At 40.2% G+C, this 136,988-nt stretch overlaps 13 protein-coding genes and 2 long non-coding RNA genes across 18 annotated transcripts; 8 read left to right on the top strand and 7 right to left on the bottom strand.

Moving 5' to 3' along the window:
- The first annotated feature begins 7,271 nt into the window (after nt 1-7,271).
- LOC145437629 (uncharacterized) lies at nt 7,272-13,871 on the top strand. Its single transcript, XM_080314909.1, has 7 exons — nt 7,272-7,619; nt 8,117-8,279; nt 9,015-9,236; nt 9,349-9,542; nt 11,056-11,212; nt 12,276-12,466; nt 13,300-13,871. The coding sequence occupies exons 1-7, from the start codon at nt 7,384-7,386 to the stop codon at nt 13,484-13,486; spliced, it is 1,350 nt and encodes a 449-aa protein (XP_080171035.1). The 5' UTR covers nt 7,272-7,383; the 3' UTR covers nt 13,487-13,871.
- Nucleotides 13,872-16,587: 2,716 nt separating this feature from the next.
- LOC145437634 (uncharacterized) lies at nt 16,588-18,273 on the bottom strand. Its single transcript, XM_080314915.1, has 3 exons — nt 18,168-18,273; nt 17,273-17,315; nt 16,588-16,917 (listed from the first exon to the last, which is right to left on the bottom strand). The coding sequence occupies exons 1-3, from the start codon at nt 18,238-18,240 to the stop codon at nt 16,677-16,679; spliced, it is 357 nt and encodes a 118-aa protein (XP_080171041.1). The 5' UTR covers nt 18,241-18,273; the 3' UTR covers nt 16,588-16,676.
- A 9,543-nt stretch (nt 18,274-27,816) lies between these two features.
- LOC145437635 (uncharacterized) lies at nt 27,817-35,328 on the top strand. Of its 2 annotated transcripts, XR_013914703.1 has the most exons (4): nt 27,817-29,229; nt 29,484-29,578; nt 29,912-30,008; nt 34,906-35,328. It is a non-coding gene; the product is annotated as an uncharacterized LOC145437635 (long non-coding RNA). The 2 variants fall into 2 exon arrangements; XR_013914702.1 differs by lacking the exon at nt 27,817-29,229 and having other exon boundaries at nt 29,301-29,578.
- A 2,438-nt stretch (nt 35,329-37,766) lies between these two features.
- On the top strand, nt 37,767-40,634 carry LOC145437623 (dynein axonemal intermediate chain 2-like). Its single transcript, XM_080314905.1, has one exon. It carries the CDS (start codon nt 37,871-37,873, stop codon nt 39,659-39,661), a length of 1,791 nt encoding a protein of 596 aa, XP_080171031.1. The 5' UTR covers nt 37,767-37,870; the 3' UTR covers nt 39,662-40,634.
- Nucleotides 40,635-40,646: 12 nt separating this feature from the next.
- Nucleotides 40,647-51,983, top strand: LOC145437622 (uncharacterized). 2 transcript variants are annotated; one of them, XM_080314903.1, is made up of 5 exons: nt 40,647-40,807; nt 42,151-42,273; nt 44,296-44,412; nt 46,205-48,013; nt 49,739-51,983. In XM_080314903.1, exons 1-5 carry the CDS (start codon nt 40,661-40,663, stop codon nt 51,335-51,337), a joined length of 3,795 nt encoding a protein of 1,264 aa, XP_080171029.1. In that variant the 5' UTR covers nt 40,647-40,660; the 3' UTR covers nt 51,338-51,983. The 2 variants fall into 2 exon arrangements, with proteins under 2 accessions (XP_080171029.1, XP_080171030.1); XM_080314904.1 differs by lacking the exons at nt 40,647-40,807; nt 42,151-42,273; nt 44,296-44,412 and adding an exon at nt 44,422-45,760.
- A 3,822-nt stretch (nt 51,984-55,805) lies between these two features.
- On the bottom strand, nt 55,806-58,203 carry LOC145437625 (platelet-activating factor acetylhydrolase 2, cytoplasmic-like). Its single transcript, XM_080314907.1, has one exon. It carries the CDS (start codon nt 58,191-58,193, stop codon nt 57,018-57,020), a length of 1,176 nt encoding a protein of 391 aa, XP_080171033.1. The 5' UTR covers nt 58,194-58,203; the 3' UTR covers nt 55,806-57,017.
- Nucleotides 58,204-59,094: 891 nt separating this feature from the next.
- Nucleotides 59,095-61,032, bottom strand: LOC145437624 (platelet-activating factor acetylhydrolase-like). The gene has a single exon (XM_080314906.1). The coding sequence runs from the start codon at nt 60,614-60,616 to the stop codon at nt 59,441-59,443; it is 1,176 nt and encodes a 391-aa protein (XP_080171032.1). The 5' UTR covers nt 60,617-61,032; the 3' UTR covers nt 59,095-59,440.
- A 157-nt stretch (nt 61,033-61,189) lies between these two features.
- On the bottom strand, nt 61,190-62,749 carry LOC145437627 (platelet-activating factor acetylhydrolase-like). Its single transcript, XM_080314908.1, has one exon. It carries the CDS (start codon nt 62,580-62,582, stop codon nt 61,434-61,436), a length of 1,149 nt encoding a protein of 382 aa, XP_080171034.1. The 5' UTR covers nt 62,583-62,749; the 3' UTR covers nt 61,190-61,433.
- A 2,548-nt stretch (nt 62,750-65,297) lies between these two features.
- LOC145437628 (uncharacterized) lies at nt 65,298-69,254 on the bottom strand. Its single transcript, XR_013914701.1, has 2 exons — nt 67,428-69,254; nt 65,298-66,488 (listed from the first exon to the last, which is right to left on the bottom strand). It is a non-coding gene; the product is annotated as an uncharacterized LOC145437628 (long non-coding RNA).
- Nucleotides 69,255-75,080: 5,826 nt separating this feature from the next.
- Nucleotides 75,081-97,040, top strand: LOC145437620 (uncharacterized). 2 transcript variants are annotated; one of them, XM_080314901.1, is made up of 11 exons: nt 75,081-75,571; nt 75,693-75,794; nt 75,861-75,994; nt 78,197-78,356; nt 82,619-82,727; nt 82,790-83,027; nt 83,466-83,718; nt 83,777-83,971; nt 86,263-86,413; nt 94,178-95,481; nt 95,547-97,040. In XM_080314901.1, the coding sequence occupies exons 1-10, from the start codon at nt 75,480-75,482 to the stop codon at nt 95,435-95,437; spliced, it is 2,694 nt and encodes an 897-aa protein (XP_080171027.1). In that variant the 5' UTR covers nt 75,081-75,479; the 3' UTR covers nt 95,438-95,481; nt 95,547-97,040. The 2 variants fall into 2 exon arrangements, with proteins under 2 accessions (XP_080171027.1, XP_080171026.1); XM_080314900.1 differs by having other exon boundaries at nt 94,178-97,040.
- Nucleotides 97,041-97,122: 82 nt separating this feature from the next.
- Nucleotides 97,123-99,229, top strand: LOC145437621 (acyl-coenzyme A thioesterase 1-like). Its single transcript, XM_080314902.1, has one exon. The coding sequence runs from the start codon at nt 97,205-97,207 to the stop codon at nt 98,459-98,461; it is 1,257 nt and encodes a 418-aa protein (XP_080171028.1). The 5' UTR covers nt 97,123-97,204; the 3' UTR covers nt 98,462-99,229.
- A 6,987-nt stretch (nt 99,230-106,216) lies between these two features.
- LOC145437630 (bile acid-CoA:amino acid N-acyltransferase-like) lies at nt 106,217-108,240 on the top strand. Its single transcript, XM_080314911.1, has 2 exons — nt 106,217-107,726; nt 107,758-108,240. The coding sequence occupies exon 1, from the start codon at nt 106,340-106,342 to the stop codon at nt 107,648-107,650; it is 1,311 nt and encodes a 436-aa protein (XP_080171037.1). The 5' UTR covers nt 106,217-106,339; the 3' UTR covers nt 107,651-107,726; nt 107,758-108,240.
- Nucleotides 108,241-110,504: 2,264 nt separating this feature from the next.
- On the bottom strand, nt 110,505-116,935 carry LOC145437631 (lipoprotein lipase-like). Its single transcript, XM_080314912.1, has 11 exons — nt 116,653-116,935; nt 115,699-115,946; nt 114,512-114,691; nt 113,437-113,566; nt 112,983-113,004; nt 112,857-112,951; nt 112,427-112,540; nt 111,951-112,072; nt 110,811-110,943; nt 110,658-110,750; nt 110,505-110,586 (listed from the first exon to the last, which is right to left on the bottom strand). Exons 1-10 carry the CDS (start codon nt 116,726-116,728, stop codon nt 110,722-110,724), a joined length of 1,149 nt encoding a protein of 382 aa, XP_080171038.1. The 5' UTR covers nt 116,729-116,935; the 3' UTR covers nt 110,505-110,586; nt 110,658-110,721.
- A 7,874-nt stretch (nt 116,936-124,809) lies between these two features.
- On the top strand, nt 124,810-131,562 carry LOC145437632 (uncharacterized). The gene is made up of 3 exons (XM_080314913.1): nt 124,810-125,228; nt 127,628-127,877; nt 129,006-131,562. The coding sequence occupies exons 1-3, from the start codon at nt 124,990-124,992 to the stop codon at nt 129,447-129,449; spliced, it is 933 nt and encodes a 310-aa protein (XP_080171039.1). The 5' UTR covers nt 124,810-124,989; the 3' UTR covers nt 129,450-131,562.
- A 1,727-nt stretch (nt 131,563-133,289) lies between these two features.
- Nucleotides 133,290-135,603, bottom strand: LOC145437633 (ficolin-2-like). The gene is made up of 7 exons (XM_080314914.1): nt 135,375-135,603; nt 135,194-135,311; nt 135,080-135,138; nt 134,893-135,015; nt 134,614-134,710; nt 134,100-134,196; nt 133,290-133,884 (listed from the first exon to the last, which is right to left on the bottom strand). The coding sequence occupies exons 2-7, from the start codon at nt 135,252-135,254 to the stop codon at nt 133,560-133,562; spliced, it is 762 nt and encodes a 253-aa protein (XP_080171040.1). The 5' UTR covers nt 135,255-135,311; nt 135,375-135,603; the 3' UTR covers nt 133,290-133,559.
- Between the last annotated feature and the right edge of the window lie 1,385 nt (nt 135,604-136,988).

Genomic DNA, 136,988 nt, shown 5'->3' with positions numbered 1-136,988 from the left:
ATCTCAAATTTGTTACCTTGTTTTGTTGTGTACTATAACCTAAGCTACAGCAAGCCAATGAAGAATGTTTCGTCGCAACCTTCAAGAATAAAATAGATCAAATGTTGGTATAAAATCATGTTTTGATTTACGCCTAAACTTACAAAATTATTGCCACATACATATTACCAGCAAATCGACATTTTGACTTTCAAATACATCGTAATAGTGATAAAACACCATAGTTAACTACGATTTACAGCCTATATATATGTAGGCGAGTTTCTGTTATTAAGTGATTAGTTGGTATATCTATTTTGCTTGATTTGGCTATGGTACCATTGGTCCCTCACTCCATAAATATTGTAATTGACTTGAAAATAGTCCACTCGAGGATGGTATTGATTCAAAAAATATGTGCCATTATATACCCTGATACAAGCCCTACACTTCACACCAAAAATTATGGCTGGTTTGTTAGTCTGAAAGGTGATATAGAAAAATGCAAATGTCGATCCAAATGTACTTTATACCCCCTAAAACGTAAATCATTCGTCACAGACCCCATAAATCACGCAGGTCGAATATTTTTGCATGTGAGGAAAGATTCTGTCAGCATGTAATTGTAGACATATTCACGGAGTATAATCATGCAATTATCATGGAGAATTTTTCAAGTATTTTCGGTCCCAGTGATCAATCGGTACCACATCTCACCTACATAAGTCATTAATGCTGTGCTGCATCTTTGGGTGGGGGCCAATTCTTATTAGTCCCCTTTGTTGCATGCAGTTATTTCTTGACCTCCCATCAGAGTTGTCGGTATAGTAGAAATATATTGGATTTGCCCAAACACAGGCCTACCAGAAACAAATTTAATTCGTGATGAGGAGAACACGATTAAAATTTGATATTTCTCTATGGGGCGCATCATTTTCCTCTGCTGTTCGCATCTGTACTGTGGGACTCAGATTACAAAGGACGCTACTAGCCTATATTAGAATCGAAAATCAACTCGCATTGAACCGTGCGTAGCGCAAAGAAAATTTCAAGAAAAATTCAAACCTCTCATTAATTAAGGAGTTAATTCGTAAATACAATTTACATATCGACAACCGCAAACACATCCTAATTGAATTAAGTGTGGTCCACCGCATAATTTTACTTCTACTGCTGCAGATTGGCTACCCCTGGATTAACGAATCGATATTGGGGTTAGCTAGACACGGTAGCCTACTTGCCGGAAAACTATCTCCTCGTAAAGTATGGTCTTTTGAAGAGCCCGTAGACGTTTTTCGAGCGTCTCTGTTTTGGCAGTGGTGGGCCATTTCACGTCAAGGCAATATGCCCATTCATATCAGCACATTCTTCCTCCATGGAATGATATTACCATGCCGAAGCCGTATCAGCTAGTGAGGAATAGTGATATTGGGCACAGTAGAATGGCTTACTTTGAACAACAACAACAATATGTTTAAACTGAAATCAATTTCAGCACTTCAAAATGCTTTACTAAGCGTTCTTCCGAAATTTCTCCAAATCAGGTCGCGGGCCGCAAAATATGATCTCGCGGGCCGCGTGTTGGTGACCCCTGGCGTAGTAGCTGGTGTTCTTACAATCACATTACTACATGTACATGTACATTGTACATCGAATGAATAACTATATTTACTATGTGCGGATAATAATTCGTTACGCAATGACGAACTGATTAAGCTAATACTTATTGTGACGCGATAATGAGCAGTGACGTTTGAAAACCCGACGTTTCTGCTATCAATAACCTTTTATAAATCGCACTCTCCATTGTTCGGTGTTCACGAATGTTCAGTTTATGACATGGTCCTTGTACAAGTGAAAAGTAGTCGTTCTTTCACAAAGAAATCGATTAGATATGTGAAATAGTCGATTGCGATTACTTAAGATTTTTTTCGAATGTAAACGATTGCAATTACGATTACTTGGAAATGCTGTAATCGTCATAATCGTTTACGATTACTAATCACGATTACCCCATGTCTGGTTTGCACTGTCGGTGAACTTATCATTTCACATTTTACATCTTGTAGCCTACTTTATAGGCCTACCGTTGTAGACGACCCGTTGTCTGCTCATTGTGAATAATAAACGGTCAGATATAACAAATAGTTTGAGATGGTGTTATTATCGAATGTTTTCGATAGTGATTTGCCCAACTAACATCATCCTTCAGGAGGATTTGTCCTCATTTTTCAGGTTTTTGAAAATGTCCCGCGAGGACGCCTAAATCTCCTCCTTTTTGGCAATTCGTCCTCCTTTACATCTTTTACAGCTAAAGATAATGGATAGATTCGAGTGAAAATGGGCAATGGGCATATAGGACGCTAAATAGGAAATTCGTGGTTCGATCGAAAGCGACGACCTATTTTTAGTCAACACCACTAATTTGAAGTAAAAAGTGTGTGAATCGGGATTCGGACGAAAGCGATGAGCTTTTTTTAGTCAACCAACAACAAAATCGCAATAATTTTTACCATTTTTGGGATTTTTTTCCAGTATTGTAAGTCTGAAAGTTTTGAAAAAGTGTCGTTCTTTCCCGATTCCAAAATATGGTAACCCTAGCTCAACGTACCGCAGACCATTTTATTACTCATTTTAAACATGATAATTATAATTCGATCATATTATTAATAAACAATATAAATGTTCAATGGCGCACGCTGAATGACGACAGTATCGCATTCGTTAAATATTAGTATTTTCTTGTTTCCATATTCATCGTCTTTCTTCAACTTTTTTTAGGGTTGGATGTATCTTTTCAATAACGCTCTTCTTTGGCCGTATCGAAGTATCCGTATCACTCTGTCGAAGTCCTTTTATTGGCGTGCCTTTCCGATTATTCCCAATCGTCACCAGTGGGCGTATCTCAGCACCTGGGAAAGTTCAGGCAACGCCTATGGTTTGGATAACTTGCTTTTTGCTTCTATACAGGAAAAAGTCATCGTTCTTGGAACGGTTGATGCTACTGTGATGTCATGTTCTGCTGACGCATTTACCCAAATTTCAAATCACAAGGTTACTTTTATCGAAAAGTTACCTAGAAACGGATCAAAACACAGTCCATCCTCAAGATTACCGGACCACGACTGACCTATCGATCTCGCTTCCCATGACATGCCGCCCTATTTCTTGTCGCATTCTTTTTCTATACCATCTTCTTTACTTTCATTCAGTGTGCATGCCTCCTCTTTACATCGCCTAGGCCAAGGTGGGTGTCAGATTCCATAGACTACTCCTTGTCGCTTCGACATCTTCCTGTCTTTTCATTGTATCGCATTTTTTGTGGTGTATTGAACTGATAAAATTGCTAATAAACCAATGATGATGAAAAAAAACACCATACCATTCGTATATTCACAAATCAATGAAAGGCCAGCGTAGTATATCTAGGGCTGGGCAAAATCGAGTACCTGAGTGATTCGATTCTGAATCACGTAATATGCTTCGAGTCGAGTCGAGTAATCGAGTATCACTCATTATGACGTCATAACAGAATGTAATACGCCAAAGTTCAAATATGTACCGTTTATGCCACCACAACGAATATAATGCCTGTTATCCTTCTCGTAAATGATACTTTGGTATTTTTCTACCATACCGATTTCATTCCACTCGGTGACAATGTTGTGGGATAATCATGAGTTCGAAAATGTGCTACGTCCAGTAACCTTCGTAGCTTTGTAGGATATGTTTCGTATGCTATCATACCGCCAATCAAGGTTTCAAGGCTTCAAGAGTGGATGATGGTATCGAAACTATAATTCTAGTTGATGAATTAACTTTCAGTGGCGATTAGCGTATAATTTCAGTACTCGAAAAAACCGTCTGTTGCTACTCGACTCGAATCATTAAAATTAATACTCGATTCAGATTCGAGTACTCGAATCATTGTGCCCAGCCCTAAGTATATCTATCAAATTATCTCCGGTGTCTTGAAGTAAACCAGAAACAGGGATCCTTTTAAGAATGTACTGTGATTTGATATGAACTGAACTTGATTCGATGTTCAAGTTTTCGCGAATTCAGTACTTCTGATTCTAGTCTAATATTAAAAAATGGTGCAAGGTGTGGCCATAATTCTAATTCTATCGTGTAGCTATAATCCTACTTGTAATCGAATTTGAAAAAAATTGCTGTGTAGCTATATTTCTAATTCTAATCTAATCTGGAAAAATGTGTAGCTATAATTCTAATTCTAATCTAATTTGGAAAAAATGCGTAGCTACAATTCTAATTCTAGTTAAATTTGGAAATGAACGTGCCGCTACAATTCTAATTTTAATCGAATTTGGAATGAAAACGCTGTGTGGCGATATTTCTAATTCTAATCGAATTTGAAAAAATGTGTAGCTATTATTCTAATTCTAATCTAATTTGCAAAAGCTTAAAATTTTCTAGTTATCCAAATCTGCATTATACATATATAAAGTTTATGTGCAATGTGCATGCTTTTGAATTAGCTGGATGGCGAGATCCAGAGGTAGGCTAGCTGTACCTACCTTTAAATTTTCATTATAAGTAGGGCTGGGCAAAATCGAGTACCTGAGTGCTTCGATTCTGAATCACGTCTTACGCTTCGAGTCGAGTATTCGAATATCACTCATTATGACGTCACAACAGAATCTACTATGTCAAAGATGAAATATGTACCTTTTATGCCACCACATATTAAACATAATGACTGTTATCCGTTACATTAAAGATGCTTTGGTATTTTTTCGACCATACCGATTTCATTGCACTTCTTGAAAATGTTGTGGAATGATCATGACTTCGAAAATGTTTTTTTTTTGTTCAGTAACGTTCGTAGCTTTGCACTGTCTCGTATGCTGCGACTGCGACACGGCCATCGTCGGCCAATCAAGATTTCAAGGCTTCCACAGAGGAAAATTAGTAGGCCTATCAAAACTATAATTCTCGTTACTAAATTAGTTGGTAAAACTCGAAAAAAATCGTCTTTTGCTACTCGACATGAATCATTAAAATTAATACCCGATTCAGATTCTAGTAATCGAATCATTGTGCCCAGCTCTAGTTATAAGTACCCTACTAGAGTGTTTTCATGCGGCTCCACCGCTCCATACGTACTCTGAAGTTTGAAATGCGGATTCGACATCAAAAGGTTGGAAGGCACTGAACTACAGGCAGGCCTATATATATGTAACGTGTGCAATGTGCATGAGAATGTTCTTCGGACAATTGTGCAGTGCAGTGTGCAGTGCTCGCGCACCGATTCGTCGTCGCTATCCCGTCCGCGCTTACTTGATTACCAGCGGATCTAATTATGCAAGACAGACGGATTCATGATCGTGCTAACGACGTTGCACAAATGCGCGTGCCTACTTCACTGTTATAGTAGCCAGACAAATTGACTTACTTCTAGGTATGGTTTTGGAGACGATGTCTGGAAAATGTCACACCTCTTCATTGATAAATGAAAATGAGTGACTTATATATTTGATCTATGTAGCATATAGATAGGTTTCATTGTAGAGTTAGGTTAGTTTCTGTTGTATTGAAGCAAATCCGAACAAAAGCTTTGGCGATAGGAAATTTCGGATACCAGGGATATCTGAAACTAAAGTTTTAGGTATCCCTGGCCCATACGCATGACCTATGCAACACTGCAACAGTGGTCGACATTATATACAAATAGAAGCTGTCGCATTCGTCACCATGCAGCCAGAACTCCTGGCACGTATGTCAAATGGCCACTCAACAACCGTTCGGAAGCTATCTTCACGGCATTTATTGGTATACATTGTTTCCAAATATGCGAGACTGAAAGACCCGATACGCAGCCTTATCTCATACTGAAATAGAAACTTGTCCGTTTGTCTCTGGGAAAGTCGGAAATGTACCGGTGATGTCCGCAGGGTTAATCGATTCGAATACTGCACATTTGACGGAAATGAAATGAAGAAGGGTGACAATGCATAGTTGAGGAAATGAACCACTTTGCAATGATAAAGGATGAAAAATGTCGAGATATGTCGCTATGAAATGTCGCGCATTGTATTTTTAGCATCTTTAGATGTCATTTCGACGAAGGAAACTGGTTACGGTTCATTTCTGTAAACGCGTGACGAAGATATATAGTGTCAGTTGCTCGTGAGTGATACAAAAATTTTGATCACCCGAGGCGAGAAATGACCGATGATCGGCTTCATATCAGAGCAGGGTTTCTTGCAGGGAAGGTTAAAAAGTTGGGTCGTGACCCCACCAGAGCAAGCATCTATAATATGTATGTAATATCTGCTGAATGTCTCGCAACAACAAAAAATTTCGCGCCTAGCGCGATCGTCGATAGATGGATCGTGAAAATGCACTTCCACTTGTATTACTCAAATATTGATTTATTGTCGTTATAGATTTGTCTAAGATTTGTTTCTCTGAAAGCGCTTCAACTTGCACGGATAATGCTTGGACATGGGAAGGAGGAAAAGGGCCCGTAAATGCCGCACCCCATTCTTAGAGCATAACTTACTGAAATGAATCTAGTTGTATTCGCAATTATATGAAAGAATTCCCAGTAAGGAAGGCATATTACTAGTATGGCTACATGACCATATGAAGTTTTGGCTAACATGCGACAGGGCAAAGTGCGGTGCCAAAATGAATAACGATTATAAAATCGTTCCTCAAAATGAACGACGCATGATGTCCAAAACCCTCGATATTGATATATGCCAAGGCGCCGATTAGTCCTGTCCTTGCAAGCTTGGCCTCACGGTTCAGATGCGACCCATATAGGAAAATTTATCTTCCCGACGAAGAGATGCGAATAAATAATACCATGAAAGAAAACTTTCAAGGGACATCAATATCCAAATCGCTTCGACACCTTCCTATCTTTTCATTGTATCGCATTTTTGTGGTGTATTGAGCTGATAAATTGCTAATAAACCAATGATGATGATGATGAATGAACAGCTGTATCTTATCTATTTCATAGAGTGTCCTAAATGCATAGCATACTATCAGTAGAAATACGTTTATTTCGATATGCGAGGCTTGACACGCGAAATAACAATAAAAGTCATATTTGGTTGCGGTCTAAAAAGTTCGAGAACCACTGTAATAGAGGTACTAAATGCATAATGAACAATCGAACCGTAATTTCAGCATATCCCCGGCAATGGTAGCCTACATTGGAATCATATTTTTGACGTCTGGTTAAACTTGAGCTCCCATGTGCGAGTCAGTGACTTTCGGGCATTGAATAGCTGCCGTTCGCATGCGTGACAACTGACAAGTGATTTATGATTGTTTTCCAGACTTCACACTGTGACTTCAGAAACAGTATATGTAGGCTATATTACGTAATAAAACAGCACGAATTGAAAATATTTATACAGCTGAAGAATGGATTCCTATTTGTTACAAAATGTCTCCAAGGAATTGGAATATGGATTTGATTCGTTCAATGACTACTATTACGATGCCAATACATCATTCTTGGATCTCTGCGAGAGACATCAAGTTAACGAAGTCGCTTTAGCCTCCAGGACTGTGCTATCCTTCCTTGGAATGGTGGTTAACTGTATAGTGGCGATCGTGTTATTGATGCGGCGGGAGTACCAACGATCGGGATCTCACTGGTGCGTAACTATAATGCGATAATTTCAAATATATACTAGTTTATAAAATACATTTCGATCCAATCAGCATCAAAAGAAATGTAGTGTTTGCAATAATATCAATACCTCTTATCAAAGCGGACATAAATCAATGCTCAAGATGAATTCTCTATATTATGCCTATACGTCTACCATCTTCATACCTTGGTGCACCACATCCGTCGTGTCAGATTGCTGCATGCTTGAGGTGCACTTGAAACCATTACCGACAACTCTCGTGGTGTGATAAGTCGTCTGGAATTGGATCCTGGCAATTATCTTTACTTCCGTTCATGTAGATTGGTACACATTGCTGTCTGGAGACGTTTAAATGATAAATGTGGTATCCACAAACTCTCTTGTGAAGAATACCCTAGTGCAAAGCTATTTCGTCTGTGCGAAATGACATAATTCCGTTAGCAATCATAAAAGTTCTTTAATTTATCAGTTCCCGTGTCACCCCGCTCTTTATTTCCCAGGTTGACACTTCAGGTTTTGCTGTCAAACGGTATTTACCTGTTGACCGTTTTCCTGCAAAATATCAATGAACACCACGGAGTTTGGATTATGGGCGGCTTTCTATGTCAACTACTCAGGGCCACCGCTTGGTCAAGTAGAGGGGCGGCAAACGTATTTCTTCTCGTGAGTTAGATTTCATACTCGTTAGCACGTCAACAGAAGCCATGGCGATTGCGGGCTTATATGCTGTTCCATTGTGCCACGATTTCTCGCAAGAAACTCATGCAAAATACATATAAATAGCAAATTGACCTCAATTTGGCTTCCAGAGCTGTTGGAGTAGAAGTGCGGGAAGTGCCGAAAAGATCAAATGGTGGACATTGCGATATCTGTGATCAGGGAATTGGCACTGTACTGTACGAAAAAATTTAGCGTGATTCGGGTTACCAAGGGGCAGAAGCAGAGCGGCATTATATTCCTACTTACGCTTAGCATTGACATAACTACAGTTTATAGCGTAGTAACACACGACCAACATTTCTTGGCTAATTATGATTATGCAATGGAGTATCCAGCGAGCAATATGGGAATCAAAATGATTACACCGAAGGTCATCATAATAAACATGTTATGTCGAATTTCTGAAACAAGCAACAGTACTGTGTTATAAATCGGCAGATCAGAAATCACAATAAGAATATCGGAATATCAATAAAAAAGATCGTATCATATTATTATTATTATATATAATAATGTCAGTAAATATTAATCTGGAATGACCATGACCATTGACCCGACGATAGATGTCGAAACACCATGATAACTAAAAAACAACAGCAATAAACAACTATTTCGGTAAATTATTATGAGTGTGAAGTTGCATGGTTCAAATATACACAGATGAAATTTTACTTTCAGTTGGCAAATGTGTCGTCAATATTTTCGTTCCTTGGCGTCGCTCGCATCTCAGGACTGGACAAGAAGAAGTATCACGATATCATAAATTGGATAATAGCTCTACTATTCGTCGTCGCGCCCTGTGTGATATTGAACCTTCCAATCTACATGTTCAGCGTGGTAAACAATTGCAACCGATGTACCGTAGAGATACCTATAACACCTGCGGAGATTTGCGAAATGGTTAGTATTTCATTGGCTTGCTGACAAATGGAACAGAGCCTTATCTTGAAAACTGAATGGATCTTTTGTGAAAAATTTGACTCTTCAAGGCCTATTGTATTTTTGATGATAGATTGGTCTGAATACATCGTCGTGCAGCAACGTAATTGACATGTTCGGAGGCTCGGAAAACCAGACGGCTGATGTTTTCGACGAATATGGCTACGGAGGATCGGGATACGTCTTCGACCATACAAATTACAGCTTGGACTCGCTTGACTCCTATGGAGAGAATATCACCAGCTACGTTGCGCATAAGGAGTGTTTGTGAGTAATCAACGCGTAGACGTATACTTTGCATCGAGTTTAACCAGAGCTGTGCGAAATCGAAACAGCACCTCGTCAGCCCCCCAAAAACGTTGATGTTGGGTCCCCCATAGGGTGATAAACCAAACTTCTGGGGGGGGGGGGTGGCTGTGCCGTACATAACTATGTACTAACGTACTAAACTAAAATACGCACACGATTTCAAATTGGCATTTCTTCACTGGCAAATATTTTTTCTCTGGGGGATGGCATTTGTCTTGTAGGGTTCATATTACCAGGACAGGAACATTCGACGCCAGCCATTTAGCGCCTATGTACAATTAAACATATTATATGTATGTATTGTATATACAACATACATCGAAGTTTTCCGTCGGCATAAGGGTAGTCCTTTTTGGCCAAGGTTTTCTCGCAGCCGATTGTTCTGGCAGAGTTCTTGGAGTCTCTTGTATAATTGTACATGGCCTAAAACTTAATACGTCGTGGTGCGTTGAGACGCGGTAATGGCCTGTATGGCGAAATCCCCATTTATATTAATCTATTTTTCCTGGGGAGGGTACCCAATAATCAAGGTATTTGGCTACATTACATAGGGTTAAAGGCATGCATATTGTCCACCAGGTGTCGATTCTACCTAGTCGGAACCATGACACTTGGTGGCCCCAACAACAACACTACCACAATAATAACAAACAATTATAACGACAACACTCCTAATGGGTGGGCTGCCTCAACACCGACCTGAAACAATGATGCAGGTCGATCTCTACTATACAAATGCATGTCGTTTCTATTAACGACGTGGTCTTGTGCTGCGTGTTCTGAAGGATATATGGCATGGCTGGTATCGAGGTTTCAGCTGCTGGAAGAAACTTTCACGACAACTCTCAATCATAAAATAATTAAGGGGTGCAAAATATCGGTGCTCGAATACATCAGTTTTGTCTGTATGTCGATGGTGCAAACGAGAATAAATCTGATCTCTCTCTCTCTCTCTCTCTCTCTCTCTCTAAACAAGTCATTGCTCATTATTGCACAAAATACAAAGATGCAATAATTATATTTTATGGAAATCTCGGGACTCCAATATAAGTATTACATCTGTGTATTGTGTGCATGTAATAATTCATATTGGCTTCTTTAGGCCCTTAGTATAGGCCGTGGTAAAGGTATATCCTATATGTATGGACTTTTTAAAGTTAGCACTGTTCGCACAGAAATTTCAATTGGTCAATTTTCCAGTGCCAATATTAATCACAAATCACCATGTTGGTTGCTTGACAACGAAAATTTCATTAACGTCCATAAAAGATAGACAAGTTGTACTTATATGTTGATTGTTTTGAAAATTATATTTTGTAAAACGGTCCGGCATTTCACAGGCCCTTTGTCTCATCTTTCGGTAGTTGTAAGATCATTTTCTGCGATTAAAATTACAATGCGCTATCACATTGTACCGCAACTGGCGTGGTAGCATCAACCATTGAATCGTATTTTCATTTGAATAACGCAGATACGAGGAACCGAAAGCTTTTTACGTCTGGCTTCTCACCACCTTCGTGATATTCTACATCCTCCCGGCGTCAGGCATTTTGCTGTTCGCTCTGTCGTGGCTTTGCAAAACTGCTATGACGATTGCAGACAAGTGCCACAAGGAATCCATGTCCAAGGCGAGTATTGATTTATTAGTGATTCGAGTCTCTGAATTTTCAGCTCCTACATAGAACTTGGAAAACGAGGCATGTACAATACATTCGGTTGACTAGATTGAATTTTAGAGCTGGAAACAATTATGTCAAGTCGAGTAAGTCACTAGCCCTTGCGGTGTTGCAGCTGTGACCAGTCCTCATTATAACGTGATACTTCACGTTCTTTTGGGATGACTTTAAAAGTGAAAAACAAGACATCTGAACTTTGATATAAAACTATTCCTAAACTCACCTTTATATAGTAAACTTGATTTGGACTATACTATAGAATTCAGTATCTCAGGAATAATAATGATATCCACCTGGTGTAAAACTATAGATAACCAACCTACAGATAGATGCGCATCACGTGAGTCGAGTGATGCTACAGTCGCAGATTTGTTGTCGCTTCATAGCATGAAACGGCAACGTAATTGCTAGTCCCATAGATGACGACCCGAGCGCTCAAATTTAATAAAGTTGATCTTATTTGAAAGCTACAGTCGCACTGATTCTAATAACATACATCAAAATCTGATCAGCGCAATGGAACCCCCTCCAAATACCCCTCAAAGTCTGAAAATCTGCATCGTTCTGAACAATCGCAACCACGCAAAGACCATTGTTATGGTCAGTGTGCTGCGTCGTTGCGATTGTTTAGAACAATGCCGATTTTCAGACTTTGAAGGCTATTTCGGGGTGGTTCCATTGTCTTAATGAAACTTAAATGAATATCATCAGAATCAGCGCGACTGTAGCTTTCGAATAATATCAACGTTAATAAATTTGAGCGCTCGGGTCGTCATCTATGGGATTAGCAATTACGTTGCCGTTTCATGCTATGAAGCGACAACAAATCTGCGACTGTAGCATCACTCGACCGTGAATCACGTGATGCGCATCTATCCGTAGGTTAGTTATCCATAGTAAGACAACCATAGATGTCCAGACACCATGAATACTAAACAACTACAGTTCCCTTGATTTGTACTTATCAGTATTTTCGCTAATGAACTAATTTAATAAATAATAATTTTTCGTTTAGGTGTCCGTTGTCAGGCTCCTGTTCACTTTGGATATCCTGTTCCTACTGCTTTGCAGTCCGTGGCATGTAGTACGTGCAAAAAAGGCGTACGGTGGTTTAGGTCGCAATGGTGCGATTTGCGTGGGTTTGGTCAACTACTCCGAATTGGTCGCCTTGATTTTTCATGTGATCACTCCTATTATTATATACAGGTACATGACTATCTTATTAATGACCGACTTCACTTGTTGACATGATAGCTCATGCACGTACCAGTGACATACAAATGATATTTCCATGTCTCATAAACTCACCTAAATACGTACAAGTCCTGAAAGCGAAAATGATCTCATTCCACGACACAACGCCAATTTCTCCGTTCAAGTCTTGCGTCCATTTCCGTAGCAACATAAAATGCTATGAATTGTTGAGCATAGTAGAATAGATCAAAGCGCTCCGAGCTTACCCCCGCGTCATAGTGACTGACCGGGGAAGAGAACGATTCAAATATGGCTCCCTAATTCTTGTGACTCAATGCACTTCTCGGACATATAGGTACTTGACCCAAACCGTTCGGAAGCGATTCACAATCCAATAGCACCTATACATAATTATGAAGATACAAATTATAATAACTCACTTATATATTTCGGGTCAACTAATGACACTGCTTTCGTGACGTCGAATTGAAAATCTGTCTAATTTATGGCAAAAAGGGATCGGGTATTGCCGCAGCACAGTGGCGGCGGAATTGGCATATTTAAATATTGGTTTCAGCAAGACATAAGGTGGTAATTGGTAACGATTGTCCAAGCATTAAGGCGTCACCTCATCGAATTGTTTCGCGGACGGGGCGTGCGAAATGAAATATATACAACTGTTTTTACTAGTCCAATTTCTTTATTTCGTTTTGTATCTTTTCATACAATGTACTCCTTTATTTCAAATATCATTACTCTCTCCTTTAATTATATTTGTTATCTCTAAATAATGAAGGAAGTCTTGTGAAATGTGGATTCTTTAAAGTTTCCTGTATCTCATTTAGATTCACCGCTGGCAGCACTGCTATTTCGAAAGAATTCCAACTAGCAAGCCCGTCCTGTTGCCGCGCTTTTTCGTGCAAGAAAGGATATTCCGAACGGGACAGCTCTGACATACTGCTGAAAAATGGCGAAAGAATAAGACTGAACTCGGAGAAAGAAGCGATGTCTCCTCTTGCAACTGGAATATGAAGTGCCAAAAGGCTGCCGCTCTGTCTTCTATCTCACTGCCCGCGCGATAAAACTGTAGTATAAACGTGCGTACCGAACGCGACGAGATACTTTATTGAGCGATACGTTGATTAGTATCGCGGCGAATGCGTTAGTATCGGAAAGAGAATTTTACATTGCGAATTTTGGACGCTGTGATGGGTCGATAGTAAATATATGTTTCTGGGACGTATCGTCTCTAAGTAATTTCTATATATGCTTTTCAAGTTACTCCGTTCTTTTGACTTAATTCTGTTATTACTAGTAGCCTACTAGTTTGGGCCTGCATTGAAATGCACTCATAGCGCTATACCTGTAATTGTGTAACATTTTTCAAAAATAAATTCTAAATTGTTGATCAGATCAACTCTGACGAGTTCTGCACTTCCAGTACCCCGTGAAAGTTATCTCTGCATGCATCAATTATCACGAGGTATATAGTTAGTACAATCGAACGTGCATGGTATATTGCTATGTGTCGATAACGGAATGATGGTACGGGTATAGAGAGAGAGAGAGATATGGTATTCTTTTTCGCCTGCATCATCGAGATGCTTTGACGACGGAGTTGCGATACGGCCCCATGTGGTCATCTAGTCTGCGCCTAGCAGGATAGCTGCGGATACTAATTTCCGAGTCTTTGGTATGACCCGGCCGGGGATCGAACCCACGACCTACCGCTCGAGAAGCCGGACGCATAACCATTACACTATCTCGCTCGCCTTTATTCAATTGGTCACAAGTAACGTATTCGAGGCATCGCAGGTAAGAAAACTTACAGTACATCGGTGCTTAGCAAGTACATCAGTCATGGTTCACATTGCAAAAATTAGGACGTATTACCGACACATTATTTCATTTTAGCCCTAATATCGGTTTGGTATTCTCTTTCGTCATTTGCCCGTCCAATCCCCTTTTTTGCAAGATTGAAATAAACTCTATAACAGCAAAACTAAATATGTCACTCACTTCCCTAAGACCAATGTTGAATGTTAGTTAAAATCATGCAGACCGTGGAAAATCAGGGTTAGATTGATGATTGGTGATGCAGATTCCTGAGAATAAGATTCGCAAATATATAAATACTACAAGACTAGCTGATTGAGTTGACGACCTGTTTCTACATTAGCCATCTTCACACGCAGGCTATCTAGGCTGCTCCTCGCCATCGCATCCGCGTAAAAGTAGTGTCATAAAAAAAGTCTGAAAGTAGGCCGTGCTACAAGTCGACAGATATGGAATCATAATGTAGATTATAGGGCAGTGCTTTTCAACCCTCGTGAGCTCCATTCGCACTATTTTGCAAAATAAATTTTATTCACGCAAACCAAGCCGAAAATTGTTATACAAAAAGATGAATATACTCAACAATATTTTGTTCAGATGTGCAACAAATTGGCTACTATAGCTTAGGCCACTAAGTGCGTCTAATTAAAAACAAAACTCTTTTCCCTCATTTTGATTTCAACTATATTGCACGAAAACCCCATTCAGCCCACACGTTTGTGCTGTGGTTTTTGCCTAATGGCTTGGAAAATAAACTCCATAACGATCAGGGAGATTAGAGGCACATTAGAGCTCGCTACACTTTGATACGTTGCTCCAACTTCTGTTCTGTTTTTTATTTTCGATTTCCCATTTTCTGTCTCGCGAGCAAATGAGAAGAGCAAAAAAAGTCATCACCGTGTGTTCGGCTCTCTAGCTCAATCCAGCTTGAAAGTTCATAACAGTTCAATAACTTTAAAGCAGCTTTTTAGACTATAGCCTACGACCAAAATCTGAGTTTCTGTGGCATCTCGCGAGTCGCGACCCGAGCCTCACACATGAGGCGCACTGCTTATAAAGGCGACATGATGGAATGCCATCCACGGTCTTCCTGAAATGGCGTGGGGTTCCGTTATGGTAGCTCGACGCCAGGGACAATGCCAAAGTAGTAAACAACATTAAAATTCGGTAGCAGCTAGCCGTGAAGTACTAGTAGATTTTCAATATCTGTATTCCCATTTCGTATTGCATCTTTTGACACAGCTTGTTTCTCTTAGAACTTTCTGTAATCGTTGCTGTTGTCCAGTATAATAAAATCTGTTATGTCTGGATGCTGAACAGTTGGATATTGCAATTGTAACACTGTAAAAGGCCGCAATTTGATTCCTGCCCAGTGCTATGAATATCAAAGCGTGACACGGGCAAACGGTGGGAGTAAATGGTAGCTCGACGCTTCAGTCAGTATCTAAGAAGTAGCTCTTGGTTGCAAAAAGGTTGGTGACCCCTGAATTAGAATAATTGTGTACGTAATATATTAGAATTTCACATTCCTTGGCGAATTTGAGGGGGCTTTCTTGCATTTCATTGATACCAGAAAATATAGATTATGAGCTGTTTATGATGAATTGCATTGTCGCAGGCGAGGCACGGCCTGTCTCGTGCCTCACCTGTGCCTCACCTCTCCTTTCGCGCTGTATTTTTTAACACTATATGATTTTGATGTCGGGTGAAAAATGTTCAAATTTAGTTATTCATGAACATCGCAGGAAAATATCATGATCATTGAAGGTTTTCACAATCGTCTTATACAGTGGTCAAGCACTGCCTCCCTGGCCTCCCCTGACCGCACGTCTCTGATCGTGATCAGTCCGTAACCTATTGCCCCTTGTGTGTAGATCAGGTGCATTGTTCAGCCTCTCGACTTTTGTAGTGGTTTACAAATCCAAGCCGTCGAACAAGGAACCTCACGTATCGCTTGTTCGAATGCTGGCAATCTCAGTAACGCCATACAGCATTAATTCTGACTCTGGAAACAAATTTTAACAAAGCTAGAGAAAATCAAGGAATCAAGTCGAACACATTGGGGAGGCAATATTCAAACGTGTCTGATTCTTTCGGGTGCAAACTTACACGAACAGAGAGGTCAATACCGAAATATGAACCCAAAGCGAGATTAATGGACGACAATGAGACCTACATAGTTCCTACATATATGCTCATTAGTTTCTTGTATAATTTGTGATGTTACGACGTCTCCGGAATTTGCTTTCCCCGTAACTTCTACGTACTGTTATGTATTACACAGAAATGCATCGGGATTGAATATGCAATTTAATAATAGGTAAGACGGAAACTAATATCAAAGATGGCGGAGTCTGATGTTCAATCAAGATATTGGATCCTCAATCTAGCCTCCATGCCTGTCGTCGTATTTTTTCGCTTCCGTGGAAAACGTTTCAACTGCTTCTTGCAGTGCGGGTAGCGTGTATTTCTTGACTATGTCCCCCGCGGTTTTGGCAACTGAAGCAATGATGCTGGCGTTGCCGTTATGGTGACTTGTAAATGTTGCTTTAATAGTTTCTGCAGCGGCGCCACTGTGTTCGTTTACCAGTTGTTCGACAGTATTCACCGTTGTCAAACCAAGTTTGCTGCGATTATAAATATTTTGTGAATACGCTGACATGAACGAAGCATATCCCCGAGCTGTGCCACAATTCAATAAACACAAGAAGCATCGGGGCCATGGTATCACAGATAGATGGTCAAATTATTTATGTAGCGAGGAGTGCAATTGAAACTATTACTAACGATAAACTGATCGCTCAAAGCTGACGATAGGACACAGTATGCCTTCATTGAATGAAAAACGTACTAACTATCAAATCTTAAAGTAAAAGGTAATTGGTATGCTCATGGTCGCATTACAGCGAACTGGAGCTCACAACGCGCTAGAATGTTCCAATTCCAAACGAACGACTGAGCAATGAGCATTGAGCAACTTACTGCGCTCCATTGATCAATTCCTTTGCCTTCGACCACAAGTCAGCTGAAATAAACAGCGCTGATTATTGCAACGAATCGTCATAAGAATGCATTATAAAATTGTAATCGGTGGAGAAACAAGATCAGCTATAGAAGTTCAGAAGTTCAAGCAGTGGATATAGATACGAAACGATAACATGCTAATTGTATCTTGTTATAGGCCTATGGTTCACATACTGCAAAAAAAGAGGAGCATTAAAACAATATTTGAACAGATAATATTAGATCATTACCTGATATTATGTACATTCTCTGCGTATGGATATTCTTAAATTGCTACTCGATCGTGCACCCCTGATGCGGTAATACTAACCAGCTCAATGGCCCATTTTATTGATACGAATGCGACATATATACGATCGAATATAGTCTATCTTTGCCAGGGATATCTAGTTCCCCAATATTTAGTATCCCTGATATATGGGAGAGGTTCTTAAATTTACCTTTTCGGCTAGCGTGGACAGCTAAAATTCTTTGGATGATTCCGTGGATCTCCAAACCACGATATATGGGGAGCCGAAGACTACAAAACGGCCTGACTATTATCAGCTGGATTATTATTAGTGTTCGTATAGTCCGTGTGGCTACTGTGACCTGCAGTCAGTACTGAAAACAGTACAAAATATGAACATAGGAAAAAAGTAGGGATCTTCTAAAGTACAATGTAGTTCTTTTGTCGTAGTTTCTACATTGGCCTCTTGCGGTCCCCGTAAAACTGGTCCGTGGACCCCAGGTTAAGAACCCCTGATCAATGCTATAATGTAGTGTTAATTTGTTAATCGATTCGCGTGCCCACGGGACTAGGACAGAATCGGGTTTGGTAACCATAAGTAATTTCGAACTCGTAGACACTTACTGTATCCAGTCGGCGCTGCCTCAACAGCAAAAACGGCGGAACACAAAATTACCAAAACCACTGCCACCTTCATGCTGCACGGTGTGATAGAGTACAGTACAGATCTAATAAACAGATTCGTTCATTAAAATCTGGCAACAAATAATAACACACGGTGTTGTATTTCAGTGGGCCTACCTTCACGGATATTTCAACTGAGATCGTAATCTTGCAACAAACTTACATTCTTGTGGGATATAGTCTAGCTAGGCCATGGGCGGGAAATATACCGCACGCAGCGGGATTTTGTCATTTTGAGCGACCAGCAGGCAGACGGTAATCGACCTTGCATGATAATGTGACCCGCGGTTACAGTCTGCCGCAATTGACCAATACTTGCTTACTGCGTCAGACTGTAGTGAATGATGTTCACGTATAGTGTTTATACTTTATGTGGGTTTCTACGTCGGACATGTAGCCAGAGTTCAAAGATCTTGCTGACAATTTTGATCGGCCACAGGTGTCTCATTGACTTCAACAGCTATTAAAGTAGCCTACATTACGTGAATAAATACTGATTTCGTCTCTATGCTTTAACTATAGACGTAAAGTTTATATGAAATAGCCTTCTATTAATTCCTTAGTCAGTGGTTCCCAACCTTTTTCCACCCACGTACCATTTCGCGGTTTTATGCAGTGCTCGCGTACCACCGAAATAAGTTACGCGCGCCGAAGGCGGTCAAAAAGTTTCTACCGAATGTTTCCACCCTTTTTAAGGCGCAGTATATGATTTCTGTGGTGGATCCATATGGAATTCTTGTGGTGAAATATATTAAAACGGAAATTGTTTAGGTAAGAATCCCAATGCTTTACGACTAGATCTCTTCCCGTAGGCCGTCATTGGTAGGATTGCCCCTACCCACGGGCCACGACGACGAGGACCTTACCACGACGAAGACGGATTAAAAAAACTCAAAATCAACCCCACCTGAACTAATAACTCCCTTCGGTCGAAAAAAACAAACAGGATCGACTCGTATACCACCCGGAAGACCTTCGCGTACCACTAGTGGTACGTGTACCACGGTTGGGAACCACTGCCTTAAAAGTGAATGCATCTACTTGGGAATCCGATCTCCGGCCCGCCGACTGGAGAAGTTGCCCGCCCCTGCTACAGGCTATATATATATGCAGCAAACATCAATATGCTCGGACCTGTTCAGTAATTGCGGAGATGAAAGTACCCCCCCCCCGAATATTCAACTGTAAGTTACTATAGGCTTATGTCACACCTGATGTGCCACTGCCATATTCACGCCCCGTGCTACTACCATCATCAATTGCCAATGCTGCTCAGATAGCTCTGCCTCTTGCATTTCTTTCTTTTCGACTTGTAGTGTGTGTGTGTGCGTGTAGGCTACTGTAATATATGTATTGCGGACGTACCGTTCCAAGTCCGACTATTGCAATATGATCGTTTTGAGAATATACGTAAAGTTGCTGTTTAAACATGCCCAATTCGCTCATATTCATGTGACGAGGTCTATGGCTATTGGCTAATGGAGTTCAAAGTGCGGGGTCCACCACACTGTTACAGGTTTCGTATTACAAAGTCCGAGTACTCAGCGATTTTACGCCATCGCTCAACATAACAAACACGCGTCATTGTTTGCTATTTGCATTGCATTACGGAATATAATTTGTTACAAGTCGCTTCAAATAACCTTGTTACCAGATATCACGAATTCCGCAACTGTTAATGCTCAGATCTGGCTTCTATGACGCTGAATGCGACGTTATTAGGGCTGGGCACAATGATTCGAGTACTCGAATCTGAATCGAGTATTAATTTTAATGATTTGAGTCGAGTAGTAAAAGACGATTTTTTCGAGCACCGAAATTATACGCTCCTCGCCACTGCAAGTTAGTTTATCAACGAAAATTGTAGTTTCGATACTATTTTCCACTGTGGAAGCCGTGAAACCTTGATTGGCCTATCGCAGCATACGAAACATATAGTGCAAAGCTACGAACGTTCCTGAAAATAACACATTTCCGAAGTCATGATCATCTCACAATATTGTCACGAACTGCAGCGAAATCGGTATGGTCGGAAAAGTGCCAAAGTATCTTTAATGTGATGCATAACAGGCAATATATTTTTTGTGGTGGCATAAAAGATACATATTTGAACTTGGACATCTTACATACTGTTATGACGTCATAATGAGTGATACTCGATTACTCGACTCGACTCGAAGCATAATACGTGATTCAGAATCGAATCACCAAGGTACTCGAATTCGCCCAGCCCTAGACGTTATACAGAAACAGTTGAGCACTGTCTCTTTTGGAGTGTCCAAAATTTGACTTTCATCGCCAATTTCTCATCGAATATTGCCGAACATCATAAGTCCCTGACATATTAATTAAATTATTGTCCAGGCCAAGTTAGCTAAAGATGCTCCAGGTCTGAGATATGCGCAATTATTTGTAGCCAGACATCCTGAAGAGCTGATACCTGAGCAGTATTTGTAGCCGTACATGCTCAGGATGGATACCTGTTCACAAAATCGTCCCAGAATGATGTGACTCTGATACCTGCGCATTATTTACATCTGGGCGTTCTTCGAATTTGAAATCGACTCTCTGTTACCGGGGTGGACTAACTACGGCCAGCAACACCATTTTGTGCGTCCCCCGATAGCCTCAAGAAACGTTTCAAAAATATTGATAAAATACATAACAAAAATCTAATTATTGCAGCGACCTGACTTAACTTATTCTTGATATATTTCACCGTGACAATGATGAGTTGTAGTCTTATTATTATCTTTATTTTTATTTTATTGCTAGCGCCATATAGCCTGACCTCAAAGTAGTATGGTTGGAATCGATCGGTACGCACCAATCAGAGAGCGCCACGTCATCATAATTGCCACGCCCCTTTTCATGCCCAACCCTAATCACCACGCCTATATGACGCCCATTGCCACGCCTAGATATTCTAATGTTTTGTGAATTTCAATACCGATTTTCCATGTGTATTTTGCAATATGTATTGAATAACTTGCTTCCGAGAAATAAATATCATTCATTATACGTTTGAATTCAGCGCTTTTCATATCTTCTAACACTTTACTCAGTCTCCTTGAAATAGCATTGTATAGTGTACGAGTTCATTTTATTTCGTAAAAAGAGCATATCAATGATATCGTTGATCGTTATTGCGTCGATTCACTAGCTGAAATCCTCCAGATCGGTTGATGTTTCGAGGTACACCGCTTTGCTGCCGTCCGACACTGCGATCCGAGTTCCTGCGTTCGATCTGACCGTTTTGTTTGATGTAGCGATCACTGGCTTGTAGTATATACGATACGAGCGGAAGGTCGGGATTAGGAACAACTACGCTGGGCGAATAGATGACGAATTCATCAGCTCGCAGTATAACCGCTACCTGTATAATGTTTGCATGTCGAGTATAAGGGTATTTAACTCAGCACTAAAATGCCAACGGCTAGCCGCAGGGGTCCGGTTCTCGTTGCTATAGTTAAACGAACACCTTCGCCGCAGGTACGCGATCACCAACGTTATAATGATAAGGACAAATTAGCCGCATGAAAGCGAGTCTAATGAATATAACGACAGACAACAAGTTAGTTGAAAAGTAAAACTAATCGTGACCGATGCAAGACGACGTGAAACAGCGCTTTCGCTCGATTCTTGTAGTGACCACATTTCATACGATTCAGTCGTTTTCATGTCACTAGAATAAGGGTGATTAAACCGACAGTGAAACGCCGCCGACGTCTTATAACGTAATAATGTAAGCTGCGTCGGGTGCTGCTATAATGTTCGGAGCGAATATAGTAGAAAGTCCACGTCTGGACACCTGTATGCAGATGCGCATACTACCGTAGTAAAACACATAATAGAATGCAGGCAAAATTCGATATTGCTTTGTGATGATTTTGATGTTGTTCCATACCGATTGGGAAGATAGGACTCCTAATTTCCTAACTAACTACAAAATCCCTAGTAACATAGTCGGACGCATAACGGAATTTACGCAAAATCGGTATTGCTCTGCGATAATTTTGACCACTATGTTTTGATAATAACTTGCTTCCGAGAAATAAATAACATTCATTATACGTTAGATGATACCTTTCCTTGATATTCTATTATGTGTATTTAGGGCTTATGCGACATCACTATGTTGGCGACAGGCCTGATTTGAACACACTAATTTTGCGAATTAAACTTATCGCTCAACACGGACACTCAATGAAGAGCACCCTGGAGACCCACATAAATGCTCCACAATTCTTGACATATAATATACTGAGCATATAATAAGATGACAAAACCTATACTTGAGTACTCCGAAATGTACAAGTACTTTACCTTTTCACGACGTTTTTGTAAGATGAATACTAATTTTATTGAAAAAATGAAATTTATGTTCTCAAGTAGGTTTTTTTGTCTACACGCACCAACAACTCAAGTATTTATGACACAGGAGTGATTCATTAAGTATAGCGCAAGCAGGCCAAACCTATAATTGAGTGCTCCAAAATGTACAAGTACTTCGCTATGTACTCCCTCCACGTAAAAAGTGACAGATTTAGGCAAAAGTTGCTATAGAACTGCGTTAGTTTTAAAGTTGTTCCATCATGCAATGTGTGAAGAAATTTGGTATGCTGCATAATCACAATGCCCTGGAGCTCATTTAGATACGTTTTTTTAATGTAGTTACACATTCTAGTTGTTTCGATGTAAGGAAAAAATCATTCGATAACTCGATAGTTAACACGCGTTGATGTAACTTTCCTCATTTGTATGCATAGCCTACGCGAAATTATTATTAGCATCTTCGAAACTTTTGGTCTAGTTCATCCGCTTGCATTTCGAAACGAACCATCACGACAAGACTCTAACCCACCACATCCGAGGTTTCAGTTGATCATATCGAAGAATATCATGTCCATTCGTGTTACCATCCCACAGATTTCGCCATCCTCACACGGTAGTGCTAAGACACAGACAAGATGCGATGCTGGAAATATTGAAAATGAGAAAGCAGACCTTGGTGTCATTTGATTTGGATTTTACACCCGATGAACCCACCATTCGTACTGCGCATTGGGATGAGGATTCTATCATTGATGTCGAGGGAAAGGAGATATACAGATTTGTTGGTGTCGTGAATATTCAACGAAAGTCGGGGTATATGCTTGTGCATGGCTCGCGTATTTGACTGTGAAGATATCGCTATACATAACGTGCTGTTCACCGTATCGATAGCACCAACGAATATCCGTGAAAGGGTTGTAATCTCGGTGAAATAGTGTGCGACACATTTTTCATGATTATTCGCTGCGCACTATAGATCGAATATGTCCAAGATTACTGCTAGTGATATATACGTCATAATGGATCGGATTGACCCGATGAACTGGTATAGGTTTGCACGAGAAAAACTTGAGCTATCTGACAATGAAATTGCCGAATGCCAATACATGGATTGCTATAACTTAACTGAGCAACGATATCAAATGATACAGTTATGGATTCGTAAAAATGGTCGTTACGCTACGATGAACAAACTTAAAGAATTAGTTTACAGTTGTCTGTATCAGATACCTTCGAATGGATTGAGAGACATAACGTACTAAGAGGAAAATAATATTGTGTAGACTGGAGAATAATGAAGATGCTCTCAGAAGACTTCAATATCGGTTTATACGCAATCATATGCTCATGTATGCGAAGCTGGTATTGCTTTTACATCGCAAATCAAAAAAAGGATTCTGATATCAAGAAAGTATGCCAAGATCTGAAAGAAGCTCTACACCTTGTTCTGGACGAATAGTTAATGTGCTTGCCCGTTATTACCTCAAATAAACTGAACATGTGTATTTAATTGTGTAAAATGTGTTATAAAAGTCGGTCTACGGAAGTGAATAGACAAGTCTGGACCTGTCTATATTACAGCATATTGGAGATAGATTGTGAATGCGTGAGCTGGACTAACTTTTTACGTAGTTCGAAATCGCCACTTCTATACATTAATTCAAAGTATTTGTCAGTCATCGCAGCACCGCTCATATTGCGCACCATCTATTTATTTCACGGATAACAAATTACTCTTGCTTTTATCAGAGGATACTTTCCTAGGGTTTGCTTACTAACAGTACTTAGTTTTGATTAATGAAAAAATATAGTGATTGAAAATAGATCACTGGATTATAGTTTACAGAAAACTCCACAATTCTATGTGACGTCCTTGCATGCCAACAACCTTCGAACTATTCGCCACCTCATAAACACGCAATTTTTACAGGCTCACACACTTTGCTGCGTCTGAAGTAGAATTTCAGCGTCGTTGTTTGCTATAAGCCGGGAAATTAGAGTCGCTGCTTCGCGCAATTTTTACAGGCAGTCTCACACACTTTGCTGCATCTGAGCTTCATACTAATACATGCATAATTTTTTGCATGACGAGAAAACGGGTAATTAAATCATCAATAAACGCCTCACCACAATTCTTGACATATAATATACTGAGCATATAATAAGCTGACAAAACCTATACTTGAGTACTCCGAAATGTACAAGTACTTTACCTTCACACGTCGTTTTTGTAAAATGAATACTAATTTTAATGAAAAAAGTAAAAATTATGTATATATAATTTATGAGCTATTCTAAAATTCGCTACGCCTGATCGTATCAAAGTCGCTCAACTATAGCATAGATTGTGCCAGCAAAATGCAAATTCGTATTAAGGGTAGCCTGCCTGGTCCCGCTTATTACTCATAGATAGAATCGAAAAAACTAATCGAAAATATTTACGGAGTTTGGATGCGGCATATTCGGGCTTTTAAAACTTATTCATACTCATGATTCGAAATACTTTAACTAACTTATGTTTTCGACATAAGATAAGCGCAAAGTGTACAAATTTCGAAGTTGCGCAAATACCACAAACTTTGCTTGCTTTCAGAGCCGGCACTAAATGCAAGACAGACTTTACGCAAAACTTGCTATTCTGAAAATTTTGTCAAGGTAATGCTTTAAAAACTTATACTTGGAGCTTTACTTGAGTTTTATAAATTAACGTAAAAGTAGTCATTTCCGAGTAAGTAAAACGTTCGTATTGTAGGTTCATTTCTGCTTAATACTATAATTATCATGGAGTTGGAGCAGTCCAATATCAAAAACACCCGAAAGTATTTGTTGCATATAGCTAAAAACCTAATTGAGTACTCTGAAGAAGTGCAAGTAGCACAGTTTGTGGTATTTCTATGACATCGAAATTTAGCTAACCAGAACTTATACTTGAGTACTCCGAAATGTACAAGTACTTTACCTTTACACGACGTTTCTGTAAAATGAATACTGATTTTATTAAAAAATAAAAAAGCACGAAAAAATACATTTTATCCCAAACCATCAGAATACTAAAGTAGCTTATTGCGTATATGGACCTAATACTAAAGTGTGTGACACAGGAGTGATTCATTAAGTATAGCGCAAGCAGTCCAAACCTATAATTGAGTGCTCCAAAATGTACAAGTACTTCGCTATGTACTCCCTCCACGTAAAAAGTGACAGATTTAGGCAAAAGTTGCTATAGAACTGCGTTAGTTTTAAAGTTGTTCCATCATGCAATGTGTGATGAAATTTGGTATGCTGCATAATCACAATGCCCTGGAGCTCATTTAGACACGTTTTTTAATGTAGTTACACATTCTAGTTGTTTTGATGTAAGGAAAAAATCATTCGATAACTCGATACTTAACACGCGTTGATGTAACTTTCCTCATTTGTATGCATAGCCTACGCGAAATTATTATTAGCATCTTCGAAACTTTTGGTCTAGTTCATCCGCTTGCATTTCGAAACGGACCATCACGACAAGACTCTAACCCACCACATCCGAGGTTTCAGTTGATCATATCGAAGAATATCATGTCCATTCGTGTTACCACCCACAGATTGCGCCACTGCCTCATCAATAATTGTTACGTCATCATCATCACTAGCTTCCGGCTCTTTACTATACATAACGTGCTGTTCACCGTATCGATAGCACCAACGAATATCCGTGAAAGGGTTGTAATCTCGGTGAAATAGTGTGCGACACATTTTTCCACAATTCGAATGCATGTCGGTTCATACTAAGACCATGTTACGGTCAAATATGTGTGTTTTTCTGTCTCCAAGTCAGCTACCCCCACATTGAATGTACAGAGTCGGTGTCAAATTTCTACAGCTACGTAAGGGAATTTTTAGGGTTACCCAGAATGACGATTTTTTCAATATATTTGAGAAATGACATAACGCACCTTTAGGGCTGTGCAATCTGTTCCATCATTATACGCTTGTAAGTCGCCCCGAGCATTCGTGTGTCAACGAGTATGCAGTAATCATTTTCTTCGCTACCTGAAATGGAACGATTTAGCTTCAAACTCAACGCATTAGCATAGCGAATTTAAGTATAGATGATAAATAATATACAGTATAGCTCTACCTAATTAATTCATAATATTGTAACCACAGCGAGATTCGAGTAATAAGCGGGGCTAGATAGTCTACCCTAAACAGAGAACTTGCATATACATTCGAATTTATGCGACTTCGGCTATATTGCCGGTTAACATTATAGCCGCGCACAGGACTGATTATTACGTTATAGCTATTTAAATGGTACGATATAGGAGAAATCTCGGTACGCTGGCGATTTTTTCATAATAGTTGAGAAATGATATAACGCACCTTTAGGGCTGTGCAATTTGCTCCATCATCATACGCTTGTAACTCGTCCCGGGCTTGAATGTGTCCGCGAATATATGCCGTGATCATTTTCTTCGCTACATGAAATGAGACGATATAGCTTCAAACTCAACGCATTAGCATGCTAAATTTAAAAAAAAAAAAAAAAAAAAAAAAATAGGTCGTAAATAATATAGCCAAGCTCTACTTAATTAAATCTTAATATTGTAATAGCACAAATTATGACGTAGCGTGATCTAGGTATTACTATAGATGTAATATATGATTATTCAGCATTCGAAATGATAAGCTTCAGCCATGAAACTCTGGTGATTTTTCAATATAATTGAGAAATGATATAACGCACCCTTAGGACTGTGCCATCTGCTCCATCATTATACGCTTGTAAGTCGTCCTGGGCTTGCGTGTGTCAACGAGTATGCTTATGACAATGCACCATGTCAAATTTTGTTACGCATTTCATGATTGAACAACTTTAAAACTAATCCAGTTCCATGCCGACTTTTGCGGGGGCGTAGCACGTACCTATGCATACTCAACTTTAATAACGGAATTACCGAGCTTAACATTGAATGCGCAACTTGAAGATCGGTTCACAGGTGTAGGACATTATGACAATGGAACATACCACTGCGCTAACTTTCAGAATTGTTAAGTATAGTACTCGCACTTTGTGAGAATACCCAAGTAGGTTTTTTGCCTACATGCACCAAATACTCTCAAGTCCTTATGATATTGGAGTACATCAACTTCATGATAGCTAGAGTATTGAACAGAAATGAACCTAGAGTACTAACGTTTTACTTACTCGGAAATGACTACTTCTACCTTATTTTAAAGGATACCTCGTTCGAAGCGAAATTTATGTGGTTTTGGATAATATCCAATATGTAGGCTCACTTTGAAGGGTACTTCCTAAAACTCAAATATTGCGCAAAAGTACAATTAGGGATCTAAAAGTAACTAATATAGATGGTTATTTCCGTAGATAACTTACCCTCTACTCAAGAGGTTTTTCAGGTGGAACTACCTACTTTTAGGACTGTGTATGTCAAAGTAGTTTGGGCTTACGTTTATATCACCTTGACAAGTGGCATTATCAGACATGAAAATGATATTATCACGTAATACCAGAAGTTAACACACGTCAATGTGTTTCGGAATTCACGAGAAATTGGTTATTAAGAGAAGTATATTCTTGTGTACACAATAGCGGAGAGAATATTTAAAATGTAGTAAGCAGACCGATGGGTATTCATTGAGTTGTATAAGCATAAAAAACATTCCCGCGCGCGTCTTAGGATTAGGTGGTAGGGTTAGGCAGGGTTTAGGAGCGCGCGGGAATGTTTTTTATGCTTATACAACTCAATGAATACCCATCGGTCTGCTTACTACATTTTAAATATTCTCTCCGCTATTGTGTACACAAGAATATACTTCTCTTAATAACCAATTTCTCGTGAATTCCGAAACACATTGACGTGTGTTAACTTCTGGTATTACGTGATAATATCATTTTCATGTCTGATAATGCCACTTGTCAAGGTGATATAAACGTAAGCCCAAACTACTTTGACATACACAGTCCTAAAAGTAGGTAGTTCCACCTGAAAAACCTCTTGAGTAGAGGGTAAGTTATCTACGGAAATAACCATCTATATTAGTTACTTTTAGATCCCTAATTGTACTTTTGCGCAATATTTGAGTTTTAGGAAGTACCCTTCAAAGTGAGCCTACATATTGGATATTATCCAAAACCACATAAATTTCGCTTCGAACGAGGTATCCTTTAAAATAAGGTAGAAGTAGTCATTTCCGAGTAAGTAAAACGTTAGTACTCTAGGTTCATTTCTGTTCAATACTCTAGCTATCATGAAGTTGATGTACTCCAATATCATAAGGACTTGAGAGTATTTGGTGCATGTAGGCAAAAAACCTACTTGGGTATTCTCACAAAGTGCGAGTACTATACTTAACAATTCTGAAAGTTAGCGCAGTGGTATGTTCCATTGTCATAATGTCCTACACCTGTGAACCGATCTTCAAGTTGCGCATTCAATGTTAAGCTCGGTAATTCCGTTATTAAAGTTGAGTATGCATAGGTACGTGCTACGCCCCCGCAAAAGTCGGCATGGAACTGGATTAGTTTTAAAGTTGTTCAATCATGAAATGCGTAACAAAATTTGACATGGTGCATTGTCATAAGCATACTCGTTGACACACGCAAGCCCAGGACGACTTACAAGCGTATAATGATGGAGCAGATGGCACAGTCCTAAGGGTGCGTTATATCATTTCTCAATTATATTGAAAAATCACCAGAGTTTCATGGCTGAAGCTTATCATTTCGAATGCTGAATAATCATATATTACATCTATAGTAATACCTAGATCACGCTACGTCATAATTTGTGCTATTACAATATTAAGATTTAATTAAGTAGAGCTTGGCTATATTATTTACGACCTATTTTTTTTTTAAATTTAGCATGCTAATGCGTTGAGTTTGAAGCTATATCGTCTCATTTCATGTAGCGAAGAAAATGATCACGGCATATATTCGCGGACACATTCAAGCCCGGGACGAGTTACAAGCGTATGATGATGGAGCAAATTGCACAGCCCTAAAGGTGCGTTATATCATTTCTCAACTATTATGAAAAAATCGCCAGCGTACCGAGATTTCTCCTATATCGTACCATTTAAATAGCTATAACGTAATAATCAGTCCTGTGCGCGGCTATAATGTTAACCGGCAATATAGCCGAAGTCGCATAAATTCGAATGTATATGCAAGTTCTCTGTTTAGGGTAGACTATCTAGCCCCGCTTATTACTCGAATCTCGCTGTGGTTACAATATTATGAATTAATTAGGTAGAGCTATACTGTATATTATTTATCATCTATACTTAAATTCGCTATGCTAATGCGTTGAGTTTGAAGCTAAATCGTTCCATTTCAGGTAGCGAAGAAAATGATTACTGCATACTCGTTGACACACGAATGCTCGGGGCGACTTACAAGCGTATAATGATGGAACAGATTGCACAGCCCTAAAGGTGCGTTATGTCATTTCTCAAATATATTGAAAAAATCGTCATTCTGGGTAACCCTAAAAATTCCCTTACGTAGCTGTAGAAATTTGACACCGACTCTGTACATTCAATGTGGGGGTAGCTGACTTGGAGACAGAAAAACACACATATTTGACCGTAACATGGTCTTAGTATGAACCGACATGCATTCGAATTGTGGAAAAATGTGTCGCACACTATTTCACCGAGATTACAACCCTTTCACGGATATTCGTTGGTGCTATCGATACGGTGAACAGCACGTTATGTATAGTAAAGAGCCGGAAGCTAGTGATGATGATGACGTAACAATTATTGATGAGGCAGTGGCGCAATCTGTGGGTGGTAACACGAATGGACATGATATTCTTCGATATGATCAACTGAAACCTCGGATGTGGTGGGTTAGAGTCTTGTCGTGATGGTCCGTTTCGAAATGCAAGCGGATGAACTAGACCAAAAGTTTCGAAGATGCTAATAATAATTTCGCGTAGGCTATGCATACAAATGAGGAAAGTTACATCAACGCGTGTTAAGTATCGAGTTATCGAATGATTTTTTCCTTACATCAAAACAACTAGAATGTGTAACTACATTAAAAAACGTGTCTAAATGAGCTCCAGGGCATTGTGATTATGCAGCATACCAAATTTCATCACACATTGCATGATGGAACAACTTTAAAACTAACGCAGTTCTATAGCAACTTTTGCCTAAATCTGTCACTTTTTACGTGGAGGGAGTACATAGCGAAGTACTTGTACATTTTGGAGCACTCAATTATAGGTTTGGACTGCTTGCGCTATACTTAATGAATCACTCCTGTGTCACACACTTTAGTATTAGGTCCATATACGCAATAAGCTACTTTAGTATTCTGATGGTTTGGGATAAAATGTATTTTTTCGTGCTTTTTTATTTTTTAATAAAATCAGTATTCATTTTACAGAAACGTCGTGTAAAGGTAAAGTACTTGTACATTTCGGAGTACTCAAGTATAAGTTCTGGTTAGCTAAATTTCGATGTCATAGAAATACCACAAACTGTGCTACTTGCACTTCTTCAGAGTACTCAATTAGGTTTTTAGCTATATGCAACAAATACTTTCGGGTGTTTTTGATATTGGACTGCTCCAACTCCATGATAATTATAGTATTAAGCAGAAATGAACCTACAATACGAACGTTTTACTTACTCGGAAATGACTACTTTTACGTTAATTTATAAAACTCAAGTAAAGCTCCAAGTATAAGTTTTTAAAGCATTACCTTGACAAAATTTTCAGAATAGCAAGTTTTGCGTAAAGTCTGTCTTGCATTTAGTGCCGGCTCTGAAAGCAAGCAAAGTTTGTGGTATTTGCGCAACTTCGAAATTTGTACACTTTGCGCTTATCTTATGTCGAAAACATAAGTTAGTTAAAGTATTTCGAATCATGAGTATGAATAAGTTTTAAAAGCCCGAATATGCCGCATCCAAACTCCGTAAATATTTTCGATTAGTTTTTTCGATTCTATCTATGAGTAATAAGCGGGACCAGGCAGGCTACCCTTAATACGAATTTGCATTTTGCTGGCACAATCTATGCTATAGTTGAGCGACTTTGATACGATCAGGCGTAGCGAATTTTAGAATAGCTCATAAATTATATATACATAATTTTTACTTTTTTCATTAAAATTAGTATTCATTTTACAAAAACGACGTGTGAAGGTAAAGTACTTGTACATTTCGGAGTACTCAAGTATAGGTTTTGTCAGCTTATTATATGCTCAGTATATTATATGTCAAGAATTGTGGTGAGGCGTTTATTGATGATTTAATTACCCGTTTTCTCGTCATGCAAAAAATTATGCATGTATTAGTATGAAGCTCAGATGCAGCAAAGTGTGTGAGACTGCCTGTAAAAATTGCGCGAAGCAGCGACTCTAATTTCCCGGCTTATAGCAAACAACGACGCTGAAATTCTACTTCAGACGCAGCAAAGTGTGTGAGCCTGTAAAAATTGCGTGTTTATGAGGTGGCGAATAGTTCGAAGGTTGTTGGCATGCAAGGACGTCACATAGAATTGTGGAGTTTTCTGTAAACTATAATCCAGTGATCTATTTTCAATCACTATATTTTTTCATTAATCAAAACTAAGTACTGTTAGTAAGCAAACCCTAGGAAAGTATCCTCTGATAAAAGCAAGAGTAATTTGTTATCCGTGAAATAAATAGATGGTGCGCAATATGAGCGGTGCTGCGATGACTGACAAATACTTTGAATTAATGTATAGAAGTGGCGATTTCGAACTACGTAAAAAGTTAGTCCAGCTCACGCATTCACAATCTATCTCCAATATGCTGTAATATAGACAGGTCCAGACTTGTCTATTCACTTCCGTAGACCGACTTTTATAACACATTTTACACAATTAAATACACATGTTCAGTTTATTTGAGGTAATAACGGGCAAGCACATTAACTATTCGTCCAGAACAAGGTGTAGAGCTTCTTTCAGATCTTGGCATACTTTCTTGATATCAGAATCCTTTTTTTGATTTGCGATGTAAAAGCAATACCAGCTTCGCATACATGAGCATATGATTGCGTATAAACCGATATTGAAGTCTTCTGAGAGCATCTTCATTATTCTCCAGTCTACACAATATTATTTTCCTCTTAGTACGTTATGTCTCTCAATCCATTCGAAGGTATCTGATACAGACAACTGTAAACTAATTCTTTAAGTTTGTTCATCGTAGCGTAACGACCATTTTTACGAATCCATAACTGTATCATTTGATATCGTTGCTCAGTTAAGTTATAGCAATCCATGTATTGGCATTCGGCAATTTCATTGTCAGATAGCTCAAGTTTTTCTCGTGCAAACCTATACCAGTTCATCGGGTCAATCCGATCCATTATGACGTATATATCACTAGCAGTAATCTTGGACATATTCGATCTATAGTGCGCAGCGAATAATCATGAAAAATGTGTCGCACACTATTTCACCGAGATTACAACCCTTTCACGGATATTCGTTGGTGCTATCGATACGGTGAACAGCACGTTATGTATAGCGATATCTTCACAGTCAAATACGCGAGCCATGCACAAGCATATACCCCGACTTTCGTTGAATATTCACGACACCAACAAATCTGTATATCTCCTTTCCCTCGACATCAATGATAGAATCCTCATCCCAATGCGCAGTACGAATGGTGGGTTCATCGGGTGTAAAATCCAAATCAAATGACACCAAGGTCTGCTTTCTCATTTTCAATATTTCCAGCATCGCATCTTGTCTGTGTCTTAGCACTACCGTGTGAGGATGGCGAAATCTGTGGGATGGTAACACGAATGGACATGATATTCTTCGATATGATCAACTGAAACCTCGGATGTGGTGGGTTAGAGTCTTGTCGTGATGGTTCGTTTCGAAATGCAAGCGGATGAACTAGACCAAAAGTTTCGAAGATGCTAATAATAATTTCGCGTAGGCTATGCATACAAATGAGGAAAGTTACATCAACGCGTGTTAACTATCGAGTTATCGAATGATTTTTTCCTTACATCGAAACAACTAGAATGTGTAACTACATTAAAAAAACGTATCTAAATGAGCTCCAGGGCATTGTGATTATGCAGCATACCAAATTTCTTCACACATTGCATGATGGAACAACTTTAAAACTAACGCAGTTCTATAGCAACTTTTGCCTAAATCTGTCACTTTTTACGTGGAGGGAGTACATAGCGAAGTACTTGTACATTTTGGAGCACTCAATTATAGGTTTGGCCTGCTTGCGCTATACTTAATGAATCACTCCTGTGTCATAAATACTTGAGTTGTTGGTGCGTGTAGACAAAAAAACCTACTTGAGAACATAAATTTCATTTTTTCAATAAAATTAGTATTCATCTTACAAAAACGTCGTGAAAAGGTAAAGTACTTGTACATTTCGGAGTACTCAAGTATAGGTTTTGTCATCTTATTATATGCTCAGTATATTATATGTCAAGAATTGTGGAGCATTTATGTGGGTCTCCAGGGTGCTCTTCATTGAGTGTCCGTGTTGAGCGATAAGTTTAATTCGCAAAATTAGTGTGTTCAAATCAGGCCTGTCGCCAACATAGTGATGTCGCATAAGCCCTAAATACACATAATAGAATATCAAGGAAAGGTATCATCTAACGTATAATGAATGTTATTTATTTCTCGGAAGCAAGTTATTATCAAAACATAGTGGTCAAAATTATCGCAGAGCAATACCGATTTTGCGTAAATTCCGTTATGCGTCCGACTATGTTACTAGGGATTTTGTAGTTAGTTAGGAAATTAGGAGTCCTATCTTCCCAATCGGTATGGAACAACATCAAAATCATCACAAAGCAATATCGAATTTTGCCTGCATTCTATTATGTGTTTTACTACGGTAGTATGCGCATCTGCATACAGGTGTCCAGACGTGGACTTTCTACTATATTCGCTCCGAACATTATAGCAGCACCCGACGCAGCTTACATTATTACGTTATAAGACGTCGGCGGCGTTTCACTGTCGGTTTAATCACCCTTATTCTAGTGACATGAAAACGACTGAATCGTATGAAATGTGGTCACTACAAGAATCGAGCGAAAGCGCTGTTTCACGTCGTCTTGCATCGGTCACGATTAGTTTTACTTTTCAACTAACTTGTTGTCTGTCGTTATATTCATTAGACTCGCTTTCATGCGGCTAATTTGTCCTTATCATTATAACGTTGGTGATCGCGTACCTGCGGCGAAGGTGTTCGTTTAATTATAGCAACGAGAACCGGACCCCTGCGGCTAGCCGTTGGCATTTTAGTGCTGAGTTAAATACCCTTATACTCGACATGCAAACATTATACAGGTAGCGGTTATACTGCGAGCTGATGAATTCGTCATCTATTCGCCCAGCGTAGTTGTTCCTAATCCCGACCTTCCGCTCGTATCGTATATACTACAAGCCAGTGATCGCTACATCAAACAAAACGGTCAGATCGAACGCAGGAACTCGGATCGCAGTGTCGGACGGCAGCAAAGCGGTGTACCTCGAAACATCAACCGATCTGGAGGATTTCAGCTAGTGAATCGACGCAATAACGATCAACGATATCATTGATATGCTCTTTTTACGAAATAAAATGAACTCGTACACTATACAATGCTATTTCAAGGAGACTGAGTAAAGTGTTAGAAGATATGAAAAGCGCTGAATTCAAACGTATAATGAATGATATTTATTTCTCGGAAGCAAGTTATTCAATACATATTGCAAAATACACATGGAAAATCGGTATTGAAATTCACAAAACATTAGAATATCTAGGCGTGGCAATGGGCGTCATATAGGCGTGGTGATTAGGGTTGGGCATGAAAAGGGGCGTGGCAATTATGATGACGTGGCGCTCTCTGATTGGTGCGTACCGATCGATTCCAACCATACTACTCCTCAAGACCCACGCATTTTGAAAGGTTTCAATTGCTAAACATCACAGAAAGTCAAAACGGAAATGACATAATTCGGTTCACGAGTTTGATTTTAAATTGGCAAGTTTATTCCTGTTGGGTTGGTGCTGTACTATAGGAAAACCGATTCGCTCGCGTGTTAGGTAGATTCGTCCTCAACAATCAATATGTGTTGTAGAAGTATTTTATATTTTTATTATCTATATTGTAGAAGCGTATTTAACGGTAACATTGTTATGATGCTGTGTGTCCTGAAGGTAAAGTAAAAGTAGAATCAGCAAATCTATGATTTGATCGTTGCTTTCAGACTCAAATTCCCATCCTATGTTCTAAGAATCGGCACAACCGAATTTCATCCCTAAGTTTGACAAATTATTTATTGAGTTCGACCAGCTTATAAAATCTTGACGATGTGTCTGACTCTTGTACGTTATCATCAAATCAATGTTTGGTTTTTTACTAATTATCCCAATTTAATATAGTGCGTCCCGCGAATGGATTCAAATGTTACATGCGGCCCTTGCGACAAAAAATTTGCTCATCTCTGCTCTATTAGTTGCCAGGCATGCTCCGAAGCTAACTGCGCAGTGCGCATGAAACGCGACCAGACATTATCATGGCATTATATTTGCGTACGAACTAAGGCGAGCTCATTGGGCCAGACATTTGTTTCAGGCCTGACTTTTCTAACAAATGCAGTGATTTGATGATGATTGACACATCTGTACAGAATCATATTCTTGCTTGGTGCACGGATTTCCATGTTTATTCGTCATTCTCCTTGAAAAATGCGCAAAATCCAAATAGGGGGGCCCCTTCGACCAGGGGGGGGGCGGGCGACCGCCCACCTCGCCCACCTCAAAAGCCACCACTGAGGGTTACCATATACGTCCTCCTTTAGGAGGATTTATCCTCCTTTTTCTGGTTTTTGAGAATATCCCCCGAGGACGCCTAGTCGCCTATATGTCCTCGCGGAAATTCGTCCTCCTTTACAGCTTTTACCGCAAGGATGATGGATGATGGACATTGGACATATTCAAGTGAAAATGGGCATAAATGACGCTAGTAGCAAATAAGACGGACGTTCGAGCGGGAAATTCTTTTTTTTGGTCATTCAAGTAAAAAGTGTGTAAATCGGGAGCCGAATGAAGTCGATGAGTCTTTTTTAGCCAACTCACCAAATTTTACTGCAAAAATAGCGAAATCAGCTGTTTTCAGTCTTGATCAACTAACTTTTCTGATATGGTAAAGTGTCCTCCTTTCCCGATTCCAAAATATCACAATCCTAATAGATATTGACTATATCGAGATGATCATAAGGTGGTCAAACTGGTCATGGTCAGTCATTATATCACACTGACAGTTCTTTGGACCAGTCGTCCCCAACCCTCGGTCCGCTACATAGATTAACGCAGGACTCCTTATTTGGACTTATACTTCAACTTGAAAATCTTTCAAATATGATCTCGATAATTAGAATTGAAACCACGCTACGATTTTGAGCTTGAAATCAAGACTCAAAAATTGCTATGCGTTGGAAAACGACAAAATGAAATAAAAACCGACCAAAATTTTCCAGAACGGTTTGTTCAAGACTGCGGTATCTGTATCAGCGATATTCGAAATTCTAAACCAGGTGTGGGAACGTAGAGCTCCGATTTGGTATGGCAGTGGCAGCGTAGGGCTCCGAAATGAAGACACACTTGGACTTTATACTTCAACATCTTTCATTTATGATCGCGGTAATTAAAATCACGCTATAAGATCACGCTATATTGTTGATCTTGAGATCAAAGCTCAGAAATTGCAGTACATTTGAAAACAACAAAATGAAAACAAAAAACCGACCAAGATTTTCCATATCGGTTTGTTCAAGACTGCAGTATCAGCGATATTCGGAATTCTTAACTAGGTCTTGGAAACTTGAAATGACCGTCCATGAAACGATTATTCGTATTTTACAAGTTATATTTGTAGCATAGAATATATTATATTGTATTAGGGGTCGATATATATTTATTGGTTCACAGAATATTCTCGATAGTTAACAACATTACCAGATTCCGATAGACTATTTCTCTGGGTCCATTTCTATCTTTAAATTGAATATATGTATTAAGGATTAATACATCCTTTTATTGCACGGCGAAGTGACCATTCAAATTTTTATCGACCAACTGTACGTGAAAATGTTCTTAGCAAGGTCACGTGATAAATCGGTACCCGTTCTAGCGGTAAAGAGCGTTGCTACGAGTTACCGCCAGGACAACAGATCCCAGAAATTCTGTTGCGTTTTGGTTGTTGCTGGCGTAGTAGCGTGATACGGTAGGGTATCTCTGGTTATCTGGGGTTACTTCGCGGCAACTATGGAAATAGTCTACGTTTATACGAAGAAGCGAGCCGATTTCGGGCGACAATGTAATTTCTCGGACCGCCCGGCCGAGCTACATGTAGATGTAGTCCCGGATCATTCTCTGACATCGAATTTCATTGAACGCAATCCGTGCGATTCCGCGATACAATGCGCTCAGGAAATGTCAGAGCATGAAGTGAATACAGAACGGTTTGAAACAGAAAGCAGAGGTATCAATCACGTAGAGGGAGGTTGGCCTAAAGACATCAATCCGCAAGAAGTAGAACAAACTATCAGATTCCGTAAAAAAGTAGAGAAAGAAGAACACTATGTCGCCGCTATACAGCAACTCGGCAATGTCATGGAACACTGCATCAAGCAAAATAACGCTATCGATATTTACGAAGAGTATTTCGACCAAATGGAGATAGAAACGACCGAAGAGCCTCCGTCCGCCAAGACAATCAATGTATTCCGCGATCCAAACGACATAAAAAGATCCGTTTCTCATCTATCTTGGTACCCCGATGGAAGTAGGAAACTAGCAGTTGCGTATTCCAACTTAGAATTCCAAAGATCATCCCCAAATACATCGTACGATTCATACATTTGGGACATCGAAAATCCGAACAAACCAGAGTTAACTTTAAAACCTGTATCGCCTTTGGTATGTCTCGAATATAACCCCAAAGATTCTCATGTCTTAGTCGGTGGATGCTACAACGGACAGATCGCGTATTGGGACACTAGAAAAGGCAGTCATCCAGTGGAACTATCACCCATCGAGCAAAGCCACAGGGACCCTGTGTATAAAACAATCTGGTTGCAATCGAAAACTGGTACGGATTGCTTTTCCTCGTCCACAGACGGTCAAGTTTTGTGGTGGGACATCAGAAAATTGGGTGAGCCCACAGAGAAACTAGTGCTCGACCCTACCAGGAAGTTAAACATTGAGAACGCATTAGGTGGAATTTCGCTTGAGTTTGAGCCGACGATGCCTACTAAGTTCATGGTAGGTACCGAACAAGGTCAGATCATATCTTGCAACAGAAAAGCCAAAACACCCGCTGAAAAGATAGTGTGTTCATACCCAGGACACCACGGTCCGGTATACTCGCTGCAAAGAAATCCATTCTTCCCCAAAAATTTCTTGACGGTAGGAGATTGGACCGCGAGGATCTGGTCTGAAGATATTCGAGAAGCGTGTATCATGTGGACAAAGTATCATATGTCATATCTCACTGATGGCATGTGGAGCCCTGTACGGCCTGGTGTGTTTTACACTTCGAAAATGGACGGAACGTTGGACGTTTGGGACTATCTCTTCAAGCAAAACGACGCGACTTTAAGCATACAAGTATGCGACGAAGCCTTGCACAGTCTTAAAGTGCAGGAGAACGGAAAGATTATCGCGTGCGGATCGCACAGCGGCACCACCACACTGCTGGAATTGTCGGAGGGCCTTTGGAACATGCAAAAGAATGAGAAGAATCTTGTAAGCACGATGTTTGAGAGAGAGACCAAACGGGAAAAGATATTAGAATCTAGGCAACGTGAATTGCGTCTTAAAGAACGTGTCCAATCTCAACAAGGATCCCGTCCCGCCGAGGAGGAACAGCCAGGAGGAGACGAGGAGGAGGAACAGGAACTTATCGAGAAAGCGGAAAAAGAATTCTTCAAAGCGGTTGAAACTGAGAAAAAAGCATTAGAAGCGCAGAAAATCGAGGAGCTCGACAACATCACTGAAAAAGACTCGGAGGAAGCCACCGAGAAGGAGGACACGGTGGAGGAACCGGAACAGTGAACCGTTTCCAGTTTTTGATTATGTTTTACGGGACTTGTACAGAATCGATTCAGATGCGGCAAATATACATCCTCCTGAGTAAATTGGCGTTATTTTTAGGGCCGGGCTAAATCGTGTGCCCGAGTGATTCGACTCTGAATCAAGTATTAAGCTTCGAGTCGAGTATACGAGTGTCGCTTATTGTGATGTTGTAACAGTGTGAATGAAGTGGAAACTTCGAATATGTACCTTTTATGTGACCACAAAGAAAATAATTACAGTTCTACACCACACGGCAATAATTTGATATTTTTTCACCAATGCCGGTTTCATTGCACTTTGGTCAGTTCGAACTTCACGAAAAATGTCATTTCCGATAACGTGCGTAGCTTGGCAGGCCTACTACATGTTTGATATGCCGTGATAAGACCAATCGAGGTTTCAAGGCTTCCACGAGTGAAGAAATTGTCGAAACTATGATTCTAATTGATACTATAGGGCCTACCTCTGTAAAAAGTTGAATACTCCATGAAATCGTCTCCCATCACTCGACTCGAATCAATTAATACTCGGTTCAGATTCGAGTACTGGAATCATTGTGCCCAACGTTAGTTATTTATTGGTGCTTCCACTTTTTCGGCATTGTAGTTTTTCCGCTAATCGACTACCGTATCGATAACAATAGTATACCGTGACGTGTGCGCCCCTTAAACAACTGTGTCATCATTACCGTTTTCGGATGTCTGCACGCTATATCTGTTACTCACTAAGAATCGCTGTTACAGTTTCACTGTCCATTTTGCACCTTAAGACCCGATGCTTAGCTGTTTCCCCCTTGACGCCTCAAATTTATCCGTTTTCACAAACCAAAAAACTCTTCCAAATGTTCGCGAGCTGAAGATGTAGTCTTCTCAAATAACCATTATCTTTCCTTGCACCAAATTCAAATATAAGTAGAGTTTTTGATGGTATGTTGTTGTTATTATTTTCTCAGCATATTAGTTCTAATCTCGCCTAGCTATGGACTCGGAGTATTTGCGAAAGCACCTCGGCACGTGCATTACAGAGGCGCTGTGTGAGGTAGTGGAGAAGAGGCCTATCGATCCGATCGAATACGTCGCGCACTTCTTGTACAAGTTCAAAGAGAACGAGGCAGCGGAGAAGCTGGTTTGTGTACTTTACAATTATTCGCATGCAGCGGTGACTTTTTTGCCACGTTCTGTTTGTATGATTGTGTAATTTGACGCATACTGTTCTACTGTCGATTACTAACCTACGGATAGATGTGTAACTCAGTCTATATACTAGAATACCCAGAGAGGTCTACTGCTGAGCCGGCTAAAAACAGCACAATTGTTAGTAGAGCTTCTTGGAGGTACAGAACTTCAATATACAATTAAATAGTATATTCATATTGAAATGAACCCGAATATTTTCGGCTGACACTCGTCAGGGGTAATCGTCAGCAACTAGTAGAGAATTGCTCTTTCCAATTCTCTACTAGTTGCTGACGATTACCCCTGACGAGTGTCAGCCGAAAATATTCGGGTTCATTTCAATATGAATATACTACAATTGTTAGTCCTATAATTGGCGACCCGAGAGTTCAAATGTAATAATACTGACCTTAATCGAAAGTTAGTGTCGCGATGATTCCGAAAATATAAATTAGAGTCTGGCCAGGGCAATGGAATCACTCCGAAAGAGCTGTCAAAGCAAATTGTTCCTAACAATCTGAGTGCCGCAACACAAGGACCATAACAATGGCCAATTGCGTCGAGATATTGTTCTGAGCAATGCTGATTTGCAGACTTTGACGGCCATTTCGGGGTGGTTCAATTGCCCTGACCGGGTGATAATAATTGTGTATTGGACCAAAAGGTGACCTGAAAAAGAGATATGTCTCATTTCAAGTCATAAAGCAGCTGTTCACTGGAACGATTGCGTGAAAACTAACATTTCTCAACTGTTACATGACTTGTACGTATCTTAAGAGACATTGGGCGGTACGGTACTGATATTTTCCTGAACATTTAGTCAGCTTTCGTTATAATGGATTGGTGATCAATTTAATAAACTTATTTTAAGGTGATTAGCATTATTTTCCTGCGCTAGGACGGAATGTTTTATCATACTGGTTCAGCCTTCATTCTCGACAATATTGGTGGCATGATGGCTTCATTCTAGAGGAAATTATTGTAGTCATCATGATCTGCTGTATTCGACATTGCACTGAGCGTGTAAACTTTTGAATCAGTCGTCTAAACAATGAAACTACCGTGATTTAACTATTTTTCATAAAAGAACCCTCCTCACCCCCAGTGCTGCATTATTAGGTGTAGGACGGAAATTGTTTAGCAATGACATTCGTTAAACGATCTATTGGTAACACTGATGACATCACAATTCAAAAATTTAGAAGGGGAAGCGGCCCCTTTAGCTGGCATTGCGAAGTCAGCGACAGACCGATAGTAATGAACTACTGATATATTGAGGACCTTTCTTTGTAGATTTCTGCGGAGCAACGTTTGTTAAACGATGAACTAAAAGCCGTTGAAAATGAAGAGACGGTCGCTACACTGCTATCAGAAGAAGCGGAAAAGATGAGGAAGCAGGAGAAGGAGGAAATCGAGGTGCGAGAAAGATAATTTTTAGTTTTGTGGTCTGGCACCAATCCAAAATCCTGGTGTTTCAAGCATTTGCTTTCAGAGATCAGCATTAGTTAGTATGATGCCTCCTGGGCTGTTCATTTATCAAAGTTCATAAAAATATGTCTCAGTAGGCAAAAACCAGAGGTGATCAGTAACGAAGAACTTGTACTTTTTCAGAGTAATCAAGTAGGTTCTGTCTACTTGCACTAGACCTACTTACTCAAGTGACTATGTTTTAGAGTAGTTCCACTTCTAATTGAACAGTTTTTAGGTAAAGCTGCTTTGTTTTTACAATTTGGGTTTTGAAAAGTGGAAATAATCTTAGGATATGTTTGCAACAATCTTACAAGTGATATTGTCATAAGAAATAGCCCTTGTAATGACGATAACAGAATATAATTACAAAGATCCGACCTATGTGTACGGTCGTTTGTCAGACATACTTCTTGAAACTAGTTAGACCTACTTGATTACTTTTCAGATATTTCAGTCGACTTCGACTTGAAGTAGCCATGTCTTAGAAATAGCTACTTCTAGGCATAATTAAATATGGATTTACAGTGTTACTTCTAGTTCTAATTGAATAGCAAGTAGCAACACCGACTACTTCGTCCACCTCTGAGTAGGCAGTACCATGATGAAAGACAGTAGGCTACTATTTTATACGGATCCTGTTTTCAGCCTCTTGTTGGGATACGTCAGTGGAGGTAGAATGAGAGACAGCGTCAGGCCGACTTCTGATCAATTTTTTGAACTTTACGTGAGACAGGCAGTAAGAAAAGTTTATACGGACAAGTTGAGAATGTGTTTTGGGTATAAGGCAGCACAAGGGAATAGGGGAATTCAGGCTGTATGAGGAAGTCTTGGATCATCTGGTTATCAGATTTCAGGGAAATTGTGTTGCGGTCAGTTCATCGGTAGGATCTGGTATGATGTGGTATGTTACCGTTCGTAAGTTCTAGAAATCATAATACAATAGTCAGTGGATAATATAAGGTGAAACAGTGTTCCCCTTAGTCAAACAAGGCCAGCAGCATATGAACATCATGCGCTCATGGTATGCATTTGCACAGATGATGTGTATGTATATCATGAGTCGGTGTATATGCCACAAATATTTATTGGGGGCCTCCTATACTGTACCTTTACAAGCTGGTGGCCGGAATACTATTAAATATGCATCTTTATTTTGTGAAGAAATGCAGTTTAGTCATGTAGCCTACACTAGTAGGCTGCCTAGTCTTCACTGTGGTGGATGCTATCAATTGTATCTACCTCAATGGAATAATGGGTGAACCATTTGAACGATTTTTGGTCAGCCTATGTAGTCTTTCTAGTTAAGATGCACTGAAGAAATATCACTAGGGTTGCGAAGGTGACATGGAATCAGCCAGCGATCAATGCCGGATCTCACATTAGCATTCCTTACATCGGTCGATTACATAAGACGAGCTGAGGTGAGTTAGAACATATTGCGAGTGTCGTCAATCAGTGGATTTCAAGTGAGAAGTGGACATTATTAATGGAATTGCAAATTGTACAGTTAGGCAGTTCTATGTTGACAAATATATAGGCTGATACGTATGAGCAGTTATTGTGTCGAAATCAATACTAGACTATACAGAACACATCATAGAAGCACAGCATGTGTGAAATAGACAGTGTATCTGGTAGCAAAATCAGCATGATGAAGGTCGCAAGCACAAGTTTAACTTGGATACCTTAAAAACCACAAAATCGGTTACCAGAGTAGATGATAAAACTGGAAAATACACTCAAATACCACAACTCCACCCTACTGTTATAAAAGCTCTTGTTGAAGTGTCCAAATACTCTCCAATATCCTCCTCATTGCTATTAACAATATTTTTTATTCTACGACTTCAGCCACTAATCTGTGCCATTAATAAATAATAATATTATTATGGCATGACTTCAGTCACTAGTCTGTAGTGAAAACAATGTTCACAATTCAATTCACAACGTTTTACTATGCATTGCTAGGCACGTCGTATTGATGAAAAAACTCCGGAGCCCACATTGGCAGATCTTTCTGACAAGCCAGGTGCCCCAAGTCTACCCGCGGTACAAGAAGCTGATGAAGTTACGTCGCCGAGTGGGGTACGTTGAAGTCATCGGATCTGCATGCTTGTAGTAACTTTAATCTGGTAGAATGAAGTTGATTAAGCTTCTCACTATCACAAATCAACAGAGAGTATTCAGCAAATTTATACCAGTTAAGTTATCCTGACATATATCTCACGAAAACTTGAGTTTTCTAGAAGAGATATTCCTATTTGAGGAGCAATAAATTTCATTTTTGTTTTACTTTAATTAGTTCATTTATATCTAGACCAATTTTGGTAAAGGCTGGTGCCCAAATGTACCTGACATGGTTAGTTTACTTTCTGCATGTTCTTAGTGACGTGTTTGTTACACAGCAGAAATATATCAGGCATTACCCAACTCTATAATCAACTCCATGTACCACCATTTATATAGCCAACATTGGTTTTGCATGGGTGATTCAAATACAGCATAAGGAGTAGTACACCTCTATATGCAGGCCTACCTGTATAATGTAGGCCTACAGTCTGCATAAAATTTGATCCATGACTTTACATGTTGGCTATACCAGCTTGTAAAGCTTCAATGGGACATCTGCACCAATTAGCCTTTCCAGTTTACATAAAGAGGAACAGCCATTATAAAGCACCAGTTTACATCGCCAATCACTGTAGCCAACGGCATATTGTTATCACTATCATTTGCCCACGATAAGCAAATCTCAATATTCAATGAACTTGACTCATTAAATTCATTCACAAAATTCAAAGGGAATGACTGTTTCACATAAAAATACAGCTTGGTACTAGACAGGTATGGTCTCTATGTTATGTAGGAACTGAAAATGGGCTGGTAGTGATCCACAAATACTAAAAATACATTATATCGTAATTATGCTGAAACTCCGTGTCATCAAGTTCGGTATAGAAATCAAACTGTACCAGATTACTGGTATATTACGCTCAGACTGTGTTACAGCAGGTCACTCTCTATAATGTATCGACCAATGAATTCCTTTTGCATTCTTGAGCTTGAGTAGCCTACTACAAAAGGGTTTGAATGGGGAAACTGTTTTCAGTACTATGGTTGCAACAACTAATCGTGAAAAGTGTTGTTCGCATGGCAATTTTTCATCTCTGATATTTTATGTTATTGATGTATATTGTGATTGCTGGAAAGGGGTACTCTCGAAAGGTACTATCTCGTCGAGTTACATTGAGGAAAGATCGCACTTTTAATTCTATCGCTTCGCATGGCGTCATGTAACGATGGTTATGGATGTTGTCGTCACGCCCTGTACGATACCGCTCGCGATGATTATTCAATGTTATAATTCTGCACTTGAAGACCTAGCCGCAAGATTGTTCATTCTGCATGAGGATGTGCCGTGCATGTCGTACAGGTTGGTGGAGTTTATTGGTTGTTATATTAGGTCAATGAATCATGATGCTGTAGAGATAGTCACTGAGTGGGTAGCCTACCATTTATATCACTCCGCAAACTTTTCCAATTGTGACTGGTTCTACAGGATTAGTTTTTGTTATGTTATTGTCCGTCCAAATTTTTCTATGTAGAGAATAATTTTGTGACATCGATAGTTCCTCGATAGCAATGTATGCTATTCTACACCAGTCCAATTTGGTACTTTCCTGTGTTAATGTATGTATTACCTTAGCATTATCGTCTACATTCAGTACTTTTAGCATTGCACTAAGTGCATTAGCATTAGACTATTATTGACAAGAAATAGTGGAGCAAAAAACTAATTTAATAACTACAGTCATAGCCGACACTCTGAGCAACAATGCTCGACAATTTTTTTCAACTGATTCTTGTATTGTTACAGAAAAAACGATCCGGACATTCATCAACGTCTTCGGATGATTCAAACTCGAGTAAAGGGACAAATACCGACCGAGAAGGAAATGAAGATGAATTCTACCAAAATGAGGCGCAGTTTGGAAAAATATACCCAAATTTACCACCGTTGGCATCACCACTCCCACCTTACCGCACAGATCTTGGGAACGCTTCAAGTAAATTGTTAACGCCGATGAATACTCGAATTGAGTTGGATGAAACCGCCGCAGCCAAACTGAGCGAGTCAGACGACTCTGATATTGATGGTGTGTTTGATGAGATTAAAGAAGACTCTTTCGATACCTCTGAACACGCCAGGGTAGGAAGTGGGTATGAGGGCCGAGTTGGAAGCGGATATGAAAGTCGCGTCTCCATTTACAGCGATAGCACCCCTTGTTATCATGCAGCACACGAGAATCAAGTTAGAAAAAGAACCAAAAATCAAGAAAAGTCTTATGATGTTGACACCTCTACGACTCAACAATCTGATGTGAAGGATGTGGCAAACACAACAGGATACAAAACGCCAGTTCATGATGAACAAACACCTCCCGAAAAGCATGAAGAGCGATCTGCATCTAATTTCAAAGAGGAAATTGCTTGTGATGTGGAATTGCAACGGAACAGTGAAGTTTTGCAAGAAGGCAATGTTGCCAATCGTACTTCTAGTCCAACCACTATGGAAATGGCAGATAAAGACAGGTCATCTTCAAATGAGAGTTTGGGAAACATCACAAGTCACGAATCAACTGTTAGCAACGACACCGACCAAAAAAGTGCAGAGGTTTGCTCTGGAAATCGAGATGAAGACTCCATTGAGAGAGAGTTAGTAGCTGCTGCGGATATTTCAAGAAAATCATCAGCTGGTAGCCCGATAAGGCTTAGAATGATACAGGAAGATATAGAGCCATCCGCCAGCCTCGAGCTAACCCAACATGAAAGTGACATCAATCCGCAAGACAGTACTGAAAATGAAATTTCATCCAAACGCTGTCTTATCGATAGTTTGGACTCTGCTCCACATTCAGATACTGAAGATACAACTGAAATAAGCAATGTACCCGAAAATGTACCAGACGATCACAAAGTTCAGACCGTAAAATCCGAATTGAACCAAGAATTGAACTCTAGTACAGAATGCGCCTCTCCTAAAGAAAGCCATGATCAAGAAACTGAGAGTGACTACGCGGCTGAAGATACAGCAATCGAAAAGAGTTACCAATGCGAAGCTAATAAAGATGAAGATATAAACGTAGGCTCAAGCACGAATGAAACCAAGACCTTGATGTCTCAATTTGAAAATTCCAACATAATATCGGATTCAGGCACTCATTCAGAGGGACGTGCGGAAAATAACGGCGACCGTGCAGATGACATCAATGTTGATGAAACATCGCAATATGATGTATGTGGTGATATTTTGAACGAGAAGTCCAATCCTTTGGATGATGAATTTTCCGGTGAAATCAATGATGTAGCAGCATCTATCGAGGCAGAATATGAATGTGTTGAAGATGAACAAGTCTTCATCGATGACAAGGCAAAAGTATCTTCCACGGACTTGAGTAAAGATTCCATCACCGATGATATAACGAATGATAAATCAGCCCAAGATCAAGTCAAGCGTTCACTTTCTGCCAATTCACAGAAATCTGTCGATAACGCACCGTTTGTTCCACACCCGCCAGTAACCCCTCCCAATAGCAACGCCAGGAGCAGACGTGTGTATGCAAAGCTCAAGTCTGCCGATTCCAGTGCCGGATCACTGGATGAGTCAACAGACCGAGCCATGGAGGTAATGATGGATCAAAGTCACGAGAGAAAATAATAGCTGATCCTGATACAGCTCAATTTTTGCACAAGTAATTCTTTAAATATAATGTATAGTGACTGGTATCACGCACTGTTTATATGTAATGGCACGTAACTATAACTATGAACTACAACTGAATTCTTTCCACATGTAATTCTGTAAGGTGACTGGTTTCACGCATTGTTTATATGTAATGACATGTAACTATGAACATTATACTTAATTTGGATGAGTTTGGTTCCACACCAATCTATGCCGAAAAGAATATATATCAATGACTTCTGCGTCCAATGCGATGCATTGAACTTGTTACGTAATGCACTGCCATTGTATGCATGAGAGATCTATCACATTTGCCATATTTTTAATCTATATACTGTAATCACGGTAGACAGGCTGCAATGCCCTGTTGGTTGTAACAGTAGCAAAGGCTAAGTAGTAAAGTTTCCAAAACTGTAAAAGCAGGAGTGAAAGTATTTTAAAACAAACCACTTGAAAAGAAAAGGTACTTGAGTTCTTCATAGTAATTGAATAGCTCTGTCTGCTCTACGGATATCGCACTTATTGATAAAGCGTGGCGTAATTCTTGCACTCAGACCCAGTGATCCTTGGTGGACTACAAAACAAGACTACTGTTGGTTGATTGCTAATCTTACTTTTGTTTCCTTACACAAAGACACTGGCATACGCTATTAACCTGTATATACCAAAATCACTCCATGCGTTTTCTTCTACGAAGACTTTGTCATATCGGCTCATACAGTCTACACTGGCCAAGAATTATTTTATTATTTTATAGCAATATGTTATTGCTGTTACATTATCTGTGATTGAAACTCAACGAATAAATTCTTGTCTTTTCTGTCTCTGGTATGAATGTACAATAAAATATGCATCTCTATCTACTGGAAAAGCATCTTTGGTGTGAACTCCTGGCTGCTTAATATAGGCAGTTACCTGTGCTGTTTGATTGCATCACAGTTGGTTACGCACCTGCCAATAGCATATATCTGAAATCATCATCCGTATAATTAGTACTGTTACTATAATGTGATGATTTACGTAGCACTGTGATTTATTCTTTGATTCGCATGCCACTCATAGACAATAATGAAGAGAAGATGATTCTTGCATGAAAGGAATGGAAGGTTGGTTCAACTTATACTTCAGCAAATAACCAAATAGAAAATTAATTTATTGCCTGTTTACGGTAGAAATTAGGAATACTTCACCAGTCTTGTGATAGACTATGAAGTCTATTGCTGCTGAAAGTTACCTGGTAATGGATCTAATTGGCGTGATGATTGGAATTGAAAAGACTGTATCTCAATCTTAAAACATAAGTAGTATAATCTGTCATGTCATGAGAACTTTATTTATTTAAATTTGATCACTTGAGCCAAATTTTTCACCAAGATGCAGTTGATAACTCACTCAGTCACTCGCTGTATGTATTGCACCTTACACTTATACTACTGTACTTTATTTTCTACTCAGAGAATACCGATTGAGTGGTGATAAGGCATGTGAATGAATGAATCCTTGTTGCTGGATCAGAATTTCTACCAAATCTGCAGTCAGACTAAATATCATTACAGTAAACTGGTTAATTGATTAAGATTTTTACAGTCTTACGTGTAGGCCTTTCGGAAGGGTATGTAATGAAGTTGCTCCTGCTACTATACAGACTTATCTCTTGTATTTTAGCATGAACAAAACTCAGATGACGAAGAAGCCAAGGGGAAGTCTGTGTCGTCACAGATTGACGAGAACAGTTCTACAATCAAAAATGAAATAAAAGAGGAAAAGGACCAACCACAAAACGCCAGACAGAACTTACTCCAAGAGATCAGAGAAGGGTACAAATTGAAACCATTTACCACACCCAACGAGCAAAATTCAGTTTCGGAAATGCCAAAAGCAAATTTAACTATTGATCGCAGTGCAGCACCAATGATTAATATATCTATCGAAGATCATGATACTCCATCATATCAAACAGAGCCGACTGCACCATCTCCAAGCCAGTTTCTGTCGGAAACAACTGACAAGACACCAATAAAAGCAGCAGAAGATCTTCCAAATTCAGACACTGCACAGGCGGCAGAACTAGAAGCAAATGTACCTTCGTACAATGAACCAGCAGTAATTGAATCCGAAGATAAAGAGAATGATACCACAAAGGAAGACAGTACTGTGAAGATGTCTGCAGAGGTGGTTGACGATACAAAAGCAACGGACAATATCGTTTCAACACAGTCTGACATTGAACAGGATAAAGAGAATGATACCGCAAAGGAAGACAGTACTGTGAAGATGTCTGCAGAGGTGGTTGACGATACAAAAGCAACAGACAATATCATTTCGACACAGCCTGACGTTGAACATGATCAAGAGAATGATACCGCAAAGGAAGACAGTACTGTGAAGATGTCTGCAGAGGTGGTTGACGATACAAAAGCAACGGACAATATCGTTTCAACACAGCCTGACATTGGACATGATAAAGAGAATGATACCACAAAGGAAGACAGTACTGTGAAGATGTCTGCAGAGGTAGCTGATGATACAAAAGCAACAGCCAATATCATTTTGACACAGCCTGACAGCTCGGTAGAAACTCATTTAACGCACACAGGATCACCGTCTGACAAAAATGAAGATGCTGAACAGGTTCCTCTTCAAACTGATAAGGAAATGAAGGAGGGGATTGATGAAAATGCGAAACAAGACAGCGCTGGAGATCTGACTCTCGCAGACAGCTTGGACGTGACAGAGACGGCCGATAAAATCGAAATTGTGCAGAAAGAGGCAATTTTGGTTGCGACGTTGGAACATGAAGAAAAAACAGTAGTCCTACAACAAGAAACACGTGTGTTCGAGGCTGCAACAAGTTACGCGCCAGCTAACTTTGCCCGTCAGATAGCATTGGAAATCGCACCGGTGCATGAGCAGTCTTACACTGTCTTGGAAAGAAAACACGTGAATGAAGAAACTGTTTCTCACCAGCTTGAAATGGACATGGAACGTGCACCAATCGTGCAAGCACAGAGTGCCTACCGTGAAGATCTTATAGTAATTAAGGATAAGCCAAGAGCACCTGCACCACCGCCAATGTCGCCGCCTGCTGTAGAAGGTGCAGCGCCACCACCGAATCAGAACGACAAAGCTACAGTTTCATTTGATGAAGAAGTTTTGGAAGCGGAACAAACCTTGGAGTTTGATCTAGCAATGGCAGAACCGACAGAAGGCTTAGATCAGGCTCTCGATAAAATGATGGACCAGGACGATGACCAAGAAGCTTAAATCTGTTACTGTCTTGATGCTATTCAAAAGCCGTCCAATATACGCTAAACGTTGTAGCTAGGACCACAAATACTTACATGTGAGACATCTCTTTCTTCATGTTAACTTATCACGTCAAACCATAACTATATTTTGAATTTGTTTAATAGCATTTCCTGACGTTCGCTCCTGATGAGAGTCAGTCGAAAAATTTCGAATGGAATAAATTTGGCAATATCAATATATTGTTTGTTGCGATCAGTTGTATGCATACGTTGCGTGTTTTAAGTATGAGTTGAATCATTGTAATTTTCATTTTGCTCGCTACAACTGTTAGAATGTTGTCTCATATTTCACAAACCCTATTTTTTCTGAAACGTAGTGCCACAATTGACGTAGAGCTTACGTGCCAGGAATCCGGGCATGTACGTTGATTTTGCTGCATTTTCGTAATCAACCCATGCCTTGACATCTTTATATTTTATAATATATTCATGAGAAGTGTCTGTGTGTATTCAAGACATAATCTTATAGCTTTACATAGTATCCTATGCTTTTCAGTTTATGTGCACATATCATTATCTCATTATTCTGCATCTTGACACTTTCAACGGTTTATCATGATGTGAAAGTACAAATGAAAAATACATATTATGATAATTTGCAACTGTTGCGTTTGTGAAAATTCCTTGGAATACTATATTTGCCCAGAGGTGGTCTCAGCATACAGTGTTGGTACTAAAGCAATAATCCATAATAATTGTCAGATTATATTTTCATCTTCCCAGGACACGAACAGAATGTACAATGCGATGTAATAAACAGATAGGATGATACTGAAACGACCAGTTGCAGTCTCTTGATCTGGCATCCACCTCGACCAAGTGCCCGATTTCATAGTTGCTTTTAGTTGCTCTTGTCTCTCTTTCTCCATTGGGTAGGAATTGAACTACTGCCGTGAAGTTCTACTAAATTACGAGGAGTAAATGTAGTGATTTCCAAGTCATGCTAAAGCCACTTCAAGTGGAAGTAAACAAGAAGGTATGAAAAATACTTCAGTAAATAGCGTCATAATGCAGGTTTGGTCGAGGGGTCCCATACATTAAGCAGTTAAATCGGAGATGGAAATTTTCGGAATTGCAGGGTGCATTTTTCCATGGTTGTAACCAAGTCACAAGTTTCCGAGTCATGAGTCAACCTCACTTTTATAGTTTTGACTCTAGTCAAGTCGAGTCATTTTCAATTCACCACAGAGTGAAGTCAGAGTCCAAGTCGTCAAGCAGAGGGTCGAGTCCGAGTCATAGTGTTATGACTCGAGTCCGAGTCCAAGTCTTGTTAAATCAACTTGTTGTTAAATCCACTCAGCTTGGTGATATCGAATGCTTCGCATTCATAATATACTAGTTGCCCTCACTTTTAACAGTTTGTGGTCTCATTTCCAAGTACCAGATTAATAGACGAAATACCTACAGTGTGATAACTTTATTATTCTTTGAAATTACAATGAAATGTCGGTCGTGGCCGACCCAGTCTCGAGTCGTATGACTTGGTCAGAATCATGCTCATGCACAGATTGACTAGAGTCGAGTCATATTCCGTATTTTCATAACATGACTCGAGTCACCAAAAAATCTCGACTCGAGCCATTACAACCCTGCATCTTTGGGACTTATCAAAATGATTGATGCCACTACAAAATAGAGCAATTTAAAATAATATTACATTCTGGTACCATGATATAGGGTTGTTTCGCCCTGTTGTCATAAGTCATGACAATTATACTCATAAAAGTGGTGAAAAGATATCCCAAAACTACTTAATACTTTTTAAAGTTTAAAGAGTAACTAGTTTTGGATAAAACAATGAAGTTGAAGTAGCCTGAAACATAACGACTGCAGTAAATAGTGCAAGAAGTTAAAACTACTTGATTACTTTGAAAAAAGTAGAAGTACTTTGTTACTGACCACTTCTGTATTTACTTGAATGCTACTTCGGGTTTAACATGCTACTCTAGTGCATTTCCAAGATGGCAGTTGTCTAGGCTTGTGGGTAGCGCGAACAGGTTACTTTGTAAATGGAATACTTATTGAGCATAGAATAGGTGCATAAATTATATTACAACATTTTACAATCAACGCATATTGTAAATATGACTTTGCAATAAATTATTTACTTTGTCTATGCTTAGGTTTTGAATAACCAGTACATTGAGTACAAGAAACTACTACAAAATAAATACTAGTCCATCCTTAAGATTACCGGACCACGACCTGACCTATCAATCTTGCCCCCCACGACATACCACCCCATTTTTCGTTACTTGCTTTTTCTCCCCATTTTTCGTTACTTGCTTTTTCTATACTATCTTCTTTTATTTTTTATCCAGTGTGCATGCCTCCTCTTCACATCTCCTAGGCCAAGGTGGGTGTGGGTGATTTCATAGACTACTCCCAAGTCGCTTCGGCACCTCCCTATCTTTTCATTGTTTCAATTTTGTGGTGTATTGAACTGATAAAAAGTAAACCAATGATGAGAAAGATCACAACTATCTACATTTGTACACAATACACAAACCAGAAGCATCTTTGAATTCAGTTATATTCCTGCAGGACGTGAAATTTGTTATGAATACTAGTCTGCACAATGTTAAAGCAATAAGAGCCTTGGCTTGCATGGACTAGTCATTTAGCAGGACTTGGTGTGTATTTAGGGCACTCCGGCACAGGGCGCCAACGAACCCAAATCCGAGGAAAGCCCAACGAACGATGATAAACCAGAGGAAAACGCAACGCAGGAGGAAACTGTAGCCGAACCAGAGCCTTCGCCAGAACAGAATGAAGAAGCGCCAGCAGAATAATAATGCTGGACTGGACATGCTCAGCACCCACTTTCAGCTAACAGACTTGTATTGAAAGAGAGCAGTTTTCAAAATGGGCGATGCTTGTCTCGATCACAGATACACGTCAGTCTTAAATTTGGTTATTCATAGCTTTGTACCTATGAATTGTACCTATAATGTATTGTTCCAATGTCAGACATTTTTGTTGAAGTTTTCAATTTAGTAGTCATTGAACTGGTCTTTCCAATAATAGACTCTTGCCTTTTCCAGAGTGCCTATTCCTGCATACTATGATAACTGCAATTTCAACTCACTTTTTCTCAGGAGAAACATACTAGCGTTATGTAAATATGCGTATAAGGAATGTTTATGGCTAAGATAGCTGCTCATGACATTTCATCGAATGTTGAAATCCAAATTCGTGAATATTGTATACAGATACAATTGCATGTGACAATGTGTGGTATTGGTCTTTATCGGATATGGATTTTCTGTACACTTTCGCAGCGTTACCATGACTTTATGCCAATTATATTTTATTTCTGTGGAGGAAAATGATTTATTGTGACTGCTGGAGATTTTGCAGCACACAGCCGAGAACATCTCTCAAATTCAGGACACGGACAGTACCAGTTATGTGGCAGGCAGTTAAGTGACATTTTCACAGAGTATTTCTCATTATAGCATGATCAACCTTTCGTTACAGTTCTTTACAGTTACAGTGATAGCTATTTAGTTGAATGAAAATGAAATGAAAATGTGTTACAATAACAACTTGCTGTGACGTTCAAGATTGTGCGAAAACAAATTTGAAATGAAAATAGATGAGCATCAAAAGGGTTCTGATAATATGAAGATAGACTTCCGATTAAATATTGATTTCACCAATATATAAGTTCACGATACAAAAATGTGCTTTATGCATGCAACTACACGACACAATTATTATTTCTTTAGATGATCTACGAAGAAATACAAGCACAGGTAATGGAGGTTGCCAAGGTATACAAGCCAGAGATGCAATACGAAGAACCGCGGACACTGTTAACTAGCGCGGGCCCAGCAATACAGACCGCAATGATGTCATCTGTAAGCAGTGTGGAAGAAAGTGTGGATGTTGACAAATTACTGGATGAAGCAGCAGACCAAGAAGACGAAGAAGAATCATGAATTGAAATATGCCTTATACTCTTAATCAGGACGCATCTTACAATAGCATCATCAACTAGCCAACCTTGCGCCATGTATTGATAAAATTTGCACTCACACCAGCATAGATTTTAGTGACCTAGCATAATTTGAGTATATGACTGTCATAAAGTAATCATCAGTCAGGAGCGATGCGAGAATGGCTAATTTGAATTTTGGTTCATTTTGGTAAATTTGAATAATGATTTTGTTCAAGTCTCAAATCACTAGTAGCATTGAAACAAACCTTCCACCCCAGGTTACTCAAGAATTTTTATTATTATTATGTCACAAATCCAAAAGTCCTGTATTTTCAGTAGGTGGGCCACGGAATATTCTCAAAAAAACGACCACAAACAGGCTAAGAATCACTGTTCAACCATATTCATCAGCATCACAATAATTTTACATATATCAGATACATTACCTCGTCTGTTACCAAGCCTGCCAATCAAAGGAACATATGTCTGAAGTTTTATACGGGTACCGAAATAGCGTTTATTATCATGCTGCCTCAATTCAGAATAAACATATATTTTCGTAACAGTGTATTAAATCATGCTCATGATGACGTTAAGACGCAGATAGTAAAAATGTAATAATGTTCTCAATCAGATTCCGATTATTACGAAACATAATGTTAACCAAAGTACGCCTACTTGACATGTCACTTATATGTTCCATATTAAATCAATTGTTAACAGCAACAACAACTAGCATTCGCTACAATAGAAAAATCCATTCATTTAGTCATTTTTTTGACCTAAAGGCACACGACACTGTAAAAACAAGAATGGTAAAAACTGTCTTGGCATAGTCAATCAATCAATGGTCCCTATTTCGTGTAAGTAGCAGCTATAGAGTTGAGTACTAGAATGTATGCCTTCTGAAAGAGAAAAAAATTGAGAAATGCTCATATAAAAATGAGCAGGGAACATAAAGGGCTTGTATTTGTATGGTGACGTATTATGGATGATCATAGTTCAGTTGTACTGATATTTTATGAGTACAAAACACCATGAGATTACAACACATGAAAAGATGGGAAGGATTAAAATCTACATGGTAAATTCTATCAATTAGACGTACCGTATACACCTTCGCCAACAGATCGTAATGAGAGAAGTATGTTAAAATGAGGCACACACTGAATTGCACACTGAATCAGGAAGTAGTACTAAGAATGGCAATCAACAATGATGAAGAATCAGGTAGCCTATCAATATGAGTTGAATGTCGAAAGAGTGATCTACTGAGCACTGATCAGGTAGGCCAATCTCCAACACAGAATAGCATTCATTCAATAGAATCTGTTTGAATTTGGTGGACATACTCGGGAGCTGTCGGATTGCCACTAAAATACTATTTCACAGGTGTGACACGGTAAACTTGTTGGCGCATTCAGTTTTCCTGTGGTCAAGGTTGATGATATGGTATTTGAACAACTAGGATACAAATTTGTTGCAGAGTCCGTAAATGAAGAGTAAAGCTCTTAAAATTCAACCCTAATACAAGTAAGCCGGACCCCTCACCCGATATAACCAAACCTTATCCCTAACCGAACCTTGATCAGTATTTTAGCACCACTATGTGCGGGATTCTTACCCCGTTTGCAGTGAAAAAGAATAATATATAATCTGTAGCCTAAATCAATTAGGCCTAATGATGATTCAATTAACGATTGCCCATATTCTTAATCAGCGTCTTTATCTTCTTTTTTGCGTCGAAAATCTCATTTTCAGTGACGTCAACGACAGTACCGATAGTAACATCACTTCGATTCTCACTCAAGATTGATGTTATGTCTGCGTTTCCTGGGATTTCCAAATACTTTCTCAGCAACGTCAAAATCAGCTCCGTGTTCAACTTGTTGGATAACTTGGCATCATTTTCCGCGGTCATATTCACAGACGCGAGGAAAGAGTCGGAAAAAAATGCAAAATCGGTCTGGGTAAAATGTGAGGTCCCTAAAAGTGTTAAAGGTAGTCTCTCGGCAGTGGTTCCAGTTACGTCACCGTCAAGCAGTCTGATTTTGATGGCATCAGCCTTCGTTATTTCGCTGATGCAATTGATGATAAACATGGGCTTTGCGACCTTTCGAGTCAAATATTTTTCATCAAAGACCGTCATCCAAGGATCCAGCGATATCGCTATTTTGAATCGGTCGTCTTTGAACACGGACACCAAAGCAGTCGCGCCGCCAAAAGAATGACCCATAACAGCTGTTTTTTCCAAATTTATTTTGTCCTTGAATCGCGTCAATTCGAAAGTAGGATGATACAAATTTGATAATCTCCCATCGTTCAGATTCTCTAGCAAATTCAGAACTTTGATCAAATCTTGCGCACGGATTTCGACCGACTCCAATCGTTCGAGTCCAGTTTCGTTGGCGTCGAATGGTACAAATTGGCGTTCAAAACCTTTTTTAACCAATTTGGGTTCAGTATCGCTGCCCCTTTCCATATAAAATGACCCTGGAATCGACCCGTCCGTGTGATCGACTGCGGCAACAATAAAACCATACGACGCAAGATCACTGCACACGAACGAGTACGTATCTTTGGAAAGCAAAAGCCCATGAGAAAATACAACAATTGGCAATTTGTCAATTCCGTCTGGCATTATAAATGGTTGATTTATTGGAATCGGCATTTGAGAGCGTGTTACGCCTTTCATGTGATGCTCGAGCTGATTGAAGTAATCTTCTGTAATCCAAGTTGGGAAGTTGACATTGGAGTTGTATCTTCTTGTGGGGTAGTATATTCTAAAGGAGGTTCCATCCAAGCCACACTTATCCAAAATATCAGTGAATGACACCAGACGAGGTCCTGTAGGTTGCGGTAACGCCATTCTGGATATGGTCACTACAATCAAATCTATTACCTGGGAATATCAAGGAGGCAATATAGTCAAAAATAGGTGTCATAAACAAAGTAACACAGCGCTGTTGCTAGGTACTTGGTGTTTTCAAACTAGTAGCCTACCGTACTATAAGAATTTCAATGCAATTGCCTTGTATCTTCAAATGTAGATTGAAGCAGATTTGCAATTAGTACAACGAACTGAATTTGAAATGCTTTAATGATTTACATGGTGACAGAAACTGACTTAATCTTGGTTTGTATTATAATGTGGAGACTGGGAATTCACAGTAATATTGTCCATTCACCTCTCATCACCCAAATGCATTCCAAAATTATGACGTTTTCTAGCAATAAAACCATGCAAGATCCGTCTCCAAGTCCCAATAAAACCCGAATACATGGGTACTTTTGCAGTATTATGCAATGAACATACAATACAGTACAGCCGGAAATTGAACTATCATCGCTTGCATCAGAATTACATTAGCATTAGACAATTGCATTCCAATCACTATGAGGAAGATCCAGATACAGTTTTGGCATATTATCTTCTCTGTAACTTTCAGCATGAACTATTCAAATACGGCATGAACATATGTTAAAACATTTGATCATTTCATATTGGATCTGAAACAGTAAGAACAGGCTATTGAACTGATTGTTCTTTATAACCATATTTGATGTAACGAAGATTTGCCAGGAAAATTTGCCTTTGAAAACTGTTACTAGTAATACCACTCAGAAATTTGTACGTTATTCACTGCCGGTGAAGAAATATCCTGTGTTAAGCTGTATTTTGACTTCATGTTCTGTGCTCCATCTATAATATGCTCTCTGTAACACAGCCAGTGCAGCATTCATATGAACACAAAGATATCAACACACAATTGTAGAGAGAGTCCAGCTATATTATTCTTTCAAAAGGAGATGCCGTAATACGTAATACCGATCATAGCATAAAGTAGCAAGTAGATGCAAAAATCATGACAAGCTCATGATTTTTGCAAATTAATCACATGCAATATCTGTGTATAGTTAGTGCAAGTCTTTATTGCAAGGCATAGATCTTAAAGTAAGAATAGGCTCTTTGTCAATGATAAAACGTGCAAATGCAACTGATTACAACAACAATACCACAAAGTAATGTGGCTTAATAGTACCAAGGGAATATATAAGAAAATAGTCACTACATTGAACAAAACTCTTTATTTATTAAATCGATATTTTGACTACTTATTTAGTTTGAATAAGGTCCATAATCTTCTTCTTTGCCTCCATAATCTCAGCATCACTCACGTCAATATCAGTACCAATCATCACATCACCCTTATTTTTTTCCAAGATCGATGTTATTTCTGTGAGCCCAGGCAGTCCCAAATGCTTTCTTAATGATGCCAATATCAATTCTGTGTTGATTTTGTTCGATAACTCGGCATCGTTTTTGGCCTTAAAATTCAAAGACTCGAGGAAAGAGTCTGAAAAATATGCAAAATCTGTCTGAGTAAAATGCGTCGTCCCTAGAATTGTCACCATCAGTCTCTCGGCAACGGTTCCAGTGACGTCACAATCAAACTGTCTCATTTTGATGACGTCGTTCTTTTTGATGTCGCCGATGCAATTGATGATAACAATCGGCTTTGCAATTTTTCGTGTCAAGTATTTATCGTCGAAGGCGTACATCCATGGATCTTGTGTGATTGCGACTTTAATCCGATCGTCTTTGAGCAAGGATACCAAAGCCGAAGCGCCTCCTAGAGAATGACCCATCACAGCCATCTTTTCAAGATTTAATTTCCCCTTAAATCGCATTAAGTCGAAATCAGGGTAGAATATATTTGACAGCGTTCCATCATTCAGATTTCCAAGGAAATCAGCGACCTTACTCAATTCTTTCACGCGAATTTCAACTCGCTCAAGTCTTTCAAGCCGCGCCTCTTCGGTTCCGGATTGTATGAAATGATGTTCGAAACTTTTTTTCACAAATCCAGTTACAGAGTCTGTACTTTTTTCCATATAAAAGGACCCCGCAGAAGACCCATCTTTATGATCTACAGCCGCGACTATAAAGCCATAGGATGCAACATCACTGCACACGAAGGTGTAGGCATCTTTAGAGAGCATAAGCCCGTGAGAAAACACTACAATTGGCAGTTTTGCCTCTCCTTCTGGGACCATAAACGGTAGATTAACTGGAATTGATAACGGGAACATTGTCAGTTCTTTCATGTAACCCTTGAGTAGTTTGAGGTACTCTTCCTCCATCCACATCGGAAATTGAGCATCTGCATCTTCATAGCTGTACTCTGCAGTGGGGTAATATATTCTGAAAAACGTTCCGTCTATGCCGTCTTTGTCCAAAATGTCAGTAAATGACACATGATATGGTCCTGTGGGTTTCGGCAACGTCATTTTTTCGTAAGATATCGGCTATTATGGTATGGTCCGTATGATGATAGTAGGTTACTGCAACTGAAAGTGAAGTACATATACGATGTTAGAATGTAATCAAAATAAAGCTGGGGTCTACACAGGCAATATCTTAACCATTGCGGAATACATACACTATTTGCTAGGGATACTATCATGTAACGGCGTACTAAATACATGCTTGGATCCTATAATTACTCATATGAAGTTTAAAAGCGACCGCCGCCCAACTTTCAGAGCTGCAATGTGCAAACTATTGCAAATGCAGATCGCTGCAATGCTCTATGACATCATCTAACGGCAATATCTCTCCGGTTGAGGCATCCGCGGTGGGAAACTTTCGAAGTCTGCAGAATGTATAAGCGATCGAACATAATCCTCTTATGTTCCGCAATGGAACGACGCATTCGCCGTTGTGAATTCATATTACGATGCTTACATTAGATAGTGTTACGAGCGAGCTTTTAAAATGCGCTATCACTGATTAAAATTGGTTTAACGCCACAACAGTTTCAATAGCGACAAATCCGCCTTCTAAATGGATCGAGAGAGAGAGAGAGAGAGAGAATCTTTATTTGTCAACCGCGCAAATCAATAACATACAAAACAAAAATACAATTTGGTGAAATGCGATGCAAAGATGTGCAAGGTACAGGCGGGAGGTTCGTCACAGAAAGGAGCAAGCGCGAAGTCACAAGCTAAAATAACATATAACAAAGTGCAAAAACTATTTACATGAACTATTTTAGTGGGCAAAGCATATCTTTTAATGTCTATATACAAGATTTTCGCGTCTTTTTCATTTCCATTCCGTCTCAACCTGTTTAGCGCCGTCGGCTGAGCTCAAATCAGAGCCCATGATAGCGAACTCGCTCCGAGCAGCGACTATGTCGTTCACGTCACGCGTGTACGGCAAACCGAGATGTTTCGCGATGAATTCCATCATAATCTCAGAGCTGACGTCGTTAGCAAGTTTCGGATCGGTGACAGACTTGAAAATAACTTTTGAGAGCCATCTTGATTTCGGGAAATACGCAAAATCAGTGTGCGTAAGATGCGTTGACCCGAGCAGCGTAACCATCTTTCTCGTGTCGAAATCGCCGATAACCTGATCCATTTTCATGCGATCGGACTGTTTAATATGACCGACGCAATTGATGAACAGTAGCGGGGTTTTGCAATCATTTGCAAGATATTCTTCTTTCAAAACTCCCATCCACCCGTCCATTGAAACGGCAGCCTTAAATCGCGAGTCGGTCAAAGAAGCAATCACAGTCGCGCCGCCGTATGAATGACCGACAATGGCACACTTGTCGGTGTCCAATTTCTCGACAAATTGCCCCAAATCGGCATCGGAGTCGAGCACATTCTTCAATTCTCCGTTATTCAGATTCTCAACGCAATCCATCAAGTAAGACATATCTTTTCGGCGTTGTTCCATTTGTGCGAACCGGCCTTCTTCAATTACTGGACTCTTTAAATCGAAATTAGAGTCGTAAGGAACCAATTTCAATGCGTTGTCCGCAGTGTCGATATATTCAGATTCTGCTGAAGACCCGTCTCTGTGGTCCAACGCAGCTACAAAATAGCCATGAGACGCGATTTCGGAAGAAAGATACGAATACTGTAGCTTGCTCATCATTAAACCGTGCGACACCAACACAATGGGCAATCCAGAACTCGTTTGGGGGGTATGCAACGGGCCGCCTTTCCAAACTGGCATTTTTCTGTTGTCGAAATAACACTTCATGATTCGTGAGCAAAATCCGCCTCCCGTCAGTTGAGTCGCGAGTGCGTTGAGACTCCCGCGTTCCATCCACGTAGAGCCTTTCTCGGCAACTGTTGGGTAATACATACGGAAACGGCAACTGTCTGCGCCAGTTTTATCGAGTACATCAATGCATGCTACCGGATACGGTCCGGTAGGGCGAGGGATATCGTAAGACATATTCTTAAATTTTCTTCAGTTACGAGATAGTTTGAATTATAGGCAATTCTGTCAAGAACGAAAAGACAATCACTTTAGATTTAAGTTCAGACTTTTATTCAGTTCCGGTGATCGAAGATCCTCACATATAGCAACTGCATATTCGCAATGCAGCCTTGGACAGATAATTCTAGTATTCTAATTAGACAAATCAGAGCGAAATGCCGGTAATATAATCTTAATATAATTTGTGAAATATTTCTATCATGTAATTTTAATTTTAATCCAATTCCTAGCAAATGTTATACAGGTGAACTCTAGTGTGAAACACGAGACAAGCTTGGTGGAGAGACATTTTCCACTCTCATGCTTATGAGGATGAATTCTGATTTGATATGAACTGAACTTAATTTTTGTTGTATAACTTTCTAATTCGAAATTCTATTCAATTTCTAGGTTTTTGGGGATTCAGTAATTCTCATCTTCTTTGAAAAAACGGCGTGGCTATAATTGCAATTGTGATTTAATTAGGAAAAGATGAAAAAATTCTAGTTGTTGAACTCTGTCTCAACGGGACTGTTGTCATTCATAAACGCGCACGCCCAATTAACAACAATTGGAGATATCATGCTATTTGCCTTAATTGATATACAAAATACTGTATATAATATACCCATAACTATGGTTACCATATGTTCTCCGTTAGCTGGATATGCCTTCCTTTTTCAGGAAGTCAAAATGTCCCCCGAGGACGCCTAAATGTCCTCGTTTTTGTAAATCCGCCCTCATTTACAGCCTTGAAAGCCAGGATAATGGACATATATGACGTGAAATCTGCAACGCGGACGCTCGAGCGGGTCATCCGGGAGTAGGACCGGAAAATGACCTGTTTTATTTTTAGTCAACGCCACATCGGTATAGGTTAAAAGTGGGTAAATCAGGAGACGATTCGTAAAGATGACCTTCTATTTTTGGTCAACACAACCAGAATTCCAGTACAAGTTTTAGAATCAGCAGTTTTCTAGTCCGGTAATCTGCATAATTTGTGAAAAGTGTCCTCCTTCTCGAATTCCAAAATATGGTAACCCTACCCACAACCATCTATCAGAAGTATTCAAATTGATCCAATTACTACAGAGTTGCGTTCACCAATGCTGACTATATTCGTGCGATGTAATAACGTCAATTATAATCATTGGAACACGGTATAGTCATTTGAAATCTACACCATTATTGCCTCACAACAAATCCAACATCAGCCTCATAACGACCCAATAACCGACCGTTCCAAACTCGATACGGTATAACAGAGCATTGCCATCATATATATACTAGTGCCGGCCTACTGTATTACACGTGTCCAATTGGCCATTTAGCTATACAAGCCGACGATTATTGTACGCAATCTAATCTTGTGATTTGTCTCGTGCTGATGTTTGGCGGCTGCCAATCTACTTGTTATGCCTTTATTGCGTTTAAAAATAGTGAATCGCGCAGCACGTGATCACAGTATATCCGGTTACGCAGTTGGCATAGTTGTGAGGCGGTGTAGTGTAACGCTGTCGCTCTCACAATTGATATGTGTCACATGTCTGATGCGAAAATAGCTATCCTTCCTGTAACATCATTACTTCGATCGGGGATCTTCAAATTTACTTGAAAACATAGCCGTGTAGCACACGCGCATATCAGATCTTTGTATCAACGTGATGATAATATGATGGTGATGGCAGCAGCGCTGTATCGAAGGATAGTGCTCGTGATTGCAGAACATTTCACGTGATTTAATATAACATGTATCACTTCAGCAGACAGTGCTGGTATAAATGCTCACCGTCGGTATTCAATTCGCAACAAATGGAAGGCTGAGGTTCCCACATGTCGAAGGATTGATTTGCTAATATAAAATGAAAATTTTCTTTATATTATTAGAAGGATTCACGATTAATATATACGGCCATTATATTGTCCTCTAGGGTAAAAATGTGCTTGTCGATTGGAATTCTGCAGCTGGTACGGAGAAACAAGTTTTCCGGTCATTGCTAATGTCTACCTTGTCTATAGAACCGTTGATTTTGAGACCCGAATTCCTCGCACTCTGTACTGAAATAAAATATGCCGTATTAAAATAGAAAAATAATATTCATGAAATTACTCAAGTGCAAATAGTTCGTAACGTTAAGTTACGTTTATGACCCTATTGACTTTTAATGGAATAAATTTACACTAAGTTTACATGTGAGAAATCACATCACATATTCGGATTACTTCAATGCCATGACGTGTGAATTATATCTGACAGCGAATTGTTAGCAAATTGCAAATGTAAACCATTTGAATCGCATAGCACCGGACGTGTCTTTCCTGATTGTCTTTGTCTATAATTTGAGATCCTTGATATATGACTCTTGCATGAATTTCAGCGATATTATGACAACATATACTAAGCTTCCGTCGAAGACATATTAATCAGAAAGTCCCAAATTTTCTATTCTGCAAAATGCGAGTTTCCAACAATCACATGATTTAGGTTAATCGTCGGAGAAATGGCCCCGAAAACATGTTTTAGAAACATATCTCACGTGAATTCGCCTGCAGCGCCTGTCAGAACCGCACGTGAACTTTGCCGGTAGTTGAGTCGCGGCGCAACAGGCTGTCTGATTTTTGATTAGTAATGGTCGATTGCAGTAACGGCACGTGGCATAAATAAAATCGCATATGTAAGAGAGAGAAAGAGAGAGAGAGAGATAATATTTATTGATTCGTCCAACCGTGAAGATAATAACATTGACGCACGAAATAATAATATGCCGTACAAATGCGCTTCAATGCACGTCTGCTCAGTGCTCAGTGCTCATGGACGGCTGCGACATATATATGCAAAGCTTCCATCCGCGCGAAAACTCGACCGAAAACGCTTCGATCGGGCAGAGTATATCGCTCGCACAAAGCTCGTAGCAATTCTGCTCAAATATGGTGTATTGTAGGCGTATTTCGTGACTTCGTGCTTATAGCTACAACACGGGTAAAGCCTTTTCGAGAGCTAACCCCGTTTCTTTCATCGCTATGCACAATAGCACGCATATACTATCTACATAAAATTTTACTATATTAACAGCAACCTGTGAGCAATATCTCGCTGACATACTGATTTGATCTATGTAGCTCGAGAGTCGCATGCCAAAACCGCGGAAACATGAGAATTTCCGATTAGCCTTTCTTCATGCCTCACTTATATACGTTCACGGTCAGTTTCGCCGACTCGAGTTACCGCTTAATCCGGAATTTAAGTTGCCTGATCCCAACCCACGATATTCAAATGCTTCTTACCAATGTGGGACCATAGTGATCTACAGTGGTGTGGGTGGACACAAGCAAATCGCATGGCTCACTGCCATTGGGTTACGTCATTCTCTCCAATTGACCAAAGGCAATTTTCCTATGGTTACCATACGTCCTCCTTTAGGAGGATTTGTACTCCTTTTACAGGTTTTTGAAAATGTCCTCCGAGGACGCCTAAATATCCTCCTTTTTGAGATTTTGTCCTCTTTTTTGATAATTTTGGTTAAATGTAGTACCAAGCTCGACTGAGATACAGTAAATCACCCTACAACCCAGGATCAAGTGAACAACAGCGATGAGAGGTAAAGTGTAAGTACTCACTCGGCGGCACAGCACGGCAATGGACAATACACTTGTGTCGAAATGCAGATGGACACAGAACCATGCACTATGATTATCACCATGACAACGAGGAGCGGTTGAAGTGATGTTACATTTCTAGATAAATATAAAATATAAAAGACTGACACAATTGTATTGAATTATGTACTGTACAACGCATGCATAATGTCTACTACACTTAGAAAGAGGTTCTTACTTGTAACGAGTGTTCATGCCATTCATGTTTACACAGCGAAGTAATGACTATAGACTATGGCACTGTAGGGATGGTGTGAACCTCTGAGAGGTTCTGGTTCGTGTGAACGCGAACCTTTTTGAAAAGTTCTGTGTGAACACGAACGTGAACTAATTGCAACCCTATATTTCAATCAAGTGATTGCCTATACAAATGTAGCCTACTGTTCACGATACCTAGCGGCGAATCGGGCCACATAATGGCACAGTGCTTAAGTACATATTGACGTTTTAAACGTCGCCAAATGTATCAACTGAGGCAATCAAATAATATAATAATCCCATAAAATCAATATCTTCCGTCGCTTTGCCAACAACTTCGACCTGACCGGACAATGTATTTGGCGCCTGAGTATTGCCACAAGGATATTGAGCAGAATGTAAAACGGGTTTCTTGACTCGCTACCGATATTACCCCATTAACAAGTTATAAAGCAGTAGCCAACACCCCAATCTCACGGATTTGGTTTTTATGATACAGTATACATATGAAGTCAAGATTGACCCCGTACGCCTGCTAGATTTTTACATCAGAAGACGATATCAATCTCATTGATTGGTTGAATAAGCATTATTCTCTGACTACATGCAGTGCGCTCTTGATGTTATGTGATTGCGGGTCAAGCTCACAATAAAGAGTCACTAAATATTCACAAACGGAAAGCTGGATATTTCGAGCAAACATTTGTAACAATTCAAGTAACATTTTTGAGATTGTCACGGTGCGTGCTCGTTTAGTGTTGATTGTTTATGCTGCCAGCACCATACATAAAGTGGCCCGCAGTTGAAATGCAATAAATTTGGACCAAAGATGTTATAATGAAGTGAAAATTGCAATATATACAAAAGGTTCACAGTACAGAACCTACCAAGGTTCTGTTGTGAACGCGAACCTCAAAATTTCCGAGGTTCACACACAGAACGCGAACGTGAACCTCACGTTCACACCATCCCTATATGGCACACGCATTCCATTCGCACATTCGCTTCTAGGATACGATTTATAGTTTAAGTCTACAATTCTACTTCCCCGTAGTAAAACATCTGCTGATGGTTAGAAGTAGTGTCAACAGTACCGAAATCTCCGTCTGTCAGCAGTATGGATGCAACAGACCGTCCTTTTGAATGAGGCTGCTTCGTCAGGAAGACCCTGTGCTCGCATCTGTCTGTGACCATATGACCACGGCATATATAGTCGAGACATCAGCGACAGGATTGAATTCTAGATATCATTATTTGAATACAGGCAAGAAGGTACAATTTACGAAGTACGCGATCGATAAGGTGGCAATTCAGAGTCGCTGGAGTTACTCGATATGTTGACCACCACAGAATATTCCGGAGGCTCGTCTTCCTCGTCTTGACTGACCATGAGTTGCACGGATGTCATCCTGAAAGGTTCGCCTCTTATTGATTCGTCATCCCGCACACCCTCACAGTACAGGCAGCGGAGACTTCTCTTCAAAATAATGTCATTTTGAAGGCAGTATTCCACGATCGCTAGTCCTATCACAATGAAAAATAGTACTATTGAAGCCGCAGGTAATAGAATGTCTCCTGGCAAACGTAACCCTTTTTCGTGTAAAATTCGGGACGCTGTGTCGTTAAAAGTGCAGTTGGTACAGCTCCCGGTGTCTGCCGGGCTGGGCTCGAACGCGACCCGAAGATAGAGTGCAAATAACAATAGTATCGTTCCAGCGATGGTCAGTGTAATCCGGAATATTGATATGCTTCTCTGATGCGCAGTTCTCGTGGAATTATCCTGAACTCTTCTTGAAAACTCGGGAAATCTGGTCAGTTGCATTGCACGTTGACACGGGCCTTGCTTTATGATACTGTACAATTCTAATGGGAAGTATACGTTTATCCGGAAGAAATTGAACTCGATCTTCAATTCAATCATTCAGTAAAAAGTCAGCAGCGAAATAATTCAATTCTTTAAGTTCAAATATCTTAATTATAGCAATAAAGGTTATTGACAGCCTGTAGACATGTGGTTATGGTTATGCAGTCCATAATAAGTTGCATACAAACCAACAATTCACATGCCCGTGTCGCGCAACGAACATTTCAAATATATCGAATACTGGAAACTCTGATACCCACACAGAGTCGCACATGGCTCGTATTTATATTTTGAATCAACCACAATTCAAAAACGTTCAAGCGAATACAAAAGCCTCGCACCAGAGTCCAATTTGGCCTGTATCATAATACGCTACTGAGGCTAAGCTGCAATACATATTCTGATGAAAACTGATATAGTTTATATGGAATTGAAGATTTTATCTCACATCCGCAATAGGAATCTCATGGTAAATAATAGATCTACGGCAGACCGTTACATTCACTCAACTAAAGGCTATTCAGATGAGCAAATAAGAAGCAACCTTAGAAAACGACAAACAACAATACGAATTGAAACCTTCCGAGTGCCGGTTTGTATGACCCACGCCACCGATTGTTATGTATATCTTTAAAAGCAATGGCGGCTTGTTCCGTATAATGGATTAATTATATTGGAAAATCTATACCTTACCCACAGGCGTTATGCTGAATTAAACTAAATTACCGCTTGCATTGTTACAATTTAGAAGAGTAGTAACAGGTCGGAAAGTGACTTTGAAATAATCATATTTAGAGCGTAGGGTCGCAATTACTTGTCTTAGTGGTAATGGCATGGATTCAACATAAGAAATTGGTTGAAATACATTTTATTGAAACATTGCAATTGGAAATAAATCGGACTTAATCACATAGTTATCAATTTACTTTTACATGCATGGACGAAGTAAATGCTATGAATAGTACTTCATTGTTCCTATGAAACTTAAAATGAATAGACATTATTGGTATAGGACCGTAAAATTGGAAGGTAGCTTTCAGAGCGAGCATCGATCACAACAACCGCCCTAATGTGTGTCATTTTTGCTCCTGTTGAACGTGACAATCATAACGTCAGAACGTCACAATCAATTACTTAATTTGACCTAGTTCGACTTTCATACAGCAGTTACAAAGAATATTCATGGGCAGAAAGAGTCAATCTGATGTTTTTGTATATTTTCTGTTCCATACGTTCGGTTGGCCGAGATTTGAAGATGTAACACAATGAAGTAGGCTACCGCAGTTGAGCATGCCACACTTCAGCATGCGACACTTGATCGTGAGACATAATAACCCCAAACCCCAGCCCTAACACTTAATTTAACCAAGACCAACATGCTCCAGTGACTTATGCTATTGTGACGCGCGTCATCGTACCGCATGCTTACAGGTGCACTAAGCAGGCACGGGCAGTATCGTTTATGGTTCGGTATTTTCTCTGCGATCACGTTGTTAGAAATAGATCAGGCTATATTGCTGCTGTGCACTTAGAAGTTTCGAAGTGAATGAATCGCAGAGAAACGGGGTGCAATGGAACACTGCTGTCGTAGTGTGTTGAGGTAACCAGGTTCATTCATCTAGGTTCATACCTCAGAGTAGTCATTGATGATAACGCAGTAAGCTAGTACAGGTATCTTGATGCCGTAAATGTATATTCATTCTCAGGGATAGGGGTGCAAGGTTTTCCATACACGTTAAAACTACTTGGAGTAAAAGTAGAAGAGGATGGACTTTGCGACTTCTTACATTACAAGTAGGGTTGCATTTGAAAAAAAAAGTTTAAAACAAACCTGTTGTTAGAAACATGTGTTTTATTGTATGTTTGTTTTTTAGCTATGACGTTACGAATCTTCAATTATGACGTCACCGTGGAATGACATTGACAGATGAAAATATAGGGTAAATATTAGGGATGGTGTGAACGTGAGGTTCACGTTCGCGTTCTGTGTGTGAACCTCGGAAATTTAGAGGTTCGCGTTCACAACAGAACCTTGGTAGGTTCTGCACTGTGAACCTTTTTCATATATTACAATTTTCACTTCATTATGACATCTTTGGTTCATATTAATTGCATTTCAACTGCGGGCCATGCACTCTATGCATGGCGCTGGCAGCATTAGAAATCAACACTAAACGAGCATACACCTTGACGATCTCAAAAGTTATACTAGCTTTGTTACAAAAGTCTGCTCGTAATATCCAGCTTTCGGTTTGTGAATATTTAGTGACTCTCTGTTGTGAGTTTAACCCGCAATCACACAACATCACGAGCGAAATACGTTGTTAGCGAATGATGCTTATTCAACCAATCAATGAGATTGATATCGGTTACTGATAAAAAAAAAATCTAGCAGGCGTGCGGGGTCAATCTTGACTTCATATCTTTACTGCATCATTAAAACCAAATCCGTGCGATTGAGGTGTTTGCTACTGCTGTATAGTGTATAACTTGTTAATGGCGTAATGTTTGTAGCAAGTATAGAAGCCCGTTTTACACTCAGCTCAATATCAATGTAGCCATTGTAGCGCTACCCAGACGCCGAATATATTGTTCGGTCTGGTCTAGACCGTTAAGGCGTAATCTTATATTCCCTGGTAAGCCCTCGTCGAAATTGTCGGCACAGCAAAATTATATCCTTTAATTGCCGCAGTTGATACAGTTAGCTATGTTTAAAACGCCAATATGTACTTCGGCATTGTGGCCCGAGTCGTGGCTAGGTATCGTGTACATTAATATAGGCTATCACTTCATTGAAAGATAGGGTTGGAATTAGCAATATGACGTCACGTGACGCCATGAGGTTCACGTTCGTGTTCACACAGAACCTTTCAAAGAGGTTCGCGTTCACACGAACCTGAACCTTTCAGAGGTTCACACCATCCCTAGTAAATATGACTCCTTTGACGAAACAGACTTTCGAGCCCTGTCTGAAACGGACCAAAATATCTTTTGCCAAGTCTACATCGTTATGTACCATTTTTACGGTCGGCGGTCATCATCATTAGAACATTCATTCCGTATCAATGATCTATATTCTATATTTACTCTTCTACGTGCTATAACTGTTGAACGGATGGCGATTTCTAGGGTTCCAACCATGGTTGTAATGACTCGAGTCACGATTTTTGGTGACTCTACTTGACTCGAGTCAATTTGTGTATTGATCCGGCTTCTACTCGAGTCATTATGCATGACTCGAACCAAGTCATATGACTCGAGACTATAGCACGACCAAGACAGACATTTCTTTGTAACTTCGAAGAATAGTAAAGTCACCACATTATTGGTATTTCGTCTATCAGTCCTGATACTTGGAAAATGGGGCCAGAAACTGTTAGCACTGAGGAAAATTACTATATTATGAATGCGAGCCATTCGATATCACTCGAGCAGAGTTGAAAAAACTGATTTGAACCGGATTGAACTCAAAACAGAAAAGTGAACGCAATGACTTGGACTCGACTCGAGTCCCAACACTATGACTCGGACTTGACCCTCTACTCACTGACTTGGACTTGGACTTGACTCGGTGGTGAATTGAAAATGACTCGAATTGACTCGAGTCAAAACTATGAAAGTGAGATTGACTTGTGACTCGGAGCATTGTGGCTTGGTTACAACCCTGGTTCCAACCATTCCATATATTGTATACGTCGACTATATCTGATGCAAATTGTCCATAGGCTCACACTACATGTTTTTTCGAAAGTATTTAGGATTTACACAGTTATGGCATAACTATAAAACTCTGTTGCTGGGAATTGCGTTACTTTCCTCTCGATGCAGCGGTTGATGACGTGCTCGGAGTAATCGTTATCAAGTTACGTGTCATCAACCGCTGCATTGAGAGGAAATTAACGCGATTCAACGTAAAAAAAAGTCAACAGAGCCTACCGAATGAAACACCAAAGGTGTTTGTATCCATCTACCATGGATTGGTTCTATCTCCATCCGCTTTGAAAAAAACTATTGATTCCTGTCGTCAGTAAGTGTTGCGACACAGTGAAGACCAACGTGATTTTTACGACAGCTCAGCAGCTCCCTGCAACACGCAAAGACGTTCTACCTGCACTTCAACAAAGTAACGTGGTTTATTTATATAAGTGCAACTGCGATTGTGGCTACGTGGGGAAAAGGAAATTATGTTTGCAGGACCGCATAAAACAGCATGTCCCTAGATTTATGAGAACACGCGCATCACGCTCGGCGAAAGGCTCACACATTACTCATTCGCAGACGCTTGATTCAGAACATGCAAAGGCCATAAATTCTGTCATTGGCAAACATTTGTTGGGCAATCCGGTTTGCGCGAAAATTATCGGGACGACAGATTTCGTGTTGTCGGGAGAGGCAGTTCACAATTTCATTTGCGCGCCTTGAAGTCGACTTTAATCAAAATACGCCAACCAAGTCTGCGCCTACGGAAATAGCTCGTGTACCATCTAAAAATAGTACATTGAGCTTAAGGGCTCTCTCTCCGCCCCGAATATTCGAGATTTCATGCCGGTGACGTCATCATTTGTGATACGATTGTTGATATACAATATTCTTTCCAATTCTCTACCCCAGACGAGTGTCAGCCGAAAATCTTCGGGTACATTTGTGAAGTTCTGTACCTCCAAGAAGAAATTCTCTACTAGTTGGTGACTATTACCCCTGACGAGTATCAGCCGATGATATTCGGGTTCATTTTAATACAAATAATGTATTACCACTTGAGTAGGTATATCGCAAGTAGACAAAGCTTATACTTGAATGTATTTCGAAAAAGTATCAAAGTACTTCGTCACTGGCCAATGGTCACTTCTGCCACAGTCTACGCGTGTCATACTTTCGGCTTCTACGCTACTATCTACACATTGCAGAAAATAATTGAACTTATGACCGCTTCCACTAAACAGTAACCAACGCGGAAACGTGCCCGGCAGCGCAAAGGAAGTTATGTCAACATGGCAAGGGTGCATTCAAAGCAGTTGCTTGTGATATATATAGACTACACTAGAATCTCTAAGCATCTATAATACGAGTCAGCTATCGCTCAGTCTTTTTAGCTTCGGTGGTTCGTATCGAAGTACTTCTACTGTTACGGAGTATTCAAGTAGGTTTCTCTTATACTACTTTCACTTGAACAGTTTTCAGGATATTCTGAACGGTAGAAAGTTAGTTTTTGTGATAAATTTCCATCACCATTTGCAACCAATTTGCGGTGTCGCTCATTGTTTTGAGTTAGTCGCGAAGATTGAGAGGGGAACGACCCTATGAGGAATATGAGTATTACGTTATTTACAGCAGTTGCGGAATTTTGTGTTCATTTTGACCCCGATGGTCCTAGGAGCTACAATTGTTGTTTCACCATTTTTATACTCAAGATTGGAATCTGACATCAGTCACCCACTCATATTGTAGGGATGGCGTTAGAGTCAGTTTCGCGTTCGCGCTCTGTGCGACCCTCAGAAATTTGGAGGTTCGCGTTCGCAAACGATCGTTGGTAGGCTCTGTGAAACATTTTCATGTATTACGATTTTCACGTCATTAAACATCCTTAGTTGAATTTATTTCTATTTCAACTTCGGACCACTCTCTGGTCTCTGCATGGCGCTGGCGACATGAAAAGAAACTCGGCGCTAAACGAGCGTGCACCTTGCCATTTTGAATATTTTGCTCCCTTAAAAAAGTTATCTCGGAATATTCAGCTTTCTGTTCGTGAAAATTTAGTAACTCTATGCTGTGAGCGTGGCTCGCAATCATACAACATCAAGAACGAAATACACTATATGTAGGTATAGAGTGGATTATGCTTTCTCAATCAAGCATTTACTGACATCAACGAAATTCACATAAAGAATGCATCGTTGTTTAATGTAAAAAGTCTAGCATGCGTACGGAATCCATGTTGATTTGATATGTTTATTGTATCATCATCATCAAATCCCTCCGATTGGAGTGGTGGCTATACTGTATTAATTGTTTTTGAGGTATATGTTATAACATCTGTACCAAGTATAGAAACCTGATTGTTTTCTTCGGTTAATATGAATGTAGCAATAGTCTGACGTCTTGAGAATACATTGTACGTTCTGACCTAGGTTGTTAAGGTGTTAGCTTATATTCGATCGCGAATCCACGAATATAGTGTTGGCAAAACGACAGAAAACATTGATTTTATGGGATTTCTATAGCACTTGATTGTTGCAGTTGATACATTTGGTGATGCCTAAAAAGTCCTGTACTCCAGCAGTGTGGCATGAAGTGGCCCGAGTTGTCGCTGCAGGTATATCGTTCACACTTTACATGTACATATATATATTGCTTTACGCCGAGGTAGGGTGACGTGACGTTCGCGTCCTCTTATAGAAACTTTCGCAAGGGCTCGCGTTCATACGAACCAGAACCTTTCAGGGTTTCACACCATCCCTATAGTATATAGTATATTGTTGTACGGGTAGTAGCTAGAGCAGAAATGGTCGTGGGACATCAAATAGTCGGATATAATGTTTTGCAATCGATATTACAGTGACGATATGGTCTAATCATTTTCAAAATTCTGTTCTCTTATGACGCAGCACCATCTCAATCATTATATTATAATGGATATATTGTCTTCGAATATGTGTACGGCTCGATTTCAAACAATCAAAATTAATGTTATCGTGAATGATAGTGATTACATTCAATGTTCCCGATAATTTTTGACGAGTCTGCTCACACTCACCAACTCACTGCGCACGCTCACCAACTCACTGCGCAGACCCTTGGACAACAGTGAGTAACGACTAAAAAACGAAAAGGTCATCACTTCGGATTTTTTGTGCGCAACTTGGATTTTCTGTGCGCAGAGACCGTGTCAGCACTGCGATTATGCGCACGTGCGCAGCTTAGAGGGAACATGTTACATTTCTGAAGTAAATCGTAATCTTAATCGTAATCTCACATTTCAGAAATAATCATAATTTCAATCTATTACATTGATAATGTACTTGACACAGCTCTTCTGAGTGGCAGTGCCTGATACACGGTACATTCACACCACGTCAAGCGTTACGTATAGGTAAGGTAGGCTATAAACGACCGCCTGTCGGAACTTTATTTTGTTTAGCCAGTGCGAATGGGAAATGATTAGACGACGGTCGATAACTTTATTGACGTTGTCTTTGTGCTGGATAGCAACACTAATATACCTACTGATGAAGGAACCGCAATACACGTGAGTGAACTTATGTGCGTTTGTTGATATTGTATCGAGCAGTATGAGATATGGGGAATATTTCATGTAATTCCATATAGTCTGGTCCTTGTCGCAAATCATTTTTATTTTATTTGCATAGTCAAGAGAAGAATGAGACTGGGATCTTGCAAGAAGAAATGGCAGTGTTAAAGGATGTTAAAAATCAGAACGCCCTATCAAATTTCATATTCGGTGAAATGAAGTAGGTGATTTTGGTGGACATTATTTGCTATATTTAATGATATGTTAATGACAATTATCGTGACAGTGTTATCAAGAAGAAATTGGAGCTAAAATCAGGCACTCATGAAGAATGGAACCAAATATTTTCATCCATACTGCAGCTATTGAGCGGACACCTAGAAAACATCGAAGTCGCGAAGAGTTATCCAACTACTAAAGGCAAGTACAACATATGACGTTATTCGAACACACCCATCAAGTGAAGTGACATTCTGCGATCAATGTCAGGATTCGAATCTATTCGTCTGTGACCTACTATACAGTTTTTCGAAATAATTGGTTTTGTAAGGAAGAAATGGCCTGTCATCTCTGCAATAGCTTCAAGGTCTATCATGGAACAACTTTCCACCGTAATGATATCACCCCCCAGGGGGCGATTTGGCGGCCCAGGGGGGCGAAAATGACGAAGGGGGCGATAGGGGGGCGAAAATGGACAAAGGGGGCGACAGGGGGCGAAAATAGCGAAGGGGGCGATATAGGGGGCGATGACGCGTTAAATCGGCTGTATTGGAGTCAAGACGGAGAAATGACCTTTTTTTTAGTCAAATCACGGAAATTTAGTGGCAAAAGTATAAAATTCGACAACGAGCCGAGAAGTTGACCTTTTTTTTTTAGTCAACCCGCCGATGATTACAAATTGTATACTGATTTTTCGGTTCACAAAATCTGGGGGGCGATGATCGGCGTTAAGCTTGAAAAGGGGGCGATGAGTCGAAAAAGGTTGGGAACCTGGACTAGACAGCACAGCGACTATATTTGAGAAGTGATAGGCGATTCCTCAACGTCATAATAGTTGTAGGATTTCTATATATAATATATTATTGCACCAGGAATTGAAAATGTATCTCAATCGTAACCATGGTACTTGACGAGAGCGATATGCATCGCTTGACGTTCTAGTAGATCTTTTTTCAAACGCCGTGGCAAGAGATGACTGTGGAGTGTTGATGTCTTAACGCGTGTCCTCTGTAATTTGACTCGTTGCGCCGTGCGCTCAGCACCCGGTAGATAAATTCGACTATTCAGATAGAAACAAGAGGGTGGATTCGTACCCAAAAGGTGGAAGGCCTACACGAAAACAGAACCTCAAGAATATATCGCGGTTAGAAGCCCGACGTTCCTGCGTGCATACCTTCGTGTGTCCGTTAAAATGTTTCGTTTGATTTATTCCGTGGTGTAAATTCAAGGTTGGTTATAGCTTCGTGTACCATCTGTGTAAATTAACACCCATAAGTCACGGATGGTACACGGCTATACGTAATTACGTACACACACCTTTTCGTTAAGAGTGTTTGACGCATGTGTTATTTCATAAATTCATGTCGCCACATTCTGCTATTATAAAAATAGACAACATTGTACTTATTGAAGATTTGTCTCCAAATATACCAGGGGTGGCCAACCTTTTAGCTATTCACGGCCGCATTTCCATTACTCATGTAGCCCACGCAGCCGCATTCCAGGAGATAGTCGTAATGGGCTAACTGGAAGCCAAATACCCATGTTAAACCGTCCATGTCCAATTGTCCATTTCCGATGAGCTCCGGATTAATCTATTTATTGATATCGGCTTACTATACGCACCGAAATCGTGACTGTTAATGTTATGAATAGTATCTATAAGGTCAGATTCACGAAAGAATTTCGTCATTAATATGATAGTAGGTTCACATATTACTATCAAACATTTATCCTTTCTCAGCCCATGTGATCTGATTCCCGGTCGAATTGATGGAGGGGGTGCAAGTTATATTTGATGCAATTTAGTGCAAGTTATAAATGATGATGGATCTTCGGGTTGACTAATTGTTATTAGTCACTTTGTTGCATGCTGTCCCATCAGGATTGTCGGAATGTCGACTTGGTGGAAAGATATTGAAATCGCCCAAACGTACCAGAAAGGACGCATCATTTTCCTCTGCTGTTCACATGTGTACTGTGGGGCTCAGATTGCAAAGGGACTTACTATATTATAATCCAAAAATGAAGTCGTATTCGCGCATAGCGCGTAGAAAATTTCAAGAATAATTAAAATCTTTCAAAAATTCGGGAGTCGATTCGTAAATTCGATCTGCAAGTCGACGGCCGCCAACACATACTAATTGAATTACGTGTCGACGGCCGCACAAATTCCCTTATGCGACCGCAGTTTGGCCATCCCTGCTCTATACGGATCGGTTCATTTGGAAATTCATTTGGAAGTGGTAATCCATCGAATTCCTCAGGCATTATATAGGGCTAAATTCCACAGACGTGCAGGTGCAGCCCGCATATGTTGTACAAATGTACACGTGCAATATTTCGGATTTGGTTACTTGATCATACATTGCAAACGAAATTCATCGTCTTCTCTTCACTAAGATAACGAAAGGACCGAGAGAGTAGCACGTGAAGTGCAATCGATTGACTACAGTCTCCGAGCAGTACGCGTTCAGATCGAAGAGATGTGGCGTCTTATTAAATCAGACGAAGTTATCAAGAAACATCGTCTATTGTCAGAGGATATTAGGAAACGGAAAAAGTGGGTGGCTAGATTTGCGAGGAATAGCATATGATGAGGAATAGGTGTGTATATTGTATGTACACTAGGGTTATGACTAAAAAAGAATTCAAAATTTTGTGTGTTCTGTAGTCACAAATGATGAACTTTTGTGTCCTGATTTCAAAATTCACAATAGTTAAGACTGCTTAAACAAAAACCTCCTGCACATTTTAACTGACACAATTTCAATTGCGAATATTTAAAATAGTATTTTGGTGAATTGTGTAATTGCCCAGATTGAATTAATCTTACCGTGTTCTTTTATACAGTCAAAATTAAATAATTATTTAATAAATAATTATTAATTTCGATTTTAGATGTAGACTGTATCTATCGAATAATTTAATTTTGTCTAACACTAATCAAACTGGGTGCTCCAAAAGGCGAAAGTAGAAAAGTAGAAAACCGATTAGAGGAATATGAGGCATCGTAAAATTTGAAAATGTGACATCATACGTGACACAGCGTCTGTTGATACTGGACGGCGGAATTGCGTTGTTTCGAAACTGCAAAATGGAATGATGAGCAAAGGTTTTCATAAACCACATCTTATATTATTTGCCAACATCATATTATCGATTCTTAAAGCACATATCAGAGTTTTCCAATCCAACGTCTTCAACAAGTGCAACTCTCAGCTACAAATTCGGAGATGATATGGTAAAACACAACGAAAACTTGGTAGCCTACAGTCCACCAAGTCAGAATTTCAGGTGACAATATTAGAAAACCGAGGATGGAGGGATGATTTTAAGTTTATCTATGAGCTTTGCAGAGCATGCCGCTCTTTCAAAGAAAATAGTAGATTACCACTAATCAAATGGCATAAACATCCATCTCTATACGCAATGCAAGATGGAGCTCAAGGGCCATGATTGCGTACTCCCAAATCCCCAGATGGAGATCTGGAGATATCATGCTTATTCATCGCAAATGCGAGTCAGGAAGCCTGGTATTCTAACCAGATGTCTAAAGATGGAATGTACTAGAACCCAACCGATTATTGGCGAGCCGATAATATCGAGACGATGTCACGCTTTGAAGGAATTATCGGTATCGGCCATTTCAGCTGAAAAATTATCGGCCATTTTTGTGACGTCACAACATGGCGGTAGGAAGTTAGAAAACTATAATCCTTGACCCCTAGACTAAGAACATTTATATATTTCCTATAGCTTACGCTTTACAAGTGCCCGGATGCAGCATTTCTAGTTTATTTCATGTTCAAGTATAATGGTGGCTGTAAACATGTTCAAATAAATGCTCTGAAGCTTCGAAAATGTGCTTATCCATATCCAACTTCTTTTGAATATCGGCTGAATGTATTGGGGTTATCGGTCAAGGTGTGAGATATCGGTTTTATATATTTGAAGATTAAATTTGTAGTAATGAATACCATTGAATTGTATTTTTTTCTATATTTGGACCAATGTCAAAAATTGAAGTTAGTTTGTGCGGGACATTTTTTTTATTTGAACAAAATGATTATAATTTTCCTAATTTATACCAAAATGTTCATTCATTCGTGCTTCAGGCAGATTTTTTTTTCAAGTCATAACCCTATAATGTACACACCAACAGGGCATGGTATGGTATGGAATGGAAAACTTCCATACTCCATACCCGCCCCAATCGTTCAATACCATACTTCACAATTTTCCATACCATAGCAACATGCTTACATTCCATATTTGATACTATTTCCATACTTTCGCAACTTGCCCAACCTCTCAAGCGATATTCTATATTTGATGCGTGGAAATGTTTCGGCGTTTATATTCCAATTATTTGTGTTGAAATTATCCATTTAAACAACCCTGATGCGCCAATGATATCACCATTGTATTTATATCATATGTCGTCAGCGATGCAGGTTGTCTAATGACGGAGGACGGAAGGTAAAACATAGACAGTAAACATGGGATCTTTTGAAATCACAACAGAATCTCATGACATGCAAATCTAGTGTGGTAACGCACTTCTAGTAGTGACACAATCTACAGAATTACATAAGACAAAGGTATTTTCAAATTAGAAGAGTGGTTCTCAGTCTTTTTTCTTCATTCCTTACATCCTGAAAATCTTTATTTCCCCCCTTTAAAATTGCCCCTGCATTAAAATTTGGAAAGACGTAATTTTGTGAAGAGTTGTTCTTGGCGAAAGTTGAGACCCCCAGAGTTGAAAAGCGCGCAATGCATGAGCAGTGAACTGGCGACCATTCATGCAGTGTTGCGCATCCGTAAATGTATATGTAAACCGACAGCAAAATGGAAATGAGTTGAAATTATTTCAAATGTTGCGAGGTAGCATCAATTTACATGTGTAAATGCCGAATAGGTCAGATAAACTTCCTGGTGTTGACGAACTTATGAGTGTGGTAGATTTACGCTGCCATGAACTACACTCTCGCACGCAATACTATAACTCGAAAAGAAATAAATATGTTATTTCATCTGTAACGAATACGGCTATGCAAGCAATTAGCGAGTCCGCGATCTTCATGTACATATGATATCATATTATAACGAACCAGGAGGTTTCAATCAAACTATTTCGCATGCATATGAATAACAACCTAAACGAAAGATCGCGCACTGCTGTCCAGTCGATTCCCGCTAATTGGAGGCACTAATAATACAAATTGCTGAATTGCAAATGAGCTGAGAAATATTAGAGATACGATCGGAATTTCACAAAGACTTCCAATAAACGAGGTTAACAATGTAAAGAATATTTTTTTCAAGTGTGTATTCCCAACAGTAAACCCCTAAACTCCTCGCCGGTTGGAAACCCCCCTGCATTAGAATATATCTTTGCATATCATTCCACATCGCTACAATCATTTTACAACAGCGGATCAAATGTCCGATTTCCCCGCCAATCTGTGGGTCAAACACTCACACATATTAGTTTCATTAGCCAACAGCCGGGTATCCATTCCATTCTTCTATCATAGATAACAAGATTTTATGAACTTACAATGTGTGCTGGAGGCCGGCATATCGTAACGTCCCTCCAAAACAAGCTACATACTACATATGTTTTAATTACAATGGTGGTTACGTCAAATAGTTATTGCGTGATGATCATCCGACCAAAGCGTATAAAATTATTTCCAAGTTCAACAAATTTATATAAATATCCATGTATCTACTAAATTCTCAGCGTCTACGATTTTAAAACTGCATTTGTAGCTTACGGAGTGGAAATTAAGATAAGCGAAATAATTCAAGTTGCAACGCAACAGCGGTCGAATATCATTCGTTTTATGATTGGAATAATCATCATTAAAATTATTTTCATTCATTTGTCGCAATCGCAATTTGAGGTATGAACATAGAAAGTGGACGATTTTTTGAGGTATGCGATCAATTTTACAAATCGAAAGTGGGATCATTGTGGCAAAAAGTGGCAAAACTTTCAAAGTATGGAAAAAGTATAGAAGTATGGAAAAACAATTCCATACCATTGTCGGGAAACTTCCATATCATACCAAACTTGCACATTTCCATATTCCATACCGGAATTTAGTTCCATACCATACCATACTTCCATACCATACTATGCCCTGAAAACCAAGCCGTCGATCGCGTAGGCAATATACAAACATCATATGCAGTCAGAACAAGTTCCAAGCGTTACGGCGTCACGCAATACCTACGCGTAGCTCTCACGACTCGGTTGGTATAGGAACAGGCCATAATATGATAATTCATGTTGATTAGTCGCACCATATTTTCAACACCCAAACCGAGGACATGTTTGCCTCCTTCTAAATCGAAAGTACAGTTTCAGTTTGTTAATGTTTTACATTTCCTTGGCACTTGCAAAGCAAAGTCAAAGTCACAAAAACAGACTTGCGAAAGTAATATTGCGACTGATCCACGCATTTAAAAAGCCCTGGATGTTAAAGAGAACTTGGAACAATATTTGCAATACCAAGAAGGTAGAGCTGGTTGGTCATTCTGTTTTAAAACCTTTAAAACCAGTACTTAAGCATGTTTCGTGGCTACAATATTTCTTTGGAATAAATTCAACGTATCGCCTAAAAGTCTTATTGAGGGCATAATCAATCAATCGAAATCAATCAATCAACCATTCACATTTTTTAGGAAAAGAGGCCTAATGTTGATTTGATTCGACATGCCTGATTCGAATCACACAGAATGGAAAATGATTTCAATCGATTTCCGCTTGGTCCAATCATATAGTTATTACTTATTAGTTATTCCTTTCTGCAGTGTCATTCTCTCGGAAATCGAGCTCTGGCAGCGTTCGCGAGCTGAGAAGTCGACTGGTGTATTGGACGAGATGAAAGCTACTGTGCGCGAAATGATTCAAAGGCAGCAGGCACATTATTTTTCCTGTCCTGTTAATGACCGCTTGCCTTGATGCTTTGACTTTGCGTTCAGGAGCCGTCAAATTGCACAGCGGCGAAAAAACTGTTGTGTGGCCTCGGATGCAAATGTGGCTTCGCGTGTCAGCTGCATCACGCAGCCATATGCTTCGCTTTGGCTGTCGGAACTGGAAGGACGCTAATCCTGGATTCCAGTCATTGGGCGTACTCGAACAGCGCCTGGGAATTTGTGTTCAAGCCAATTAGCAGCAAATCGTGTGTCGGCAATTTCGATGACGCGGTGCTGTGGGCAAGTGAGCGTCTTCATTGTTGATTTTATCGCGAAGTTGATACCACATAGTTACTTCAGTAATATTTCTAACTAATACGACTACCAGTATATAATCGACCATGCTCAATTTTTTTCTTTCACTACATGTTTTCAAGGCTAGATGCTCATAATTTATCATCGAGATACAAAATGAAGGACGCAAGGAGAAAAAAAACACAGACAAAATGTACCAGTTATGCTTACTTTTAGAGCTGTACTATCGTCATATTTTGAGTAGTCCATTTAGCGTTATAAAAATAAGGAGTTTTTACATAATACGTAGACAAAAAAATGCTGGTTGTCTTTGAGCTCAATAATGATATATTTAAATACAATATTCATAAACAAATTATTATTCCAGACTTAGGAGAGTGTATAACTCAATGAGTGCAATAGTTTGCTCTACCGTACAACTTCACAGCTACGGTAACGGCGCAGGATTTAGAAGCGGTCGATACGGTCAAAGTGAAAGCATTGCATTGGCACAAAACTCCAGAGTACATGCCACTGCGAATACCGAAACAGCTCTCGAAAAAATTGGTGCAGCACCACGGAGATCCGCCTGCGTGGTGGATGGGACAACTCGTTTCGTATCTGATCCGGCCTCAAAACTGGCTTACCGCAGAGATATCAGACGCCGCTAGAAAAGTAGGGTTTGAAAGGCCTATTGCAGGGTAAGTTCACGCGTTTTCCTGTGCTGTGTGACCAATGACCTTATTTGTTTTGATTCAGTATACACGTGAGAAGAACGGACAAGATTATTTCGGAGGCAGCGTCCCATGATTTGTCCGAGTATATGGAACTCGTGATTGACTGGTTCGACAAAGAGTCGTTGAAGCGGGAAATAACTGGAGAGCCACAGATTCAAACGAGGCATGTCTACATAGCTACCGACGAGCCGGGCATATTTCAAGAAGCCAAAGTCAGGTAAATAGCCAGTGTATAGTCCTACCATTCCAGTATTGGAGATACTTGGTCGTTTCGACGACCTCCTCTAACAGGGGTTCTTAAGCCTTCATGTGCTGTAGGCAATTGCGCGTATACTAGGGTTGCCATACGTCCGGAATTTCCCGGACATGTCCGGAATTTCACCGTTCAAGCTAGCGTCCGGGAGGAATTTCTAAAATATGCCAAATGTCCGGAATTTTGAAGATTTGACATAGGCAGGGCTTTGGAGCAGCCGTAAATTTGCATTGCTCCAGCTCCGGCTCCGGAGCTTTCTTCTATCATACACTAGCTCCGGCTCCGGCTCTGAAAACTATCGAAGGTGTTTGTCTATATCAGGGGTGGGCAACCCACGGCCTGCGGGCAATATGTGACCCGCGATAAGGTTTCGAGTAGCCCGCGAGCTAATTTCCCATTTTATTATCGAAATCATGTTATATTATCGAAATTGAGTTGCTCAGATTGTGAAGTTGCAAGGCCAACCAAAAATATGATTAGTCTGGCCGCGACACTTGGGATGTAATGACTAAAATATCAGTTCCGACGCATTGGCAGATCCAGATCACATTTTTAGTAAATCGTCGTATACATTACAATAAACTAAAAGAGTAGTAAAATTTTTCTTCACGCTTCGCGTGTTTAATTGTCACACGATTTCTTGCTTTGTAGCCTACCCCCTCCTGAAAATGAAAAAACGCCTGATTTAGCCGATTGAGTCCAACTATATTCGCAATTACGAGAATAAGTCTTTTCGCGTTTGCGCTCGCAGAAAGATCGTCGACGATGAAATGTAGGCACAAAATGATTGTCGTATATTAGCGGAAATCTTCGATATCGATATGTCCAGATGTCGAATAGTCCTGTCCTTGCAAACTGAGCACAGCGGGCGGTATACACTCGACCCGCAATATACCCAAGTATTATTAATAACAACGTTGAAATTTCACGCGCCTGGCGCGGCTAGTGGGCAGCGCACTCGTTCGTTAATTTCATGTGGCCCTTTAGCCGAAAAGGTCGGCCACCCCTGGTCTATATAGATTACTAATTTACCCGTAGGTTAGTTATCTATAGTAATCTAGAGTCTGTCAGCCGTCAGTAACATGGATGCACAACGCAGTCATAGGTGCCGCCGCGTCGGCGTGTTACGTCATAATGTATACTTGACAATTGTCGATAACATCGTGGTTGCACTAGAACGCACTTTACTCCATGCCATTTTCTGTGTACAGTGTGATAATTCTGATGCGGCGTTTTAACACTGGCACTGTACTCGTTAACATTAAGCCATACAGCTCAATTCAATCTTTAAATAAGCGATTATTATTCAACTGTAACTGTAGTAAGAGCAATGTGGTCGGACATCACGCACGACCTGATCAATAGAAATTCGATTTGTACCAAATGGCCAATGGTTTGACGTTCGATATTGGTGCACTCGTTACCAGTTCATCCGATGTCGATCAAGTTTATCAGAATGTAATATTTTCCCGTTGAAACGAATCGAATAATCGAATTAAACACTGTGCCATGCCCATAACGAATTAAACCATGCAGTATGCACATTGCACATTTACAAGTCGCGGTGCGTGATAATCCGGGAACACTAGAATATCAAGCAGACATCAAGACTGAATTTACGAAACAGATGATTAAAAATTGGAAATCGAGTATCAAATCAGTAATTTGTCTCCATCATACAATACCATGGGGTCCTGACATCGCATTGAGTAGCTCGCACCGCGAAAATTGTTCGCTGAGTGTAAGGGCGTTTTGGGATACTCTTCTGCCATCCCCTATTCACGCTCGAAAATCCTTACTGGAGTAAACTAAGATAACTAATGACTAAGCAAGGTATAGTCAAGGTCACAGACCCACTCGCGATGGTATTCCCAAACGATAATCTCATTTTGTAGTATCGTGATGACGCATTACTCTTTCACGGACCATCTAAAACTAGTTTGCGGTCCCATATATGTTTGCGGTCATATATGTTCATCGCAACGCTTAGAAAAAGACCGATGAATGGCGAAGACCAGGAAAGCGAAGGAAAAGAACAAGTAAAGGGCGTCTAAAAAGACAACGGAAAGGTCATACGTTCAAACACTGTTACAGCATTAGGCTGAAGTTCCTTTTAGATTGAGAGATCGCACTTGGTCGTTTGGATATTCTATCAGTTCACCATGCATCGCACTGTGTTTTATGTATCGCGTTGTCTGTCTTGAGGAGGGGATACAATCAATGTAACCGCCGATAGCTCATTCCTCACATTCCAGGTATCCAGACTACCATTTCATTGGGGACAAGGATATTTCAATGACGGCCAGCATCGGCGGCAGATATTCTTTGAAAGGCGTGGTCGGATTGATGACAGATATAACTCTTCTCTCCAAATGTGATATTTTCATAGGAACTTTCTCATCTGGCGTGAGTAATCTTTTTAATTATTAATTCTATGTATGCATACACTGTAAAGACGTATCTAGCAAGAAAGGCCGTCAGATATTGCGCATTGTCATGTCGAAGGAATAGGAATATTAAATACTGCGATAAGCATAAGTTGTTTGTTCAGATGTCGCGTTTGGTTTACGAGATGATGCAAGCTCACCACGCGGACCCGACCAGTGATGTCCACTCCCTCGACGATAGATACTATTACATTGAGCAGTTCGATCACTTGCAAAGAGCCGTGTACGATCACGTTCCACAAAGGCCTAGCGAAATTGCCATGAGTGTCGGGGATATTATCGCCACGAGAGGAAATCATTGGAACGGGTTTTCCAAGGGAACAAATAGAAATAACGGCAGAGAAGGGTTATATCCTTCTTTCAAGGTGGAAGAAATGGTTGAAACGGCGGATTTCCGGCTCTTTGGTTAAGATGAGTTATAGCAATAACTATAAATGTCTGCCCGGTGGGACTTCGTACAACGCGGATCATAAGAATGCTTCTGTGACGTTATTACACCGAAAGCTCTCTGTGTGACATTGGGTTGCATTTAAAACAAACGTTGGCTAATCATGCTATAACTGCGTGAATACTTTCGATAAAACCTGTAGCATGAGCCTACGGACGATTCGCACCCAATATAGTCGACGTATACGATGTGGGGTGGCTGGAACCCTCGTGATTGTCTTCGGTTCAACAGTAATAGCTGTAGATATAGATCGTTGGTACGAAATGGGTATTCTGATGATGATGAACGCCGACCGTAAAAATTCTGCAAAACGATGTAGTCCTAGTTGAAGATATTTTTGGTCTGTTTATGTATAGATAACTAACCTACGGATAGATACCCAACACCCGTCGTCACGCTTGCTTGCCCGGAGGTAATTACTGCTCAGCAATCTGAACGCAACATAATTGCTAATCCCATAGCTGACGACCCGAGCGCTCAAATTGAATAAAGTTGATCTTAATTGAAAGCTGCTGTCGCACTGATCTCGGAAATATACATTAAAATCTGATCAGGCCAACGAAACCCCCTTGAAATACACCTCAAAATCTGAAAATGGGCATTGTTCTGAACAATCGCAAGCACGCAAGGGCCATTGTTATGTTGATTGTGCTGCGTCGCTGCGATTGTTTAGAACAATGCTGATTTTCATACTTTGAAGGCTATTTCGGCGTGGTTCCGCTGCCTTGATGAAATTTTATTGTATATTTTCAGAATCAGCGCGACAGTAGCTTTCAAATAAGATCAACTTTACTTAATTTGAGCGCTCGGGTCGTCAACTATGGGATTAGCAATTATGTTGCGTTCAGATTGCTAACCTGTAATTTCCTCCGGGCAAGCAAGCGTGACGACGGGTGTTGGGTATCTATCCGTAGGTTAGTTATCCATAGTTTATGACAGTGGTCGGGAGCCCTTTTCGTCGAAGGAGCCATATTTATCTCATATTTTCAATTGTCAATGTCAATCCATTGTGACGACACATGTAAAGATTCGTGACCTCATGGCTAAAAAAAAACATGTTTTAAACAGGGGCCTTGTTTTAAACATGTTTGTTTTAATCCATGGTGACGTCACATGTAAAGATTCGTGACCTCATGGCTAAAAAAAATCATGTTTTAAACAGGGGCCTTGTTTTAAACATGTTTGTCTTAAATGCAGCCCTAGGGTGACGGTATGACTTTCAGTCATTTCCAACTGTACTTAGTGCAATGTCCATTTTAAATGGAACTACTTATCTTTTAATGTGCTCATTTCACACTATTTTATGCATGAAAATATCTGTCTAAGTAATCAGTCTTGATATGAGTAATTGAATAGCAGTGACTCTCAACCGTGTCAGCTTGGATACTCGAGTCGGTGGATAAAGAGTCACGGGAACGACACGTACACGGCACGTTACAGTCAGTGTTAGGATCAAGTCACTGCCTTCGAGTCACGAGTCATCTCGAGTCATTAAACATTTTGACTCAAGTCAAGTCAATCGATTTTCGAATGTGACTCAAGTCAAGTCGCAAGTCAAGTCGCGAGTCAAGTCAAACTAAATTTTCGAAGTATGAATGATCATGATCATACATTTTGCTAGCTCCGTTAGAGACAGATTAGTTGGCAATTTATCTTGAATCAAATAACGAATAGCAAGTTAAATATACATGCAAAAATCCGTTGTATCGCTCACACACACGTGGAACTGCTAATAAAATACGTCAGTGACTGTATAGGCTACATCAGGGGTGTCAAACATACGGTCCGCCAAATGATTTCATCCGGCCCGCGAAGAAATTCTAAGCATAGATTGAAAAATGCGCGTATTTTATCCAGCACATTTCTCGGATTTGTAGTAAGAGATACTCCTGATAAATATTCCCTCAAGATAGCAAATGTCAAGTATTTGTTCATAGGCCACATGACAGCGGAGTTGTGATTTCTAGTCATCGTCTGGAGCAAGTCACTGGCATTGACACCCAATCCCGAGAAAGCGAAAAAGTGCATATATTGAGTTAAGAGTTGGAAAAATTGACATAAAACTAGTTATTCACAGAAGCGGAAACGCCAATGCTAAACCCTTATAATTTATATGCATGTTACACGGGGTATATAATATAGTTACGCAGGGTCGCTTTGCTGCATTAGTTCTGACTCAAAGTCGAGAGGATCCGAATCACTCACTATATGATCATAATGAACCAAATTTCAACGCCCCCTTTTGCAGTTAAATCTCTTGTATTTCTCACGACGCATACACAGGGTTGACGCCAGTACACAACTAAAACAAACGGAGCGTAGAAATATTACAAATTATGGATTTTGAGGTCATCGTTTGGAATCATTTGGCTGGTGCGATACTACAACGTAAGCTGTGATCATTTCATTTGCGGTCAGTTTATTTGTGATGTAACAACGGAAATCAGTATCAGTGAAACGTACAATCAGTGAATGACTGGTTGCCCTCACAAAGTGTCACTGGCGTATCGTGAGCTGAACAATCCGAACATACACAAGATACAGTGATTTAATCGACACCATTAACTTGATGACTTGAAATTGACTCGTAAATTTTGCTCCGAGTCACGAGTAAATCCACATTTTTGAAGCGCCGAGTCAAATCAAATCAAATCAAGTCATTTTTGCAAAGTGACTCGAGTCAAGTCAAGTCATACGAAAAAGTTAACTCGAGTCATCTCAATCCGAATATCGACCAAGCACAAATGTGGGAATCAAATCATCGTCATCGATGTATGCAAAGCCTGGCATAGCTAAACTTAAGTGTTTCTCAAAACGCAAGATGTTTGAAATCTGCTCAAGTGTCGGAAATATACGTGGCAGATGAGAGGCATCCAAACTATACTTTATGAGCCACAATTTCCGGCATTTGAGTTAATTACGAAACATCTCTTGTGGGGCTTACATACGCGGAACCAAGCTGCCAGAGACGCGCATAAGATTACGACGCCCTGTAAAGCTGCTGCAACGTTAATGTTTTTAGAAACTCGTAGGACGTGAAGTCACTTACATTGCACAAGGCATCGTAGTGCTTTGCGAAAAGATAGAGATGATTTAAAGTAAACATATCCATGCTTGTACCGAAGTCGTAGAAAGACAGGGCAAAATCAATTGTGATGGGTGAAGCAGACGGAACGCGAGACTTAATATACGCAACACTCAATACATTGGTTACTTACTTGGGCAACTGTTACGTTCTATGCCTTTGCAGAACTGTTAATATGTAGGCTATGACGAACTTTCAATATAAATCTAGTGTATTTGATCTTCAACGGCAGGACCACCATGAAAGGCGAGCCCTATGCGATTATCACCGAAAGAACAGATAAACATTAGAGTGTTAGATCACAGAACACATGGTATAATAGGGTAAAGTGGGGTAAAACTCCCAGGCGAGGTAAGACGCCCACCATCAATATGACAGAACAAAGCGAGATTTGAATGCGTCACAGTGTCGCAAATGTCGCCTAATGGTCACCGTCAGACGAAACTCTCACTTTGATTTTCGACGCCCGAATGAAGACTTGTAAAGTTTTATGAGGATTTATGACTTTTACACATATTCTTACCCAAACAGAGCCTTTTACAACGAAGTGAAATGTCATGTTTAACGGATGCTACAGAGAGTTTGCCGGTCCTATTTATGATTTCACTACGCGTAGTTGGATTTAAGCCACAGTCCGAAGGCGAATTTACACAATAACCACCTGGTAGCTGATCCACAAACAACGGCGACCTCGAGGCTAAAACGCCTACCCCACCCGTGGGGTAAAACACTCCACCCCTTAAAGTCCAGTAAATATGGATTGCGTAGCCGTTTATGGGTTAATCAATGATGTCTTCTCGAGAAACGCCATTTCTATCAAAATTGCGATTCAGCTGGCTAATAGGGATGGTGTGAACCTCTGAAAGGTTCAGGTTCGTGTGAACGCGAACCTTTTTGAAAGGTTCTGTGTGAACGCGAACGTGAACCTCATGACGTCACATGACTAATTGCTAATGAACCTCATGACGTCACGTGACTGACGTATTGCTAATTCCAACCCTATCTTTCAATGAAGTGGTAGCCTATATTAATGTACACGATACCTAGCTACGACTCGGGCCACATAATGCCACAATGCTGGAGTACATATTGGCGTTTTAAACGTCGCTAAATGTATCAACTGAGGCAATAAAAGGATATAATACTCCCATAAAATCAATATCTTCCGTCGCTTTGCCAGCAATTTCGACGAGGACTTACCAGGGAATATAAGCTTACGCCTTAACGGTCCAGGCCAGACCGGACAATGTATTCGGCGTCTGAGTATTGCTACATTGATATTGAGCAGAGTGTAAAACTGGTTTCTATACTCGCTACCGATATTATCCCACTAACAAGTTATACAGCAATAGCCAACACCTCAATCGCACGGATTAGGTTTTAATGATGCAGTAAAGATATGAAGTCAAGATTGACGCCGTGCGCCAGCTAGATTTATTACATCAGAAACGATATCAATCTCATTAATTGGCTGAATAAGCATCATTCGCTGACTACGTATTTTGCTCTTGATGTTGTGTGATTGCGGGTCAAGCTCACAGCAGAGAGTCACTAAATATTCACAAACGGAAAGCTGGATATTGTGGAAAATTGTAATATATGAAAAAGGTGGAAAATTGTAATATATGAAAAAGGTTCACAGTCAAGAACCTACCAAGGTTCTGTTGTGAACGCGAACCTTTAAATTTCCGAGGTTCACATACAGAACGCGAACGTGAACCTCACGTTCACACCATCCCTACTGGCTAATATAGGATATCCCTCTGACTAAACAAGATAAATTTCAAGAACTTCTGACTTTGATTATGACTTTTCATAATCAGTTGGTATTTCTGGATGAAATTTGTTTTCAAAAGATCCGGAACGCCATGATGAAGTGGAGAAGCATGTATAGGTATGTATAGAGATTAAGTATTTATCGGTCACTAAGTGGCATATGCGGTATGTAGTAGCGTCTAACGGGGTAAACGGGCCAATGGAGGCGTTTTGCCCACCCATGTCGCAAAACGTCAAATTGATGAACATAGATTAATGCTAATTTTGAATATGATAATTTATACTTGGACTTTCCAGACGATAGTGGTAGAATGTGCACGATATCTCGCGCGTCACTGAATGCGTTTTGAGTCCCGTAGATCCTTGGGACGCTATTAGATGGACTGAGATTACCCGTGTTGCGACAAACCAACTGATACTTGAACGGTTAGCTTTTATTTACTCGTTTATGGATTTCAATCAGAATTACATGATTTTTGTACTATCGCAACGACAATGCTAGCACAGGGAGGCGATGGGTATTGTCGCCTTATACGGGAGTAAAAGGCAATCGCATTTCACCTTCTATAAGTTTATACGCGTCATGTCTTCGTTCAATGGGCGTGACAGCTGTCCTATAGGATAATTGGATGTCTATTGTCCATCAATAAAATAGAGTTATTGGTCTCAAACACCCCTATACTTACTCGTAGGGCTGGATTTAAATGAAATGGATTTGAACGTAAATTCAAAACAAGGCTCTTATTGAAACATGCTTTAGTGCATTTTTTAATTCAAGCCAGATATACTTACTGATGAAAATAACATCTAAAATTGGATTCACTGTAAACTGCATGAAAAATATACCTTGAATATACTATACGTGAGAAGATATTGCATTCAATACTGTAATCAAAAAGTATTTTCACGGAAAGAAATAACATAGACTGAGACTGAGCTGCGTATAACAACAATTGCTTGATCTGTCCCGTATTCTTTTCAATAATACAGGGCATTTGGACGACTCAGTTGCAAGAGCAACTACACTCGAATTTCGTCGGCAAAATCACCATTGTCGTGGCCAAAGGTAGGTAAGGCTTATCCCCGCCCCTCCAACACACACACACACAGAGACAGGCACACCACCACACCTCAAATAATTAGAAAACTCGACCATTGTGAGGTCATCCCAGCTCACTTTGCGTCAAAGTGAATCCATGATGTCGTTGCATCATTGTTAAAAATACGCTGTCCCTATAGTGATCCGGCTCGGTATGGATAACTTTTCCTCTTCTTGGTTGATCAACACACAACCTACGTGATGCAGCTGCCGATATAAAGGAGGATGTCTATTGTTCCACGTCAGCTGTTTCTACTGCAAGTGGACATCAATTTTGACATAATCACGCCAAACTTGGAAACAAACAAGTCTGTTATTGTAAGGGTTTTGTATAAAACATTGCTAAAGTTGCAGGGGTTCCCAAACCTCATATGGTCGCGACTCCAAATTGCTATTTGATAATGTTTTGCGACCCCGCCTCTCAATTTGGCGTGCTGATTACTAAAAACTGGTCGGCACATTCGCCCAAACCTAAGTGGGAAAGCTGGTGACTATGTGCGCAGTAATAGCAAATATGCAATTATGAATTCTTCCACCTCCGTCTTTAAATTAAGAAACTCAATCAAGAGTATTGCAACGAGTTTAGGCCTGTTGGAACGATTTCTATCTCTATCCAATCGAAGTATACGTAAGCATTTCTACGTGAATTTCTGCGTCATGCGAATTGCAGATAGCGAGCTATAAATTATTCGACCTCGCCGTGCGAGTGTGTCATGTGTATGTATTATACTGTTAACGCATCCAGAAGGAAAGTTTACCGTCCTATTAGGTTTCTATGCTCCAGATACTTGATCTTCGTAATAATGGCTAGCCACCAACCTTACTTTATAGTAGGCGGCGCTTTCAAATGACGCTTCGACTAATCTGATACCGTGTTTGCCGGTTCGCATTCCTCAGAGGTCGTTTTTTCTTCTATCTTTAAAAAGTAACTGATTGAGAAATGAGATTCAGAAATGAGCCGCCGATATTATCCACCTAATTGACATTCTTGCAATTATAATTGGTATAGAATTATCGTCTCCGCTACCCCAGAGAATAGGGAAACGACCCGATTGGGGTCGCGACCCCTAGTTTGGGAACCCCTGGTATAAAGCATGTCCATTGTCAACTGTCCAGCTGTGTTTCAAAACACGTATTGTTTTAAATGAAACCCTTCTTGCTCAACGCCCATGTATAGATATATAAATAATATTCGAATCCAATCTTTCCATTTTAGATGTTTGCCATCTGTCGTGAAAGGTTATCTACCCTAAATGTCATTGGCCTACGACAGCATACTCTTGGACGCTGGTCTTTAAAACCTCCTATTTCGCAGCGTTGTAACCACGCGACCGTAACAGCATCACCGAAAGAATGCCTGGCAGATCGGGATATCAAATTGCATGTCTGTGGACTAAAGCCTTATCAAGATATCACTATCTCAGCCAAACTTGAGCGTGAAGATATGGGCGTGTATGAAAGTTACGCGAAATACACAGCCAGCTATAATGGCGTCGTTGATTTGGAGTGCCAAGCTCCGATCGGTGGTACTTATACCGGAGTGGATCCGATGGGGCTGCTTTGGAGCTTAAAAGCACCTCCCGGGAGTAAGCGGCATGATAAAAGATTCACGGTACAGGATGTTGAAACGCCAGTCGAAATATGTTTACGCGTATTTGATTCTCATTTGGATGACTCTGATTTGAGGAATCCCGGTCGTAAACTGCTGGCGGAAACTTCGAACATACGATGGTACAAAAGTCCCGATGTTCGCAGAATTTCTGTTCGCTGGAAAAGAGTTCGCGGTACTTTATTTGTACCGAAAGGCGCCGGTCCTTTCCCGGCCGTAATTGATTTGTATGGATTATGCGGCGGAGTAATTGAACACCGAGCAGCCTTGCTCGCTTCAAGAGGATTCATGACACTCGCTTTGGCGTACTTCGCATACGAAGATCTCCCGAAAACTTGCTCTGAAATTGACTTATCGTATTTCGAGGAAGCACAGGAATATTTGAACCAACTTCTAGACGCAAAGGACGGAGTCGGAATTATCGGAAGCTCACTCGGCGCTACCGTTGCTACAGCTTGCGCGACATATCTCCCAGGATTCAAATCCGCCATCTCCATCAACGGGCAGCTGTTTCCTTATCCAGTCAAAATTCGGTACAAACAGAGAACGTGGCCCGGGATTAATTACAATATTGATAACGCTTACAGTTCAAAAGGAGCTTTGGTGGTTCAAAATGGCGCGGACCAATATTACGACGTTGAAGTTTTGGGCAATTCATTAATAGAAATAACAAAATCGGACCGATCTTTTCTTTTCATTTTTGCCGAAGACGACTTGGTGGTTGACAACGCGAAAGGAGCGGCTTTCATAAAAAGTCTCTTTCGTGGGGGTAAAGGTGATTACAGCATCATTACGTATCCTGAGGCCGGGCACGGTCTCGAACCCCCGAGCACACCATATATCGGCCAAATATATGCGCGAGAATTGAAAGGTTTATTTCTGTGGGGAGGAAATCCGAATATGCACGCTATTGCGCAGAGAAGAATGTGGGTCGCCATTCAGGAATTCTTCGAGAACACAATCTGACGAAATTGTCATATATTCTGTAGTATACTCTCGATTCGAAAATCGTATGGTGAGAACATCAAACTAGAATTTCTTAGCAAATTCCAATATTGTTACCATTATATTTCAGATCGTATCCTCCGAATTTTTGAGAAGGAGTGAATATGTACTTGTGCCTATTTCAATTTGCATTCAAATAATTCATGCTATGAATAAAATTACAACAGTAGCTGAATACGACATGGCTTGATATGATGATCATTAAATTGGTCTATAGCTACTTGACTCGAAGTGAAATTTTAATGTAATATGATTTCATGAGGTCCGCGTGTTATAGGTCTGGAATCAGTTACTATAGTCGCGTCAACGAAAAACAATTACCGTATGATCCTGACGGAATACAAGAAAACTCATTGCTCTATCAAGAGCCGCACCCCAATTGTGGAACAGCATCTCGCCGGCTATCCGACAGTCGTCGAGCATGTCCGCATTCAAGTCGAAATACAAGCAATTTTTTCTAAATGAATAGGCCTACCAGTCAGCCTTCAAGATTACCGGACCACGAACTAACATGTCGATCTCGCCTTGCGCCACATGTCACTTCATTTTATCGCTTGCCTTTTACATTCTATGCTTTACTTTTCATTCAGTATGCATGCCTCTTCTACTTCGCCTAGGCCAAGGTGGGTGTCTGATTTCAAAGACTACTCCAAGTCGTTTCGACACCTTCCTATCTTTCCATTGTGTCACAGTTTTGTGGTGTTTTGAAATGCTGAAAATATAAATAAACTGATTTTTCATACAATATTATCTAATTAAAATATCGGTTGTATGCATTGGTTTGAATTACAAAGAGAACTAAATATCTTTGTTATCTGGCACGCTTTCAAAATAATGAGGGGTTTAAAAAAGGAAGTTTCAAAACAGCAGTGCCCTAATAGCGACTAATTTTACAAATGCGAGTGTCATAATAGCGAGTCAGTCACACTATAGCAAGCGTCACTACAGCGAGTGTCTAAATCTATTCCTACCTAAACTTAACCCATCTGTCACGGTATACCATTAGAACCTCTAAATTTACTAGCCCCTACCACATTCTGAACCTCGATCCTACCTCGATCCCTAACCAGAGGTGATCAGTAACGAACTACTTCTAGTTTTTCAAAGTACTAAAGTAATTTTACTCTACTTGCAGTACCTACTCAAGTAAATCAAATTGTCCGCTACTTCCATTTCGTAGTATATTGTGATTTCTTACTTACTTTTTGCTATTCACAATTTGTCAAGTATAAGTGGCATGTTCTTCCAATAAGATAGAGAGACACAGAAATTCGGATGCTACTTCACGTTGAATCCACAGTTTTCGCCGCGTTTCACGCTAAATAGATAATGTTTGACCAATAGGTGGCCCGCGACAGTCTTGGTCAATATAACTATACTGGAAGCCATGACTGGAACACCCAGGATGCACATTATAATCGCATACCCCAACAATGCTAGTGAAGTCGCCGTCATTAGACTCTTTGCTATCCGAACTCCGAAGCAAAAAACGCTGGCTGGCAGCAGGAGTAGTCGTGTGTTATGACTGCATCGTTGTAATAGCCTGAATAGTGCAACGCTTAAAGTCATGCATCACATCACATGTAAAGTAAATATTGTAACAGTCTAGAAACGCTCTTAGGCTGGGCAAATATCCGCAGAAAACAACACAGCCACTCTGGACGCAACTCGTTAGCTATATGTGCAGAATATACGAGATCAGCGCTGTATACGTCGAGTACAGGTAAAATGCATCCTATCATATCCGTGACTCCGAAGGATTGCTTCGCTGATGAGGATGTATCGATCCGCGTGGCCGGGCTAAATTCATATCACAGAGTGACAATTCATGCCGTATTTGAAAGAAGCGATATCGGTCGCTTTGAAAGTTCCGCTAAATACACTGCAAGCAATACCGGTTCGATCGATCTAACTGTTCATCCATCCATTGGCGGTTCTTACACAGGTGTAGAGCCCATGGGTCTTTTCTGGAGCATGAAGTCCTCCGATCAAACGCAGAGCGTGGCTGTAAGGGACGTGGAAACGCCATCAAAAATCGCTATTCGTGTATTCAATTCGCATGCGGATGGAGCGGTTTATTCGGGAAATTTAGCGTTAGCGGAAACAGTGAATTTACGCCGATACAAAGGAATGGGGACTCGCAGAATTCCAGTGAAGTGGAGACGAGTACGTGGAACGTTATTTGCGCCGGCGGGAACTGGGCCTTTCCCGGCAGTGATAGTGCTGAATGGATTGTCGGGCTATACTGAGCATTGGGCTTCAATGCTGGCTTCAAAGGGATTTCTGAGTCTCGGATTGGCGTACTTTGGGTACGACGATCTGCCGCAAACATATTCTGAAATAGATTTGGAATATTTTGAAGAGGCAAAAGATTTTTTGGAAAAATTGCCTGAAACAAAGGCGGTTGGTGTTGGAATATACGGAAGGTCCTTCGGGGCAATGTTAGCGTTAGCTTGTACGACTTACATTCCCGGTTTTAAATGCGCCATTTCTATAAATGGTCCCATATTTGCATACTTGTGTACTTTACGGTACAAAGGTAGGATCTGGCCCGAAGTCCGCGTAAATCATAATAATATATACGAGGAGGATGGCGAGATCGTCACGACAAAAGGAGTCGATGAATATTATGATGATGACGTGGTGGGAAATTCACTGATTGACTTCTCGAAATCGGCCAACTCCTTCTTTATCGTATTTTCAGAAGACGACAAGACGGTCAACACCGAAAAGGCAGTTGTAATGACCAAGCGTCTCATTGATCGCGGTTTCGGAAGATACAGACTGAAAATGTGTCCCGGTACCGGGCACTTTGTGGAACCCCCAAACACCCCATACACAAGGCGTGTATTTTCTAAGAGGCAGAAAAAATTTGTTGCTTTCGGGGGTATTTCAAATATGCATGCTAGAGCTGAAAGGGAGGTTTGGAGGGAAATGCAGGAATATCTGAAACGGGAACTTTCGGCGAGCGACTCCAAATTGTAGGGACTAATCAAAATATTATCTTCATTCTATAACGTGTTATAGTTTTCATGTGCAATATCATTCAGTGATGTTCAAATTCCCTTCGCCATAGCTCGTATATTATCTGAAAAAAGTATGAATACGGCTCCGACCCAAAATTAAAATATCCGGGCAATATCCACCCAGGATCTGGATAAATCCTGCATACTATACTCCATAGTCCAGTGATTCTCAGCCTTTCTGACCTCGTGGCACTCCTTGAAAATGAAAAAACTAGTTCGCGGTACACTAGCACATCGATTATTAACATTTTTTGCATACGGCACCTGCAAACTACCAGAATACTTAGTTGCACCCACAGTCGTAAAGAGGTGGTCTCTGACGAACAACTTTTACCTTTTTGGAGCACTCAAGTAGGCTTTGCTCTGCTTCTAATAAGAAATCACGGTATCTTCTATATCTGCGGAAATGTCACAAATACATCTACGAATGGTTTCATTTGACATTGGAATCGTTTTCAATTCTTGCGCAGCTTTGCTCCCAAATATTCTGGTGCGGTGTTTGCCAATTTTTGAGCTGCCGTTCCTCTGGACAACGAATAAAGTGTAAGCGCCCCCGACACCCCCATCACCAAGCATAAATAAAAACTTTCTCCGTGAGGTTTTGAATTTTTAGCTATTACCTTTGCTACAACATAACTGGCTATAGCTGGGATTTCGTTGAAACGACGGTGTGCGCCCAGATACTATTTCGTAGGATTTGTTTGACAATAAATTCTGCCCGGACAAAGAGGGATTTTCAGGAAAACAACAAATTAGATCAGAACTAAAATTAGAGCATAGGAACATTTGACAAATTAGATTGGAATTAAAATTAGAGCATAGGAACATTTTACAAATTAGATTAGAATTAGAATTATAGCGTAGAAACATCTCACAAATTAGATTAAAATTAGATTGCTGGCATTTCGATCTAATTTAGTGAATTTTCTAATTGTCCAAGTGTGGTATATAATGCATGCCATCATGTCAGTAACACCGAAGGATTGCTTAGTCGATGAGAACGTTTCGATCCTAGTCACCTGGCTAAAAGCACATCACCGAGTGACTATCCATGCCGTTTTTTAAAGAAACGATATCGGCCGTTTTGAGAGTTCCGATAAATATATTGCTAGCAGTACCGGTGCGGTCGACCTAACTATTCAGCCATCCACATGCGGTTCTTACACTGGTGCAGAGTCCATCGGTCTTTTCTGAAGCATGAAACCCTTCGATCAAAACCAGTACGACCTGGAAGGCATGTATTTAAAAGACGCTGAGACGCCGTCAGCAATTGCTATTCGTATATACGATTCGCAAGCAGATGCAGTGTTTGATTCAGGAAACGCCGCGTTATTGGAAACTGTGAATATACGACAATACAAAGGAACTGGTGTTCGCAGAATTCCAGTGAAATGGAAACGAGTGCGTGGTACGTTATTTATGCCGGAAGGAACAGGGCCTTTCCCGACCGTGATAATGCTAAATGGAGGGGAGTGGTTTAAAGAACATCGGGCCTTCCTGCTCGCTTCTAGGTTTTTTTTTGAGTCTCGGATTGGCGTTCTTCAGGTACGATGACTTGCCATAGACATATTACGAGCTTGATTTGGAATATTTTGAAGAAGCTAAAGAGTTTTTGGAAACATTGCCCGAAACTATAAGCCGGTTGATATCGGAATATTTAGTTTATCTCTCGGGGAAGCGCTAGCGTTAGCATGTACGGCCTACATTTTTTAATGTGCCGTTTCTCTAAACGGCCAGATATTTGCGTTCTTTGCTACTTTGCGTTACCAAGGTCGGGCTGGCCGGAAGTCCGCCGAAATCAGAATAATATATACATGGAAAATGGCGATATCGTCTTGACATAAATAGTCGATGATTATTACGATGACGACGTAGTTGGGAATTCGCTGGTTGACCTCTCGAAATCGCAGAAATCATTCTTCATCGTATTTTCCGAAGACGACAAGTACATCTATAGCGAAAAGGCAGCAGTGATGACCAAGCGTCACATTGATCGCTGTATCGGAAAGTACGGACTGATGACGTGTTCCGGTGCAGGGCACCTGATGGAAGCACCGAACACCCCACACAAAAGCCGGATTTATTCCAGGAAGAATAAAAGATATATTGCATTCGGTGGTATTTCAAATATGCATGCTAGCTGAAAAGGAGGTTTGGGCGGAAATCCAAGAATATGTGAAGCGGGAACTTTCGGCAAACGACTCTAATTTGAGGAGACAAACGCGAAATAATATCTGCACTCTCTAATGTGTTATATAGGCCTACTCGTGCAATGTGGCATTATTCATTCGCTGGTGCTCAAATTCCCATTGCCATAGCCTGTATATCGAGTTCATGGACCATTTCAATGATTCCACAGTATCTACTGCTATGCATAGATATATAGCGAGTCCAAATGCACCAATATTCCGCCAGGTCATATGACGTTTGCGGATGAAAACTGTAGACTTGTGATTTCTATTCAACACAAATGTATGGCTATAGGCATATATGTAGTAGCATTGATTAGGTGAGTTTCAACAGCCGACGGGATTGAATCATAAGTTCGATATCCCTGTCATTCAGTGTTCAGACGTCTTGGTCAGAGTGGTCATCGGGTGTTACTGATGTTATAATTTTGTTTCAGATAGGCGAGGCTGTGTGACCAATGAGTCACTATTCTCAGGAGATTCGGTATCCTAAATGAGGGAGCTATGTATTACCAAGTCTATGTATCAGTTTCATTGCGGTCACTGCCCGAAGAAGTTCAATGACTTCTTCACCCCGGAATCAAAATTGCAAAGTACAACACACGCTCGTCCTGGTCGTACAAGGTCCAACTATACCATATAATCAGCATGAAAATGATATCAAGTATGCCGGGCTACGACTATAGAGCGATATTTTGACGACAATCCGGCATTCGTCCACATTCAAGTCAAAATGCATGCATATTCTACTGAATGGATACTAGTCAGAACTTGACATAATCGGACCACGACCTGATATATCGACCTCGCCTCCCGGCGCATGCCACTTCATGTTTATCGCTTGTTCTTTTTATGTTATCTCCTATTACACTTCAGTCATTGTCCATACCTCCTCTTTACATGGCCTAGTCCCTAGGCCCAGATGGGTGTCTGATTTCTGAGACTAGTCCAAGTCGTTTCGACACCCTCCCATCTTTTCATTGTATCGCAGGGGTTCTTAATGTATGGTTCGCGACCCAAACATGGGTCGCGAGGGGTCTAAATTTGGGTCGCGATCGCTGAATGTGTATGTGATATTTCTGAATTTTTGGCTCGTGCAAAAATAATCTTTCTTGGCGCTTCGCGCGATCTCTCTGAGTGATTTTTTATTTTCCAAGAGATCGGCAGTGTTGGGTAATGAGCGACGCGAGCAGAAAAGTGGTTACGCATGAACAAAGAACAATAAACATGGCTCGACTGGGATGTGCAATGTGCATGTGTCCAAATTTTCCGAAGGCACCATTAAGTGAGCTGGGAAAGGACTAAAAAATAATAGTAACTTAAGCAAGAACATACATGTTATTGACAAAACTCATTCTTGAACTTTGAAAACTTTCGCGATTCGCGATTTTTGTGAACCAATGACCACTGATATTAAATAATATACAAATATTATTAATAATACTAATACTAATACTGACGAGCGCGTATTCCAGTAGTACTTCGTAATTTTTTCGAATACAAAGACGAAGAACTGCTTGAATACACGCTTTCTCGTTTGCAATCATTTATCACGTGTATTCTTGTCTACGTGTGCAATTGAACAAATTGCCGGCGTCTATAGTTGAACTTGTTACTCATGCTCACTGCACGTCGAATTAGGTTCTGATTCGTTCGGTCATAACTCATAGTCGGTCGCGAGATGAAAAAGTTTGGGAAGCACATGACTATCGAGGTTAAGTGCGGGATAGGTTAGGACAGTGATCTTCAACCTTTTGTACACCCTTTTAAGGTTTACTCAAAACTTGTACACGACCGTCCACATATTACACCGAATCCGTAGTAATCCTAATCGGAATAGGGACGAGGAAGGCGGCAAGGTACCACAGAAAATAAAAGATAATGCTAAACCTAAATACGCGCATGGCACTTCAATCTCATTACTTGTACTTTTACGTTATCTTCTGTTACATTTATTTCAGTGTGGCTGCCTCTTATTTAAACTTTCCAGGTCAACACTTGTCTTCTTGAAGAATTTACGTATGGTATTATAATATATGTTGCGGCAAAGTGGACGCTGTAACTTGTAATTTATAGCATTTCTGTATGTTGCACTAAAGACAGACGTCGCAAGCTAACTAAAAGGTGTATCAAGAATAGCTTGCGTCGGGCTGGCTTGCATTTCCAATCGAAGTCCGCAAAGCCTTTGGAGAAAGAAATGAATTCCAATTTTGAGGCATACACAAAAAGACACTGTCCAACTTCGCGCTTCAATCAAAATGACTGCCACGAAAAGCTGGCTCGTGAAGTATTGTGAGCACGGGAATGTGGCTTACGGCGCTTATGGAAGCAAAATAAAACTGATTTAGAAGAAAACGGGCATTGATCCGCCTAATCGTGAGAAGATAAGGTGTTGGGCATATTTGGCAAATTGAATTGAAAACTGTAACATTTATCAAATTCTTCGCGACCCACTGGTTGAGAAGAGAGAGAGAGAGCACTGCTCAAATCTAACGTAGCCTGTAGCAGTGCAATCTAAGCCTTTATCTCACCTATCACGTAACATGGTTGCCAGATTGGCCCTTTTTGGAGGCAGTTACCCCCTCCCCCTCAAACAAAATGTTTAGCCCTTTGTTTCGATATTTGGCTCTTTTTGGAAGCAGTTCGCACTTACTATCAAACTAGCTATTTAAATGAATGTCTTTCAGAAATCGAGACTGAAAACTGTTATCAGGATTAGGGACGGTTAGAACGTGAGGTTAGCGTTCGGGTTATGTGAGTGAGCCTCAGAAATATAGAGGTTCACGTTCACAAACGAACCTTGGTAGGTTCTGCACTGTGAACCTTCTAAATATATTACAATTTTCAGTTCATTATTACATCTTTGGTTGAAATTTATTGCATTTCGACTGCGGGCCACTCTATGCATGGCGCTGGCACCATAAAAAAATCGACACTAAACGAGCATGAACCTTGACAATCTCAGAAATTGTACTTGCTTTGTGACAAAAAGTTTGGTCGACATATCTAACTTTCCGTTTGTGAATATTTAGTGACTCTCTTCCTATTAGCTTGACCCGCAATGACACAACATCAAGAGCGAAATACACTACATGTAGTCAGCGAGTGATGCTTATTCAATCAATGAAATTGATATCGCTGTCTGATGTAAAAAATCTAGCAGGCGTAGGGGGTCAATCTTGACTTCATATGTTTATTGTATCATAAAAACCAAATCCGCGCGATTGGGGTGTTGGCTACTGCTGTATAACTGTTAATGGGGTAATATCGGTAACTAAATAGAAACACGTTTTACACTCTGCTTATTATCAACGTCGCCATAATCAGACGCCGAATACTTTGTCCGTCTGGCCTATACCGTTAAGGCGTAAGCTTATATTCCCTTGCAAATCCTCGTCGAAATTGTTGACAAAGCGACGAAAGATGTTGATTTTATGTTATATCATTTAATTGCCCCAGTTGAGTTGATACATTTGGCGACGTTTAAATCGTCAATATGTACTTCAGCATAGTGGCAATATGTGGCCCGAGTAGTCGCTAGGTATCGTGTACATTAGTATACGCTATCACTTCACTGTAATGTAGGGTTGAAATTAGCAATATGACGTCACGTGACGTCATGAGGTTCACGTTCGAGTTCAGACAGAACCTTTCAAAGAGGTGCGCGTTCACACGAACCTGAACCTTTCATAGGTTCACACCATCGATAATTAGGATGTTGTAGGCAGTGTTGTCGCAGAATTTCACATTCGCTATTGGCCAATGCTTCCTCAACATGAATGCTTGTATTGACGCTTACAAGTTATCGTTGCACTTGCACGTGTTATGCAACGTGCGTGTTAGGGTCGAATAGTTTAGTCAGGCTACTTAGGTATATATTGGGCTTCAATGTGTAATTAATTCGTCATAATTGTATAAAGATTTGGCATAATATTAATTTGCTCTGTTGTTCATTGCTGGGAATTTGTGTGATCAAAAATCGTATTTCACTTAAGAAGACGCGTATCTGATTTGGAACATGCATAGTCAGCCGACAGTCCTGCAACAGTATTAACAATATAAATCTGGAATTACCGGTGATTGACGAAAGGGTCTATATGGGTAACATTGCAACGTTAATGTCGTTGATAACGTTATTACGTATCGTTTGATAACGTTGTTAACGCTATTGAACAATTTGGGTGTTTTTACCCAATTTGGCTCATTTTTCGACACTGTTCGACTCTTTTTTCTCAAAGGCTGTAGGGCAACCCTGTCCCGTAACACAAGGTTCCGCGAAACTGGCACGTCTGCCACTTCTGGCATGCGAGGTGATCTGTCATCATTAGGACGATTTTTTAGACATGTCGAAATAAGTCAAAATTTTGTTAAAATTGTAGCGTTAGGTTAAAAATTGTCAAAATTGTTTACAAAGTCTAAATCTTTTTGCAACCTGCATTTCGTTTCATTGGAGATGTTTGCACTGTCGGTGAACTTATCATTTGACATTTTACAGCATGCAGCCTACTTTATAGGCTTACCGTTGTAGACGGTCCATTATCTACTTATTTTGAATCATGAACGGTCAAATGACACAAATAGGTTGACATGGCGTTATACTCAACATACTGCAATATCCCAACTGAAGCGTGAGCATTGGTTCTTATATCAAGAAGCTCATGATGAAAAATTGTGATGTAGACACGATTGTCAGAATGAACAACTCGGTGTGTCACCATATGCGCCCAACTTCAGTGTTGCCTGCCAACAACTGCTGCTGTTGAACGTTCTTTCTCCATTCTTAGCAAGCTACTTGATAGTAAGGAGAGACACTTTCTACCCGAGAATGTAGGAAAGCATCTTTCGTTGTTCTACAACAAATTTTAATTATGTCTACCATGATGCGTGATGTAACTACTGGAATTCTTCATAGGTCTAGATTTCGCTAAAATAAAGTTTTTTCATGCAAACAATTGTCAGTTTTTAAACTCAATTTTGTTTTTCAGGTTCAACTAGTTCGTAGGGACAGACAGCTCCAACCAGAAATGAACATAAGTAGTACAATTCTAACATTATGTACGAAAACACCTAATTTACAAACATGAGGTCACAATTTGGTCAAAATTAAGTTTTTTAAGGTCAAAATATGTCAAAAACATTGATTTTTTTGGTCAAAATCCTCCGTTTTTCAGGTAAAATATCGCCCTAGTCATCACGATTCATGACATGCCAACTATTTTGAAAAACACCTCATATCATTTTCGCCCTTCAACTGTACTTTTGAAAACATATTGACAATTGTCAAATTGAAAGTCATGACGTTGGCAAGACTAGAACCCATCACTTCAACCCCCCGGATTGTACATTGTACATTTTGTACAATCTAGTGAGTACCTAAGCAATGGTAATGGAATGGACATCATTGCATTTTAGCAATCCGAAGTAAAATGCAATTCGTGCTGATCTCTCATCGAGAAAAGTCAAGCCAGTGTCGTTTGCTTTCTGATTACATCGTCGCAATAGCATGAATATTGGTTATATTTGTGCTTTCGCAACGCTCGAGTTCATGCACCACACTACACTGTGAGCAAATATTGTATTAAGTTTATCCTCATAGGCTAGGCAAATACCCGCGGAAACACATATGCTGTGGACGTAAATCGTTGTCTATGTGTAGAATGAACAGTAGCATATACGTAGTCTACGGGACAATGTATCCTATCATATCGGTGACACCGAAGGATTGCTTAGCTGATGAGGATGTATCGATCCGCGTTGCCGGGCTAAAGGCGTATCACAAAGTGACAATTCATGCAGTTTTTGACAGAAACGATACCGGCCGCTTTGAGAGTTCCGCTAAATACACTGCCAGCAGTACCGGTGTGGTCGATCTAGCTATTCAACCATCCATTGGAGGTTCTTACACTGGTGTAGAGCCTATGGGTCTTTTCTGGAGCATGAAAGCCTCTCTTCAAAACAATATCGGTCGGCAAGACATGAATATAAGGGACGTGGAAACACCGTCAGAAGTCGCCATTCGTGTATACGATTCGCACGCAGATGGAGTGTTTGGTTCGGGAATTGAAGTTTTAGCGAAAACTGTGAATATACGCCGATACAAAGGAATAGCTGTTCGCAGAATACCAGTGAAGTGGAAACGAGTACGTGGTACGTTATTCGTTCCGAAAGGAACTGGGCCTTTCCCGACCGTAATAGTGCTGAACGGCAAAGAGACGTTCAAAGAGCATCGGGCCTCTCTGCTGGCTTCACGGGGCTTTTTGAGTCTCAGCTTGGCTGTCTTCGGGTACGACGACCTACCAAAATCATATTCCAAGCTGGATTTGGAATATTTTGAAGAAGCCAAAGAGTTTCTAGAAACATTGCCCGAAACAAGAGCGGTTGGTATTGGAATATACGGTTACTCTCTCGGGGCAACGATAGCGTTAGCTTGTGCTACTTATATTCCCGGTTTTAAATGCGCCGTTGCTGTAGCGGTCCCGATCTTTGCGTACATGACTACTTTACGATACAAAGGTCGGGTCTGGCCAGAAGTCCGCATAAATCATGGCTATATGTACGAGGAGGACGGTGATCTCGTTACTGCAAAATTAGCTGATGATTATTATGATGACGACGTGGTGGGAAACTCGTTGATTGACTTCTCGAAATCGGACAAATCCTTTTTTATCGTATTTTGCGAAGACGACAAGAGTGTCAACACCGAAAAAGCTGTGGTAATGACCAAGCGTCTCATTGATCGCGGTTGCGGGAAGTACACTCTGAAGACGTGTCCCGGTACCGGACACCTGGTACAAACACCGTACACCCCTCACAGAAGGCGCCTTTATTCAGCACAGGCGAAAAAATATGTCGCTTTCGGCGGTATATCAAATATGCATGCTAGAGCTGAAAAGCGAATTTGGGTGGAAATGCAAGAATATCTGAAACGGGAACTTTCGACAAGCAACTCCAAATTGTAGTGACGAACGCGTAATATGGATTGCATTCTAAAGTGTTATACAATTATTCATTTATTCATTTGGCATTTCTGTGCTGGTCGCGACGACTCTTCACATTTCCAGATCAGTCATGCATGACGTTATTCCGTGGTCCAAGTAGGCCGAAGTCTTGCCAGCGTTATTATTACGCATACACTTGTGCACGTAGGCTTGCATCGCTATATAAATCAACAAGCCAGTATCAGCAATACGTATAAATTTAAAAATCTATTCAGTTACATTACTGCCCGGGTAAAACAGGTCCGACAAGAATGACAGAGTGATAGGCGTTGACCTCTTAATTTTCCATACGAATGCTGGATCGATGACGTCACAAAGAGCAGACGTCACAATTGACAAATGAGCCGAATCGCGAGTGTTTGATATCACCAATTACTTGTCGCTTGTATATATGGTGACAAAATTACGATACTATCATGCAGGCGCGTTGCGCGTAGCCAGTCGGCCGCCGGCTGAATTGATTGAATTTGAATTCAAATTTACCAAGGTAGCATCAATGAATTAGGGTTATTACATGCACTTATGCCGATAATACATATCGATCCGATCAACTTCCTCGTGTTGACGAACTCGCCAGTATTATACTCAACACCTCACCACGGCATGCAGTCAAAACATTACTCCCGAGTCCGACTGCAGTCAAAACATTACTCCCGAGTCCGACTGCAGTCAATTAACGAGCTCGCGATATCCCGTGAATACACAAGATATTCTCCAACACGCGCGCCAAACGAATACGCATCTTCGGTGACGGTTGATAAACTAAAGGTACAGGAATTATTTTCACAAATGCGACGAATTCTGTTCAGAACTCTGTTCAGAATTGACACTTGATTTTGGTCTAGTCCACATTAGGAGGAACGAATCGGTGACACCCAATTACGAGAAGGAAAATGGTGCATATCGAGTAAAGAATTTTATGGTAATATGGACTAAAAAGTAGTTATTCCCAGAAGCGAAAATGCAAATGCAAAACCGTTTTATGCAGGTTACATGGAGACTATAGCATAGTTACACAAAAATATAATTAAATTATCGGTGGCCGCACTGCTGTATGTCTTAACTGGAACGGTCCACGAATCGCGATTTAATGATAGCCCAATGTGTGAAATTCCGATATCCGCGTTTACGGTTAAACCTCTTCTATTCCCCACAACGCATACGCAGGGCTAACGTCACATTACGACTAAGACAAAGGGGGCATAGAAATATGCCAAATTCTAACGTCGTTAGAGCCACTGTATTTAATCGCCCAATGATCGGCCGAATACTTTATTTGGAATAACGGGGTTGCTAGAATAGAACACATATGATCAGAAATATAATATAATGTATTATTGTATATATAGACTTGATTATGAAGTACTCTAGTGAAAACAAGGCCATGATTTTGAGGTTACATTTTGGAATCATTTTATCGCCCCGCGATCGTTCTTAATGTTTGAATCCGGCCCGCGACGCATAAGTTGCGTTTGACACACCTGGCCTGCACTTTGTTAATGCCGATCTTGGTACTACTGGTCTTCCACATTTCACGTTTGATCGCTTGATTGGTCCAATTTAGCTCTTGCGGTTGTGATCGGTAGATTTTGCTTCGTTATTGTTCTATCGAAAATTATATCAAAGTCGACAGTGACGACCAGTACAGTTCGTAGTAGAGATAACCTATTTGCTTTATCACTCAGTTGAAGACCACGGCCCCTAAAAAAAACTTACGACCACACTGCTTTACCAGCACGATTCCTTATCATAAAACCAGGGAAACATGCACGAGAATGATCAGTTGATTACGAATATGTGGAAGATTGAAATCTCCCAGTCAGTATTGCTGTGATTCGGAGTTAAATTCCTTTCAATATAGCCAGACATCAGTCGCGTCTCCGCCTGTGTTGTCTTCTCATTCGCAGCGATACACTTTGCGTATCACCTACATCGTCGCTTCTGATTGATCGCGAAATATACCTGTCAAATAGGCAAGGGATGGAGCACTGATGCACCTTACCGGGTGTAGGAATCAAACATTTGCGAACTGTACTAGTCACAGGAGTAGAATTGATCAATGATCATCGTGGTTGCGGAGCCATTGTGTGATATCAAATATGCAAAAAAAATGTTCAAAAAGCTGGTCAGCGAAGAAATATTCCAACACTACGAATTATTACCGAACCGTACATTATGCTATTTTACTCTATATTCGATTAATACTCACGTATTCCGGGCCTTAACATCGAAGATCCGGGCTCTCTCAACTCTCAAATCTTCGCGAAGAAAACGAGATATCCAATCACCTTGCAGTCTCAACTCCATCAACACGATATCTCCGATGGCTTCGCCCCAAGGAGCCACAAAGACGTGTGTGGACGTTTCTCCGGGTCTCGCAGATACCAAGTTTCCCCTGCACAGTGCACATATGCAAAGAGTGATGATGATGAATAATGATTTATTTTACGTAATAAAACACTGCACACTGCATGGCTTTACAGAGAAGGGGTTGACTAGATGACCACCCGGTCGTATCGCCCCTTCCATGTCGATACCGATTACATTTGACATTTTCAAGTTTTCCTGGTGAGACCAATTTAATCAACCGTCGACTTGATGTGTGTGTAACACTACGCATATGGAATACTACACATGCATCACTATACGTAGCACACATTTGTGACACTGCACGTACATACGTAACACTACATGTATGTAACGCTACAAGTGAACAGGACAGAGATTCCTAGCATTTGTGTCGAAATTCTTTGCCTCGCTGTGTATGTGCGCGAACAGGAATGGACTAGGCATCACAATATCCCATGGATATTACCTGTCCAAGGCTATATCACTGACCCCGGCACTTTCTCCAACCAATATTGCCGTGACGTATACTTGCGTTGCGCCTGAATTCCCTAAAACAGAATCGGCTGAATCGGAATTTGTATGCGTGAAATCGCACACAGCAAGATGAAATGCGTTGTACCGTATTTATGAAGTCTTTGTCCGAAACTTAGCAGGCTCCCGGAGTCCGTGCGACCGGAACTTGATCACTGAATTTCTAGTTTGTAATGCAAGCCTGCGTTGAATATGAGGATCGTAATTTATCAACGCATAAAACTCCATCCTATTACTATACCGCAATATGGATGTTCTGCCGTTGTGAGCAAGTAATAGCTGCCTTGCTTTCTGACATCCTGCTTCCGTAACCAATACCCCATAGGCGTGGAACAAGAAGCGACTCGTTTGCCACAGCCGAAGCATTTGCCATCCTGATAATGTAATCGAATAAAACGCGCTAGATTAGTCAGAATACAATAGAACAGCTATATGCGTAGCAAATACTAACTACTATATTATTGGGTAAGCGAAACTTTTGTCCGCGGTGCGTTGTTGTTATCTTTATAGTTGCTAGGTCTAGGTACAATAATTTGAGAGCTCAAATCTGAATCATCGGATTCGAGTCGAGTTGTGATAGATGAGTTTTTCCAGTACTGAAATTATAGGCTCCTTGCCACTATAATAGTTAATTGATCAACAGGAATAATGATTTCGATACTATTTTCAACTTTGGATGCTTTGAACCTCCATTGGTATTGATGCAGCATACGAACATGCAGAAAGATACGTTAGTGGAAATGACAAATCTGCGAGGTCGTGATCAACCCATACAGCCTTTGCGTAACAATTGGCTTTCAAGTCCAATTTATTATATTTGATCACAAATGACAATAGGCTAGTTGGCATGTGTCTGACATTTGTACAGACATTCGGTGCGACTACCAGTAACATCACGACTATGTGATCATGAAAATCATAAATCGTGGATCAAAATAATTTCACAACGTGAACGACAATGGTCGTTTTATTTGTATAACGGGCGAAATTCACTGCTGGTAACTATATAATCCGCATTAAATTCGAACGCTCGACATTGCATTCCGTCGCAGTACGGCAGCTATCCTGCTGTGAACTGTGGGCGGATTGAATATGTGGTGTAGAAGTTGTAAAAATAAAACTTGCATGCGAATTGCGATATTGGCAAGCTGCGTTATCATGCGACTCGCCAAGATCAGTTATATATGATCTCGGGACCGGGAAGATGATCCTAGATTCAGTTCAGTGATGTTATGCTCTTGTACACATGGGAAATGCATTCTGACTATTTCGTATAGTCCAGTTCGAGTTCGAAGCGAATTAATATATCGTAAAACGTGCAATAACTATCGAACATGAACATGAAGAATTTAAAAACATTTACATACTTGTACCAACGTACCTGAAACCGGTCGAAATTGGAGCATCGGAAAGCTTCAAATGCACGATGCATGGTGTTGTTTACCGAATGCATGAAAAACGAAACAGCCCGAGTGTGATCACACGAGACGTATCGCACCATGTCTATATGAATGACCCGAAAATAGTAAACATACAACTAAGCTTATAAAAGGCATATTATAAAAATCCTATCAGACATTCGAGAGTCCTGTCAATAGATAGCACAATAGAACTTGGAAGATTCGGGTTTTCTGATAAATTATTTCTGAGGCCCAGTCTTGGATAACTTGGTGTCAGAATTTGGTCAGTGATCTTAGCGCCACGAATATGGTAACTTTATGTCACTGCGATGTGTAATAGGGATGAGAAATATACAACGTATTTGCTGGGTCACATATGAATCACCGGGCACGATTGGGTTAGGCTTTAAGGTAGCTACAATAGTACGACTACAATAGTACATAGTAGCCTACTGACCTCCCATAAGGGAGTCACCGAGTTTAATATCCTTCCATTTCAAGCAGCCAGCTTGATTGGAGCCTCCATTCGGATAGAAATCAATGTGTCCAACATTTCTGTTCAATCCCAACTCTGTGAAATTAAAATATCATGAAATGAATATTGACATAAAGAAGAGCGGAGGTAGAAAAATATTCGAAAATCGTATGACAAAGTCGAGTATTCCCTTGACGCCGTAACCACGGTACCCATTATTCCAATCGCGTTATTTGCATCTGTTACAGTCCTTAGTAATGTTCTTTTGCTCATGGGTAATACTCATTTACATAGTCTGGATATCCATGTCAATTTTCTGAGATATGCTATGCTGCCATTACCTAGTTACATAGTCAAGTAATGCTTAAACTCTGTTGCTTTGCTATAGTCACAGATAGCCAATATCTCATACCGAAATCGTAATCAGCTGTTGCGTCGGTGTGTATGACGTCAACAAACATCGCATCACTCTTGTCCAGTCTGAGGTTCGGCGATTCAACGTTAAACTATAGAGACTGTACAATCTCTATAGTTAAACCCGGGACCAGCTGGGTCTAATCCTAGAAAAGACATGATACATAAAAAGGAACTACTAGATAATTCTAGTTGTCTACTTAGAGGTAAATGACGGTAATATAATTCTAGTCTAATGTTTCTATTATAATTCTGATCCATTTTCTGATTTTACTTAAAATGCTATACCATAATAGAACTGTATAGCGCAAAACCAGTCAATCTTAGTGATTTGATACGAGCTAAACTTGATTTTTGTTGTATTTCTTTCTATTCGGGATAATGCAATTTCCAAGTATTTGCGAATTCAGTTATTCTAATTCTAGTCTAATTTGGAGAAAATGTGTAGCTATCTATAATTCTAATCAAACTTGGAAAAGCTAGAAAACGTTCCAGTCGTCAACTCTCGAAGATATACCTGGATAATTGCGGTATGGATCATGGGCGGGCGTTTATAATTATTCGTGCAGTTCACACACCAGTTATCCTTCCGAGTAGTCTGACGTTCCTGTGTCTTCTCATTATTTTCCCGGTGAATCCCGACACTTGTGCACCCAAACTGAACCCAATAACATGCATATCCCTCGGATCGTACAAATCGAACTCGTCCTGAAAGTATAATTCGCTTCAAGATAGTAGGGCTGGTAAGATAAGACGAGATGGCACCGACCTGACTGGGCTTGACTGTAGTGGTTAATTGATAAAATGAAAATTGTCGCAAAAACTTATTGATGAATATCGGGGGCAATGTTCCCTCTAATTTTTGACGAATCTGCGCACATTCTCCAACTCACTGCGCAGACTCTTGGACAGCAGTGCGTAACGACTAAAAAGGGGTCATCACTTCGGATTTTTTGTGCGCAACTTAGATTTTCTGTGCGAAGAGACCGTGTCAGCACTTCGCATTTGCGCACGTGCGCAGCTTAGAGGGAACATTGTTCAGGGGTGGTCAAAGTAGAAAGCGTTGGGACTACAGTAGTAGTAGTAGTAACGTTATAAATTTCTACTCATGCAAAAGAATCTATATAAAAGGCATGCCAAGTGGAAATAGAAAATGAAGATCTGGAAAATAATCAAGTAGATTGATAATGTTGATTTGGTCGCTGGGTCGCATGCTTCTAGCAGTTAGTCGGAAGTTTCTACTACCGAAATTGCAAAGCGCATCTTAGCGACTAACGTATTATGACTTAGGGCACTACAAATAAGAGCGATTTTCGAAAATAAATTCAGATACTGTGATACAGTGGCTCGTTCATACAATTGATATGACGTAACGAGGATGCGAGCATACCCAAAATACTTTCTTCTTTACAAAAGTAAAGTAAGGTAAATAGTTTTGCCTTAAACTGTTCAGTAGATTAGGAAGTAGACTAAAACAGAACCAATCAATAATATAGTCCAGTAAGTAGTACTATTGACCACCTCTGATGAATACGTGGATGTATTGCAAATCAAAATTTAATACCATCTCCATTCCAGAGTGGGAGGCTGGTAAACACACTCGTAACATTTACAACTACAGAAGCATAAATCGCGCCGCAATTTTATACGTACCAAAATAGCATTCAGAAATCTTGCGACAAGCTCAGCGGCACGAGGTACGTTTCTCTTTGCGTGCTCGTAGTCCGTTCTCACTCCGTCGAGCCAGTTAACGGCGATCACATTAACGGCGTCGAACTTGAGAATCTGATTCGTCAATTTCGGCACCCATGCGGGAAGGTCATCAACGAATGGCTGAGAGAAAATGAATTGGAACGTAGCTTTTTGTCGCATGTTTGTATGCTGCATTACGACTAGGGTTGCGTTTAAAACAAGGAAAATAATTTAAAACAAACATGTTCAAAACATGGTCCTTGTTTAAAACATGTTTTTATTGTTTTATTGTTTTTTTGTTTTTTTAGCCATGACATCACTATAATATTTAATTGTGACGACCTCGTTGATTGACATTGACAATTGGAAATATAGGACAACAATAACGCCCTTGATGATAAAGGATTCCGACTCCTGTCATAAACGGACCAAAAATATCTTCTTTTTTTTAAACGGCATTTTTTAAAACATCATTGCGGCCAGCCCTGCTCTCACACTGTCATCTTGAACTCTTGATCGGGAACCATATATTTCGCGCGAGGTTGGTGATAGCAACTTTCCATCCGGTATAGACAATATACATGCCTTTTATTTACATGTTCTATTCCAAATCCTTTCGACATCTTCCTATATATTGTTGTCTTATCGTAATCTTGATGCAGTGTTTTGAATTGATAAAACACTAATGAGACGAGCAGGAACCAGAAGCAGCCGTGGGTCTCTGATTTCAAGACAGAGATATAGAAACATAACTGGTGTATAGCCGGAACACAAACTGTTTTCAGCAACAGAGATGCCACGATGTCACGAATTTGCAATTGGAAGAATCGAAATGCAATTGACTCACTTCTAGGTTATTATCCCTATACTGCCACTGTCTGTCGATACACGAACCGGCTTAATCCAACCACTTCATATATCCCAGAGGCGGAGTGGATTCTGTTCTTGTGATATCTATCTGACTTCAACATAACCCGCTATTATACACTCCGGTGGTAAATCTCCATAACAATTGGCATGGGCACTTTACACTGCGGAAGCAGCAATTTGACAACAGAAATAGCCGATAGCTTGATTCGCACTCTACGCTAAGGCGGACATATGGTAAATACGCCAATTCCTAGTCGATGTATTTACAGTTTACTTACCCTGTATCCATGAATAATAACTTTCGTTCTCAGCGACGGATCAAAAGAAGACTCGCGAATTGACTCGCCCGTCGCATTTACCAAGCCGCAGGTCGTATTGTACGACGAATATAGGCAGAACGAAACGTTAAAATTCAGCGTCGGTGAATAGCTGTGAAGAATCTTGCGATTTTTCACCCCGTTTGAGATCCTTTCCACTTCGTCTTCGACTAGACTCTGCGAATCTGCGCACATCCCCAGCGCGACCGCTGAAACGGGACTGATTTTAAAAGTTGAACACCGCCTTCATGAGTGTACGCAAGCGTCCATCACTATATCGTGATTCGATGAATTACCGAGGTAGTCCGTAACGAATTGTTTATATTTTTACTCATGAGTAAGTTTTGCCTTTGCATTAGTTACTCACCTGGATATGTTTTAGACTTATTACACTTTTTACTTACCAGTTTATAGGCTGATTTCTAGCAAATTGAATTTTGCACAGTTAAAAGTCGTTTTGGAATATGTTTTCCACACTTTTATGGTGGTCAGCAACAAAGTACTTCTACTTGTCGAAGTACATCAAGTAGTTTTTGCTTGTGCTACGTCCTCAAGCGATTATGATTTTAAACTAACTTCAACTTCAGCTTGACAGTTTTCAGTTTTTTGGGTAAAACCAGGCCTAGAATTGAATATATTTTCGAAAACTCCATTATTTGTAGCACCGTTAGTCGTTTGGCGTTAGTCGCGAAGATTCTCGCTGGCAAAAGTATGTAACCCCTCAACCCAATCTACATTTTAAGCTACTTTCTCGATTAATTTTCAGACCTCCATTTTTTACTTACACTTATAGTTGTATTGAGCATTCTTGGAAATCACTTCACTACTGCTATATTTTGTAGTTTAGTAGAAATTTAAGCGAGACCTCTCGTATGGAGTACCCATGCTGACTTCTCTGATCACCTCTGAATTTACCTGAGCAGATTATGGTTAACTTGATCATTTGGGATGTTCGGACGACACTGACATCTGACATTGTTACCAGCGGCATTATAGCTTGAAAAAACTTGTGAATAAGTACGATGCTATGCTGCTCAACTCTTCAAAATTACAAGCCCAACAACGACACAGGCTATGCCGACTAGGCCTAATCGAAATGCGATGATTATAGTAGCATTTCCGAAATGCTACAAAAACTTTGCACTCAACGGAAATCAAGACGTTGAACTACATATTGCAGCAATCCATACTTACGGCGTGAAACGACAAGCTTCCGATATCACATGATTGCGTCAGTACAGTCAAGCAAATGAGTACGGGCAAAGGTCACTTTTAACTGGCAATGAAGACAACGTGCGGTTCACGTCTGGATTGATTTATTTTGGCATCTATACGCTTGCATTTAGAACAAATTTTGTTTTTAAACACTTTCTTTAAAGTATGTTTTAGACAGAGGTTGTACAAATACCAATAACAAAATGATTTTTCTTTCAAGAATGATAATAACAATCAATAATCGTCGGATTATATTTTCATCTGAACAAGACACACACAATGTACAATGCAATAAGACACAATGTGATGTAACGAACAGATAGGAGGATGTCGAACGACCGGTTGCAGTTGCGGTCTCTTAAGCTGGCATCCACCTCGGCCTAAAGCCCGATGTCACAGTTTCTTCTACGATGTTAGTCTCTATTCCGCGGCTCTTTCTTGCTCTTTCCATTCTTTGTGAGTGCGCTCTTTCGTCGGGTCATTTTCTGGGCTTTTTTTCGCCATCAGAACGGCGACGTGGGGGAAGGGAAGCCCAAAAAAACCTCCGACGCGGAGTCGAACCCGAGCAGCCTAGGAGGTAGGCGCTTATCGTTCACGTTTCCCGCGCTTATCGTCACCACTACGCTATATCCCCCGGTATAATTATAGAATGAGAATATAGAATAGAATAGAATAGAATATAGAATGAGCCTACGTACGATTTACACCCGATATAGTCGACGTATACGATATTGAATGGTTTGAATCCTCGAAATCGTCGTCGGTTCAACAGTTAGCGCACGAAGATATATATAGGGTTACCATTGATCCACTTTTAAGAGGATTTGTCCTCTTTTTTGACTTTTTTGGAAGTGTCCTCGGAGAACGCCTAAATGTCCTCTTTTTTGAGAATTTTGGTTATATGTACGTGGAAATTGGACTGAAATATAGAAAATCAGCGGCCAAGGAACCGATCGAGGGGTCTTTCGGGACTTGAGCAAGAAAAATGACCTATTTTTTTAGTCAACCAACCGCAAAGTCAGGAAAAGATAACCACTTTCTCCGGATTTCACTCCATTATTGAAAGTCTGAAAACTTACGAAAAGTGTCCTCTATTCAGATTTCCAAAATATGGTAATCCTAGTTATATATCATTGCTAAGGAACGGATGTTTTGATGATTATGATCGCCGACCGTAAAAATGCTGCATAGCGATGTAGTCCTGGTCAAAGAAAGTTTTTGGTCCGTTTCAGATAGCGGTCGGAAACCTTTTTCGTCAAAGGAGCCATATTCACCCTACATTTTCACAAGTCAGTGCCAATCCGTTGTGGCCAATCCATTATGACGCCACAATTAAAGGTTTGTGGCGTTATGGCTAAAAAGAAGACAATAAAACATGTTTTAAACAAGGGCCATTCGATCCTTGTCAATTTCCAGAGTAGAGTTCTTGGCTCAGAAGTTCTGAGTCACTGCTGCCTACATAAGATGTTTACATCCTGTGCATGTAACGATTTCCTTACTCACGCCTTTTCCAAAGATATCATCATTCCGTGCAAAAGTTAGTTGCATTTATACTGCTAGCCCGTTATGTTAACCGTATCTCCACCAGAAAATGTATCTTTATCGGATTTATCAAAGTGACTGCTTAACGCTATCCACGCATGCAGTGCGTATAGAAGACGGACTTATAGTGCAGGATATCATTCGATATTTGGTTTATGATATTCTTATGTAAATAGATGCCATAAACATGTCTTTTATTCCATCATATACCTAAGAACCTACTCAGAAAGCGATCAAAAGTGGCGAGAACAGGGAAATTGTTCTAGTCAGATTCGAGAATGTATGTGATCTTTTGTGGTTCCAATGTTGATTCCGCTAAGCACATGGTCAGCGGTCACGCATGAACTCGGAACCAGTCAGCACCCTATGGAGAAAGCATGTAGTGTATAACTTTTGAGACTATTGTATGGTTAATATTAAATTAAGGCACATTTTAATCTTAGCTTATAACATGCGCAGACCTAGATACAACCCAAGTGTGTCTGCCGATTCGCGTGAATCCAGTCCGTTAGATAGCACGTTCAAACCTTAAACTTAATAAAATTCACTGATCTAATTTTAAGAATCGGTAATTAAAGTGAACGACGAACAGCTACACAGGCAACCTGCTCATATCCTATTCCTAACGTCTCTAGAAAACGGTAATTGTACTTTGTACAAGGTTTCGTGCACTCAGGATTTTCGAAACGGAAAGGTGGTTATTGGCATACCACGTACTAATTCGAAAATTCGGATAAGGCATATGGATATCGGATAGGCCGCAGGGAACCTTTTCATCAAAAGAGACATACTGACCATATATTCTCAATAGTAATTATGAAAGAGCCATAGAGTGACTCGAATTGACTGTTACGTCACAATTGTACATTCGTGACGTCGTGGTGTCACCAAATCGAGGTTCACTGCTTGTGATTGTGATTTGTCATGTGTAACATATTTCTGTTGATACGTGGATATTCTCTGTTTAATCAACGCATTCTACAATCAACTTTGTTTTTGCCATTATGTAAACCTCGTATCGAACTTGGCGGATTAGATTTGTTCCATGTGTTCCACGAAAAAACTTAAAGGTAGCGTATTTGCGCTATTATCAGAAAAAATCTGTTATATTGGACTGATAATAATGAGCAATTATCAGCAGTTAACATTCGCCATAAATTTCAAGATCTGGAGTTTCCTATACCCCCTCCCAGGATGCGTTACTGTTTTGACCTCATAAAGACTTGTCTCGTCTACCACAAGAATAATAATGCCAGTCGTTATGAAAATTTATCAAGAGCATGTGTCAATATTGATGAATGAGATGGGAATAGTGTGCAAAATTAGAATGTTATCAAAGAGTCATATTTTATCAGCAAAGGCGCCATATATGGCTCGCGACCCATAGGTTCCCAACCCCGGCAATAGGGTGTATTTCATGTAGCTTCAGATCTCTACCGACTTCATAGGCTGAATTGTATATCATCTATCTGGCGGGAGAAAATATGTCCGGTATCTTAAACAGATGTGATCACTATCCAACGTGACTGCAGTTGGGCCTACCTATATTTAAAGAAGATAACCTCCGAGACGTTAATCCAATATATGTTCAATTCCGTTAATAAATTACGAATCGTTGGTAACAATATAGGCCTATCTAAGGTTGTGTTTTCATGCAGCTGTGTTCAAGTGCCATAAATTTTCATTTTCGATATTATCATTGACGTGGAAGGTGAAAATGTCTTTTTTTGTTCAAACCCTGTTTAAATCATGTTTCAAGCAGGTTTGACTGATGTATAGTACGATTTCTTTTAAATGCAGCCCTAGGTGTATCCCTATCAACGCCGAACGTTGCTCAAAAAGTTGGATGGGTGTGAAATAGGCAGGGAACAAATCTCTCGTTTGCACTCCATAAAACCGTCATTATGGACTACAAAACACAGCGAACATAGCATACGAGTAACTTGTAAGAATGCCAAAGCTTTAATAAGATCTTGTAGCCGTTGAGATGACATCACCGAAAGGCAGTTCCCTTTTTTGTGATAGACCATTGGAGCGCGACTGGACAATTGTTTGCTGCGACTGCGACAGGCAGTATATTTTGAAAAGCTTCCCCGATTTCCAGCCAGAACAAATATAATATTCTCATCATATCTAATCGTTTAATGTGGCTGTTCAAGTTAATGTTTGATGGGCTTGTACATTAAAGAATATATTTCGATCTCATTCGACAGATCGCTAGTACCGTATGCGGTAACAGCACTCCACGGCGTAGTATATGTTTGCCAGTTTAACCATCGTCACCATGACCAGGTCAAGCCAGGATGAAATGTGAGCCTTGCCAAGTGTACTAGGCTTCTCAAAAGCAGCATGGAACAAAATAAGAAAGGGTGTTTAAGTCGGATTTGGTGTGTGGTACAGATACTGCTGAAAGCATTGGATGTATTCACGGACTGTTCGACGCTAATTGTTTACTGGAATGATGCGAGCATGACAGTCTTTGTATTAGCGTTACTGTCCCTTATCGTGTCGTTTCCTGTCGGGGTCGCCACGTTTTTCTACCATATCAAGCTCTGCACCGGGAAGATCGATTCAGAAAGACCTATCATCACTCTCAAAATTATAGGAATTCTACTGGAGTCACTGCCACAGCTTATGCTGAACCTGCACGTTCTATCAGTGTGTGATCAAGGCGCGGACTTGATTCAGTGGGTTTCAGCAGGACTGTCATTTCTTAGCATATGTGTTGCAATCTTTCACTATGATATATCAGTGCGGGTTCATAAAGACATCGGGCCGATTCAAAAGATATTTATACTGTTTTACCGGAGTAGTTATCTTGCGGGTAGAATGTTGGCCATGTTATATTTCGTGAGTACGTTGCGTTGGTGGCTCGCGCTAGTGATGATCGTGCACTGGTTAATCGGATTGTGTGTTATTATGAGAAATCGGGACGAAACAGCCGCAAGGTCGGTGGCAATCGTGTTTTTGAACACATTCGTGTACATTGGGGAATTCGCAGGCGTTACTGTGTTGTTTATTCTAATGATTTATGCCATGGAGAATTTGATGATGACAACGGCTGCGTATATAGTGATGTCACCATCAGATCTGGTACTCCAGACGACTGCGACCACTGTGACGACTCTATGGCGGTTAACTACACCAGAATGGGTGGCGCGGAATGATTTTCAAGCCGTGGAAAGTATCGGTAACGAAACTGATGGTACAGTTCAATCCAGACCCGAATTTACAGAACCTTGCGTTGATTTCGGCATTCTATCTGTCCATATCGGCTTGAACGTCTTCGCTATTGTGATGTGCTGCTTGTATAACGTGTCTTTTCATTATACATTTTGCGCGCGTGATCCGGTCAGCAAACATCAGCCAGACCATGACATCGAAGAGGAGCTGAGAGCCGAATTTCACCCGACTGATGAGAAAGCATGATGCTTTATCACAGAGTAAATGAAAATATATTCCAGCACCGCGGATGGAGTATGCCTAGGGGCGAATATGCAACCTCACATGGGATGAACTGCCGTGCTTCGCCAACGACGCCAAGGTCGCGCGCTGGGATACGCCTGTGGAGAAGCACGACCAGTAGACATATTTAATTCATAACTTATTTGATGATAGTAAATAGTTATCGAATAAAGTTGCGAAAATTCAAAATTCGTGTGCTCGAGGGTAGCGTGACATTTTCATTGCCATTTGCAATTCTGTTTGATTAAATGTCAGATTTTGACAGAAATATTGTTCTTGATATTGATCTCTTGCGTTTACTATTTTTGGCGTAATTCGGTGGTAAATTATCGTTATCGATCCAAAACCCGAATATTGTGTTTACGCTTTATCGTGGATTCAAATAATAATGGTTATTTTAACATGACGGCGTTGATAGGTGAGTCAAATACGCTATTTTTAAGTAACATGAAGCCATGGGTCCGTGGAAATATGAGCAATTGAGCAAGCGACACTTCAGCATATATAGTCAGGGTTATGGCAAGGGTCAATTTCGATTTTATAAAGTCACATGCTCAAATGCCGGGCAACCGAATTAATTATGTTATCGTCGGGTATAAGAATGTATCAGAAACATGATATATAAAAAGTTTATGATGATGTAATTTGTCATGCTATCTGCGTGCGATGCATGGCCATGGCTATGGCTGCATGCTGAGATTCCCTCACAAACCGCAATGGCAATATATTCTCTTGTTATTGATCGACGACAGACGCATGCAATATACACGGATAATTGCATTTCGTTAACAAGTTTCATTAAGTTAAAATTGAAAAGAAATAACCTCCCAAAGTTCAATGACACGAGGGTCGGTCAGAAATCGATTTGGTAAATACTATTCAATATTAGGTGTACAGGACGATTACAATGTCTCGTTCAAGTCCATCCAGATTTGACCAGCTGTTTGGAGTATGAGTTTGTGGAATATGTTAAGACTTCTTAGGCATTAAAGGTTATGTTGATTGTAGAGTATTGGTTGGCAGCCCTTTTGAGAGGAGTAGATCAGTATTGCTACGGGAGCAAGTCAAAATAGGAATTCGAACGCCGACGGCGTAACATTGTCTATACAAGCAATACCTAATTTTAGTTAATCAGTCTGTTATCAACAACGTCTTTCCTCCAGATTAAATTATCGATCGCATTATCACTCGAGGCCACATGTCACGATCGAACGGGTACCATGCAGTTACAACTATCAATCGGTACAGAACTGCAATTTGCAATTCTACAGGGAAATCGCGAGAAGATTCAATTGCGGAACAAATGCAGCGGACGCGGTCTATACGCTAGCATCCGGGACTATATGGTCCTCGTATGGGTAGAACCGGAATGAACAGAGTTTAGTGGTTAGCGCGCGTGCAGCGTTAATCCGAGCAGTCGTCTTGTGTTTTCGTCCAAAAGTGCAGGCCTATGGTGTAGAATTTTACGCGTGTGCGACACTGTAATCTCCGACAATGTGCAACGCACATACGACGTAAAATTATCACAAATGTAGCCTACTCGTTTAACCAAGTGGTTCTCACAGGCTGAGTAAGGGAAATATTAATTAGTGGATGGATCAAGATTAGGAATGGTGCGAACCCCTGACAGATCCTGGTTCGTTAGGGTTACCATATTTTGGAATCGGGAAAGGACACTTTTTCAAAATTTTCAAACTGAAAACACTGGAGTAAAGTCCGGTAAAAACGGTAAATTTTCCATGATATTGTGGTTGTTGACTAAAAAAATCAATTTCCGCTTTATCAACCCTATTTTACGAGAAGAGGATATTGGATTGGAGAGCGGTTTTGCATTCCCTTCCATGCCCCTGTATGTAATCTGCATAATAACACATTCTCGCATTGGTAAGTCAATAATCAAATTGCGCTTGGTGCCATTCGTAACATGAATCATAGCGATATTACTGTAGCGAATGTCAGAGGAATGATAAGATGTTATAGATAGAGGTAGCCTACGCGTGATTTAGACAGATCTGAGGCACCTTTCATTGGGTCCGAAAGAGCTTGTCATTCTACCAGGTATTGTGGGGCTGCCCTAGTATATCTTCAGACGGAGTCTTCGTAGCCCAGGAACAATATCGCACAACGGAATATGAACATGGTATAAGTTGTATCAGTTTTGTCTTCTCTTGAATATCTTTTTTAATGCCATCTTGACACAGCGAGTGATAGTAAGTTGAAATTATAGGAATTTTGATCACAGATGTTTAGTACCTGCTTGCATTCATTAAAGGTGCACACTGCACAGGGCAGAACCTAGCAAACGTGAACTAACCCGGAAATATCTTGCATTCAAGATTAAGCACAGAAGTGGATATTCTCTCATTTCATTTGATAAGCCTCCAATCTTTCATGCCTTGGCCGAGGCTGTTGGATAATGCCATGAGCCCGCTAAAATATACACAAACACATGGTATTGGACTGCTGTATGTGTGCCTTTGACCACATCGAAGACCACGTCACGCCAATTCCCACGAGTATTCGAAAAATTTACCAATAAAAATTTAATGTCAATCCGACGGAGTCAATCAATCTCGAAATGATACTAATTAATTATTAGTATGCCCAAATCAATATTAATGTAGCGAGAGAGAGATATATAGCAAAATCATATGAACACTGATGCCGTGGTGTGGAATGCGCTGGGAAAGCACCTATTCCATATACGCGTACTGTTGTACACGTGTTGAGATTTTACAGTGTAAAACAAGAACATGTATCTACACTTTTTACAATACTACGAATGCGGTATATGTATACGTATAGTCTAGTAAATATTGTAATATTTGAGCAGAATATAGAAGGAAGTTCTTGTTTTTGGCATGAATTTCTGGTTAGATTATCGTGTTTTTTTTCTCTCCATATAAACATTGTGCAAAGTTGTCGACTATAAAGATGAACTTTCATTTGACCCCGTAGCAATGGCTACGTTATAGAACTGCACGCAAACACTCGGCCGTCATTCATATTACAGCCTGATGATGTCAGACAATGACAAGTCACGTTATTAAAATAGCTGTAATAGGCGATGCAGGGTCGGGAAAGTCGGCATTGATTCGGCGTTTCAGCAGAAAAACATTTGACGAACCCACTTACCAATACACATGCTCCGCTTGCGAACAATTTCGATACGAAGACACACAACAAAGTACAAAGCCATTCGGCGAAACGACGCAAGAATCGCCTGTGCCCAGAAACTGCAGATCACACAAAGAGGAGAAGGGACGGAGGTATGAATACTTCGACCTAAGGGAAGGGGGAAAGCGAGTAACTGAGTGCATCGATTCTAAATCGAGTAATAGGGTTCGAGTCGAGTCGAGCATTCGATTATTTCAGTAGGGCGATTTTTTCACCCTAAATAACTTGATTTTGTCCGCTTGTATGATTGTATATTAAGTGCTATTCGCACATAATGTTGGAATGGTACTACTCATCTTCATTTCTGGTTGGAACGGTCTGTCCTCACGAAGTATAGTTTGGCCTGAACGAACTTTTTTGACTAAAAATCTGACAAATTTTTTGATGAAAAAAATAATTTGAACGAAATCTGGACCTATGAAGAATTCCAGTATAGTTACATCAAGCATTACGATAGAAATCATTAAAATTTGTTGTAGTTCAACGAAAGATAGTTTCTTACGTTCTCGGGCAGAAAATGTCTGTCCTCACTAAGTATAGCTTGCCAAGAATGGAGAAAGAACGTTCGACAGCAGCAGTTGTTGGCTGGCAACACTCAAGTTGTGCGTATACTGCTGGTGACAAACCGTGTTGCTTTATTCTGACAATGTTGTCTACATCACAACTTTTCATCATGCGCTTCTTGGTATAAGAATCAATGCCAACGCAGTCTTGGTTCTGTTAGGATATTGCGGTGCGTTTAGGTGAAAAGGTCAAAAAAGGTCAACTTTCTGGCTCAACTCCCGAAAATACAGTTTTTTATTTCACATCATCAGGTGGTTGACTAAAAAAATAGCCGCCGGAGTGTTACTACAATGCTAACTTATTGTGTCTCAGTCGAATTTGGCCCTAGATCTAATCAAAATTCTCAAAAAAGAGGATATTTGGGCGTCCTCCGGGAACACTTTCAAAAAAGTCAAAAAAAAGATATCCACGATACAGACGAAATACAGGTTGCAATTTTTATTTAACTTTGTAAACAATTTTAACAATGTTTTAACCTAACGCTACTATTTTGACAAAATTTTGACTTTTTGACATATTTGAAGAGCTTCTCGGAGGTACAGAACTTCAATATACTATTCAATTTTTGACATATCAAACAAATCGCCCTAATTATCGGTTATTATGACGGCAAAATTGTGAATTATATGGAAAGTTCACAAAGAATATAATGCCAGTTCTACGTCACATTATAGACTAGTTGGTATGTTTTAACCACACGCCATATTTATTTCATTGCACGTTGTGACAATGCTGTGCGTTGATCACTACTTGATCAGAGACATTTCATTTCCACCAACGCGCGTAGCTACTACATCAGGGGCGGCCAACCCGTGGCTCGCGGGTCACATGTGACCCCCAAGAAGGTTTTGAGTGGCCCGCGAGGTCATTTTCGAAATTAGTCATATCATCAAAAAAATAATCACCCTGGTAATTTATTGTAAACTTGCAACGCCAACCAAAAATTTAATCAGCCTGACCATGAAATTTGTGATGTTGATGGCTAAAATATCAGTTCCGACGCATTAGCGTAGCCAGGGGCCAGCCACATTTACGTAGATCTTCGTATATGACCACAAAGTAGAATATTTCGCGGCAGACTTTTTGACTTGAAACTTTTCTTAGGATTTCACGCGATTTATTGTCACTCGATTTCTTGCTTTTAGTATTGGTACCCTCTCCATGAGTTGAGTCTAACTATATTCGCAATTATGAAATAACGTGTCGTCCAACATGCGCCTTCGCGTGTGCACTCGTAGAAAGATCGTTGGCGATGAAACCTTGTCACAAAATGATAGACGCATGTTCGCCGAAACTCGTCGCGATATTGATATGACTATGTCCACGCGTCTAATAATCCTGTCCTTGCGAAATCAGCCCTGCGGTATACGGAAGCGACCCAGAATATATGCAAGCAACAATATATTATTCACCGATTTCATTCATTATCTTTGCAAAATTTTTCGCGCAGCTCGTTCGTGCACGATGACTTTTCATGACACATAATTGTTATCGACTTTGATGCGTCTTGTTTACACCGTTACCTTATCCGGTTCGCTGCTATCGGACGACTAATAAAATGTCATTAACATTCAAGTGGCCCACGCAATGGTTCGTAAATATCATGTGGCCCTATGGCCGAAAAGGTAGCCACTCCTGTACTACATGTTTCGCATGACGTGATACGACCAATCGAGATTCACAGCCTTCCAGAGTGGAAAATAGTATCTAAACTATCATTTTCGTTGACACTAGATCTTAGTGACAAGGAGCGTATGATTTCAGTACTCGAAAAGATCATCTCTTACTACTCGAATCATTGTTACCGGCCCTAATCGAAATAACACTGACATATACGTTGGTGATTGCACTTAGTATCCAAGTTAACTATCTGACATAGTCGAAACAACTTATTTTATGCATAACATTTATGATCTGTTCTATTCAGATGCACATGTCACAGACAGCGACCGACCGTCATGACTATGGCCTTCAAGGGAACTGACGGGAAAACTCATTTCGTAAAGCTGCTGCTCATGGACGTGCCAGAGCTGACAAGATTTCCGGAAAACACGATGCAAGACTTCGAAGTGGAATCCGCTAGAGGGGTCACGAAGGCGCACGCGTATATCCTGGTGTTTGACGTCACGAAAATGGAGTCTTTCGGGTACATAAGTCGCATTCGACTTGAGATTAAGGTGAGCAGAAGTGAGTATGGAATGAACATTGATTAGACCGGGTATAACTCAGCACCACATTGTCGTTGAGGCACTTGTACGTAGGCTATATGTCCAACATGTAGTAAAACAACGTTGTAGGCTCCTACTACATTCGCACGACGCCAAGAATTGCTTCGAGCCGAACAGTAGGGCTCTTCAAAAATGACTTATTTTCTCAAATCGTACTGGCTACTTAATAAAATTGTTAGGTTACTTAATTTAAGCCTACACACAAAATTTGGTTCAATTCCAGCCAGTAACCGCTTTGCTACAGGAAAAGAAAGTTTCTATTTGTTATATAAAACTAAATAGAAAAAAAATTTGAAAATTCTCTGTTCACCCCATGAAAGTGTTAGGTTGTCTATAGAAACGATGCTCACCAAATTTGGTTCAATTCCAACCAGTGGAAGCGGAGTTATTGCCGTCGAAAAATTTTGATTTGAATAAAATAGTATTTACGGTGACCGATTCTTTGTTTATTTATAATAGTTGTGCTCGCCGTAATACTATTTCAATGAAGTCGCATTGAATCGCGCGTAGCGCAAAGAAAATTTCAAGCCTAATTAAAATTTCTCAAAAATACGGAGTCAACTCGTAAATTAAATTTGCATGTTGACTGCCGCCACACATGCTAATTGAATTAAGGGTCGATGGCCCCACAAATTTCGTTCTACGGCCGCAGGTTGGCCACCCCTGATTTAGATCTATGCGCGTTGCTGAAATTGCCCCTGATTTAGATCTATGCGCGTTGCTGAAATTGCCGAAGTCAATCAATCAGTCAATTCTCGGGCAACTCGTGCATATTCGGGCAATTTAGATTGATCGTCAGCAAATCATGTTTGTTAACGATGTACAGTTGTACACCCTAGCGTTTGGTGTTTTAGGCCAGAGAAACTTTCTGGTACTAAATTGACCTTTTACACCCTGTCTTAAATGAGAGCTTATACTTTAATGGATTGTACAGCTATAACGGTGCCTTTGGACACCCTAATTATTGGTATGAATGAAACACATTTTGGGTGTGAATACGAACTCTTCTCGCTAAGGTGGTGACTTGTAATGTATATTAATGCAATTATTATTTCGTTGATTTTTTTTTTGTTTCAGGAATACATTCATAATACCTTGAACGAATCCGGAATGCTACCCAGCAAAAAAGCAAATCAAGACGAACGCCAAACATCATATTGTAGCATACCGCTGAAGAGGTCACTAAAGAGAGATACGGAGGGATCATCGTTAGTGTACCGTGGCAGCGGCGTATCGTCCGCATTAATGCGCAACAACAGCGATACTGCATCAAAATATTCCGAGCCTGTGATCATCGTAGCTGGAACTAAAGTCGATCTGCTACCCAGCAGAAAAGACGAAACCGACTCGCCGCAGTTTTACAAAGGCTGCTTGCAGACGGTGCGGAAAAGCTGGAAGTATCAGTACGTGGCTTGTTCCGGCAAGTACGGCTGCGGGGTGGATAAGGTCTTTCACGCGGCTATCGAAAGCATTTTGGCAGCGCAGGGGTTACGGAAAAAGCCGAAGGCAGCAAAGCGTTGAAAGAAGTGCTGCAAACGTCGTTACATCGTGAATGTGTGACAGCCCACGCAGTATATGTGTGCATTTATATTGAGTATTGTTATGGCTACCTAGTTTATAGACTTATAGCATTGAGCAGCGCTGTGGGGCCGGTTCACGTTACCACCGACTCTCGACATTTTCAATATACCGACTCCTACTCAAAGGTGGTCAGTATAGGGATATGGTGAACGTGAGGTTCACGTTCGCGTTCTGTGTGTGAACCTCAGAAATTTAAAGGTTCACGTTCACAAACGAACCTTAGTAGGTTCTGCACTGTGAACCTTTTTCATATATTACCATTTTCACTTTATTATAACATCATTGGTTGAAATTTACTGCATTTCAACTGCGGTCTATTCTATCAATGGCACTGGCAGCATAGAAAAATTAACACAAACGAGCATGCACCTTGACAATCTCAAAAAGTTTACCTGCTTTGTTACAAAAGTTTGCTCGAAACATCCAGTTTTCCGTTTGTGAATATTTAGTGGGTCTCTGCCGTGAGCTTGACCCGTGATCACACAACATCAAGAGCGAAATATACTACATGGAGGTAGTCAGAGAATGTTGACGCTTATTCAACCAATCAATGAAATTGATATAGTTTTCTGATGTAAAAATATGTAGCAGGTTTACGGAGTCAATCTTGATTTCATATGTTTATTGTATCATAAAAACCGAATCCGTGCGATTGGGGTGTTAATGGGGTAATATCGGTAGCAAGTATAGAAACCCGTTTTACACTCTGTTCAATATCAACGTAGCAATACTCAGACGCCGAATACATTGTCCGATCTGGCCTAGACCGTTGTTCAGGCGTAAGCTTATATTCCCTTGCAAGCGACGGAAGATATTAATTTTGTGGGATTATCATATCATTTGATTGTCCCAGTTGATACATTTGGCGACGTTTAAAACGTCACTGTGTACTTCAGCGTTGTGGCATTACGTGGCCGAAGTCGTCGATAGGTATCGTGTACAACTGTACATTAATATAGGCCAGGGTTGGGCAATTATTTTCCTCCGCGGGCCAAATGAGAAGTAAGAAATACGTTGGCGGGCCGAGTGAAAAAATTTAGCTTTGTTCTCCAGGGTGTTTTAATTTTATTCCTAAATTACATTGTTAATAAATGCTGATCAGTGAATGTGTTGATATTAGGTAATGAGAAAGTGACTGTTAATTAAAAAATATCTATTTGCCGTCATGATTCGAAACAATGTTAAACATGATACTAACTCTCTTCAAACCCCTATCCACGTTCTTCTATTAAGACTCTAAAACAGTGGTTATCAAACTTTTTAGGCACGCCACCCTTTATGATAGTGAACAATTTCGCGCCCGCATACCATGATATCACAAAGCATTAAAAAGTGCAACCAGAATGCTAGCAATCCCAACGGATAGTTTGATGACATTGAAGGTTATGGCTGCTGATGAGATAATTCTGAAATATCAAAGTCGGACAATACACAGAGCAACAATTATAAGCTGAGGATATATCGCGCGGAGCGCGAACAGTTTTTTCAATAAACTTCGGCTGCGCGCCACACTTCTGATGCTTTCACGTCACCGTGTTCGAGAACCACTGCACTGAAGTGTATATGCAATATTACAAAGCTTATTGTCCTGGTCGTTGCCTTCCGAGCAGTGTGCAGCCTAAATAGCATGTTTAGCGGTGCTTGCGGTTTTTCAGAATTTCGCCCTCCCTTGGCCGCGTGTTTCGTGTTTTATGTCATAAGACCGACTTTAATTCACCAATGGTCGCTGGTTCGAATCACGGTTCGGACCAACGTCTACGTGTCGGAGGTTTCTCTGGGCTCCTCATCGCCGACCTCATTACTACGGTAGTGCATTGAAAAGCCCAGACTGAAAGTGAGCCGTGCTATAAGTCGGCAGCAGAGACCACGATGGGGGCGCATGGGAGTGAGAGACAATGAAGATGGCTGCGAGAGAGAATGATAAAGACGTTCCCAACAAGACAATTAAACCAAAGACCAATGAACTTTATGAAATTCATGTCGTGGGGCACAAGGCCTAGAAAGGCGATAAGCCCCACTGTGTTGTGCCTATCAATACAATACACAATACCGACTTTAATTGAAATCCCTAATCTCGGCGACATGTCCGGCAAAAACTGAAAGGACGGGTTTACCACTGACTCCAGTATACGAATATTTAGTACTCTATATTCTAAACCTAAACCATTCTTTGAATTTCAGGTGTCGGCTTTCATTTTTTGGCTTTCCCGTTACTCCTTTATGGCTGATAGATATGATGAGTCATATAGTAATCGCGGGCATTGATTGACTTGTTTTGCGAATTAGGGATTTGGAAACGTATCACGTAATAAATTAAAACACATACCGTATGATGCGCAATGCGACAATGGCAACAAGAAGGTTTGAACTAAACTATATGGAAAGAGTAATTTCTTGTGACTTCAATTGCTACTCATACGTTGCTACATTGCCTTTGTTTTGAATCTGGAGTACGCATGCGAGGTCCGTACGCAGCGTAATCGTGGCATATTAATGAACAGGCTGCATAGTAAACGAATTTCCTGTTCGTTTGATACAACCTATGGTTTTAGTCATTCAAAAAGCATGTTTTGCTTTGAATTCCAAGCAACCTTTCGCGGGCCGCACAGAATAGCTTCGCGGGCCGCACTTTACCCGGGTCTGCTATAGGCTATCACTTCACTGAAATGTAGGGTTGGTATTAGCAATATGACGTCACGTGTCGCCATGAGGTTCACGTTCGCGTTCATACAGTACCTTTCAAAAAGGTTCGCGTTCACACGAACCTGAACCTTTCAGAGGTTCACACCATCCCTAGCGGTCAGTAACGAAGTACTTCTACTTTTTGGAAGTACTTAAGTAGTTTTCCTCTACTTCTGGTACTTACTCAAGTATGTCTGATTTCCTCTACTTCTACTTCGTAATATTTTGTGATCTACTTACTTACTTTTCGCTATTTTCAGTTTGTCAAGTAGAAGTAGTTTATCCCTCAATACCAAAGATAGCCTGAGTAATTTCGGGGCTGTTTTGACGGAGTACCAACATTTAATATTCATAAAAGTCGAGTAAAGCCCAGAGAGTTTGTTGCGTTTCGCGCACAGTGGTTCTGGAGTGACAAATATGTTTTCACGAAAGTATCAGTGAATATAATTTAGGTACCGGATTGCTTGGTTCCGCTCACACCGCATTGCCGCGAATATCAAATATTCCATCACAGTAAATATGGCCCACCATAACGTTTGAAACTGCCGTTTTGCAATCCAGCAATTGCCTATCATATCGTAATCTAGCAGCTCATGACGTGTCCTGCTAATCTGGAAAATCCGGCTTTTTTAACGTTACACCTGTCTTAGCAGATCACCTTTGAAGCTTTATAGACAAAAGACATGAAATGTATTTCCGCTTTTTAGAAATTTGAATTTCACTTACAATTCCGAGTATCATACTTTGAGTTCTAATTACATTCAGTTCTTTCTCTGCAGAACATACATGTTGAAGCATAAGAGCAAGTGCAAGTGCAAGAGCAATGCCCCTATTTTCCGAAAATAAAGCTACACTAAATATAAATTTCACGATTCACAATATTTTTATATTAACGTTTACTCATCGCGCAAAGTGTTGAAACCGTATCCGATAATACAACCTCTCCGTATTGCTCTTCACCTAAACTTGAGGCCCTATAATATGTGGTAGGGCGCCCTATCATGATGCTTTCTAAATATCGCATTTTCATATCAATACTATAATTTGCATCCCATGATGCGAAAGAATGCTTATTCTGTCGAAAATTGATACCTCCTTGGATGCATCAATACAAATCAAGCTCTCTGCGCCTTCCGCATAGCTCAATTTGCAGCTTTTAACAGTCCATCCCAACGAATTAAGACTGTTTTCAAAACTGCTTACTTACTTGAGTAGATTTAAAGTCAGTCAGTCAATTCTAATTCTACTTCAAGTAGTTTTAGGTGACTTATGGAAGAAGTACTTCTACTCGTACTTGAGTAGAAATTTGCGTCCCTACTGCTGTTATGTACAAAGTCGATCTCGGCCGTATCGTGTTTATCATTCTTTTCAGAATCTTCTGCGCAACATCATCTCCGAGAAGCGCAGGTGGCTGGCACTCCACCACCAAAGTCCCATCTGACCTGCTGTGTTGCTGTTGAAGTTTGCATTCAGATTGCTGGTGCCGCATCTGTTATACCACCAGCCTCCTTCGAATCGAGAAGCGCAATTACTAAAAGGATGAGGATCGTTATCTGCGTCTTTCGTTGAGAACTGTTGATTGTTGATAGAGAAGAGACCATCTCCTTCCTCGGTTGAATTCCCGGAGCGTCCAGAGTATCCGGAGGATACGTGCAATCTGTACTTGTCGGAGCCGGGGCCGATGCTGAAGTCGCTGGAAATTAATCGATTGTTTTTGTTAGGGAATAGGGGTCAAAGATCAAGTCCACATCGTCATTCATGCCACTCATTCGCGACAAATGCGAAATGACAGAATGGTTGAATTCTGTCAAATTGGCGCTGCATGAAATAATGATTGATAATTCTTCTGTTGAAATAACTCCGTGCAAATGGGTAAAATGCACCAAAATATTCACAATTGCTATTCACCTGTATTTAACAACCCAATAAATTCCGTTTCTCGAGATCATTTTGATTTTCAACTCCGTGTTCCTTTCCTTTGAGATTTGATGCAATGCCTCCAGGCCTGAAAGAAAGGCGATTATTATTACTATAATAATAATAACACCAACAGCAACAACAACTAATACTCAATATATATCGGTACTAGTGTGCATACGAACCAATACCGATGCAGTATCCAATTCTCTCAATTATACTTTCGAGCTAGACGTCACTAACACACACAAAACATCGTATTGGATAAATATAGATTTTGGGGGAATTCATCAGAAAAAGGCTGGGATTGGCGTAATCGCCTCATCATCTCCGTTCCGGGTTCCATCGCAACTATCAAACTATAGATGACGTGTCGTCAGTAACAATGGTTGTGAAATTGAACCACGCCTATGACATATTCAAGAACCGATAGCTCGATTTATATTCGTCCGTATTAAGAGGTGCTGGACTTGACGTGATTGGTCAAATAATTCCAACAGCAAACCGAGCCAGAAATCTCCATCAGGGTTCCCGAATCCGTTCACGTAATCATCCCAGCCTCGGTTGAAGTCCACGTTTCCGTATTTTCTTCGCTGGAAAATCTGCAACGGAATTCGGTGAACAGTCAAAGTGTCAGCAATCTCATGAATTCTCTTCTGAGCACGGTCGAGGTTGTGGTTCAAAAGTTTTTTGAGCCTCGAACTAAGGAACTATGGCTCATCTAAAAACGAGCTGGCTCACGTTGCAAACACTCTACGTTTGAAATTTTCTAAATCCTACTCACAACCCATTTCTTATCTACGATCCGTTTCTTCATCTTCTCAATTGCTTCTCTGAGTTGAAGTTCCTTTTGAATCGCCGACATTCGTTGAAGTTCCTTTTGGATAGCCGACTTCTTTTCCTGACCCTTTATAATACGTAAACAGATTAGTACGTTCAGTCATGACGTAAAAATACTTGTATATACCGACCCCACAATCTCCCTGTGTGATCCATTTACCGTTGACGTATCTTTTCGAGCAAAATTTCGCTAAAAATAAGAAATTTCTAACTGTCTCAAATTCAAACGTCAATTCTTCGTATACCTGATAAAAGCGGGTAGAACACGAGTCCCCACAGCAAAAGAGTCCAAATCTTTCGCAACATTATCAAAAACTATGTGATGTCGCTTTACGTGATCGTTTTGTGAATTCAATATCGACCCTGAAATGAAATATCGATCAATATTAAATGGTAACGGCATGACTAATGTTGATTCAGGTTTACCTCCAATGAACAGACTGCACCGCACCTCAAATTGAAGAGTTTTCAACTACTTGACTTGATTACTGTTCAGTGTTCACGCATGAACTCATGCATTAGTAACCTCGAACGCTCTGAGATATCGCAAGCGGCTGACAATATTTATATTTTATTTTCTAAATCATTGACAAAGCGAGGCGCAGTTCAAAATCTCATTTTCTCAGGATCAATCAGCTCACTTCCTTGTCTCGAATAATGAAACGAATGAAACGTTTGTATCTGCTCCATTTCATTTCTACAAAACAAAAGGAAACAAACGCTGAAAAACTTATTCACAAACTGCGACATGCGAGACGATTGTGTTTGGAAGTGGCTTTTATGATAAATCTATTCGCATCAAGAAACATTCGCCCGCAAATTTGCGTCATTATGTGGAGTCCTATTGTGATGAAGAGAAAAGGCAATCTTGCGATATTTGATCGAGCATGGTGACTCGCATTGTAGGGTTTTCATACTTCCGGACATGACAATCCCCAGCCTACGCTTAAATGTCCGAAATTGTTGAAATGTCTGTATTGCGTACAAGGGCGTAGTAGCCAGAAAAGAAATTTGAGGAGGGAAAAAATTTTGGATGACAACCCGGTCGATCCACGTACGGGCGATTTCAACACAACTATATATACATACGATTTGGAGACGCACACGCTCGTACACTTTTCGTGGTGAACCATCAGGTCCGGCATTATACGCGATCGTTTCATGAACGACTATCAATGTACCTTTTGCATGTTTTGAAATTAAAAAGCTTTTTCTCGAAACTTTGGTTTTTCATACCTTTGAATGATTTTTTCATTCAATCAGCATGAAAATTTGATCATCGACATAGCCTAGGATATTGGACAATGTGAAACTTGGATCAGACGAATAGAATACACATACGTGGAAAACACTTCTACATACGAAAATAACAGCTGTTATGCGATGGCTTGCCACGGATTAAATATATCCTGCTAGAACCAGCATCAACCGGTCACTATACCTTCGAATAACAAGTCACATCGAGTCATTGCACATATTTTGACTCGAGTCAAGTCAAGTAAAGCAACAGTAATTCCTGTCCATTCCCATTTTTGAAGTAGCCGAGTCGTATATGAGTAGGGCATGTTTTTGCAACATTTGCAACTGTTGGGTTATACATACACCGGCACCTTTCGAGTATCTCATACCCAAATAATTCTAAAAAATAATAAATGCAACCTTTTACTGCATCTTTTGTTAAAATTAAGTGCAACCTTCTCACGATTTTAGTGCAAAAAAACTTACCCTAGTCATGCGTCACGATTCATTGTATTTTGCAAAATGTTCGAAGTACCAATTGATTATTCCGCATCGTTGTTTGTTGTTGTTTGTGGTATTCATGGTGTTTTTGTCGACTACTACGGTCATTTACACCAGGCGGATATTATTCATGTTTATTCCGTAGGTGCCGACTAGTAACACGGCCCACTTCTAGGTTTTATAACACACCGCCTACGAGGCGGAGTCTGCCTAGATAAACCTCCAACACTTAGGTAGGAATTCTGGATCGACCTCGGTCCAGACTCGAAACCGCAATATATTGCTGTCGCAGCTGTGGAT

The sequence above is a fragment of the Botryllus schlosseri genome, chromosome 4 (assembly GCF_051294905.1).
Source record: "Botryllus schlosseri isolate E-star chromosome 4, Bs_hap1, whole genome shotgun sequence".
In the NCBI taxonomy this organism is placed as follows: Eukaryota; Metazoa; Chordata; class Ascidiacea; order Stolidobranchia; family Styelidae; genus Botryllus; species Botryllus schlosseri.
Note: the sequence above shows the minus strand (reverse complement) of the source record. Positions and strands in the feature narration are given on the sequence as shown.

Excerpts from the sequence above, each read along its gene's own strand:
- LOC145437629 (XM_080314909.1), top strand. The coding sequence starts at position 7,384 with ATGGATTCCTATTTGTTACAAAATGTCTCCAAGGAATTGGAATATGGA. Across the intron at positions 7,620-8,116 it reads CAACGATCGGGATCTCACTG|GTTGACACTTCAGGTTTTGC; the intron begins GTGCGTAACTAT and ends TTTATTTCCCAG. Across the intron at positions 12,467-13,299 it reads ACTCCTATTATTATATACAG|ATTCACCGCTGGCAGCACTG; the intron begins GTACATGACTAT and ends TATCTCATTTAG.
- LOC145437634 (XM_080314915.1), bottom strand. The coding sequence starts at position 18,240 with ATGAAGGTGGCAGTGGTTTTGGTAATTTTGTGTTCCGCCGTTTTTGCT. Across the intron at positions 17,316-18,167 it reads GGCAGCGCCGACTGGATACA|CTGACTTGTGGTCGAAGGCA; the intron begins GTAAGTGTCTAC and ends TGTTTATTTCAG. Across the intron at positions 16,918-17,272 it reads GAATTGATCAATGGAGCGCA|CAAACTTGGTTTGACAACGG; the intron begins GTAAGTTGCTCA and ends TTATAATCGCAG.
- LOC145437623 (XM_080314905.1), top strand. The coding sequence starts at position 37,871 with ATGGAAATAGTCTACGTTTATACGAAGAAGCGAGCCGATTTCGGGCGA.
- LOC145437622 (XM_080314903.1), top strand. The coding sequence starts at position 40,661 with ATGGACTCGGAGTATTTGCGAAAGCACCTCGGCACGTGCATTACAGAG. Across the intron at positions 40,808-42,150 it reads ACGAGGCAGCGGAGAAGCTG|ATTTCTGCGGAGCAACGTTT; the intron begins GTTTGTGTACTT and ends CTTTCTTTGTAG. Across the intron at positions 44,413-46,204 it reads AAGTTACGTCGCCGAGTGGG|AAAAAACGATCCGGACATTC; the intron begins GTACGTTGAAGT and ends GTATTGTTACAG.
- LOC145437625 (XM_080314907.1), bottom strand. The coding sequence starts at position 58,193 with ATGGCGTTACCGCAACCTACAGGACCTCGTCTGGTGTCATTCACTGAT.
- LOC145437624 (XM_080314906.1), bottom strand. The coding sequence starts at position 60,616 with ATGACGTTGCCGAAACCCACAGGACCATATCATGTGTCATTTACTGAC.
- LOC145437627 (XM_080314908.1), bottom strand. The coding sequence starts at position 62,582 with ATGTCTTACGATATCCCTCGCCCTACCGGACCGTATCCGGTAGCATGC.
- LOC145437620 (XM_080314901.1), top strand. The coding sequence starts at position 75,480 with ATGATTAGACGACGGTCGATAACTTTATTGACGTTGTCTTTGTGCTGG. Across the intron at positions 75,572-75,692 it reads ATGAAGGAACCGCAATACAC|TCAAGAGAAGAATGAGACTG; the intron begins GTGAGTGAACTT and ends TTATTTGCATAG. Across the intron at positions 78,357-82,618 it reads GATATTAGGAAACGGAAAAA|TGTCATTCTCTCGGAAATCG; the intron begins GTGGGTGGCTAG and ends TCCTTTCTGCAG.
- LOC145437621 (XM_080314902.1), top strand. The coding sequence starts at position 97,205 with ATGCATCCTATCATATCCGTGACTCCGAAGGATTGCTTCGCTGATGAG.
- LOC145437630 (XM_080314911.1), top strand. The coding sequence starts at position 106,340 with ATGTGTAGAATGAACAGTAGCATATACGTAGTCTACGGGACAATGTAT.
- LOC145437631 (XM_080314912.1), bottom strand. The coding sequence starts at position 116,728 with ATGCCGCTGGTAACAATGTCAGATGTCAGTGTCGTCCGAACATCCCAA. Across the intron at positions 114,692-115,698 it reads TTATTATTCATGGATACAGG|CCATTCGTTGATGACCTTCC; the intron begins GTAAGTAAACTG and ends ATTTTCTCTCAG. Across the intron at positions 113,567-114,511 it reads GATTTCTGAATGCTATTTTG|GACGAGTTCGATTTGTACGA; the intron begins GTACGTATAAAA and ends TTATACTTTCAG.
- LOC145437632 (XM_080314913.1), top strand. The coding sequence starts at position 124,990 with ATGACAAGTCACGTTATTAAAATAGCTGTAATAGGCGATGCAGGGTCG. Across the intron at positions 125,229-127,627 it reads AAAGAGGAGAAGGGACGGAG|ATGCACATGTCACAGACAGC; the intron begins GTATGAATACTT and ends TGTTCTATTCAG. Across the intron at positions 127,878-129,005 it reads GCATTCGACTTGAGATTAAG|GAATACATTCATAATACCTT; the intron begins GTGAGCAGAAGT and ends TTTTTGTTTCAG.
- LOC145437633 (XM_080314914.1), bottom strand. The coding sequence starts at position 135,254 with ATGTTGCGAAAGATTTGGACTCTTTTGCTGTGGGGACTCGTGTTCTAC. Across the intron at positions 135,139-135,193 it reads GTTCTACCCGCTTTTATCAG|CGAAATTTTGCTCGAAAAGA; the intron begins GTATACGAAGAA and ends TCTTATTTTTAG. Across the intron at positions 134,197-134,613 it reads TGATGGAGATTTCTGGCTCG|GCCTGGAGGCATTGCATCAA; the intron begins GTTTGCTGTTGG and ends CCTTTCTTTCAG.